The sequence below is a fragment of the Cheilinus undulatus genome, linkage group 7, assembly GCF_018320785.1.
Source record: "Cheilinus undulatus linkage group 7, ASM1832078v1, whole genome shotgun sequence".
NCBI classification, from domain to species: Eukaryota; Metazoa; Chordata; class Actinopteri; order Labriformes; family Labridae; genus Cheilinus; species Cheilinus undulatus.
Genome location: NC_054871.1, coordinates 30,054,545 through 30,190,238, shown reverse-complemented (window position 1 = coordinate 30,190,238; position 135,694 = coordinate 30,054,545). Strand labels below are relative to the sequence as shown.

At 39.6% G+C, this 135,694-nt stretch overlaps 1 protein-coding gene across 1 annotated transcript; it reads left to right on the top strand.

The window, feature by feature from the left end:
* The first annotated feature begins 30,493 nt into the window (after positions 1-30,493).
* Positions 30,494-127,495, top strand: trabd2b (TraB domain containing 2B). Its single transcript, XM_041790673.1, has 7 exons — positions 30,494-30,910; positions 33,223-33,792; positions 87,525-87,671; positions 97,232-97,406; positions 120,503-120,599; positions 123,217-123,504; positions 126,692-127,495. Exons 1-7 carry the CDS (start codon positions 30,797-30,799, stop codon positions 126,924-126,926), a joined length of 1,626 nt encoding a protein of 541 aa, XP_041646607.1. The 5' UTR covers positions 30,494-30,796; the 3' UTR covers positions 126,927-127,495.
* The last annotated feature ends 8,199 nt before the right edge of the window (positions 127,496-135,694 follow it).

Sequence of the window (135,694 nt, the reverse complement as noted above, 5' to 3'; positions counted from 1 at the left end):
AACATAGCTAAGGTGAGCCACCATAAACCACCATTAATGCAACTATTTCTAATACAGATCTATACATAATTTAATCCCGGATTAGACCCCTGCCCCTTTTCTATTTGATTTATGAAATGTTGCTTGATCTGTAATGTTTACAACTTGGTTCTTTCATGAATGTAACCCCCAGATTTTGTTTATAAATAAGTTTGATTAAAAAGATTCAAACTGGATATATGTTGTACTGACAAATTATGAGATATATGGTGTCTCAAATGAACGGTCTGTGAGAGTGGCCGTCAGAGACGTACAGCCTGCAGACAGACTGTCTTGTAATTTTCAGGCAGTAACATTAAGATCAGACCCTACTGCAGATACTGCAGCCAACCACAGGGGGCGACTGAGATATTTTAGCTACACTCCTCTGGGGGTGTCATGCCCTTCACTGGGTTTGACTAAAATATGGTTTGCCTGGATTGGTATATAAAAAATAAATAAATAAATAAAATAAAAAAACATGCAGGAAACAGATGATTTATTTTGATTCTCAGGAAGAAAAACTGCTCTCTTAAAGAGCCTGAAGTTGAAAGTTCACACACAAACTGCAGATTTAATCTGGACCGGACTGACAAGAATGTGTTTATTATGCATCATATTCACTAATAATGACTGACAGGGGGTTTTCTTTAAAAATATTGTCATTCTTGATAAAACTGTTTGAATATTAATTGTCCAGGGGTTGATTAGAAAAATAAAAGATACCCTAAAAGCCCTGACATTCTTCTCACATTTTCTGAATTTGATAGTCTTTTGGGGGCTGGGTGGAAAGTTTTGGGGGGGCTGATATGGTTCTTGGGCTTCCACTTGATGATCACTGTTGTTATCACTGTTGTGCATTTTTCTAACCATTCTATACAGCAGATATAACTGTATCAACAGTATAAATGATCGCGCTGAACCTGCATGAAGTAACGCTCTCAGCATTGACCTTTGCAGAGTTCAGACTTCTTCAGACTTCTTGCCAAAGTCAAACTGTAAGCGTGTCTTATCTTCACTTGAACACTGGCCTCTTCTTGTTGGCCCTGTAGGCAGCTTTCTTCAGCTTTTCCCCTGACCACTTAGACGTGCTGTGAGAAGTTAGTGTGTGAGTGGGAACGGAGGTGGGCATTAATCATGCTGTCATCACTGTCAGAGCAGGCCTCTCACAACCTCTGCTGAATATGGACCTCGCATCATGGAACAAGTGTGAATGTATCGTGTTCGATCCAAAACCAAGATTGTAAGTGTTTAATGGTCTGACGGCATTAGGCCGAGATTCCTAGTGAACACAAAAAAGTTCAGTGTTTGATGCGGTTAAACACCTGATTGGACTTTCTTTAAGACAGAAGAGAAAGGGCATTTTTTTAGGACAAGTCACACACAGAATTTGTGACATTGGCCTTTTCCTGTCACACAAAAATATAACTTCTTACGATCATACATTGATTGAGTAAGGATTTCAAGTTAAAAATTCTATTGATTAACTTTTAAAACTTCAGTCAATTGCCCATTAGAGGCAATATGTGTTTCTCTCTTGTTCCTCTGCATTATGAGCTGAAAATGGCTTGATTACATTTTGGTTTTGAACATTCCCCATCACTGTTGAGGGGTAATTTTTCAGTATTGACTACACCAGACACTTTAAAGTCCAAATTTTAAGACAAAAATATGATGAGAACTAGAAAATCTGGTGCACTCAGAAGAAATATGAGTGTTATTGTTTGACTGAGTGAGTGATGGAGGAAAAGGGATCTCTGGCACATAGTAAAAACAAGAAAACATGAAATGTGAGCGGGGGTCTTTTTAAAAGGCTGGTGAATAAAGGGCCGTCTGTGGAGAGCATAGAGAGTGTAACTCAGGTGACATTTACTGCAGTGAAACAGAGTACGATGGTCTGAGAGTGCAGTGGGCCATGATGGCAGCTCCAGCTCACTGGCGGAGGGAAAAGGGGAGTGAGGTATATATTGGGACATAACGGATACTGGGGATGTGGGAGGCACGGTGAGGAGGGCAGAGGGTGACTCTGAAACCTAACACTCACCTCCTCTCCTGTAAAATTTCCGTGTCCGCTCAGCCACCCCTGATTGGGACTGTAGATCTGTCTGTCCGGGACTGTTCACCTCACGGTGGGTAACGCCTGGCTGGTGCTGCCTGGCCCTGTAAACCCAGCAGCTCACCTCAGCTCTGAACCAATAACTGTCAGATAGGACTCGAGTAAAGCCTCGCTCATTAGTCAGAACATTTGCTTGAGGACATAAGTGCATGAACACACCATCTGGAGACAACTCAAATAAGCCTGACTGTTTTAAATCACAGCTCCTGCTGTGAAACACTGAGCAGTCAGATTAATGTCATTTCAGAGCCAGAACAGTATTTTACTAATGAACTTAACAGCTTACTGCAGTCAGTATTACAAATCAGTGTTTGCACATTATTATGAAATGAATAGCCTTATGACACACAAAAACTATATTCATCTATAGCATGAATTTATAACAAATTAAAACATAAAGATTTTCACTAGTTTAACCTCCTGAGACTTAAGCTTTTGTTGTGAATGCATTTTTAGTTTCTCCCACTAGTTTGACCAGAAAAAACATCTGACATATCTTAGGATAGGAATTTATTGGAAATTTTCCTTTCCAAATCCTCACAAATTCTCAAAAAATTTATAGAAACTAGCAACAAATACTTTAAAAGTTTTTAAACATACGAAGTAGCTCACAAAAAATAATTATTTTTTTTTATAATAATCCCCAAATGTTTCTGTAAAAATTAATCATAAACATTCCTTTACAAATGTCCTCCATTTAAATTCCTGAAAATGATCAAGAATATTTCCCAATAATTTCCAGACAAATTTGCCCAACATTTCTTTTTCAAATTCCTCAAAATTTCCAAATACATTCCCCAAAATTCTATGAAAATGATGGAAACATCTAAAATTCTTGAATTTTCCATGAAAAATTTATCATATTCCATGAAAATGACAAAAAAAAAAGATATTTTTTGCTGAAACTCTCTGAAACATACAAACATAACTTCTTAATTTCTATAAAATATTTAAATATTCCAAATCAAATCCCCACTGAAAAATTACAAATAAATGTTACTTATTTCCATGAAAATACCTGAAAATTTCCCAAACAATATTTCCCCAATATTAACAAATTTCCCAAGTTCCCATGAAAATGACAAAAAAAAAAAAAAAAAAAAAAAATCAAAGCTAAAACTTCCCTGATCTTTCAATCAAACTCTCCAAAATATACAAATATAGCCACTAAATTTCCTTGAAACTATCAAATTCCCTGAAAAATCCAAACAGCAATTCCCCCAATGCTTCAAGCAGAAAATTTTTCTTTGCTGTAGGAAATCGAAAATGTAATTTTGACATATGTACATGCAGGGTGTTGGGAGGTGAAGCACTTATGAGGTAATGATTATAGTAGTGATGTGAAAATAAGCCACTTTTTTTGCCTAACATAAAGGTTAAGACTCCTGTTTGCTGATGTCTGGTGTCTGTCTCTAGCAGAAGAAAAATGAAAGCCTTGACCAAAACAAAAATGGCACCAGAACAGAAATAAATTCATGAATCATCAGCAAAACACAGAAACCTCCTGTTGTGTTATACTGTATTCATGCAGTTTTCTTCAATGGCTTGTTGAATGCCAGGGATGTAACACAAAAGTGTGATCCTTGTACATCTCTGTAGGTGTCCCCCACATTCATGTGTACTTATTCTGGTACCACTGTGGACCTTAGCCAAAGGCTGCCACCATGACAACCACTATTCTTGCATAGTTGAGGAAGCCTAGATTTTCTATCTGAGGATAATGTGTTAGTTTGTTACTAGGTAAAAATAACGTCCAACAAATATTTCAAAATCCTTTTACAATAGATTCAACTTTCTACGTTATTTATTTTTTAGAATTGAGAGTCAGCAATGAGGGTCCTAAGACCTTTGCAGTGTTCCTCAAAGTCAAAATTATTATGGCTGCCAGTGATGTACAACATGGCCAAGTTAGTGTTACAGCTGAGAGGCTGGTGTGAGTAGTTTTTCAAAGCGTGATTCTTCTAATCCTGATCTTATAATCTAACATCGGCCTACACACGCAGTTTCTGTTACCCATGTTTGTAGTGTGATTTTAGGGAGATAATGTATTCACAAATCCTTTGAGTTCCCTGTTTTAGCCTAGTTTAGCCAAATCCACTGTAATTACTCCAATATAGATTCAGAAAATATGTTTGTTTTTTAATTCAACCATGTAAACCTTAACCTTGCAAGGCAGATGGATATGCACAATTCTGTGATTTTCACTGGCGAATCCAGCGTGGATGTTGGTAAAGCACCAGTTTTATCAGAACTTCAGATTCAGATTCAGATTCAGATGACTTTATTAATCCCCGAAGGGCAATTCAGTTTACAGTTTACCCTGCCTTATTGAAACGATCTAAACAATCAGGGAACAAAAACAGGCAAATCAAAAACATTCACTGCAGCAAATAAGCAACCACATTCACATGTCAGTGCCAACAGATCCACAGGATCAGCAATAAATACAATAAGTACAATTAATACAATGTCAAGGATGCATTAACGAGCAAAACACACCAATCAGATTCTGTTCACCTCTCAGCATTTAGCAGCCTGATAGCTGAAGGGATAAATGAGTTTGAGTATCTGTTGGTTTTCCTTGGGGGTGCATGATAGCGCCGCCCAGAGGGCATAAGAGAAAAGTCAGAGGAGAGAATGTGGTCAGGATGATTTATTATCAGCTTGACGACATTTCTTCGTTAAAAGAAGAACAAAGAACAGCACTGAGTTGTTTTCTTTTTCAAAAGTCATGCACTGACATGTCTATAGTCACCATGGTTGGCGTCATGCACTTCTCTATGGAGTTTACTCCTCAGTAGCTGCACATGAGCACCTCGGTAGCGGTGACGAAGTCACGTGATTTGTTGCTCTGATTGGCCTGTAAATATATGACAGAACATACATCCAATCAGCCACCAGAGTTTTTTTCAAAGGCTCTGCCCTTTCCCAAACGCTGTGTATCGAAGGTTTTCCAGATGAATGTGTGAGACACATCCATCTGGCATGTCAATTTAGAAAAACCTCATTGAGATCAAGAACATCATTTACAAGAGTATCCTTGCTAAGACAGGCAGCAGTTGGTAGAGCAGGCATCCATAAGCTGAGGCTGTGGTCCCCAACGCACTGGTCCTGGGATCAATTCTCAGTCTTGGTGCATGTCTTTCTTCACTCTTTCTCCCCATGATTCTTGTCGCTCTTCAGCTGTCCTATCAATAAAAGGCAAGAAGCTCCCAAAAATGACAATTAAAAAAACAACACTGAGGAAAGGTTACAAAAATCTGAGCATTATTTGAAGAAAGTGTCTGAACTTTAAAGATTTTTGGAGGCATGTTTATGTAATTGCTTAAACAAGCTCATGTAATGTTGAATGCTCCACAGAGGTGAGCTGACAAACCTGTTTGGATCACAAAGTCTTCATTGAAATAAATGTTTCTTTCTATGTGAGAGTTAAAGTCAGTGAATTTTAACAGCAGAGAAACAGTGACAACTTCAACACCTCAGTAATTACTTCCACACTGAGAGAAGTAAATCTGGCGAGCAGCTCCACTTCTCAGTGTGTTTGTTTTGGCGTTGAGATGAAGCTGCTTACAGCAGGTATAACATCTGATTCATGACTGGCTGCTCTGTCCAAAAGGAACCTCTTGTTGTCCTTGGCTGAACACTGAGTGCAGCACGCTATCTCATACACACCAGCAGACACATGAATGAGCACACACATGCACACAAAAAAACCCAAATCTGGTAAAAATGCTTCTTATAAGTCTTTGCAATCCCACAAATAGACATGCACAAATCCAAAAAGGGAGTGATCAAAAACAGTCTTTTTAAAATACACACCTACTGTCTGTCTGTTTTTAATTTATTTACATGATTTTTCTTTTGCAATAGCACTATGTCATTCCATTCATTTAATCATAATTCAAAGTTTTAAGGTTATAAAGTCAGAAACTATGGATAACTTAATTCAGAGTTTCTGGTTGTATGGAGTTGGAATTCAATGAGAACAAAAAACACATTTTTGAGTTATTAAAGTCACACATTTATGAGACAAAAACCCCGCAAAACTTTCAAGTTCAAAAAGTGTACATTTTGACTTCAAGTTAAAAAAATAAATTCATAAATTCATGACAATTAGCATCAACTTGTCCAGTTCAGTATGTTGTGTTTCACTGTATAACCTCAGCTTATGGAAATGTCTCCTCAAAGTTTAGATGGTGATGATAATGTAATGATTTTGTGCTAAATACAACAAAACTGTTGTACTCAAGTAAAAGTAAAGTTAGTATAGTTAAATTTTACTTAAGTAAAGTAGGTACTGGTCTACTCAAGTAAAAGTAAAATGTATTTAACCCAAAGTTTACTGTACTGAGTAGTTAGTAGCTACTGGGAAGTAGTAAAGTAAAATATGATCTTTCCTTATTGGCAAGAACAACCAGAGAATAGATCTCCAATGAGGTTGTTCAGGTAAATCACACCTCTATGACAATGTTACATATACAACAAAACTGACAGTGTTACTTGAACTCACATTAGAGTTCTCTAAAACACTTAAAAAATGTCTGTATTGGTCCACACTACATATAGTTGAACTACACTTTTTAAAGTGTTCAATATTTTATAATATGACAGAGCTGCTGAAACTCAAAAATCTGTGGCAAGGCTGGTATCCTCTGGCAGAATATGCACTACGTGTCCTTTAGGCACAACTGAGTCACAGGCGGAACTCTAACTCTGTGCATAACTTTGCTCATGGTGTAAATGTTTCTCAAATCAAAAGCAACAACAATCAACCAGAAACATGAGCAAAAGAACCCGAGCAGGAATTCACTGTATAACAAACATCCAAACACAGCTAAACACATTTAAAACACATCCAAACACTCTGCCCAAGGGCATGATGGGAAACTCTGTTCACATATACCCCAGATTTGAAATTGCAATGTGGAGAGCTTAGATCAGTTGACTCCTTACTGACTTGAAGTAACACTGGTGGATTTACACTGTCAAAAAAACTCCAAGACTGAAGACCATTTCACTCAGAATGGAGTAAAATTACAATTTGAGTGTAAAAATCACCTCAGTCAGAGGTAGGACAAGTACAAGATTATTGTACTCAGGTAAAAGTACAGTCACTCTGGTTAAAATGTACATGAGTAAATGTAATTAGTTACATTCCACCACTGCCAAAATCCCTTTTTCTTTCTGCTCCTTCCCTGTTAAAAATATAATTTGTTTCAGGTCTGGACTGCTGGACTTGTGCACAGTCTAAGAATTCTTGATTCTCTTAAATTTACGGCTGTTTAAAATGGAACATTTTGAATTTTTTTTACTCATAAAAGTCAGACTTCCGACTTTATTTTACGAGTCTGGGCCTCATAAATTTATGACTTTATAATCCAAAATGTCACGTTTTCTTCTCTGAAATTGACAGATCTTCTTTATTTGTTCGCTTTTTAGACTGGCCCTGATGCGCTGTTTTTTCATGTCAGAATCTGCAACATCTTGTCCTGTTTTGTCTGTAAGACCGGCAACACTACAAGTGTGATCCCCACCAATCAATGTTTGCTGTTGTCTTGACCTTATCTGCTATTTTTGCAACTGTACTTGAGTTCCTAGGTCATCTGGGAGGCAGGTCTTGGAGTGTAAACCATGACTACTACAGAATATTCTACACTACAGGAGCAATTGTGGTTCCTAACATTCATATTCATGTTTGATAATGAGTGGCATGTTTGCGATTGGACCAAATCTGGCTAATTTGCTGTAGTCTGATCCATCCTTAATCACTCACAAAAAATGCATTTACTTACCTAAGCACATGAATACTTTTTACTCATGATTTTTTTTGTGTCTGTCCTTCTTGCTCTTTCTCACACAGAGACACACATCCGTGCAAAGCAAAGAAAACTGTGCTTCTCTTGGGTTTTAGAGACACAAAGCATATCTGTGTGAGCATCACTACCTCCTCTGTGTGCCGGCTGATCCTTAACACAGTGAACTCTAGGTCTCAAGTTTTACGGGTTAAAGGGAGTCAGCTCCCAGGGGGGATACTATGGGAGGTTCTCAAGACAACTTCAAAACTCCAATCCCACTGCTTTCTGTCTTTGTCTCCTCTCTCTTACGTCTCCTTCCAAGTCTCTCAGCTGGACCTCCATGCTCAACACAGAAAAACAAGAAAGAAAAGACGGAGAAAGAGAGCAGGGTGCATTTCATCTGGATCCTACAGTAATAACAGCAAAGACCAAACTGGCTGGGCCTATGAGAAAGATTTATAGGACAGTAAGCTCCTTCTGTACGTGAGCCTTTAGTGTCAAGAAGATAGATGGTTTCATTATGCTGCTTCATTGTGTCCGTGTGTGCGAACTGTTCAGTGTGCCAGAGCAAAATAATGTGTGATCGGTCCAAGGAAACTCTATGTAAGATTGATGGTGCTCTTTGAGTGAGTTAAAGTAATTGTTGGAACATGTTTTGAGTTGTGGGCAACCGAGCAATGATTGGACATATTTAATGAGATCAGAGAAGTCTGTTTTTTTTTTTAAATGCAGAGGTTTTTACAGGGGTTAAAATCAGGCTATACATAGAAACTGGACAATGGACTAGAGTATGCCGTGGCCTAATTTGGAGCCTGAAATCTTCTGGAGACCACCAAAACACTCATAAAACCATAACATGAGACTTAAAGTATTTTTCATTTCAATGTGAACATTCCATCTACTCTTCCACTCTTATCAAAGAAAGAAAATTAATTCATTTGTGTAGTAAGTAGCCCTGGTTAATAATGGCAAGACATGGTGGGAAATGTGTTGAATTGGATTTTGAAAGTAGCAGAAATGGTTAGAAATGCCAAAAATTAGATAAACTGGCAAAATTAAAAAAAAACAGGCAAGAATGGGCTTATTTAGTGGTAAAAGTAGATTCAAAAGCAGCTGAAATTGTGTTAAAAGTGGCAAAAATAGGTGGAAATTTTGTGAAATGGGATGAAAATTGATATAAACTGGCAAACAAAGGGTTAGCTAAGGCTGAAAAAGTCAGAAACTGGTATAAATGGGCATATCAAATTGGGAAATGTGGCTTGAAAAGTGGTAAAAGGGGTTAATAGTGGCAATAATATGTCAACAGAGCCAGCAAAAGGCAGAGAGTTGCAAGATTTGGTTTAGAAGTGGCAAAAACAGGTAGAAATAAGTAGTGGTAAGGGTTTAAAATGGACAAAAAATTGATTCTAAGTTGCAAAAATGTGTTAGAATTGATAAAATTGGTGGGGAAAAAACAGGTAAAAATTTGACAAAATTGATGTAAGTGGCAACAGTGTTATTTAAAAAATGTTCTTAGTTTTTTAAGGCATCTGGAGACCCCCTCTCAGTGTCTTGGGACCCCATCGCTGAGAATCCCTGCTCTATGCTTATAAAAAGTCCAAATTCTTAGATATATTTAAACTAAAAAAAAAGTAACGCAATACTTTCCCTGGTAACTAGTTACTTTTATAGTGGAGTAATTCAGTTACTAACTCCATTACTTTTTGGGAGAAGTAACCAGTAACTGTAACTAATTACTTTTTTAAAGTAACGTGCCCAACACTGTTCGCCAGTGAGAAACACGGAAATGGGTGAATCCATCTGCTTTGCAAGGTCAGTGGCTCGTGGCAACCCTACTTCACGTCCAGACAGTATCCTAGGCCATGCTTACTCTTGACATCATCCTTAACTCAGCCCTTAAAGTGTGGACTTTGTTTTTTTCCAACAGATTATTTTCCCATGCAAAGACATCCAGAGCCCAACAGGGGTTGTGTCAGTCCCCCTACCCATCTGATGGTGCCCTAAGGCAGCTTACTGACCACATATACACTTCCTAAGCCTCAATTTTTTGGCTCAAACATGTCTAACAGTTCTGCACAGTACTGTATTTATGTAAATTAGAACTGTCAGTATTTTTGAAGATTCTTTTGGGGGCTTGTTCCTCTTTAGGATAGCTGAAGAGAGACAGAAAATCTGGGGAGACAGAGAGTGTGGAGGCCACTGACCAAACAGTGCCAGGGTCAATGATCAATGCAAAGAGGACTTTAGCTTCTGTATATGGGTATCTTCTCTAACAAGTGAGCTAAACTACTGTCAGTATTAATGCATTTATGAAATTAAGTTTCATAATTCATGCATTCATCTTTTAAATTCCAGAAATATCATGCTTTATTGTCCCTTTAAGCACACTTTGGATAAGCCACTGCAGCCACAGTGATGTAAAATGAGTCCACTACAGATCCATAATGCCTTATTCAGTTTAAAAAACTCACAGACAGCTCAGTGGACACATCAGAAGTCACCTGCACCTTGTATTATCAAACATTTACCTTTCACTGTTCCTCTAAATTTCCTTTATGTATTGTTACCAACTTCCTTTTTCCATGGTTAGGTCCATGCCATGATTTTTGATCTACCCGGGGTTCCCTAATTTCTTTAGGAATAAAAGCAGGTCTGTATCCATAAATGATAGTGTTAAAATCTAAAATGGAGCAAAGAATATTTTAAATGCACTTAGTGGAATTCCAAAACGAGGCAAAGAAAGGGGAGATTAATTGCAATAGAAAGCAATTGTTCAACCGCCCTGATATTAACACATGATCAAGTGTTTTTTTAGAATCGTTATCATACAGCTAAGGATTCTGCATACAGAAGTGCAATCAAAATGACCACCTTTTGTGCACTTTATGGTGCCAACCGATCAAAGAGGGAAGAACAAAAGCTTCGTTTGAGTCATCAAAAGTAGTGACACATAAAGGCCAAAGGTTTAAAAAGCTCATGGAGAAACAGTCACCAACAAAGATTAAAGGCATCCATCAAAAGTCTGCAGGTGTGAAGTCTGACAACATTTGTGTATGCAGTGATCACTTCATGGAAGGTATACAGGGTATAGGGTTATCAAGCAACTTAATTATTTCTGAATACATTTGAGTCTCTGAGGTTACTGACCCAGCTATGAAACAGTTATTAAGCCTCAAGGCTCTTTACCACTTTACCACTCCTCCTTTTGAATCACGTAAGACTAATATTTTTGAAGAAAAAAGTGTCAATTTAGACCTGAGATGCAGCAAAAGATGTGACAGAACAAAAAGATGCAGACCTATACTTCAAAATAAAAGCATATCATAGACTTTTTGCCACATAATTATTTGCACGTGCACACCCATGACACTGAAAATGGCTTTACATCCCACTTCTGGGTCCCAAACCACCATCTGAGAATGAAGGGTCTAGAGAATGGCCAGCCTACTCAAACCTCCAACAGACCTTGTATTAAAAACTGGGACCCTTTGTTGAACCTGGCATGGTAACAAGCACTTACTGACCTGTATTACAGTTACACATTGAAACACGCTCACATTCACACTCACAATTTCCCCTTAGCAGCTCTGATCTGGTTTTACTGTAGTTCCATGAGCCTGTGCACCTGAGCTGTGCTGTGTCTGACGGAACATTTATGTAAATTGCACTGAGAGGATTCAGATTTTGCACGCTTAAGGACACATTAGCAGCTTGCACAAAACCCTTGAGCTGCTGGAGACATTTTTCTAATCACAAATCCCCAGAACTTTCTGTGACACCCTGTTCCCACCAAAACCATTAAGACGCAATCATAAACCCTTGTCTGAACCCAGTTTGAGCCACATTTCTAAGCTGTGATGGAGCTGGAATTACTTCTTTGCATCGAAATGATTTAGTGTGCAGTAATTCAAAACCACCGCATTGCTTTCATCACAAAGATTACTTCTTCATTTTTAAAATCCTGCAACTTCAGTCATTCCTGCTTCATTCTTCTGTGAAGGCGGCACGGTTCTGAACAGAAGGTTCTCTCTGTGGAAAGACTGCAGTCCAGAAAACATCAGCTTCTTAAAATATGATGTATAATTGTATAAATCCCTCTTTCTTTAACATTTGGTCAGCCGCCAGTAGAGCAGGCTGATTCCATTTGTTCCTAATTTTGCTTCATTTACTCAGCTGAAGTTAAAACATGGGAAAATTCACCCCTTTAATAATAATACTAATGTAGTTCATCTTCTTACAGTCTTTGAACTTTACTATAAAGATTCTTTCCTATATATTAACATTAAAGTGATCTTATTAATCCTCATGGTAACAATACTTTCAAATGTATGTTTTTGAGACCATGAGAATATTTAACACCCATTCTCCCTCTCATTTACTTTCTCTGTTAATGGTTTTGACAACTGTTTCTTTTTGCAGATTTGTAGATACCTTCCATTTTATACCAGTTATAACCCCCCCCCACACACACACACACCCACACACACCCACACACACACACAACATGCACCATTAAGGACAATAGGACTCGCTATCTATATTCTTCTTCAGCTCCCTCCCGCTCTCTTTCCATCTCTCACTCACAGTAGCAAAGGAAGCCAAGAAAAACAGAAGCTTAAGGGTAATTCAGTCATTTTCATCGACTATTTCTTCACTTCCATGAATGATGTCTGGTTTGGAAAATGTTTCCACTAAACGGGTGAGTCTCTGTCCAGACTTAGGGTGGGATTAGAGCTCGAATGCTCGACTCTCTGGCTCATTTACTTTCTGAATTCACGGTCTTCAAAAATCAAAGGTGAATGTGGACAGTGTCCACTGATATGCTTATAGCGTGTAATGAGGAACACGTTTGAAGATGAAGAACTCTTTCCAGCTCTGTGGACCATTTTTAATGTCTTTGTTGATATCTGGTATCGAGGATTTTAAGGAGAAGAGAACGAAGAAGGTAAAAATGCCCCTTTTATTCAACTCAGCAAAAGCAGGACAAAGTTGGAAGAGATTAGAAATTTCTCTGAGAAACAGAGTAAAAATACCATATACCAACAGCTAGTGTAGAAATAACCCATTAGTAACATAAATATATTTTCTCCATTACATCATTAGTGTTATGAGACTGAATTAAATACAGAATAATAAAACAAATATCAAATGAAAGAAATGACTTTAAAGAGATGAATGATACCCATGAGAAATGGTTTGTCCTCATTTTGACCTGCTTAATGTTAATCTAACCCACTTTTCCCTATTAAAAAAAGAGCGACTTAAAAACAAAATAACTCCCTGGAGTCACTTTTTAAAAATTGTTCAGTAAGTATAACAGTAATGTGAACAATCACACAAAGCTTTGGGACTGAATAAAAACTCTGCCATAAAAACTTTAGTGTAATTTATTGAAGTTACAAAGTTGTGTGGTGTTAGAAACAAACTAACCACTTTTTATGTTTCAAAGCCGGCAGTAGCTGAGGCCAGAGGCTTTATGTTTTAACGTTGTCTGTACCTACATATATTAATATGTCTGTTTGGGCCATTCTTGTGAACACAATATCTAAAATGTCCACAGTTACACAAGAATGAACTGATTAGATTTAGGAGATCAAAGGTCAAGATTCAAGGTCATTAGGCCTCATATTTTCCCCTTGCTTGTGAATGCATTTTCTAAAAAAAATTGAGCAATTTTCTTCTTTTGTCACAAATTTCCTAACCTGGCATACAAGATAGATTGTTTCATATATCCATAGCATGGATATATTTCACATTCATCTAGGAAATCTCCTAAAGCGTTTGGGAAGAGCAGGTCTTTCAGGGATTTTCTCCAAACCTTGCACAAATTTCCACATAGATTCAAGTATCAAATAGTTGAATTTAAGAGGTTATAAATAAAAGTTATCTGACCTATATGGGATAACTCAAGAAAATCTTGAGGGATTGTTTTCTATCCTTGTCACTGGGTCAAGGTCACTAGGCCTTGTATTCATCCTTTGCTTGTGAACACAACAACTCAAGAAGAGATTTTTTTATTTCTATTTTGCACAAACATCCACCCAAAGGTGAACTAATAAGATATTGGAGGTCAAAGGTCCAGGTTGTTATGCCCTCTGTTCATCTCTAATCCCTTAATTATAAGATTTCAATTAATCACACAATCACAGAGACAACGGGTGCTTTGCTTTACCCAACACTTTCCTTTCACTGTCCACAATTGTACATCACTGCTTTCCATGTAGGAACCCCCCCTCTCTGGGTACTTTCCTACCAGCTGACGACCTCATGTCTGTGGAAAGCTCAGATCATATTTTATTGTATCGTGAACTCAATATCTTATCGTGACTTTTCCCACAGTTCCTACTCCTTGCACAAAACAACAGTTGAGTCTGTAAGTGTGATATTAGCTGAACATTTATTCCATCATTAACCAAACTACAGGATAGATTAAGAATCTGGCCTGATCATACCTCTAGATTAAAATCTGAGATACAAAGAAAGTGATTAATTGTTCCTGAGGGAGACATTAATGTCTGAATGATATTAAATGATAAATGGCAGTTCATTTAAACAACAACAGATCTGTCAGATCTACATCACCGCTACATGCCTGAAAAATGTCAGAATGTAGGTGAACTGTGTTTATGCCACAAAGCTTGACTTGATTTTTCTTCTAACTTTAGAAAGCCAGATGTAATCAACGTAGGAATGTGAGTAGATAGAATTTCTTACGCCACTTAACTTGAACAGTAAACTCTTTAACCTGCAGGCTCAAATTACTTTGTAAATTTTACTCCGTCAACTTCATTTGAGTCCCCATGATATCAAAACACAGCACAGTTATCTGTGGACGTGTGGACTGTGCTGAGTGAGTGGCCGCTACATTGGCTTAGATGTGACTTTCAATCATAGCGCCGTGCCTCGACCCGGTGAGCTGCACTGGACTCGGCCTTAGCTCATAAATCAACCAACGGTCTCAGTGAGGCAGCTGTAGAGTGTAGAGTGTAATTTGTGTTTTAACTTTGTGCAGTCAAGTCATCAGGTGTTGGTATGGTCACATCGGTCAGCAGGGTCATTGATTTCTTTTGTTTATAAAGTTAAAAAATTGTTTATATAAAAAATCTTTACATACTGTGTCAGCACCTGTACTATAACACACCTGCCCCTGATCATGTGATCCGTCTACACAACTCATATTCTCTGTTCTTTTGTCTCCACATTTGTAAGATGATCTTTGTCCTTCTTTGTAGGTTTGCTGCCTTCAGCTCCACTATTTTTGGGTTTCTGCCTGTTCCCTTTGGCCAGGCAAACACTCTACCATTGGATAAATGCTGAGGTGGAACAAAATCTCACATGGAACAAGTATTTTGTTTACAATGCACAACTAAAGCTCATGACTTGTGTGCTCATACACACTAAGGTTTTGACTGTCAAGCATGACTTTAGTGCTCATACTGTGTATGAAAAGGGACAAAGCACTGATAATTAGAGTAAAGTTTTCTTTAAAAAGTCCCATAGACAAGACTTGAAGTGTATCTACACTTATCTAACTAACTCACATGCAGGCTTCAATAACACTATAAAAATACTCTTATTCTCTCAAATGCACTCACACTCAGCACCACCAACAAGCACAAGCTAACCTGCATGCTAAACTACTGAAAATATTGCCTGGCTTGTTGAGATCTGCATGACCAGCCAACATTCCTACTGTCCATATCTTCCATGATTGGAGGGCAAAGACACATAAAAAAGCATGCTTGTTGTTTCCATTGTGCTTAAAGATGCTTGTTACCATTTTTGGCAGATGCAATCGTGAAAAAAATCTCTGAGCTCTGGGAATTTGCACATTAGTCTGCTATCTCTGTGCAAGGAAATGCAGTCCTTAAATGCACCACCTCACTTGGTGCAATCATCCGCTCACATTGCTTTTCTTATCACTACTATACAGACGATACACAGCTTTTACTGTCCTTTCCACCAGATAACACAACTGTCCATGCTCAGATCTCATCCTGCTTGCTAAATGGATCAACAGCTCAACCTGCCCAAGACTAAGCTAGTTATCATTCCAGTCAGCCCTAACATGCAACCACAGATCAGTATTCAGCTTGGATCAAATAAACTCATGCCCACTAAGTCTGCCTGAAATCTGGGTGTCACGATTGATGACCAGCTAACCTTCAAGGTTCACGTGGCCTTGATTGCTCAACTTTGCAGATTTACCCTCTATTACATTAAGAGGATCAAACCCTACCTGACAGAGCATCAACACAGCTCCAGGCTCTTGTAATATCATGCTCTAACTAATGCAACTTATTACTGGCAGGCCTCCTTGCATGCACAGTTGAACCTCTGCAAATGATCCAGAAAGCAGCATGTCTGTCCCCACCAATCCAAGACAGCTCATGTCACTCCACTATTTATCCCTCTACACTGGCTTCCAGTTGCAGCTTACGTCAAATTCAAAACCCTTCTCATTGCTTACAAAGCAGTAACTTAGACTGCTCCTGTTTACTACCTGGAGTCCCTCATCCAGGTCTACACTCCTTCTCGTCTACTATGCTCAGTTAGTGAAAGGCGCATGGTACTATCATCCCATGAGGCCCCCAAGTCAGTAGCCCGATTCTTCTCTTCTGTTGTCCCTCGATGGTGGAATGAAATACCCAACTCCATTCATTTTGCAGAGTCCCTTCTAAACTTAGCAGGTACTGCCAATCAGGCGCCTGACTGGCAGTACCTGAGGGTACCAGAAGCTTAAAATAAGAGTCAGTAGCAACAGCAAAATAAGCTGTTTGGCATTGGCAGAGAAGATTCGGAAAAATTTTTCATGGGTGCAACCCACATACTCAGCTCTGCTGCTCATCCCACAAATGCATGTTCCTTACAAATGTGGCTCCAATTAAAAGTGGAATAAACAGGCTTTCCAACAGTATAAGATTTATTGCCAAGAAGCGCTGTTACAACAAAGAAATACTCTACCAAACACAAATTTCCTTACTTTTTGTGCTAAGTTTACTTTCAAGAGAAGGCTAAAGACCCAGCTCTTTAGAGAGCACAATGCACTTAGCTAGACTATTCTCTGCTGTCCTCAGTAGTAGAATGAGTCTCCCAACTACTGTTAGCTTGCACTGTCCAGCTTTACTATGGGGTTCTGCGCCCAGCTCTTTGTACTCTGGTCATAACTTGTTGTTAAAGACAATCTAATTGATGGTGATGATAAGGGGTCTCATGTTAGAAACTGGCTGTTTCACTGCTGATGTTTATCATTTTTTAAATTTGAAATTAAAAAAAAAAAAAAAGAACTTGAAGCACTTGACTTGACTTGAAGCACTCTATCGCACTTACTGATGCTGTTTCCTCCCATAACTCTGCTTGCATTGTACTTACTCTCAGATATACATTGCTTTTGACAAAAGCTTCTGCTAGATGACATTGTAACAGTCAAACAATCAATATCAAACATGCCAGAGATTAATCTGACCAGTCAGAAAGAACTGATCTGACTGATCTCCCTCGGCCCATTATTTCATGGCAAATGATGCGCTGTCAAGCTAAAATATGGCCCAACTTATAAATCAGTTGTGTGACCCAAACATCAGTTTAAAAATGGCTTCAATTTGTTCAGTGTCTACCGGGCTTTACTTGATTTGTCTGATCTCATGTGTACACCTGCCTAAACAAGGAACATTGTGAAAGAAAGCTGGAAGCCGCTTACCACTGATCTGAACCCCGTTATGACACAGATACATATTCTACACATGATCATTTTAGAAAACAAGCTTTACTATCCCATGATTAAGAGACAAATAAGAAAAGAGCTTAAGAAAATATCAAAATTTGCATGTTATCACAGAAAATAGAGTGAAAGAAAAACTAATGCGTGTCTGCAAAGATGACAAAAACATAGTTTTTGCAACAGTTACTTTCTTCAGGCAAACATCTGCAACCACTGAAAACAGCATCATTGAAACCTCAGCCAACATGTTAGCTGAAACAATCTTAAAATTTAACCCAGTTGTTCAAAAATCAAAATTAGACCTTTAAAAATGTTTGATTAAACCCACACATAAACTAAAATTTGGCCTGTATATAAATCTAGGTGGAGACTTACTGTATGATATGCAGTATTGTTCTAGCAAGGCACAGCAGCGTCTATATGTAGAGCAAATTCAACACAAGCCAGGATTCAGATCACGCTGCTCACTGTTCTGAAATCACTCTGTTATGTTACTTTTATGTACCTGCCCTGGTGGCTGTTCGGTAGTAAATTCACCATACAGGTCAAAAGTACCTGCATTCAGCTGGCGCCAATTGCCCACCCTGTTGCATATGCCACTCATTGTTCAAAACAGGTCAAAATACTGGAAGGTCTCAGATTTATTTGTCCACTGATACAGCTTGTATCTACATCTGTATAACTCCTGTGGTGTTAGTAGTCTCCCTGGCGAAGCATTAAAGCTCTCTGTGTGCCCTCCACCTCGCCCTGAGCATCAGAGCTCCGTCACATTAGGCTGTAATTCCTCTTCTATGAGGCCAGGTGGAGATTGGAGGCTGTCATCATCACATTATTGATGGGTTGCAGTCACCCCACATACTACTGAACTAAACTCTCTGCTTTGCTAAAAGAAAGCACAATGTGGGATAATGTATTTTTACATGATGCTCCATGATGATCATCCTCATGCAGTGGAGTGGTTAACACCAGTCAAGGCTTCAGGAGAGACCACAAATAAATGTAGGAATGAAAGGAGAGGTGGGGTGTGTATTTTCTCAGTCTCTTACAGTAGATTGCACTTTAAACCTCAACACATGTTCAGGATCAGCTGAAGCAGCAGAAAATTATGTCTCTGGACCTCTCCTGGGCCGACTGTTTGTGTATTTGTGTGAGTGTGTGTTTGTGTATTCGTACTGCTCCTGCTGTTTAAAGTGTTTCAGCTTTTTGTGTTTTATAGTGAAGTCTGTTCTGTCCTAAAAAGCATGCTGTTTAATGTGTTACTCTTGACCTACTATTCATGTGTATATTTTCTCAAAGTAGCCTTGCTGTTTGACGTGTTTCAACTGCGTGTGGATGTATGGGTTTGTGTTTATATCAGTGTGTGTGTAGCAAGGTAGCTCGGCCTGCTTCTTGACAAGCTCCGGGGGCTGATGACAGCTCAACCGCTCCCTGTCAGAGAGAACAACTCCATGTGTGAGTGACAAGTAGCAGCAGGGGAGACTAGAAAAGATCTGGAGTGTGCGTTTGTACCTGTGGTGTTGTCTGTGTGTGTCCTCCACCGCTGGGTTGTTTTTATGGAGACAGGTCTTGAAAGCTCTGACCTCTTCCTCCTCCTTTGACCTGTTTTTACAAACATTAATTCTAGACTCTTGAAAAATGCTCTTCAAAGCAATAAATAAGGTCTGTGTTGTGTCAATACAAAGTCATTAATCACGCCTAATCATCTCCCTGACCTTTTTGCTTTCCTTCACCACATTTTTCCTGTTTTTGTCTCTTTTCTTTTAATTATCCTCCTCTTCCTGCTCCCTGTCCTTCCTATTTTACTCCTTTCATGTCTTTTATTAAGATGAATGTATGTTCATACTATGTACATGTGAACTTAACTTTTGGGGTTAAAGAGAGCAGAACAGCCAAATGTTACAGAACCACGCCTTGATCATGAAAATAAACAGAGCCCTATGACCAAAAAGTAGATGTTAGGAGGGAGAGACAAGACCAGATGATGGAGAAGAAGCATGAAATGTCATATTGTGTTACTAAAACATTACTTAGATATTAAAGGGGGGAAACAGCTTCTACATTATTCATCCCCCTCTCTCCCACGGCCTTACACAGACTGACCTCACTGCTGAAGTCCAGTGTTATCAATCACATTGATCGAAGGGCTTATTTAGGCTTTATAAGATCCTCTTTGACAGAAAATTTAAGACGTTTGCCTTCATGTGCCTATTTCTGCAAGTTTAACCCACAAACCTCCACTGGAGTCTGAAACCAAAAAGGGAATTTGAAGCGCTTTTATTCAAACACACACATGTCCTTCCATAAAAAGCAGCTAAATTCAGGTTTACAGTGTGTGGTAGTTTGGACACCTGGCTTCACAGATGTGGGTAAACAAAGCTCAAGACAGCCCATGACTAAGCCCCCCTCAGAAACAGGCCACATCAGCCTCAGTAAAACACAACCACAGACAGAGATGAGCCAGACGTACACCAAATAAACCTCGGATTAAGGCAGGATAAACAAACTTTGAGCTTCACTCAAAACTCAAACTGAACTATCTACATCCAAGCAGACAGAGACTGCACTGACACACAAACATAGCCCTGCGCTGCTTTTAAACTCACACCAGCAAAAAAGATCGCACGTCTCTGCTGTGGCCAGTTAACCAGCTACCTTCTGGTTGTACAGACCAGTGGTGGTGTGTTCAAGCCAAAGATAAATAAGCAGAAATTTTGCGATTATGAAGTCATATTTACAGGAAACTAAACTAAACATTTTAAGGTTTACAAAGACAAAAATATACAAGAAACAAAATGTTGTTATTCTCTGAGAAACTGTGTTGTTAATTATTTTATAAAACCACAATTAATCTCAGACTTTCTACAGTTAGTAGTCGAGATGCAGCTAGCCAGCTAAACTGTGTAATTTTTATACCAAAAAGCTGGTGCAAGATTTACCAGTTGGTCAAACTAACTACCTATCCTTTATTTTAACCATCCTGAAATCTAGGTCAATGCTCTTAAAACTGTAATGAAGCCTCCAACCACAAGTAGCCACTGAATGTTTTAATGGCCGCTGCTTCCCTGTTAGAGGTTTCCCTGGATGTAAACATGAGAAGCTTAGCGGTTAGCATGCCATAGGAACAGCACGGTATGACAGATTTTTTTAATTAGAAAATAAAATAAAGTTGTATGTTTGCTGTTGAGGGTTATACTCACATTTAACTACTTAAGTGAAGTGATGAGTAGCCACGATAATAATCTGAAAAGAACAGAGGCTGGCAGAGCTAGTTGCTAATGTTAGCCACGCTCTACACAGCATGTTGGGCTCACACCAAACCCATTGGCACAGTGACGCTGGACTGTAGGAATAAACAGATAACGGTTGTTTAAATAAAGTTGTGTTAACTTAAAAATCAAAAATAGCTTTTTCAGCTTAATACTTGATCATTCTAAGTATTTTTGGTATTTTGGTAGAATTAAAGTATGTGATAGGAGTAAAGGAAAATTGCAGTGGATAAAGAAAATATAGCTTCACAAAAAGTACTTGAACATGATGCTTTGAGTTCAATCTAAACAGAATTTGTAAGTGTTGAAAACTTGAGTTGATTTAAATTAAAATGGATGTCTGCTACTACACAACTGCCATTTTTCAGTTACTGACAAACTCGTTGGCGATTACTCAAAAAAAATATTTCCACTACTAAAAAACATTGAATTCATCCTTCATTTCTTGAGTATTTTCAGCTTGTTTTGGTTTTACAGTGTGTAATGATTTGACTGTTTTCTATTTTCTCTACTTCTGAATAGTTGGTTGAAAGCAGTTTAAATGAGATTTAGCCGACAACTGAAACAGACGCCTGAGAACATCCTTAGTTAGAAGCAACTAATCTCTCTTTCAGTTCAATCAAGTCTCTCTCACACTCTTTCATATTATGAAATTCCTCTTTTGCATTTAAACATTTTTTGTTTCATTTTAGATTCTTAAACTAAGGGTACCTGAATTCCAGTTTGGATACAAACCTACTTTAATTTGTTAGATAAAAAAGGAGCTGCAGGTAGATTGAATATTTTGAAATAAGCTTAACTACGGAAAATTAACTTACAAGGGAATGTAAAAAACTCCTTTTTTAAGTGAATTGAGACATTTAACATTAGAGGTGCCCTTATTTCTCATCACTGAGGCTACAAGGAGATGCTACAGCACCTTAATCGAAGTGTGAATGGGAATATCAAGCATGTGATTAATAAGCTTAAAAAATTAATGCAAACGTATTAATTTTGACAGCCCTACTAAGAATACAAAGTCACAAATAGCCTGAAACCTGGCAGATAAGCATACCAAAAGACACCAGTTATCTTGTATCATGCCTGCAGCTGATGGCTGAATCCAATTTTTCTTTTACTCTTTAAAACTTTCATTTTTTTCCCCTCATAAATGTACAAATTTATAATCTAAAAAAAAAAAACAGAATGTGGTCTTAGAAACAGCTTTGTTATCTTGTGGGGTTTTTTTTAGACTGCTTCTAACGCAACGATGTAAAGTGCACACAAAAACCTACACTGACACTTGGTAAGTTGTCGTTTGGTACCATGGGTACATACGTCTCATCTTAAGTAGCAGAGAATGACATCCAGACTAATCAAACTATTGTTACAGGGATGAGAATTTAATTTTGCAATATCAGTCAGTGGAAAGCATCTTTCTTAATGCAGTGTTGTCAAAGTATTGTTCCTTATTGTCTCTGAACAGACGAATGTCTAAAATTGACTTTAGTTAATTGATCCTCAAACAGTGAGGATAAGGTATTTAAATATATCAAAATATTATGATTTCATAATTACATAACCTACAACCTTAATCTAAAGCCAGTGTAAAAATGACTTAAGTGGTATCAAGTGGTGCAATAATGACCTAAAACACAAGTTAATTTAATAATTTTTATTTTTTGCTGGTTGGCTTGAATAATCTCTGGTGATGAAAAAGGACAATGGGAGTAAAAAACAAATTTATCAAACATTTCTAACAGATTTTATCTGTGTACATAGGAGAATACGCCACTGACAAAAACAGCAGATAAAAACCCTTTGCTCCTCCTCATCCCCCCAAGTTGACACACCATCACAACCATCATAACCATCACAACCATGTTATATGGAGGACTCTGCTGAGATCTCATGAAAGATTTGAGCTCTAACCTATGCCTACATCAGAACTATCTCAGCTTAAGCAACATCCTTAATGTTTGTAGTACATAAACTCAATCCTAAATAAAAAGCGTGCACAAACTAGGCTACTTATCAACTTATGCATAGCTAATGCAACCCAGCGCTGATCTTTGAGAATGCTTGCTGCTTTGATGCCATGAATAGACTATACATGCCACATTAAAGCACCTAGGACAATAAGATAATCTTCAAAGAACCTCATTAGAGCAGAAGACCATCTTCAAAAGAAGGTCAAGTCCAAATCCAGGTTTTTTGAAGGGCTCATCTGATCCTTCAGGCAGGAATTCATGTAGGGTTCCTGCACACCAGAGCAGAGCAGAGGCTTTGATTTAATGGTATCATAACACATGCTGTTTTTACTGTCAATGCTGAGGCCTTATTTGGCTCTTGCAGCCTCTGTTGAACCCCTGCATGGATAAACCACAAACAGGACGCTGACAATGAACACCATGGGCATTATACAGACTAACATTAGGTATCTATATCGTATTTCCATAATATTATGTTATGAATACACCTATTGTCCAGTGCTGGGATTTGTAGTCACCGTGGTTGTCGAAATGACAAGAGAGGAGGCGTCATTATTCCTCCACATCTTATTCGAATACCCCAAGGTAGATCTGCCTAACAGCAGTAAGGGTCTTTTCACTCCTGTAACCCCCCTGCTTTGGCTCTCAGGGGGAGAAATGGGGCAGAATGAGAGGGAAGATAGCAGGGGGTTCCCGATATGGATAATACAATTACTCACAATGCCAATGATCAGTGGGAGAGAACACAATGCATCATGGGGGAGACTTTGCCAGCCGAGCCTTTGATGTGAGTGCATTATGAGTCTTAGAAAGCAAATAAAGATGAGGCTCTCTGTGAAGAGAGGCGGTAAGTATGTGTGTGTTTTTGCAAAAAGAGCCAAAATAAACATTATGGTCAAAACTGATGCTTGGTTAAAATCTCAGGAAAGGAGCCATCAGCGACAGTGGTCATATGTTTGAATATAAATTATCTACAAGGTGGAATCTGTATCAAAGGAAAAGCAGAGTTTTTGTTCAAATGAGTGCGCAAAGTAAACAAGCTTTGGACATGATCATTACAAGAGATGATTTAAAACATTTTCAGATTCCTAATCATCCGAATACTCCTAACTCAAGCATTTCATTTGCTATATTTCTCCACTTTCGATCAACTTTTCCTTCAAAGCTACATTTGGGAACAGCTCCTTTCTGTTTTGCAAAGTTTTAAGAGAGGAGAGATACCTCTCTTATTTCTGTCTATTTTAAACAAGAGAACGGCCTTCAGCCAGGTAGCTTAACCTGACATTTTAAGACAATGTACAATTGGTACAGTTAATAACGGAACTAGTTCTGTTAAAAGAAAAAAAAACACCATACAACATCTTGTAAAGCTCACCGTGAGTTTATTGAAGTACTAATATCTGCTAATGCTACCATTTCCAGTCTAATCTTAGCAAGCTTAGCTACAAACAGCTGCAGATGGCATCATCTAACCCTGAATGTCCCTTTTTTTCTTGTGAAATTGTGGTTGATGTCTCTGATCTCCATAGCTTAGGATAGCAATTCTATTTTTCTAGTGATAACACGGTAGTTTCATTTGTTTTCTTTGTGGATTTTAGATATACATTTGTTATTGAACGAAAGAAGTCACTGTAGTCAAGATCATCTCAGAATCAGGATCTAAAGAAAAAAAAACTGAAATGTCTTTATTATCACAGGAGAACAAGTAAAATCCAATGTATAGATACAGGCTGTCAAGCAAGTACATTTTTTATCCAAATTAATCTCTGAATGTCAACAGTTAATTGAAATTCCAATATTTTACATTTCTGTAGAATTACTGTTGTTTTTGACGCTTAATACTTCTGCACCATGGGTGTAGTTATCCACCAAGTTGGCCATTTCCTGGCTCTCGTAGGGGATGTCAGCAGTAAAGGGGGAGTGCAAACTTCAACTCAGGCTGTATTCTAGCTCTGCATCATTCTCTTTGCTCCGTTGTTGCTTTAAGACACCTTACTTTGCCACAGTTGTTCAATGCAGAGTGACTCTTTCTTAAGTATGAGAAGTGCTTTACAGTGACTAAATAATTAAAATGATTAAAACCTCAAATGTATTTATTTAGAAATATAAAAACTTTTAAAAAGTGTTAAATCTAATACTAGGGGAGTTAAATTAACACTGATGATTTTGCTGTGTAGAGTGTAAGAATAAGTGGTTCTGTGTTAAAAAAAATCACATTGAAAAGTGTTAAATTAACACTAACAAACTTGACATATATATGCACAGATATTTCTAATGTTGGATGTAATACTCTGATTGTTAATTCAACATTGTTGTGAAATGCAAACTTAGGGCTCTCAACTTTGGCGGTAAGCAGTCAAGCATTTTTTTTCTAATGCTGTGAGCTTTTCTTTCACTTGTGTCTCTAACAGTCTTTTAATTAAAATTGTAAGATATGTGTTGAAATATTTGTTCTATTGTCACATGACAGGATAACATTGCACACTAGCAGGGCCATGTGTAATGCTTATGCACATGCTCTTGTTTTCTGTTTCAATTCTTTGAATATAAAAACGTACCCTTATGAAATAATGAATTGCCTTATCACCCTTTTATACATACAGTATGAATGAACTAGAACACTGCCTTGTGGTTCTATACTTTTGAGAGGTAAACAATTACCAAACAGTGAAAGTACTATGGTGGGAGAAAAAGAAAAGCTGGGTTGTTTTTGATTTTGTATCTTGACCTTGTACCTCTAAAATGTATTCAGTTGACCCTTATGTCAGAGTGGATATTTGTGTAAAGTTTAGAGAAGATTCCTCAAAGCATTCTTGCCATGTAAGGGATGAACATGAGGGCCAGTGAATGTGACCTACAAAATAAAAAAATCTAATCAGCTGATCCATATGTCAGAGTGGACATTTGTGCAAAGTTTGAAGCAAGTAACTCAAAAGGACCTTGAGATATTGCATTCAAAAGAATTGCCTATGTAGGCATATGTATGTAGTATAGACAGGTTTATGGATAGATGTCAACCCAGCAACATTCTGTCCCAAGCCCCTGGCTCTCCCTGGTGCAATGGTACAGTATCAATCACAGTTTGTAATCTAATGAAACTGGATTAAATATAATAATTACTTTTTTAAATACCAGTTAATGTAACATGAACATTTGCGTCCTTACACCCAAAACAATGAATAATTCTTTTTGAAGAAGCAATAGGAGACAGTGTTTTCAGCATAACAGCCTTGACCATGACCCCCATTTCTTTATCTCTTCCTGCCATCTTTTCCCTCCTGCTTTTTCTCTCTCTGGATGATGAAAATACACAGATTGCCTTGAACATGTGTTGACGCGCTGCAGATACTGTGAAGGAAAGAACCCAATACAGACCTGTCTTCATCTGTGTTCTTCTTCTGTGTGTACTGAAGAGATTCATATGGTTGATCTGATTTACTCCATGTACCTCTATAGTTCATGTGACTGAGCTTACAGAGATTTATTTTAGACCTCCTTCTGACATTTTTTGACCTATTCCTCCTCCTTGATCACCTTCTTTCCTGTCCTTTTCCCCAGGACGTCCGGAAAGAGACACCGAAATAACATTTCACCAGAGACTCAGTCAATATTTTTCCTTCACATCTTCAAAGCCGGATGGAGGATATTGGAACCCGAGTAAGAGACGGTGGAGACAGTGAGTGTGTTAGTGAGCAAAGACAAGAGACAGGAGAGTGTTTAGTGAGGTGCTGCCTGAAGCTAGCAGCCACCCCTTCAAATCCATCATACCCACATTTTCTTTGAAGAACCATCTTTCTGCCTTCAGGTCAGCTATCCTCATCTTTAGCCACACTGCAGGAGCTTGATTCTTCCTCCCACCACTAGGGGGCCCTGTGTGCATAACAAACAAACACATTTAAAGCCTCGGTGCTTAGTAGCAGTTCATCTTATCTTTTCATGTGGTGTAGCAGCAGTAGTAGCAGTCGTGCCTCTATCATTAAATAAGTAATGATGCCGAGGCAGAGACAGACAGTTGGGGGGGGGGGTTGTAGAACTTCTGCACAATATCAAACAGTTATGCAGCCACTGAGCTCCAAGGCAAGTAGACACAGGATTCTTGCAACTTCAGGGCCGCAAACACCTACGAGATGTCTTCATTTTCCTCCTAAAGAAACATTTTCAAGATTAAATGCATTATTTGGTCCAGTTGTAACTGCAGAGATACTTTGGCTTTGAAAAAAATACCTTTATATCTGAATAATCTCTTTTTCTCAACCACCTTTTTCTCTGTCTGTAACGCCTCTCCAGATGTGCGCTCTGCAAGTGAACGTTTCTGTGGTCTGCTAACAGAACATTAACTTTAAAGTCTTCTTTCGTCCCCAGCTATATGTGCACTATGCTGTAAGCATTGGCCCTCATCCAGGAATCTCCTGCAGCCAGCCGCTCATAAGCTGTCTCCTAACCGGCCAAGAATGTTGGAAAAGCACCTTCAAAGAGAAAACTCCTCTGCAAGGTGTGGTTAGAGCAAGTACCTGAATCCACAGGTGAATGTATTAGAGCAGATGAAACCGCTAACTGAAATCCCACACCTGTCTTATAAAGACAGACATAAAAGAGAGGAACAGAGAGGCACGGATGAAAAGATTAAATTAGATTAAAGTGCTTCTTTTCTGTTTTTCCTTTAAGCATCTAGAATCATCTGAGGTGTGTTCACAGAATTTTAAAACTAAACACTTTGACTTTCTAGGCTTTCATATTTTAGAAGTGCAATGAATGGTGTGTAATAAAAGAAGTCAAAATGTCAAAGGGCAGAAGTGTCACTGTTTTACAACGTGAAACTTTGTTAAAAGACAACCTGATCAAAGAGACTCCACAGAAACGGCCCAATCTGCCTCATCTGAACAGAAAACACAATGAGCGCTGTGGGACTGCGGCTCTCTAACAAAGCTGCCCCGTTCAAAAAAGTGAGCCCGGAGTGGTGAGAAGAGGAGTGGAGAGGAGGGGAGAACATGTTTCCAGGACAAAGAGCCGCTTGTCCGAGGTCTGTCTGCCGCTGGCCTGTAGAGAGGGGGGGCCTGCTGCCACTTGTTTGAGGGGTCTCTATGATAAATTTCCCACTACTTGACTCTGTCACACTGACTGCCACTTGGACAATAACTGAGGTCACAGAGGAGTAGTGGAGCGTTGACATTGTGGCCCATGCAGAGAGAGGCCACATCATCGCTGTTCCACGTCATGGCAAACAAATCTAAAGAAATAAATAAAACATGCCTCACACTTTTCTTTACTTCACCTGTTTACTTGCCACCATTAATCATACATACCAGGTCTGAGGGTTCTCCACCGCAACATGAGCCTCACTCTAATGTTTCACTGCATGGTTGTCAAACAGAGAGGGCCAGAGATAAATGTAATCCTCCTGAAGGGGAAACACATGACAGCATATGAAATATAGTTCTTATACATCTTGTAAATGACTCTGTTGAAACCTGAAGAAAACAGAACTCTAAATTCCCTCCACCTTCCACCTGAGTGGATGACTCCGCACTTTTAGCAGATTTTTATTAAACACATGATGTGAATTCCACCACCAGGGGGCTCTCAATCAAAACAATAACTAAAGATTACAGGGAGAGACATGCTGCTCGGTACCAGCCATCCACACATTTTCCTCAATAGATTAAATTCACATAATAAGGGAGAAAAACAGTGAAAATGGAGCTTCCTTGTTTGAAAGCTACTGGCAAAGCATTCTGAGATTGCTCATGAAGCAAACCAGGAAGGCCATTTTAACAGCTTTTTGCCTGCTAATGAGAAATTCACCCTTAAAACAAAAATAATGGTTTACTGTGTAGTATATACACTGTATGGAGTTCAGTTTTGTTGAAAAAAACGTGTATGTCCTGGATCCCACCGACTATACATACAACATTGGAGTAGTCATTTTAAAATCAACATACAATCCAACAACAAAAATGTTAGGGTGCTGTGTAAAATGTAAATAAAAACAATGCAATGATTTTCAAATCTCATAAACACGCATTTTATTCACAATGAAACATAAACAACATACCAGATGTTGAAACTCAGACATTTTACCATTTCATTAAAAATATTTGAATTTGATGGCAGCAACACATTTCAAACAAGTATGTATGGTGCACAAAAAGGCTGGGAAAGTAAGTGGTACTAATGAAAAAAGCTGGAGGAGCATTTTTGCAGCAAATTAGGATCAATGGCAACAGGTTGGTAACATGACTGGCTATTATAGGAGCATATAGGAAATACACAGTCTCTCAGCAATAAAGGTGTGCAGAGGTTCACCAATCTGCATCTAAAACTGTGGAATAATTGAAGAAAAACGTTGCTCAAAATAAAATGGCAAAGACTTTAAAAATACCAAGATCTACAGTATATAGTATCGTCAAAAAGATTCGGAGAATCTGGAGAAAACCCTGTGTAATGGACAGGGCCAAAAGTCAGTATTGGATGTTTGTGATCTTTGGGCCCTCAGGCAGTTCTGCATTAAAAACAGACCTGATTCTGCACTGAAAATCACTGCATGGGCTCAGAAACACTTTCAGCAATCATTCTCTGTCAACACAGTTCCCTGTACCATCCACAATTGCAAGTTAAAGCTGTCTTCTCTGGGCCAAAGCTTATTTGAATGGACTGGGGTGAAATGGAAAACTGCTCTGCAATCAGATAAATCAAAATTTCAAAATTTTTTGAAACAATCAACGCCCACATCTCTGATGTATGGGGTTGCAGTTGTGCCATGGCAGCTTACATGTGGGAAGGCACTATCAATGCTGAAAATATAGAGTTTTAAGAGTAACATATGCTCCTATCCAGACAATGTGTCTTTCAGGAAAGGCTTTGCATACTTCAGTAAGGCAATGTTAAACCACATTTCAGTTTACAGTGCCGATTTCCAAGTGCCAATTCATTAATTTCAGTAGTTTTCTCAAGCTCTTAAAAAATTAACTCTTTAATGGGAACCCCAGACTGATGATCTAATAATGACATAGCTTAGATCTTGAAAAAAAATTCTAAGTTTACCAATCACAGAATAAAATAACATTTTTTGATGCTAGTCCCATTAGGATTCTGAGATCATTTTTAACATATTGATGTGATGTGACACAAACAAGATTAAGATTTCAAAAGTTATATCACAAAAACAAGTGACCATAAGAGGACATGTCCATACATCCATACCTGGATGTATGTCCTCTTAGGGCATCCATAAAAACAGCTTACCCGTCTTTTTGTACGATAATATACCAGCTAAGAAAGTACCCAGCAGCAAGCAATATTACCCTTAAGCAACATTTCTTACATTCAATATAAATTTCTGCTTTAAACACATAGGAAAACGACCGCACTGACAGGGGTAACGTCAAAATTTTCACTCCAGGACTTTATTGGAACATTTTAGGACCTTTCATTCCCTCTTCTCTCTCTTTGGCCCTGTCGGTGCAGCTTTACTCACGCAAACCTGTCATCCCTCTTTGAACCTGCGCTCCCTCCCTCCTCCTAAAAGAAGCTGGATGTGTGCGTTGAATGTGTTCGGGTTGGGTAAGGGGGGTTACTCCAATCGTCCCACCTCCCTCTCTCTCCCAGTAAGACGCTCCAAAGTTTGGGAGCGCGGCGCGGAAACTCTCCAAAGAGTTTTCAGCTCGTGCTTCAGGACTGTGTTCAAGTAAAAGCAGACAGGAGGAAAGTTTCAGAGAAAAAAGAAGGAAACTGAGCCGCGGGGAGAGTCGGGAAAAGGCACAAGGGCGGAATGGTCCTCCAGCCGAGCGGCACATGTGAGCCAAGAGGCCACCGGTAAAACATTTTTATACTTCAAAGAAACAAGGGCAGAAAGACAAGAGGAGAGACTCTCTTAGAGCTGACTGTCAGGAGTGTCCTGTCACCTCGACACGATGGTCTGCCTGCCCGGGTTCAGCTGGGTCTTCATCAGCGCTCTCCTGCATATAGCGGCACCCCGGGGCGCAGCGCGGCCGGACAGACCGAGGCAGTGCGACACACCGAAGTCGGTGAGTGGAGTTTTGGCACCTTATGAGTTCAGGACAAAAAAGTTATGACCATATCTTCCCTTTTATACCGTTATGATTTGACTCTTTCTGACAAGTTTGTCAGCTTGTAGAGCGCGTGACACTTGTTGTCTGTATGACCCTGAACTAATTTGCTGATTAACAATGATTTGATTATGTCACAGTTTTCTGAGCTTATGTGTTGTTTTAATGGCAGGTGGTTCAAATCATATTATTCATTATCGTGCTCTTAAGGCCCATTGTGGTCAAATGTTTGACCTTTTCAACGCTTTTCCTTGCGCTGTAATTTTCAACCAATTAACAGAAGCTGAGTCCTAAGCTGGGCTGAAATGGCAAATAAGCAAACCTTAACTACTTAGTTAATGTGGACTGCCTCTAATAATAATTATGATAACAAAAAATAGGCCTATATTATATTTATTTTCCAGAACTATGATAATTTTAATTGTATTTTATCTTCAGACGTCAAGTTCAGGTATAGGCTACTTTTATTTCACCGGCCAACAAATTAATAACAGCTCCTAGCTGTAACTTCAAAGAAGTTGCTAAAGGTTAGCACGCGCCAACTTTATGGCTGTTTATGTGACAAAGTGTGGAACACCTACTAGTCTTCATTTGTGAGTTTCACGGACAAATGCGGCGTGAAATAGACGGCCTATTAAAATATTTCTCCGTAAAAATATGGGTGTGGTTTGAATTGTTAATGTGAGGACGTTAAACAGCACAGCAGCGAATTTAATTCCTGTCTCTCTGTGACTGTGACCCGCCATCCACATAAAGAGCATCATAACCGCAGACGTCACAGCTAGCTTATCCAGCACCAGGCACGTTTTTCAGTGTGACACCCACCTTTAGGGAGACTCTAGGAGATCACAGCCTTTTGTTTCTTTGTGGATAATGGATGTGTACCCAGACATCACCGAAGACCCTGAGCTCCCTCGCTTCATGTGATTTGTAATGCGCCAGTGCAGTGGTCCCTGTTTTCTGTTAGGAGTAATTACCTCCATAAAAACGCGTCAGGGCTCTCCAGAGAAAGTCACTGAGCTTCTAGCAGAGAGGATCTTAACTCTCTGCAGGACACGACCACACTTTCCACGTCGAAAAAAGTCTTCATTTATGGTTAGGCGCACGGACGCTAGTTAAAGCAAGTTAAAGATTACTTGTGTCAGAAATAAAAGGCAGGATGCCCTCAAAAAACCTCCCATTAGATTGAAATCCAGTTTAACACGAAGAAACAGCTGTTTAACAGTTTCCTTTTATCTGAAAAGGAAAAAAAGCCCTCAAATTAAATCCAGCATATTTGTTTTACTTTGTGCAGATTATGCCAGAAATGACTACACATTCATTGTTAATTGTGATGTTAAGTGAACATCCCACAAGACGAGTTTACTCACTTTTGGCAGCAAATTCAGCAAGTTTAAAATGCAGCTTTGGCAGTGCAACATAATTGGAACCCAGCTGAAGGAAACCTTGATTAAATTTTAGAAGTAAACATTTTCTAAGAATAACTTTATTTTACAGTAATGGGTTTCATCCTTCAGATGCCTGATTACAGTGTGTCTTAGAAGCCAGAAGTCTGATATTGTTTATAGAAGTTAATCCTTTTTCATATTTGAATAATACCGACATCAAAGTCTTTGCACATGCACAACACATTTGCAAAGCACTTAACTAGAAACATATTTTTAATGTAAAATGGCTTTATGCTTGTTTAAGTTGATTTCCACTGGGGTGTTTTGTATAAGGATATCCGCACTAGACAAACACTTTCTGTATGATAAAGGACAAAAACTGTGCAGCACTTATGCTGTTGGCAACCATCTCCCTGCTCTGGTGTAAAAAAAATCACAAACAAAAGAATCACAGTGGGGTCAGGAGCGAGAGCAGGTTTCTTTCAGCTTTCGCCTTTTATGAGCTCCACTGTAGTATATTTGCTCTGCAGCCTTGAAAATACTTCCCATGCTGAAAGAGACTTTGGCAACCAAGGTATGCACCTCAACAATACACAGGGGTCTGTTTACAGCCCAGAAGGCCCCTCTATAAACCCTCCGCCTGCGCCACAGCAGCCCTCGCAGCACTGCCCCGAGCTCACTAGATTTTGTATTTCCCCTGCCGTCATCTCAAAATGGTATTTCAATCTTTAACTTGTCGACCCCAGAATATGAGCCGGTTAACCACAACAGAGGGTAAAAGTGTCAGCTGTCGTTTTGAGACAAGCTGAATTGCTCTGACATGATGGTTTGGGTTCTTTCTTTTGTTATTTCTTTTGCTCCCTCCCTCTTCTTCTTCTGCAGCAAAGTGACATGAACTCTTTCCTGTGGAAGATCAAGCGAGCGCCTCCTCACCCTCCATCTTATTTATTCGGTACCATCCACGTACCCTACACCCGGGTCTGGGATTTCATCCCCGACCAGTCCAAGCAGGCTTTCCACAACAGCCGCAACGTTTTCTTCGAGCTGGATTTAACCGATCCTCTGACCATCTCCAAGCTGACTAGCTGCCAGCTGCTCCCGCATGGTGAGAACCTGCAGACTCTGCTACCTCGAGACCTGTACCGTCGTCTCAAGCGCCACCTGGACTACGTCAAACACATGATGCCGTACTGGATGACCCCGGACCAGCGTGGCCGAGGTTTGTACGCAGACTATTTGTTCAACGCTATTGCAGGAAACTGGGAGAGGAAAAGGCCTGTGTGGGTGATGCTGATGGTGAACTCGTTGACGGAGTGGGACGTTCGTTCCAGGGGGACACCTGTGCTGGATCTGTTTTTGGCTCAAGAGGCAGAAAGAATGGGAAAGGCGACTGGGGCAGTGGAGCGGGTGGAGGAGCAGTGTCACCCCCTGAATGGGCTGAACTTCTCTCAGGTAAGACGATGCCTGAACACTTGTTGAGTTTGTTCTTTTTGCATTGATTCCTCTTGTGTACACAGCTAGATGCACTGCAAAAAATGCGCCAAGCACAGAGGGAGTTTGAGTTCATGTAAGATTGTGTGCCCTTTATCTTTCAGCTTGTAGTAAAGCGCCTCTAAAGACCAGCAGGTCGAGCTCTAAAACTCTTGGAAAGGTTTAATGTGTGCACAGCTTTTGGTGCTGTACTCACTCTGAGAAAAACAGTCAGAGAATGTGGAAGAAGACAATATGAGGAAGAAAAAAAGCGATTAAAACCTTTCTTTTGGAGACAGCTTTACGGTTATGGATGTCCATCCACCTCACTAAACAAACATGCTCAACAGCTGAATCTGCACAGAGGGTGTCAGGCTGAGCACGGCACATGCAGAACAGATTAGAGAAGGTGAGAAGAGCGGAGAGGTCTCTCTTTTATTAATGCAGACTGTCTGGCGGTATTTCAAGCCTGGACTGACTGGATGAAGAAGAAAATAACCTAATTACCTTATGAGCAAAACATGGGCAAAATATCCATCTTAAGTTTATCACTTGATGGAAAAAGGGAACACTTTTCTATTTTATTAAGCTCTAGAACATTTTCTGCACAGTGTGAGGTCCTTCAAATATCTATGATCAGCTCTGACAGCATGATGAGGATGCTCTCTTCTAATTTATGCTCTTATGAAACCTTTGATCTGCATTAAGAAAGAAAAAACATCTAAGTATGTGTACTCATGCACAACTTAACACATGTGCTCTGCATACACGAAACGCCACACACAGAGGCGCACTGTACAAACGTAAAGCTCCATCCATACATGCGCATTGGCGGCAAATGCAACAGAATCTTTCGAGGGCCAAAGCCTCCATGTGACAGGTTGGAGGAGCTAATTTGAGAGGCAGTGGGCTCCCAGCCTCTCTTCTTTCATCAGCACTTCCTAACTACGCTGTCAAAGTCACAGTGCATGCCCTGCACATGCCTGAGGGCTTTACTGCCCCTAGAAATAAGCCCAGCGAGGAGTACTGTGTAGCAGTAATGAAGAAACGAATACCATGAGGAGGGTTTTGCATTTATGTGGTGTGTCATGTCCTGTAGGCTTGTTGCTTTCTTGTAAGCTTTTTCAAACCTCCTGTCGTCTTTATCTGTAAAGTAGTCTTACTGTAACTGGCTCGAATGCTGATCTGTATTTAGTGTGGCAGCCTTGGCTGTTGCCCCTAAAAGCAACACTGTTTTAAGTTACATCCTAAAAAGGTTGAGTAGCAGAGTGGTGTCCAACTTTAGACAGAAGTGTTTATATCTCTTTAGAACTTCTATTCAAGTTATAAAGTATGAAGCTATTGTCCTTAAGAGAAAAGAACAGGCAGGATGCACTGAATTTACAAGCTGTTGTAACAGTTTTATGAGACAGGTGTTCAAATTCAGATAACAGTTTTACTGTGGTGAAAAAAATCAGTCCAAACTTAACCATGGATAACTTGAATCTCACTCCGCTGGAGCACAGGAACCTTTGGACTTTTGATCTTCCAGCCCCCTTGTTCATCTGTTTGAGAACGGTTCAGAGCCAAACTGAGACTGACATGGAAACCATTATTCTCAATTATAATAATTTGTGATTTAATCTGAACACAATGGTTGATTGATTCCCTCTACGCTCGGCTGTAAACGTGATGAGGTCAGAGGGATGGAAAGAGAAAACTCAAAGAGAAAACGTGTGGGTGGGAGTCAGAAGAAAGACACTCAAAGCGTACATCAGAGATAGAGCCTGATTTGGTGGGGGAGGGGGAATAAAAGTGTACAAGCAGCGTTGGGGTTGAAAATGCTGGGAGAATGATGTGAGTCGTCTCCCTGCTAACGCTAATCTGAAACATGAGCAATGCTTAGAGCTGGATCTGAGTTGGGAAAGGTTCCAAACCCTGACGGCCAACATATTATTTGTTCCCAATAAAATGCTTACAATATCCTGTAGCTTTGACCTCACCATGAGGCTCAGGAACACAGGCCATTTATCAAGTGTCACACTGGAGGTTTTTCAAAGCCACCTAGTCCCAGTGGTGCCTGTTGAGAGGGTACACATCCTGTCTTCAAGCACTGGTCAAGGTTTTGGAAAGAAAAAGGTACAGCTGATCACGCTCTTTGAGACTTGAGGAGGAAGAGTGGGCGTTTTAATTCAGCTTGATTTTGGTGGAGGGAAGTAGAGCAATCTTTGGACCATTGTGGTGTAAAAGAAATCTGTCCATGTGAGATCTCTGTGGTATTTTAAGACCACAGCGAGGTGTGGATGTCTCTGTGAGAAGCAGTTTAGACGTTGCGGAAACAAAGGCAGCTCATGGTGTATGGTTCTTCTCTAGTCATTTGGAGGCCTATGTAGGTTGACAGCTTGGGGGGGGAGGGGGGGGGGGGGGGGGGGGTACAAAAAACGTTGTCAGGAATGGCTGAAGAAAGGAAAGTCTGTTAATATCAGGCATGCTGCGGCAACAGCTCCAGGAGAGGAGCTGCTGTTGCAGAGTTTCTTGCAATGTTTCGATACTAAAGTGTGTTGTTTTTAATCGTATTACGGAAGTCTTCATTCTTAATGACACTACATGGCGCAGGTCCTTACACATAAAACAAAGTACTGACAGTGATTATCGTTGCATGAGTAGAGACCAGCGGTAGCTTCAACAGGCTTGTTTGTTAACGTTAGCAGTTAGCTGTAATGCTATCGCTATTGATGCCTAACTCGCAGATTCGTCGTGTTGTCTGAGTATTTCACTCTGGCGTGGTTTATCTTGCTAACGACTTGACTCCTGTCTAAGTTTGTACTGTCTTTAATGTTTTGGAAGCCAAAATAAGACAACATATTTGCTATGAGTGCAGCAGAAGTCGCTCTGCGGGGTAGGTATGAGTGCCCGGCTTACTCAGACTGGAAGGCTAACATGATCTCATTGTCTAAAGAGAGGAGACGAGGTGCGCGCCATGTGTGAGGGCGACCCGGGTTCGAGTCCGGCCCGGGGCACTATTTCCTGCATGGGTCTCCCTGCTCTCTTTCCTGTTTCCGACTCTATCCACTGTGCTATCAAATAAAGGCAAAAAGGCCAAAAATAAATCTTTAAAAAAAAAAAAAAAAAAAAGAAAGAAAGAAAGAGAGGAGACGAAGGTAGAGTCAACTACTTGCTGCCAGCTGGTGTTGCCTGCCGCCAACTAGCGGCCAGGGAGTGAAATTAAACCACAAACTACCGCACCGACAAAGTGAATTATTAATTAATAAAATATCCATAATGCATTTTAAAATATCGATGCAGTATCACGCCAGGAAATATCGCAATATTTAAGCAGATCGATTTTTTTGCCCACCCCTAGTTTATATATTACTGCAGTGCCAGCCTGTAGAGCTCAAGTTTCAACTGCAGCTGTGCATGCACAACTACCTAATTTTGTCTTGTCACTCTTATTTGCCTGTATTGAATGTGACAGACAGAACGTTCATCCAATCACCTTCTGAGAATTTTTTGGAAAAATCCTACCCTTCCCAAAGGGGTTAGAGGTTTCCCAGATTAATGTGAAATATTTCCATGCAATGGATATGAAATGTTCTGTCTGGCGTGTCAGGTAACTACAGAAGCACCTCAAGTTGGTCTAGCAGCTTTTCAAAATAAAATCACCCAGGGCTGAGACACATTTTTTTGCTCATTATTCAACAAGATGTCTAAACTACAGGAAGCAGTATGCTCCTCACTTTCTTGGATGAATAAAAAGATTTTAGGTAAACTCAGTACATTCTTGTACCCACTCCTGCAATGCAAATCAGTGGTGCACTGGCACCATTTACTGGTGAATAGTTTGACCTCTTTCACTGACTTTCTTTCTCGCTCTTCCTTTCTTAGTAAATTTAAGTAGTATGTATTTTGAAAAAAAAGAAATAACAAGAGAGACAGGAATAGAGACAGGTTAGGGGTCCAGAGTTTGCAGAAGCAAATTCAAGTAACCAAAATGACATGAAGGAACCAGAACTAACAAGAGTTTGAGGGGTCATTGGTCATTAGTCAATTTTAGATATGAAATTTAAAAAATGTATGCCAATAATATATCCTAAACAAATCAATGGATAAAAGCCTCTGGGAAACTGAACTGTATCATAGAGGGATCCAGTAGTACTTTATTTTGGTGGCCCCTAATTACCTTGTAATTTTATTGTAATAAATGAAATTATCTAGCTATTTCTCAAGAATAAGGTGGTAATTACCTAGTTATAAGTTGGTATTTTACCCTAATTCTCTAACCCTAACCCTTGTAATATTTGGCAATGCTCTGGTTATTAGTTGGTTTTTAATTCCCTTGCGTTCTTTATTTTGGCCCACTTAATTAAAGTGAGTCCTTCCTGAAAAACAAGTTATTTTTATGGTTAGGGTTAGTGTAGGGGAAGGGGTAGGTGTATGGTTAGGTTTAGGGCTTAGGGTAAGGGTTAGGGGGTTTGAGTAAAATACCTCCTATTTACCAGGGATTTGCCGCAACATTACAAGGAATTACTCGATAAATAATACATTATCACTAGGTAAATACTTCCTTAATAACCCTATTTCTGAGTTGTGACTTGTAAAGAGCCAGCCTATTACTAGGTATTTTCCACCTTATTCTTGAGAGATGACAAGATAATAACAGTTATTACTGTAAGATTAGCAGGTAATTTGGGCCAACTAAAATAAAGTGTTACCAAGAATTCAAATGTAATTTTAAGACGTATTAATCATTATGCATCCACAAAAATCGGTGTTTGGATTAACAGAGGTGTGCCCATCTCTAAATATGACCCAGTATTGAGTGCCCATGATTTCTACTTTTGTTGTCATACAGTCATAAAACATTTCAACATCCTGACTCATACCTACAATTAAAGTTTTAGTATTGTGCATTTATGTTGACATGTTAAGTCATTGAAGATTGGGACAAGAGTTGCTTAGTGCAGTGCTGCCTGTGAGAGTGTTTGGGGTGACTCCAGCCTGTGGGCCTCTCTCTCTCTCTCTCCCACCAAATAAACACCCATATTTATTTTCCCTGGGTCGCATTGCAGCCGAGGCCACTGGCCCGTGTCGGAGAGAAATTGCATCATATCGGTGGCGCCTGTCTCCTGGGCAAGGGTCGGGGGTCACGGCAGGAGGTGGCGGTGGAGTCGCAGAGCAGCAGAGCGGTGAGGAGACTGGCAGTCTGCCGGGGTCAGTCCGGGCACTGCTGAGCAGGCGAGCAGTGCCCAATCTGATAAAGGAATAGGTCCAAACTCCGACCGGGCTGAGTTTCCATCAGCTGGGGCTATTTGTGCTGTGACTTGTTTTAAACTGATGCATGTGTTAAAGAGAGAGAGTGTTGGTGCACTCCTGTGTTTTTATATCAGGTCTGGGAAGAGTGGCTGGTTACTGTTTTAAGGGATGAGACAGTGGGAGGTGACAGAATCTGGTTTCCTCTCAGCAGGAGGGAGCTCTGTTTACTGCCTCAGTGACAACCTGACGTGTCTATTTCAATCAGCACCTCCCCTTCCAACCATAACCTTCATGCCATCCCTCTGCCTGAGGAGACATCAGGTGGATGCTCTCTGTTGTGCTGACTCTGCAGCTTCACTTGGTGTGGTCACAGCAGGGAACTTTCAGTCCTGGAGATGTGGCTGAAATATCACAATAGTGCGATTATTCAAAGTAAAACAGTATGAACCATTTGATTTAGATTTTGGTAAATGCTGTTTGTATGAAAATCTATACCAAAAGTGCCTGGAAAACAACTGCAGAATTTACACACACTGGTTGTGACTGGCTGAGCCAGAAATATTAATTTTAACCATGTTAAGGCCCACGCAGTTCAGTGCTTCCAATCGGTTTAAGCTATTCAATTTGATTTGTAAATTCAGGTTGGATCTCATAAAGTATACAGCCTCAGGACACACATCAGTGATCTAAAAATGAGTTAAAAACAGCAAAACAGTAAGTTATGAAGGAGTAATATTTCCCTTGCATAGGCCGAAAGGTTTTTGGCTGTGCACGTCACTGATCTGAGGAGCATTTATGGTAAGCAGTGAATCAAATATCTCGAGCCCAGGGTTGTGAATGTCTCCTGAAGGCTGGGCGAGGGTTGCTAAGAGTAACAGCAGTCCTGAAATAAAAATAAGATTCTCATGCGTCCTATCAAATCATGCCGAATACTTTGCTCTGTGTTCTTTGGACCGTGTTCACCTAAACAGGACATCTTTAAAGCGAGGAATTAAGTAACATCCAACCTTGCCTGTATCCAAATATTTACATTCCCTGTCGGGTGTGTAAGTTTGGGTTTGAAGCGATATGTTGGCAGCAGATCGGCTGTTGGAAAAAACAACTCTTTGTCTGCTCTTCTTTTCTCCAACCTCCTCACTCTTTTTGGATCTCCGCTGCCTCCTTCCCGCTCTCTATCTTTCTCTCTGACATGTCCCGAGGCTCTGACTGTCCCACTGCTAACCCATTGCTCATCTGCACACACAAACATTTGCTCCAACACACACACACCGAGTGGAAAAAGAGGAGGGGAAGGGGAGGAGTAGATCACCTTTAAAGTGTGCTGGCGACGTGTATCCCCTCTTTAAGCATGACATTTGAGGGTGTTTCACATCTAAGCTATAATTACCTGTGCAAATATGTGGAAAACTGCGAGGCTACACGTATCAGGGCCGATCATCTGGTGCTGTCGGCAGGCAGACGGCTGTCCCACTGTTGCACTAATGACTTAATAGGCCCCCTTAATGACCAAATAGCCTGCTGCCATCCAGAAGCACTTATACAATTATGTGCTGGCCAGAAAACTGCAGGCTGACGGAGATGTGGAGGGAGGCAGAGAGGCTGGATACTGAGAAAACAGGGGCACCATGCACTTGACAGCTGAACAAATCACAATTTCATCATTCCTTTAACTGATCCCATTTTTAGGAAAAAATGAAAGGTATCAGGAAAACAAATTATGGTTGAGTTTGGAGCAGCAAACAAACAAGAGCTGACAGGAACTGGTGCAGTGTTGTTACAAGAAATGTTCCACTTGAACTAAGTGCAACAATTTAGAAATGTTTTAACTGGAAACCTTCAGCCAACACTGCTCAGGGGAACTCCTCATTCAGTGGAGCTCTGTTAAACCAAGTTCAAGTTAAATCAGTCATTCAGTTATTTCTTTATTCATGTAGCACGATTATCTCATGCAACTTAATATAAAAGAGCAAGTCTAGTGCATATTATAGTTACATCATGTTGGGATACCCTGAGGGGACATGCATCCAAACATTTAAGAGGTAGAGGGGGTCTGTGATTTAACATGGTCATCTGCTTAGTGGCTGAGTTGCTGTTGTTTCTAAATGCTTCCACTTTCTAATAATAAAACTAAAAGTTGGAATATCCAGCAGGGATGAAATTTCACAAACTGTTATCGCAAAGGTGGCATCCAAACTCACTGAGCTCTTCAGAACGACTCATTTTGTATCAAAAATATTTTCAAATGGAGACCTCATTGCTAGGTGCTGGACCTGTGGCAACAGGTCTGATAGAAACACCTGACTCCAGTCATTTACAGGTGTGGCCAAATATTTTTGTCCATGTAGTGTGTGACCTCCAAAATCTGATCAGTTCATCTTAAAGTCAGGATTAATATTTTTTTCAAAGAGTAACAAAAATTCCTCCAAACATTCTTGAGATATTGCATTTACAAGTAAGGTATGAACATGAAGCACAGTGACCTTGACCTTTGACCTTTGACCTCAAAAATGCAATTGGATCTTCCTAGAGTAAGGATGGATATTGGTACAAAAATTCCTCTAATTTCTTGAGATATGTTTACAAGAAGGGGCAGATGGACAATACAAAAGCTGAAAGCCTCTGATCTTGACTGTTGTTTATGGAGGCAGAATTTTTGCATCTCATTATTGCATGAAAACAAACTTGTTTTTGAGATAAAGAGCTAAATTAATCATTTTAATAAGAAACTAGCATTTTTTAACTTGGGATAATGATAACATAAGTCCTGATCACCAGAAAACGAACTGAATTACTTATTATCATACAGGGCTAAAGGCTTGATTAGAAATATACAAGTCAGGAAAAACTTGCAACAGCTAGATATGAGGAGCAGTGCCAGACTTTGTGTACAGACCTCTGCTCTGACTAGATGGGCAGATGGCAGCTTCACACACAAAGAAGTCGTCCAGGTTATTTTTTATTCACCCTGTGGACTGAGATCTCTCTGCTACTCTGTAAACCAGCTGTTTTATGTCCAGGTCACAACCCACCTTGCTCCAAGTTCTATACCTAAGAGGCCTGAGCTAATGACTCCACCACATTGTCACTGACCTGAGTGTGACTGAGGCACAGGGTTAAGTGTGTCAGGTTGGAGTGCTCTTCCATACATCGGTGAACAATGTGCCAAAACCTTTTCTGCTTCCCTTCGCCCACGTTCTCCCCATGGAAGAGAAAATGAATGTTCCTTTCTGCCTCAATTGTTACGGCCTCAAATCACACCACAGATCCATCGTCACTCTGCAGTCATCTTCCCTTCAAATGAGGACCAAAGCTGCTCTGCACACGCCTACACTAGCACATACACAGGCACACAAGCCTAAACTGAGCTCTGTTTCTGTATAATTATTTTGTCATCCCAACAGTGGAAATTGCAGTAAAGTGAACAGTGTTTTCCTGCAGGCAGATAGTTTCAAAGACACATGCACATTATATTTCAATATTTGCTCATCACAAGAAAGGGAAAAAGCTGTAAATTGTGAGCTGGATGTTGTTGTTCTATGAAAGAAGGGCAGGTAGTTTCCAGGCAGGCTGAGGTTAATCTCAGGTTGTCTGGGCCAGAGGCTGATTGATCACAGACAGGAATGTGACTGACTGATTTCCTCAGAGACCCTCTTGGCCCCTCTGGAATGTTGTTGTCTTTTGGGACATCGTTGTTTTATAACCTTTGTTTAACCAAGTTAGCCCTGTTATAACGGAGGATCATTGTAAAGATCTGGATGTGTGTGCCGCCAAAGGTCAAGCTCTTCTCCTGATGCTATCACCTTTATCACATTCTTCCAAGGTATCTACTTTTAACTCTGGAAAAGGGTTTCAATTTGGCACAGCAGCTTTTTTGTGCAAATTTTAAAAGGATTTATTCCAAAAATATTGTGGTAATTGTGTCATATATTTAGCTTGTGTTCATGTTGCCTTATAGTTGCCTACCTACTGATTCCAGCAAAGTATGTTAAAATTGACTCTCTATTTGAAAGGCACATACTACATATATTAGACAAAACCATTTATTAACTCCATCCCAATTCTACCTGGGTCGGTAGGGAATCCCCCCTCCCCCTCCTTCTCTGGTTCTCCTCTACTGGACCCTGTTACCTGCATGGGCGGAGCTCCAGAGCCAATAAAGCTGGCTAACCTGCTGCAAACTATCTGAGAAAAGAAGTATGCTATAGGCCTTTAAATCATTCGTGCTTTATCATTAGTATTACTGTAGTAGTAATTGTGGTAAAGTTATGTAAGGGTTAATGCTCAACAAGGTGTGCAATTATCAGGGATTAATGGATGACCTGGCAAAGCATGAGGCTTGACTAATAACTGGAATAGTCATTACAATCTCATAACATTATTGGGGAATGTAAACATAGCTCAGTACTTCAGGAAATAGGACAACCATATATATGATAGACTAGTCGGCTCAACTGACTGAACAGCACACTTGTTAACAGATTTATCAAAGAAAAGGCATGCTAACGAGGGAGAGTCATCGGTGATTGGACCATAAACCTGTAAGCTAGCATTGGCAGTTAGCTGATAGAAAGCTTCGTTTTAGCAGACAAGCTCTGCTTGAATAAACCAAATAATATCCCTTTATGCACTACGAGGTGACACATCCCTCCCAGTCATCAAAGTTGTTGTATTCACCAAATAGACTGAATGAAATTATGCAATTACTCATTGTTGTATTTAATTTGCTATTTTTGTCCTTAGAGAATGTGACTGCTTCATGTTACCATGGTTACTCCTCTCATCTAGCGGTGGCTTTAGAACAGTGAAAAATATTTTTTGAGGGTAATACTTGTTCCATGGGTGTCCAAATATCAAAAGTTAATTGACACCTATGGAACTTCTAGTGCCTATCAGAATAAAGTATTCATGGTGTAAGTAAGGGTTAATGCCCAACAAGGTGTCCAGTTGTCAGGGATTTATGGACAAGAAAAAGGCTTAAACCGTCTTCTACTTGCCTCAGCAAAGTCTCTTTATGCTCTATGAGGTGATGTTAAATGGAGCTATAATTACTGACAATAGTTTGACGTTAGAACAGGAGGGAAGTGTATTAAAGTATGTTTAAAATAACTTACCTTTGTTAGATTTAAATTAGGTTTTATGCCCAAACAACTAGTTTAACTAAGGAAGCATTTATTACCTCCGCCAAGGAGGTTATGTGATCGGCAGGGTTTGTTTGTTAGTTTGTTATTTTGTTTGTTAGCAACATAACTCAAAAAGATGTGGACAGATTTTGATGCAGTCTTCAGGAAATGTCAGAAATGGTATAAGGAAGAACTGATTAGATTTTGGGAGTGATCTGCATCACCTTCTGGATCCAGGAATTTTTTAAAGGATTCTTTAGGAGGTCTGCGCTCTTCGAGTGCTTTTCTAGTTTCTTACAATGGAATAATATTTTGCACCCAACACCTTTTTCCCAGCCGTTTTCACACACAGACTCCTGAAGTACTGTATCAAAAAATTTCCAGGATAGACAACCCCTAAACTTTTGTCCACTTATTCAAAAAGTTTGAATGAAGCCTCCACTGCCCGTGCCCGGGTCTATGTTGTTAGATTCACCAAATTGTCATCCCTAGCCATGCCCCTTATTTTGCGTAATTATGTGGAAGTTTAAGCTTAGTGGCTTAATTTTCAAACAGTGGAAGTTAATAGTTAAAGCAATGAGACTCTGAAAGTAAAAGAGCAGCCCCCGACGAGCAGCCAGGTGATGAGGTATGTCAATATTGCCCAGTATGAGAGAACATGGAAAAAGGATTGTCAGTACACCATGGCATGTGATTTTCCATGTCTGTGGTCTGAGATGAACTCAGCGTCCCAGCCTGCCTGTGACATCAACCACACATACAACCACACCTTTCACAGACCAACAGCCAGCAGTCATAAATAGGTGCCAGTGAAGAACAACTGCACATATGTATGTATGTGTGTGCTGTGTGAGCCGGGCTTGTCGAGGATTAGGTAGCATTAACAGAGCACTCTCACTGAACCCACTTTTAATGCGACCCATGAGTCCTGTGTGCCACCTCTGCCCCATCCCTGTTATACACAACCCAGAGGAGCAGTTCGGCTGTACTTACACCCTGCCTCTGCACCTCTCACCTTCCTGTACCCCTCCTCTCTGACCTAGGTGTTCATGTTCAGTCTTACAGCTTTTACCTGCAAGTCAAATCGTAGTAATGTCTCAGTGTTGCTTTCTGTGTTTATCCAGTTAGACTTGTGGTGACATGTTGATATTTCCTTAAAATCTGACCTATATTAAAACTTATAAACATGTTAATTCTGGTTCAAATTTTTTTATGATTAAGCAACTAGCCACCGAATAGTGGCATAAGTCAAGATTTCTCAAATTAGAGGCCTGAGAATGACAAATATATGCAATGACCGTCACTTAAGTTCTCTTTACTCCCATTCCCAGCATCATAAAGGCTTCAAGCACTGACATAATTAAATGTCAGTAAAATATAAGCCTCAAGACTCAAGTCTGGAGCAGGTGAGCCAGTGTTAAATTACTCTTAGTCATGAAAGGAAACAGTGAAATTCATACTTGGCCTTATAAACTAATGATTTCATGCCTGTTCAAACATAAAGCCAGCCTAACTCAGAAACTGCGTTTTTGGTGTCACTAGCTGTAAGAGTGTGACTGGCCTCTGAAACTAGCCCCAAACCCCCTAAGCGATGTGAAAACTGCAGGTTGGAGCTCTTGAAACAAGGCGCCACTCGTAAACTTTATTAGGGAGCACATAAATCCTGTCAGTTGTTCTATCTCGTGATTGGAAGAAGTGATGTTCGTTGCACACCCCTTTCCTATGACTACCTCTCAGTCTCAAAAATAAAGACACATTCAGACAAGAAGATAGAGACGCACATACAGCAGCACTATGGGTCATGGGAAACAATGAGGCAGAAAATTAAAAATATCAGAGACAGCCATGAAAGTAAGAGACAGGGAGGCAAAAGACTGGCTCCAGTGTCTTTAACTAGGGGTCTGACATAGATGCTCTGGTTGCAGCACAAATAGTTTTGTAGGGATGGATCACTTCACAGGTCAAAGTGTACTGATCCAGCAACGCTAGCAATGCTTCAATCCATCCATGCTTTTATCCTCCCCTTGCAGGCCTGGTCACTTGTTCCAGTGTACACTATTGTCTGTATTTGTTCCATGTGTTTTTCTTTGTCAGTCTATGACAATAATGTACAGATACACATTTAAGTCCTTCTAAGTGGTAATATGCCATTCTCATCAGTTTCAAAGTAGAACAACCCTAGTACAGCTTTTAGACTGAAACCTCAAATTTCCATGCAGCGGCTACACTGCAGGGTCCCAGCGAATTGTAATGAGGAGCATATCGCTCCTTCGATAGTCACTTGGAGCAGCTCTACTGCTCTGGTTCGGCTCCGGCACTTCTCTGAAGTCCCGGCTCTGCTTTGTTGGAAATTCGCAGCAGGTCTATTTTTGGCAGTGGCTGCTGCCAAACTGCATCAATCCATATAGAGCAGGTTGACCCAAACAGCCAGAAATACGTGCAAAGTATCTGGTCAACATTAAAATACAACACAAAGCATAGACTCACAATCATAAATTATCATTATATCAACATTGCATCTCATTCTGCGACACGAGCAAAAGTTCATCGGGAGGTTAGTGCACTCTAAACCCGAATTAATTGACATTACTAAGAAGCACAAGTAAACCAATTGCCTTAGCTACCACTTTAGTTTTTACGCAAGCTGATGCTAAAGAGGTTAAGTTGTATTAACATAGAATCTTAATTTTATGCAGTAGGCATATTAAGTGTTTATTAGTAGTCTTTACTAAAAATCATTAGTTCACATAAATGAAGTCTAAGTTGTATGAAATAATGCCAAGTTTAACTTCCATAAAAATATATTGTGGCGGTCCAGGAAGCAGTCACCTGGAGCAGGGGCTTCTGGGACTGCTTGTTCTTCTACTGTTTTTATAATGTTCAGGTTCATTGCAAAGTTGTAATTATGCATATTTAGTTTATTAGTTCATGTTTTTAGTGAGAAGTGTTTTTTAAAGTATGACACCATGAGTGAGGGGGTCAATGTTGCAGACCTCCCTGTCTGTATGTGACTGTATCTGTGGTTCAGAACTAATAGTAGCAGCTCATGCTTCTTCTGTGAGAGCTTGGCAACCTCATTCAACTTGTCTTGGAGCCATTCCTTATTACTGCTTGCCACAATATTAAACTAGAAAAACACTCAGAAAACGCAGACTTCCGCCATTAGCTCTATCCTATTTCCCAATAGTGAAGAGTCCTTTAAAACATTCCTGGATCCAGATGGTGCTCCAGATCAGCTGATTACTCCCTCCCTGGTTGGGTGGAGACAAGGTGAGGCAAAGCACTGGCTTTGCCACGTGTGGAAGTCATGATGGAAGCGTTGCCTGCCGGTGCTAACAGATGCACTGACAGTCTCACCCATGTTTTTTTGAAAATTTTGAAATAGCCCCTCCCCTTAAAGAACTAAACATATTAAGTTATCTCAGCTTAACATGATAATTGCATTGCATCTTTCAGCTGAATAGTACAAACGACTGATTTGATTTAGTAATGTCAACGTTTTTTGACAAAACATAAAAGAATAAGTAATGATTGCTAAAAAGTTTAAGTAGAAATAAAATCTGGGTTTACAGTGTTGGTCACAGAGCTACTATGGCACCACTGACGAGCGTTTTATTTGGCTTCTTAAGACCAAAACTGATCAAGACTTCTATTAAAAGACCAAACCGATGTCTCATGCTGTACACACCCTCGTGTTTGTCTTGGCTGCTAACAAAATGTGTAATGTGTTACAAAAATGTGCAACTTTTTAAACAAAGCTGCCACCAAATCAAACTGTCATTATTGCAAGAATTATAGAAACAGTCGGTGATGTATGAAATTTAAGAAGTGCCACTATGTGGCTCTGTTTAGTACTGGGAGAATTATAGGGGCTATGTGCTTATTTAGATATGCATCCTCTAAAATCTTAAACAGGGGTTTTATTACAGAGTATCAAAACATACTTTCTATTCCCTAACAGAGCAAATGCAGTGAAAATTTTAAAGTGATCCTGTACTTGAAGCACAATTTGACTGTGGAAAGTTGTCCATCAAGATATGCTTCCCCTAAAATCTTAAAGAGTAAGTAAATCCCAGATCACTTTTCCCTTTTTATATTTTGGGGGATTTTATGTTTGTATGTCTGTCTATAGAACAGTGGACAGAATTGGAAACTAGGGCGAGAGTGAGAAGAGTGGAGAACGACATGTGGGAAAAGACCCAAACCTAGGCCGTCTGCCTCAAGGACAAAAGCTCCTGCACATCAGGCATGCAGACACAGCCACTGGGCTCCTGGACTTCTTTTGCTTTATCTGAACACTTATTTAGTATTTAGTCGTATTGTTGATAAATTTAGGTCTAGATCTCTCTGTTTGAGTACAGTGTATTTAAATTCTACATTTTACATTAGACATATGCATAGTGCTTGCCCTCTACAGGTTGAAAAATCAATGGCAATTTAATTTTTCTGCTGGCTGATCTGGAGGCAACTGCGTTTCCAGCAGGTGGTCCAGTTTGCTTGACTGTTTGGTATGGTTCAGTATGGTAAAACCCAGAATAGGTTGCATTTCCACACACACCCATACTCTCACTTGATGGGCAGACTGTAGAGGGTAACATCACAGTTTATATGGTGTGTATGTGTTTGTATATCTTCCACTTCTCTCCTCCCAGATCCGTCTATGATTAATGTTCTAAATGTAAAGGTGTGCTTCAGTTTTAACTCTGTGGTTTAGTTTTCTTTTAAATAATTATTTCACTTTGGCAATGCGCATGGAGTTATTTTGTTCTGATAGCATTATTTGATGGGTGTATGGTCAGCCTCTGCTATCATTTTGCTCTGTTTTTATCATTTTTCAACATGATTGCAAACCACAATCAACACAAGAAATATTGTTATGTTTGTACTAATAATTGTCATGCCTTTCTCTGCATTTGGCTGCTCTAAAGACCAAACAATCACGTTACTTAGGCAGCTGCTTAATGTGACTGCAGCCCTCACGCTCTCTAAATGTCTTTTACCTCAGTGTGTCCACAGTAGCTCAGGGGATTTCAAACATTTTTGCATTCAGGCCTGTGTTTCACCTTTAAGATTAAGAGTTCCCAGAGCTTTCTCTGAGCCGGACCAACTGAGGGAGCCGGTTGTCCTCGACCTCGCCCTCTGAATGACCCCATCCCCTTGGCTGAAGCCCCTGCAACCCCCCTCTTTAACCCCTGTCTGAACTGCCGTTGAACATGACTTTCTCGGTTCCTTGGCCTGATTCAATTAGTCCCTGCAAATTTGGTTTAACCAGATAAGAGGTTTAGTGGATACCTTGATGGACAGAGAATAGTGTTGGGCTTTTTACAATACAGAAGACAAGTTCAGTATCAAGACAGTGATGGAAAGTGCACTGATGTGATGTCACAATAATTTACTGAACTATTTGGCAAACTTTCCAGAGCCCTATGTGGAAACTTCTTTCCATCTGGCACATAAAATGGATGAAAAAAAAAAACATGATAAAGTTGGCTGCCCTTGAGTTGACGTGTGACCTGGTCAATCCTTTCCACGGGAGTAAGGACAAAAAGAAAAAAAAAACATATAAAGGGATTATGAGAAAGAGAACTGGATGAACAAGGGCAAGGAGGGATTGGGGAGAAGCAGAACAAACCCCATGCTGTATAGGCGAGATGAGAAAGAGAGGAGAGGAAAATAAAACGATTCATTTTGGTGGTATTGGAAAGGAGAAATGTAACAATAACAGAGGAAACCTCTTACTTTCTACACTCAACAGTTCCCACTGTGCCAAACTAAAAAAGACAACAATAACAAAAAGTCAAGGATGCTGCTGTGAAGTTCCTCTCTCTCCTGTTCTTTCCCCCTCCTGCTTGCTCTCATCATGGCCAATTTCACCTGTCACTCAGCAGTGTAGTTTTTCCAACACAGCCCTTCTACCTTTCCCAAGGCATACACTCTGCTGGCGTCCACTGGAACAGTTTAAATGTAATATCAAACATATGGCAGAGTTTATGGAATGTAAATGAGATGAGAAATCAAATTTACTCAGAGAGTCGGAGCGGGACTGTGGTCTCTGAGGGGTGCCGTTGTTTAGGGAGAGTCTAAATGATGGGCAGCTATAATTACGGCCACAAACTGAGCGTGGGGGAGGCAGAGAGCGAGGGGGAAAGAGAAGTGATGGAGCCAGGAGGAGGAAAAAGAATGGGGTAGAGGGTCCAGAGGGGATGGAAATAAAGGGGTGATACGGGGAGAAGTTAAGAAAGAGGGTCTCTCAGTGGGTGGCTCCTCGCTCATTTTTCTTTGCCGTTCTCTCTTGCTCCGGTGTGCATCATGTGAGGACGTGTAATTGGCCTGTGGTCACACTGGAGTTGTGCAAACAGATTAGCGGGGAAACATGTCAGCCTGAGGGACTGCCGAGGTTGAATGTGTGTGTTGTGTGAATCACAGATGTGGGATTGTGTGGGAAAGGGTTTGAAGGAGTTAAACCTGGATTAATCATGAACAGGTGTGGAGGGTGACTTTGTCGCAGACAAATTTGTTGTCATGGGCACGAGGGGATCGTTTGGAGCTAAATTCTTTACATGTAAACATAAGCAGATTTTCAATGCTTCATTTGAATTCCCTTAATTCAATTATGGTCTCTAAACTCATGTATTACTGAGGCGCAGTTGTTTGAGGATACTTGAGAAGAAAAATCCTGGTTTCTACCATTAAGTCCCACTATACTGTATCAAATGTTATAATGGTGCATGAACTCTGCTTGTCACTTCATAACGTTGACAACTCACAATGCTTTTTCTGTACATGCCGAAATTCACCCATTCACATTAAGGCTGCCAAAATGTGCGACACTGACTTTTCAGTACCACATTTTAAAATGATACAATCTCTGCTATTTTAATGATCAATAGTGAAAGTACCAACATTTTGAAGACTGTATCTGATTCAAAAAGACAAGTGCTTAGGAGAGGAACAAGTTCATCAAAGTTGTAAGCAAACCCGCGCACCCTGTCTAAATTCTACATGAACTTTTCAGTACCCAAATATTACCTTTTTTTTTTTTTTATTTAGAGAGGGCTCAGGAGCCTGCAACTATAGGACATGTTCATTTTTTTTTGTATATTATCATAGCAAGGTCTAAAATTATGGTTATCTTTGCAGTCATAATTCACCACACCTCTATGCACTCATGGCAGAGGCTGCTATAAAAGTGCCCATTAGTTGTAACTGATCTCATTCATGAATATTCATACACTGCCAACTTAGGCGGAAATTTGGGATTCAATGTCTTGTGATCTTGCAGAGTCAGCACAGTGGAGATATAAACAGACAACATGACCAGGATTTTTCTTCACTCACAATGGAGCAGAGGTGGTATCATTCTGATCACTCACACTCTGAACTTTTTAGGGGGGGTCTGGGGGCATGCTCCCCCCAAAATTTGAAAAATGTGTACAATTTAAAGTCAGTGACATCAATCTAGTACACTTTGACAGCAAAATTAAGATGCTAAATCTATGAAAAATGCTTTTCTCTTTGAACAATTTTACTCTCCTGTAGTACTCAAACCACTGATACATCAAATCAAATTCAATTGGCTATTTTTAATAGGGATGCACAATATTATAATATATAATACAATATATTATATAATTCTATGATTATAGAATATATAATTCTACCATAAACAGATGAGACTGCAGACAAATGAATATCCCTTCGGGGATAAATAAAGTTATTGTATTGTATTGGATTATTATTGGTCTGGTATTGGTTTCAGCAGATATTAGCTTAAAAAGGCAAATATTGGCAGATAAAAACATTTCTGTTGATGTTTACATCTGATATTTTGCCTTGACTTCATCGACTATAAATTTTGTCTATAGCCTACATACTAATGAATTTGTTGAGTTTTAGGCCGAACCAACAGACCTATGGCAGGTCTTTTTTTTCTTTATTTATCCTCATACTTTAAACTTAAAAAAAATTTTAAGGACTAAAGTTTGTTTCCTTGGTCATCCTCAAACCTTAAAGTGTGCCCAAAAGGACTGACATTTCTTGTCCGAAAAGCATATTTAAATATTGGTATCAGTATCTGCTAAAATGAATCTGTAAATATCGGATATTAGCAAAAACCCAATACTGTGCATCCCTAATTTTTAATTTCGAGCTGTTTTCTGGTCTAACCTCCTGATAAAGATTTTGAATGATAGCAGTTTTTCTCCTTGAAAACTGTTGACAACAAATACCTTATTTTTTTACTCTTTCTTTAATAGATGTTCAATTTTATGTCCATAATAAAACTGTCAACACTGTCAACTTTTCATTAAAAACACTCTTAAAAAACTGGTAACTGAGATCAAATGATCTTCATGTCTCTGATTTCAACTAAAAGTTATTTCCACCAGAAAACCGTGTGTCACATCCTTTATTTCCTTTTACCTTTATTCCCTACCAGAGGTGGGAGAAAGTCACTGTTTTGCAAGTCTCAAGTAAGTCTCAAGTCTTTAATCCCAAGTCTCGAGTCAAGTCTCAAGTAAAGATGTGCAAGTCCAAGTCAAGTCTCAAGTAAAGACAAGTCGAGTCAAGTCCGAAGTCAAAGGCTTGAAATTTTGGAGTCCTTACAAGTCATTAGCACTGTTTACCAAATAAAATACCATTTTAATAATGTAACAATCTATTAGATTTGGCAAATACAATAAATGAATTTTGAATTTTTTTATTTTTTAAAATAAAATAACAGTGACAGGACTTAATCACACCGAAAAAGAGTGCTGACATAGCATTCAGGATATAATCAGTGCTAAGCGGTGCAACAACAAATGAACTTCTGAAGACGTACAGTCATCTAATATGACTCATCTAATATGAGTGTGTGTGTGTCTGTGTGGTGAGTGTTTGTATATGTATAGGTGTGTGAGTGGATATATAGGGTTTGTGTGTGTTTGTAAGTGAACATGTTTCACTGGTCAACATTAGGTTTAAGGTGTTATAACCAGTTCTTAACCTCAAGTTATGTGTTATGTGTTAAGTTATAAGACCTTAAATTATGTGAACACAATGACTGCCTCCTAGTGAATAAACAAAAAAAAAAAGAGCTGTTGTATTATGGGTGTCTGTTTGGGTATTTATATATAATATTTGGAAATTCACTGTACTTCTGTGACTCTGTTAACTTGAAGATATGCTTTCTCTTTTTTTGCCTCTCATTATTATTGCTTTTAGCTAAAGGGGGAGGGTCCTCATATTGGTCTTTGCCCTGGGCCTCCAAATGGCTTAAACTGGCCCTGCCTCACACCTGCAGCTCCCCCTCACAGATTGTTCTGTCCTGCCAGATTGTTGCTTTTATTTTTCAGTTTCTGCCCTTTTGACAGTATTTATCATTAGTACGTTTAAGATCAAATAAAAACACCCACGTTTGGACAAGTTTTACTCAATTTTACATTATTTCAAAATGTGATCTGTGTGTGTTTGGCTCGTCGATGATGATGCGCATCGTAAAAGTCATCATCAAAAACGAGTATGGGAGAGCATCGGCAGGGAGTGACTGAAGAAATGTGTTAAAACGAGGTCATTAGAAGCTTCAATTTGAACACAAGACAGCATACCTCTATGAATTAACTGAATGAAGAGATGCACCACCAGCGGACTTCCTCTGCACTCTTTTACGCACGTTCCTCCATCCAGCGTGCATCCAACGGTAATAACATACAAGTTTTCATTTGAATTTGGAAGTTAAAGTCTGTCTTCTTTGTGTGGACTTAGATTTATAGAGGATTTCGGGAGGATTTTTAAAAGTAAGCCTTAAAAGAGCAACTGGTCACTAGTTAGTCGAATACTTTGAATGGGGGCACATTTTACTCAACACACTGAAAATCTCAAGTATTTTCAAGTCATCGGACTAAAGTCCGAGTCAAGTCCTGAGTCATTGATGTCAAAGTCCAAGTCGAGTTGCAAGTCTTTGATGATATTGTCAAGTCGAGTCCAAAGTCATCAAATTTGTGACTCGAGTCCAAGTCACAAGACTCGAGTCCACACCTCTGTTTCCTACTATTCTGGAATTGTTTTTATATTTTTAATTAATTAATGTATGAATTATCTATCCTATTAAATTATCTATTTGAATAATATGTGATTTAATGGATTTGCCTGAGTCTGGCAACTCCTTCTGCTTTGCAAGGTTATGACAATTATTCATATACTTTATTTGAGACACTTCATATAGACTATTTACGACCATGGCAAAACGGTGCACAAAAAAAGTTTTAGACTGCTTCTTCAAACATAAAATATAAAAGAAGACATAATAAAAATCTTATTTTTCAGAATTTTTGCTCATTTTTTGTACATGTGGAGTATCTACCAACCCACAAAATGTGAAATAAGCCATCCAAGTTTTTGCTGAAGGTCTGCTGATGTCTGAGAACATGAATTCCAACTGTCCACAGAATCCGTGCTTATTGTGACATCACACTGAGTCATTATAATACCTGCCCCTCACCTGGTATAGATAGATTTCCTCCCACAGCCATGGAAGCCTCTAGCTGTGCTGTGTTGGCACATTCCAAAGAAGAGAGGGGCGAAGTGAGAAGGCCCTCACTTTCACTTGAAGAGACACACTAAAATTAACTGTTCTGAGAAAGGCAATTTAAAGCTGTTTTACAGAGGATCAAAGCTTCCGCTGATACTTCTGGGTCAGTGGTGTGTAGAATGAGATTATTTAGTATGTTCACTCTACGTTGCAGCCTTGGCCATCAGTGTGTGAATGGGCAAGTGTGACCTATGGTTTGAGAAGCTCTTTGAGTTGTAAGATGACTAGAAAAGTGCTTATATGCTTTAAAAGTCCATTTACCATTTACTAAAGGTGGAAAAAGGGGACAATGTGTTACCCTTAATAATGAAACCTTGGTTGTTTCACTATTTCTCGAGGCCCTCTTCTTTATTGTAAGCTGACGGGCATGGGAATGACAAAGAAACAATCCACCTACAGTAATAAAGAAGTCATTTTACTCTCCAAAATGTCACTGTTTTCACAGGGCTCTGTGAATCCTCTGAGAAATTTTCAGGGTATTCAGGGAAAGTTAATTGTGAAAATGTAATTGCCTTTAAATATACAGAAAAGAAAGAAACTGTCCCATTTAGCTGAAGCACATTAGTCTTTCTAGCTACTGTTGGCCCTGGGAACAGACAGATACGTGAGTTTAACTTGGCTGGAGGAAGTCGGTCTGTAAGCAGACAAAGTTATTGCTTTCTGATGCCTGTGTCAGCTCTGTGCCAGACCACCTGCCAATGGGAAGTAACACCATTCCATAATATGTCATGCCACCCAGTATAGATCAACAATATTATGCCCTACTTTGTTCCTTTGAGTGTGTTTCCTATTTTTCATTGTCAGTTTCAATTTAGTTCAATTCAAAAAACTTTATTAATCCCCCCAGGAGTAACTGGTTTGGAGCAGCTTGTATTTAAAAAACATACAAAACACATTTTGTTATATGGGTACCTCTATAAATGATTAGAAGGTTGCTTAAGAGATTAGTATTAAATCATTGAGTCTCAATCAATGGATTACCAGGGTTAGAAAATGTTCCAAGCCGGTTTTTAACAATTCCGTGGAATAATGTCTATGTACTGTATCTATGTCTGTATCCAGCCAATTAGAATTTTTTCCCCAATGAATCTTTAGCTAATTAGCAATTATTTCAGGCTTTACATTAAAGATTTAGTTGGTTTAAATATAATATTGGATCTGGCTATATTTGGAACCTAAACTGCATTAACACTCAGTGTAGGATCATGGGGAAAAATCTCAGTAAGGACATAATTAGGGGGCTGTGCCAGTAACATTTTTTGTGCTGGCAGGGCCTGGAAACTCAATTTCATAGTGCTTCTCAACGATGCTGACAATGGCAAGGTCACAAATGTTGCTCTTGCCCTCTCCTTGGTAGTGGCCTCAAAGTCTGTTTAAGTTGCTCTTATTTGTTTGAATTAAACACTATTTGACTTATAAAACATAAAATCTGACCTGAAAATTATATCTCAGTAAAGTTGACAGGAAGTCTTGTGTCTTCTTAATTTTGAGCATGTCTTCAACAAAATACTGTGCAATCAGTCTGTTCAGTCCTGGCCTAAAGATCATGGAGCTAGCACTGATTTCAAACCAATCCTTGTCTCCTTGGTCTGTAGAGCTAACATGAGCTACCTTTGGGTTTCTGATGGTTGCAGTGCTGGGTTCTCTGGCAATAAAATTGCTTCATGCTACATGCTTTCTGAGATCAGAATTACTATAGACCCGCACAGGCTCTTTTCTTAATCCTGCTCTCCTGCCTGCTCCAGCTGGATTTCTGATCATCACCATCTACTCCCTCCACACCCATAACAGGTGTATTAAACCTGCCCGCATCCAAAACAGATTCTGACAAACCATGTTAAGTATTCAGAGTAACAGTGTGTTAATTAAAGGCACTATTTATATGTTCACCTAAACATCACCCTGATTAAGTTTCCTATCTGAATGAAGGTAACCCTAAGAAAACAACCACATCCTTGTCATGTGTAACAATGCCACACATGGGTCAAACAAGCGGCTGGGAGTCTCATACTGATCATGAAAACTGCAGCGCACTTCCATCCCTCACACAGACAGTAGGCTAATTTTACTCTGTCTATTACCATCTTCACCATTAGATGCCTAATGAAATAAGGCCAATTTATGTGGAAAGGACCCCCCCCCAAAAAATAACTGCATAATGGCACAGCGTCTCTGTGCGCTTTTTCGTATGTGCAGTGAAAGGCCGACAACACAAAAAGAGGACCATTACAGTTTTTTCATGCACTTTTTTGATGAGCTTCAACAGAGAATCACACGGCCCACCTGGGGTCTAATGCTGGCAACACAGGGACAGCACCGGCGACTACAGCTGACAAAACAGCAATTAAATGTTGATTTCTCAGTGAAAGATTCTAACAGCAATGTGTGACACATTTCCTGTTTTATCTTGTTTAATTTAAGCACTAAGAAGTGCTTTGAAGAGAGTTGACTTTGATTGGGGATCATGGAGCAGTTGTATCATCTCATCCAAATATGTTTCCCTGTGAATGTGCTTTAACAAAGTCAAGTTGTTTTCTGGCTCTGTCACTTACTCCCCTAGTGTGAAAGCCACCCAAGTGACTCTATAGTAAAATTTTACAGTAGATTTAGGCTGTTTCCATAATTTTAAGAAAAACGGCTCTCAGAATCATACATTTAAAATCTCTCATCTTTGATATCTCTATTGATAACATACCCGCTGTTTTCAATCTAAACCAATCAAGTATGGTCATACTCCAAAATATAGAGGCTATTTTTCCATGCATGCCATCAGTCCCTCATTTTCCAGACTCCATTGTGTCCACCGGAATTGAAGAACAATACTGAAATGTTCCCTCACCACTGGTCTACAACGGATGTGGCCTTCGGTGTCTTAATTCAGGCTAAAACTTCACAGGATCTGATAATATGAAAAATATGGACTTACTGCTCCTTGAGCCAAGCCATGGTCTGGATCGACATGAACAAATCCCATGTTTTTGATGGACTTCTCTGCCGTTGATTCTCTCAGGTAGTAGTGTCAGCGCCTGAGGGGCCGACAGAAGCCTGACAGACAGACGGTGCAGGCATGCGTGCCATTGTTGACAGCCAAAAAGCTTGATCTTTGTGAAAAGCTCACCGACAGTGAGCGAGTACTGGAATGGAAACACAAGTTTATTTTATCAGCTTGCCAAAATGCAAAGGGGAGAGTGCATGAGAGACACAGAGAGAGGGAGAGATGGAGACAGAGGCCAGGCCACCTCAAAGCCCCTGTGGTGACGGCCAACCCAAGCACTCGAGAGCGGTGTGAATGACTTTTTAATGCCTGTTAACAGCTGGGGTATTTAGCAGGATGGGCGGATGGATGACAGGTCATGCTGATGGATGGAATAGATGGAGAAATGATAAGAATGACAATGTTTGGAGGTCCCAGATGACCACTACTGCCACATTGTTAGTCTAAAACACTGCTGGACAATGACTATTCTGTTACTGATCAGAGTGTGTTAAGCTGTGGTCTTCTCTCTGTCTCCAAACTCATTTTTCTTGGTTGTGTCTCAGTATTTTTATTGAGGTCTTGTTATTTTTGCCGGAGACCAACACAAATGAAGTCTGAATTATGTGGAAATCGCTGGAGTAATTGCTTTTATTGCTTTGCTATCTATAGATGAATGGCCAGCTGGCTACTGAGAACACTCTGACCCAAATTTGATTTATATAGTGTAGAGAAAATCCATCCAATACAAGAAGAGTAAAGGCCCAATGTACTATCAATAACAATTCAGACAAATTTGCACCCTGTTGTGCAGTGGTCAAAGAAAGGAATCGGTTTGGACTTGGTCTTGAAATCAAAAAGCTAATACTACAGTATTGATGATTTACATTTTCCTACAGCTAGCTTCAAACAAACGCTGGCCTGGACAGTAGTTGTGCCTGAAACCCAGTAGGTCTGTAAATGTGTCTGTAAGGAAGGTGTAGGAGTGAAATGATTACCAAATTACATTCATTATTTTGTCCTTTGACCAGTTTCTGTGGAAATCATTACATGTGATATGACCAGTTATGTTGTGAACTGAGTGGAAAAACAAATGGCAAAAACTGTATATCCAATATGTGCATGCTGAGCCTCCCTGCAAAACACTTTGCTTGTATATAAAAAAGTCATGACCTTTTTGTGAAAGGGTTCTATAATTAATAAATGGTGTGCTTGCTCTGCAAATAGTACAGAATGTAATTTATGGGTTCTTTCTCTCTCAGCATGTAGTGGATTAGTTTTGTGCTGCATTGCCAAGGAGGCCAGTTAAGCTAAATGCAAGCTGTTATTAATATTAAAGAGAGAGCAAAGTCTGGTTACTAAAGGGTTTAAATGACTGCTCATATTGTAATTTAACAACAAAGGAAGCAAAAGAAAGCAAATTTAATGGGTGAAGTATCAGTCCAAATGTAAGAAAAGCTTACCACAGAGACGTAGAACCCATTTTTATCATGTTTGTCAGAGGAGGTATCCGATGTAAGAAACGGGTCTGCTCGTATAAACCACATAAACGTCGCTATCTTACCTCCACCGGGCTGCTGTTTACACAAGTTGGCCCCCGACTCAAACAAAAGCTGGACGGCTCTGTGGAAACCCTGGGAAGCAAAGATGAGAGCGATGAGGAGGGGAGAGAGAAAGAAAGGAAGAAAGAGAGAAGTTATAGGAGGTGGTGAAAGAGGAGAAAGAAAACAAACAGAGGAATTAAAAAGAAGTCTTTCAACAAGGACAATTTCTACAAAGACAACTCTTTTTATGACTGTTAAGCTGTGGAGATGGACAGCTGAGATGTAAAGGAAATGTATTCACTTTATTCAGAGTTATTCAATGTGTAAGATCAGGTTGTCAAACATTTTTCAATACCTAAATGCTTTTTTGACACCACGTTTTAAAACTATAAAATCTCTGGTATTTTAATAGTCAACAGTGTCAGAGGAACCTATATGTTAGAAAAAAATCCCCCAAGGTTTTAAGTCATTTTTAAGTCATATCTTGATTACATACTGATTTAACTGAGGTTTTACAGAGATGGGGTATTTTACTATACCCTGTTTTGAGGACAACTGAATACATTGTCAAAATTTGCTCCAAATATAGGCAGTATTTTGCATCAGAAAGTTGTATTTTAAGTGTCGTTTAACCCTTTGTAATACGCCCAGAGACCACCGGCAGTTTCAGGCCCTTGGGACATCCACAGCACAACTAGGGGTTGGCAATATGCAGGGACATCCAGAGCCCGACCTCGATTGTATCAGTCCTCCTTCACGCTCAATGGTGCACTCAGGTGGGCCCACTCATCACTACACGTCTTACATCAGCCTTGATTTTTTTTTTTGCCAAAACATGACTAAAAGTTCTCCACAGTACTGTATGTCGTGATACTTTTTGAAGAAACAACCAAAAAGTGGATTCTAAATGTCTTTCACACTAGGCATGAGTTTGCTGTGAGATGGCTGTGTCTCCCTACTGTCAAAGCGTCCTCATTCTTCATAAATTTTACCTCAGTGAACCTCCAACAAGTGACTTGATTCAGTGGAAAGTGGAACCATACCGAGAACTATGCAAAATAAAAGCATTCCAAAGAAAGGGAGTTTCTCCAAAGAAATGCTAAAACCGGACTTTTACTTTAACTAGCACAAACTAGAAGTGTACTTACACTATATTTATCTTTCCTGTGACATATTAAACTGGTGAACCAAAAGCTTCAAAAATAGTGGGACAACTATATTTGACACATTTCATCTTGTGGCCTTCATCAGGGTCATTAAAATAACATACTGCAAACATAATGTGGACGTAAATGTTTGCTACAACAAGATAAATATGGCTCTCCATTTATCATTATCCTGTCTATTTTTTGTCGAGAACCGCAAGCAGAAAAAAGGCGAGACATCAGTTCCCTGGATTCTCTGATTAGCCTTGTGTATCAGGTGAGTGATGTACGGCTCTCGCACAGGCAGTCTGAAAGCTCTGACTTGTTAACATACAAACTGAAAATCAAGCCGTGTTGTGACCAAGATGCATGTTTCATGCGGCCAGTCTGAAACAGCTGCTACACTCAATGGCCAGATAGTCAGAAGCAACATGTGACGTTTAAATCCTTAGCTGGTGGGTCAGAACCGAGAAGTGGGCCACAAATTTATTTTCAGTTGGTTGAGGAGGTGTTTATGGAAAAAAAATGTGGCAAAAACTTATTTATTCCATCACATCTTTTGCTCCATCCAAAGTCCAAACTGCCCAGTTTTTCATTAAAAACACTGGATTTTGACTGAAAAATGTAAGACATTGACAAAATTTTTTATTTAGAACCACTTACAAGAACCAGTACTGGCCTACTAAATCTTAGAGAAATAAAAGTGTGTGTATTGCCCAGCCCTTAACAGTATTCATTTTGCACACTGATATGAGGCATCCTCAGAACTGGAAACGAAAAGATGACTTAATGTATCATGAAATGTTTGCTTAGATTACACAGTATCAGCTCATTAATTTTGCACAGACAGTTGGCTTAACTCAAAATGAACTGAAATAGTTTAATCTACACTCAAGGAAAACATATTGAGTGTTAATTCCTTTCAAACTAATGTGGTCTGCCTTAAAGAAAAGACCAAACCCTAAATCTATCAACCCTTCAAACCCCTGACCCTTAAACTCATGCCACCACATTTGGCATTTCAGATGAATTTCTTAGCACTATACCTACACCCACATCCTGGGATAGATGGATTTTTTGTCGAATCCATCAGCAGGTTCCATGACAGAAATGGATTTGGAAAGTGTAAAGTCTGGTTTAAATCTTCACAACTTTCCAGGAATTTCATCCATCTTCACTCTGGCTAAACTTGGACGTCACGGACAGTGGAAAAGGGAGGTTTTTGGCCTGGTTTGGAGCCAAGTTTTGGACAAATTTTCGGGAATTTCTGTTGAAATAGTGGACGTTCTCTCCCTGCTTTGAGCAATTTTCTCTTTTCTTGAACAAAAGCTGCTTATCTTGGATTGGTTGCAGTTGTCATTGCAGCGGTGATTGTGGATAGAATCATTTGAAAGGATGTCTGGTTTTGGGCTCAACTTTTTTCTTGAAGCAGCGCTGCCCACCCAGGAGGACCTGCTGATCTGGCTCTTGTAAAAAGGCAACTCTATTCCACATTCTCTCCCAGAGAAACACAAATAAATGTCTTCTAATCAGCAGTGGGTTTTCAGGGAGCTCATTTGGAAGGAATGTAATTGAAACTCAAAATGAAAGTTATTCATAAGGTAAATCTGCTTTGGTAAGCTTGATTTCTCTCCCCCACAGATGGTCTTTGATTTACTTGAGAAGTTTAGATGAAGACAATCATTTAAGGTGGCGTTAGAGTGGGCTTCAGAACCATTTATGAAAACTGTGTGAACTGTAAAAATCACACAATACCAGAGATGTTTCACCAAATGATTTAATACAAACTCTCTGATATAATGAGAGGTGGTTGGCTGTGGAATGCCGAGGGGAAAAGGTCCTGAGTTCAGCTCCTCTGAAAGGGGATCCAAACCGCGTGCTAACGAGAATGCCAAGCCTAACAGGGACTGACAGCTCGTCCAATGAGAGCTGCTATGTGTGTATGTGAGAGTGAGGTTTGGGGGGGAGAGGGGGCTTGGTGTTGGAGCGTGCCAAATATCTGTGTGCATTTATTATGAGAAGGCAAAACATCCCCGGTGAGGTTTAATAACTCATTTATTTTTTTCACATGCATGCAGGAATGCAGATGCGTAAACACACATGTAGATGAGACACAGACATACTTTTTAAATGCCTCAATCAGTCAACAGTAATAATCTAAAAGTTGTTTCTCCTCCGTCTCCACCTTGCTCCATCATGGCTGCAGCAACTGACTTTGGATGGAAAGCAGATGGGTCAGAGGGTGGTGAAAGAGAGACAGAGAGAACGAGGACTAAAAAAAAGGGTTAAAAGATGAGACGGGAAAGAGAAGGAGAGGTAAAGAGGTCATACTAAAGAGAAAGTAGGAGAGACGGAGGGAGATAAAGGCAGCCGAGGGGTCATGGAGGGAGCAAGGGAACCGTCAGCCATTTTCACATGAAAGGAATCCAACCAATCCCCTCAATGATAAACATGTGTCTGTGTCTGCTCTATTTATGTGTGTGCGACTTAGCGTGTCTGTGTTGTTCACTGTTACAGACACTCTGACTCCTGACACTGACAGTGCCAATGATGATATTCGCTCACTCACACCCACGTATGCTGACACCTTGTCTGCCGTTGTGGTAGAAACACCGCACAAGTGTTAACTGACACAAGCCATCACACATCAGACACAACGGCAGAGCCAGATCCAAACATTGCATCAGCTCTTCCTCTCTTCAGTCTTGTCCTCACCTGCCTCCCAACCTGCTGCTCACTTACACCTTCAGGGAGCGGACTAAATAAATATCCAAGACGGCAGACAGAGCCAATGACGTTCTTGCTTTTTTAAATTGATATGGGTAATTTGACATGTCTGGTATACGCAAAAGAGTGAAAAGAACATGCTGGCAAACCAATAGAAGCTATACAGCAATTCCTTTATGTGCATTGGTGATGTAGTGGTGCCTGCAGAACCAGGTATATTCTAAGGATGTTCCTAAGCATCTATTTCTGTATTTGGCCAAACACTCATTTAAATTTCGTTTAACTGACAAGTCTAAAGAGGAGAAAATCCTTAGAAAACAGTCAAATTCCTCACAGGGTCATAGTGTCAGCGGGTGTGGTGTTAGCCTGATATACTCTCTACAGCAGGGCTAACATGACAAGCTAGCGCCAAGCTTCGTTCCTCTTTGCAGATTAATATTGTGCTTTCATATGTGGCCTCTTTTTACTTCGGGTGGAAGTCATGTGTGAGTTCAACCCTCGACAGCCTACACACCACTTTATTTCCATTTACTACTTAAAAAAACTGTCATACCATGCTGTTCCTACTACATGCTAACCGCTAAGCCACCGCTGAGCTTCTCATGTTTACATCCGTGAAGTGCCAGACAGGAAGTCAGCTGCCATTAACTGAAGCTACAGCAGCCAATTTAAAAGAGCATTATAAACCAGGATTTCAAGCCTGTGTTTATAAAAATGATGTGTAATTTATTTAACCGACCAAAATGTCATGCCGGCTAATTTGATAAACAAATTTAACCATTGTAGCGATTAATCCATAGTATATTCCTTGCATTTTTTCATCAAGCCAGCCTGTCCAGAAAAGGATAACCACCCTGTGTTTCACAGAAATACATTTAGGAACATTGTGCATATTTAGCTCACCTAAAAATGCCCTTAGCATAAACACATTGCCACTTAAGACTGAGAGGTTTAAAAAAAAAAAAAACAGTAAATTTAATCCCCAACCTCTGTCTCTCTGCTCTGGCACAGAGCCAGGCAGCTGGGGATGGGAGGGGATTATATTTTTTGTGAGTGGGCGTGGCTTCAGCTCATTCAACTGACACGTCCCTAATTTTTCATGAATTGGAAGCTTGATTTTATAAACTTAGAGATGTTTTCATGGCTCTAAACCATAACTAATTTGTCCTGGTGGTTCATATCACAGGGGCCTGTCATACAACAATACTAAAATACAGATTTTTTTTTTATCACTTTACAGGGACTTTAAAATAGCTCTATGTGTTTCATATTTCTGTATTTCAAGGAATTATCACACCAAGACATGCAGACAATGTAAAGGAATTCGGTCCTGACACTGGCAGCAGCTGTAGACCTGAAAACTACCCTTGAAAAAGGCTAAGAAAGATGACCCAGTCTGATCCTTCAAATGTAATAAAAAAACTGCAAAAATTCAATAAAAAAAATAAACTTTCTTTAATGCTGATCAACACTCAATAGCAATTGGCAAATATTATCTTCTCCAGAGACTGGTCCCACGGCTTTTACTTTCTCTGTTGTGCACTTTTTACAATGCTGTTTTATTTGTTTTGTTTTTTTTCTTATAGCTTATAAAACTTCTATTAAACACTTGCACTTTATTGACCTGAGTAACTGTTTTGTTCTTTTTAAACTCCAACATGAGCAGAATGACATTAAAATGAACCTTGAACCACTGCTTGCATCTCTTGATTTTAGCGATACCTTATTTCAGTCCAGATTTTATAACCATGGTTTTAGTGTTTGTTTGCCATATTCTGTCATACTTTTTGAGATTGTTCCTCTTGAATAATTAGATGGATTTTCAGGTGTTTTCTTTGGCAAGTGCATAGATGTGGACTTTTTTTAAAGCTTTCTTAGAAGGATCTCACTACTTAACGAACTAACATGAGCCAACACAACAGCTTAAGAGCTTGGATCCCCGGACTTCTTTTATAGCACAACTGCTACTGGCACTTAACTTAATATGACTCACATTTGTTGGAGTTTTTGTTGTTGAGATCAAGAAACTTCTTGGTGAAACTGTTTATATTTTTTCCCTCACATTTCTTTCTTCTCTTTTTACCAGACCGTCTTCATCACTTTCTCATCTCTATTTCAGTCATTTGAAGACTTTGTCGTTGAGGTGAAATGGTGTCACTGTAAAACACAGACATAGCAGGGTGGGATGGCACTGAATGTGACCTAACACCAATATGAGGCCTCTGTAGGGCCAAATGTAAAATCACAAAGGTGAAGTGAATGCAGTAGAGTTGGTTCAGCCAGGCTTTTGTGTGCTAACCCACCTTCTAGGAGCATTGCCCTGACCGCTGCCTGAAATGACCTAGGTGAGGGTGTTGATGGGTTAGGGTATGTGCACAGAGAAGGAGAGGAAATGAAGTGTAGAGAAAAAGACGATGACCTAGGAACAAGAGGGGACAAATGAGGATTTTGTTTTGGCAGAATAAACGCTCTTAATCTTGTTCCTGTTCTTCAAAAGATTACATCCCTAGACTGCAAACATTTGTTTCTGCTGTCTTTTTAAGAAACTCTCTTTGAATCTGCATGTTTGTATGCTTCTGCATGTTTAAACTATTGTGTTTGATTGTAAGTGACTTCCTTCATGGTATTTTCACAACAATAGCTGTGGTGGCTGGACTATTTATTTGTAGGAGCCACAAAGTACAATCCTTCTTCTCCTCTCTTCTGAATGTGTAAAGGCCTCTGTCAGCATCCCCTCTCTGAGATTGTGTGTATGTGTCAGCCCATTGAAACCACGGCTACTCACCCGTAACCACACACTGATGATCGGGTCACTGGCACACACTCATGCATGCAGGAGAACACATAAACACTCACGGAGAGGCACACATGCAGACTGCGGCCCTGCTTGAAGTGGCTCCATTTCTACTCAGTGGACTCTGACAGACATTGTTTTCAGCAGCCCACGACTCACTAACATCATGTCCCTGTGTGTCTCTAAGGATGTTTTCATGACACTTTCTCATTTCAGTCACACACAAGGGCCCCAGGCTCGACTTCAGCACTTAATTACTGTCAAAGGTGATGTGGAGCTGGTACTAAACCAACAGTGATCTAGTAAAACCCAAGTGTTAATTAAGATAGGCTTTGACCCAGCAGGGAGTGTGGTGAGATGGAAACTGAGAGCTCGGTGTGGAAAATGCTTTGTGTGTTTAGACAACACCATAAGAAATACACATATAAATATACAGGGGCAGGAGCAATTGTGTTCAGGTCTTGTTAAAATACAAAGATTAGGTTTAGAACAAAAGTTTGGTAAAACATGGGTCTACTTTATAGCTCGCAGGGATATCATCATGAACCATAAAAACTAAATAAATGGAAACTAACAGAAGCTTTGATGGGAAATAGTTTCCTCTGTGGTGAGGCACGGGTCATTAAGCAGAGGTGTGTGTTTCATTTGTGTGTTTTTCTGTTTGTCTGTGACCCCGGTCAATTCATACACAGTCTAAAGCGTTGTTCAAAAGATAAATGATATTAAAGAAACATCAGGGTTACAAAGAACTGTGAAGTGTCTGTGTATATGAGGGTTGTCTAATAGAGAATGTGCCCTTCCCCCATGTCCCTGTGTTTTTTAGGGTTTAAGCCAAAATGCCAAAATGTTGGATCACTTTTGCAAAATTTTTAAAATGGTGATTTTCCATTTATTTCTATGCTATTGCTGCCACGATCATGGATCGATTCACTATAGCAATCCTTCTTGACAGACTTGATGTGGGTTTGGAAACTTGAGGCACACTGGAGTACCAAATTCCAGTTTGTTTGACCAGTGTGAGTGCTCTGTATTATGCTCAGGCATGGTACACTACCTTGGCCCTGACACAGATGGAAAAGGTGGGCTATGGCATGGTTCAGTTGGCCACAGTCATTATAATGGGTGTGCAATTACTGAAAATAAGCCACAAGTTAATAAAGTCGTTGTCATGTCCGTCATGTCCAGTCAGAAATTAATCAAGCATAACATTCAACCACTAAAACTAATTTTTCTGTTCAGGAATGCAAGTAAATAACTATAATTTGACATATTAATCAAGAAATAATAATGTGCTTTACTATTTTTTCAGTTTTTTTGAAAATCAGTAAATTTGAAAATTCATGGATAACAATAATAATTATATTTTAGCATTAAAAACATCATTTGGGTTAAAGAGCTTCTACATATTGGTGAATTAACCATTGCAGAAACATAAAACATGATTTTGGTAATTACGAATGCTGTTAATTTAGGGCAGCTGTGGCATAAACCTTACTTTGGTTAGGGTTAGGGTGGTCTCATAAATTTGTTAAGCACTGTATATTGTGTTGGTTATAATATAGACATAAGATGAGGACCTTGAAAAAATTGCATATTAATTTGCAATCGCAATGTTGGGTGATAAAAAGTTGCACATTGTTTATTTTCCCAAATCATTCAGCCATAGTGAGCACCATTATCTGCCCTTCTTTGTAGAAGTATAAAATTTGCTATAGTAGCTAAAATGTTTAAAGGCAGAAAGCAGCAGATGATAGAAAAAAGTTTTCAAAAAAAGAACTGTGAGTTTACGGAGTTCAAATTGTAACTAAACTGTTAAGCTAATTAGCTCTGTAATTAAATGTCTGCTTGTTAGCAAACCTTGAAACTAGTGTGCTTTAATTCTCTGTTTTTAAATAAATATTTCTTGCAACACTAAGCAGGGTCTGGTTGCAAAGGTGCATCTCTGACAGCCATTCTCACAGACAATTCATACACGCTAAAATGTCAGTCTGTCTTGGAAACACTTGGTAAATCAAATCCTCAGATCCCACGGCATCCATGTGCCCTCTGCTGTGTTTTGCTCAATACATGGGCTGAGTATATCTTCAGCAGACCGTAAAGCTAAATAGAGCAGATTGCCCAGGACAGGAAGTCAGACACAGAAATACAAATAGCATCTGGTCAGTTTCAGAGAAAAAAAAACATGGGGCACAAATTAGCCCTGTAATATTAATCTGTTCCTGATCACAATAATGATGTCAGGCTGTGCAACTACATAACTATTTTAAGGATTGCAATTTTTTTGTGGTGAGCAGTACTTGAAAGGTTTACAAAAATGCCTGCAGAGAGGCCTTCAAGTGTACTAAAATGCCACTACTGAACTTCATAGAGGTGCCTTTATTTAAAAAAAAAAAAGGTTCAAAAAATATTTTTGGGAAAAATATTAAGTTATCTTAAAGCAGGAGTGTAAAAACTTTTGTATTTTTGTATGCTACCTAATATTTGTATGCTTTGAGTTGAGAAATAAACAATCGACATTTAGTCTCTGCATTTTCCTTGATAACCAAGCAATTGGGCGAATGATACCACGTATGCATTACTTGTCACTGTAATTGCAAAATGCAATGTTGTCCAGTATAATAGAATGCACATTATTACCAAATCCTGCAGCACTAGTACAGACTGTGGATTGTACATCACATAACTACAACAACATTACACCCTTTTGAAGGTAAAGTGACATACTTTTGGGCGTTGTTCTCTTTATTTCCCCGTGTTTTTGTGAACTCGTGAATCCAGCTGATCTGGGCTGCACTCTGCTCCACTTCAGACTTAGTGGTGTCAGGTTGTCGTATTGGGTGGAGTAAAAGTGGTACAGACAGAAGAATACAGCACACATGGATGCTGTAGGGTTTACAGACTGAGAAAGAGCACAGGGAAGAGGACAGCGAGTGATAACATTGAAAAAATCATGATAAGCCAGACTGTCATGAATCTAGCAAGTTGGATAGGTAGCAGTTAATAGTAGATACATTCACAACTCAACTTTCTGGTGTGGAAGACCTCAAGTTTGAAGTTGAACATTTTTCAACCAATTTAAAAATCAGAATAAACTGTAAAAACATGTTTAAACTTTGATGAATTTGTTTTTTTGCACCCTAAATAGTTGAAAGTACCAAATGACACTTGTGAAAAAAAAGACTGATAAATAAATCTGCAGAATATGACATAAGAGAAGTAAAGAAATCTCAGTCAAGTCCTACGGCCTACAGCCTGCCCAAGCCTACTCTCAGACTTTAACAAAGCACTCTCAACTGTTCGTCCCTAAGCTTCTTTCCTCTCAGTGAAGACAAACTGCAGAAGTTGTAATCAAGTTTATCCAGCACTCCTCCTGTCTGCTGCAGCATTCCTGTCCAACCGTGTGGCCTGCTTGATGATTTGCGGCCCATTAAAAGCCACAATCCTGTGATCTGTTGGTCAGGGTGACCGCAACCCCTCAGCATGGCTGACAATGTCTGGGCCTATAGGCCGCTGTGGGCCGCACAAGCTCACAGACATCCTCACATACATTGAAAAAAATACACTCACATAGACAGATCATGCGCCCACATAAGTAAAGCTTACACCTACTGTTTACACACATACACACAGTCTGAAACATTGAATTATGGGTCTTTCCCACAGGCTGATCCGCTCTGTCAGCTGTGGTCCAAACCCAATGTTTTTCTTAATAGAGGGTATGGGTGCTAAAACTATTAGAGGCAGCAATCATAGTCTTAATCATATTGGATTTCTTCATACCAAGCACTTTCACAGGGAGGATACAAGGCTGAGCCCTGGGTGGTTGGATGAATGTGCAAGTGCATGTCAGCGTCTGCGCCTCGAACAAAAAGAGAGACGGAAAGGTGCTCCAAAGGTATGAAAAGTTGTTTCTACAGTATGTATAGTTGTGTTTCAGTGCTGTGCAGATGGTCATGATAAAAGCACCAGAATTCTGCAAAGACAATAAAGATATAAAAGCGACAGCCAAGAATGTGACAAGACAACATAAAACTGCTATTAGAAAAATGTGCCACTGATTCATGAAGGAATAAATTCATGTGTGCACCAGACGGAGTGAGATTTAAACCATTGATGGTGCTCTGCTGTGCCACGTTAGCTCACATACAGACACGCGTGCAGAAACCAAACCAAGAAGCAAACAAAATTATACCCAGATCTCTCCCTTTAAGCTACAATTCTCTATTTCCCTACCCACCTAGACAAAAAAATGATGAATCAGCTGTAAATAAATTGTAAAAACATTCCCTAAGCTTTGGAGTGTGCTCAAATCAGCAAAAGTGTGCGCCTTAAGTGCACATTTATGAAATAATGAGAGTCTTAAAAGGGCTGTTAAATGCCCTCATCTCTGATGTGACAGCCAGCCTGGCTCCTAGTCAAGGCCATCCAGAGGAAGAGCTACTAATCTACAGCCGGTGTTACTGTAACTCGTCCACCACATGCAGCCAAAACTCAGCCTTCCACCTCAAAACCACCAACATGTAGGAGTTATTTCCCATGTCCCATCACCGAGCTCTCTCCCCTTTTACTGCCTCCCACTCTGAGCTTCTGTGAGTCTTCCTGCCTTTTTGTTTGTCTGTTTTCTCTGTCTCTATGTTGGCGGCACACATGCATGAAGGCATTGTTTTGATTTGTCTCTATTTTCTTTTTTACTCACACACAAACCATTTTATATGCTTTGTCTTCCTCTCCAACATTGATGAGTTGCTCTGATGAAGCAGACAGACTCATTCATGGCTCGCTCGTAAATAAGATTAATTCCTCCGTCAGGTCAGATGTCTGCTGCAGCTGTCAGTACAAACATGCTTTGTTGATTTAGCACAGTGAGAGCCAGGCCAAAACTTCTGAACCACAGTAATTAAGAAATGCAATTGAGAAGCCTCCTGGGAGATATCCAGCAGCAACTAAAAGATTTTTTACCAACAAATCTTAGATGTTTTCAGATCCAGGAAATGAGGTTTATTTTTGCCTATAAAAGCAAAGAAACTGGGCCATTTCTACAAACAACAAGGTCTTACGTCTTCTCATAAATGCATTAAACTTAATTTAAAAGAGAACAGTCTGGTAGCATTTTTCATTTTCGTTTCTTTTTAACTAAAGGAAAGTTTCTTAGATCAAGGATGCCCTTCTCTGCCTTCAGTTACTTTTCTACTTTTCTGATATTTGTTAGCTTCAAAGTGGAACCTATGGGGGCCATACTTTTTGCTTTTACTTAAAGACTGTATAAAACATTGATGTAGACTCCTTGACATCACCCATTGGTTTCTAGAGTGCATTTTTGAAGCTCAGTCATAGTAGTCACCATAGTGAAAATGTTAACTTGTATAAAAGGGTGGAACTGAGGCTTCTAGCAAACTGCTACAATACAATTCCCCATTAGTCAAATTAGCCGTGCCCCTAATCGTGCAAAACTCTCAGTCTTAACATAATTTAAAAAGGATGAGATTGTGAACCAATGACGGCATGAGCTACTTAAATTTAAAAAAAATTTCTTGCAGGTTTTGGGTTGGCTGTCCTTCTGCCAATCAAGTCTAGCTACAGACCGTACATCTCAGATACCCTCTCTGTCAGAATGGAAGAGCCATAATTTGCAATGTATTTTCAGTTTAAATCCTTTTTCTAAGATTAAACTTTATTCATAATCAAGGTCTGACAGTTACATGCATGAAAAAGCCACATTACAAATTGAGCAACATTTCATAAATAAAACAGAGAATACAGTCAAAGGTCTAATCAGGGGGTAAATTATTTATAGACCTGTTTCAGAAGTCGATATGCTAACAGGGGCTTGCTTTAGTTTCTGTAGCTGCTAACATAGCTACACTAGATACATAGTTAACATCACTATGTAAGCCAATGTAGCTAAGTAAGCTTTAGCATCACAAGCTGTAGCAAACATAGCTATAGCTAACGTAGCTTTATAAGCTACAAAGATAACATAGTTACGTGGCTTATGTAGCTTGTATAAGCTTCATTACTTTGATAATACATGCATGATCTTTGTGGGTTTGACCTTTTGCTACATGAACTCTGTTGCTCCATAATCTACATAGCTTACCGGGGCTACAGAGGCTATGTTGCTACATCAGGATGTTTACACAGAGAACAAGCTTCTTATTTTGAACACGTTAGCGTGTAGCTGAAGGTGCTAGATTTAGGGAACATGCAATATGTGAAGTGCACAGGTAGACAGGACGCCAGGCAGACCTGCTAACGGAGTTACTCAGGCCCACAAAATGCTTGTTTGTGCCCTGATGCAGCCACAGACAGCAGATTTTTTTTTTTCACTTTATTGTGAGGACATTATTGATTGATTGATCTTTTTTTTTTTAATTGTGTCATGCATAAACAATATGCCCAGTCCAAATGGGCTTACAAGACACCTTTATCTTTACAGAAAGACCAGAAACCAAAAGTAGATGCTCAATAATATAGTAGACTAGTTAAACAAATCATCCTGATGATTCTTCTGGGCTTTTGCAAAAAACAAAAAGGCCAACTCATAAATATTAAAAGTAAACATCCATTCCATCCTGTCATCATCATTGCTCCAGAATATTTCTGGATTTTTTATTTATTTTTGTTTTTTATATGTATTACCTGTCAGGATGTAAAATTTATTTCAACAACTAAAACAAAATTGTTTCTAGAAAAAAAGCTTTAACCTGTTTTTCCTGTTATGTTTACTCATTTCTACTTCAGACTTAAACATATTTTTTCACTGAGCTCTTATATGTAAATTTAATTTTAAGAAGCTCAATTTCCAGATGTGTTTATAAACTAATACATGTTTTAATCTGATGAGCAGACTTATTCAGACATGCTTCCTTTCAGGCCCCCCATGTTTTTTGAATTCCCAGAAAATGCAGCTTTGGAGGGAAATCATTTCTAAACTTCATTTTACATGCACCTTTGGTGGTATTGGCAAGTCAGTGAAACACTTTAATAATAACTCTCTCAGCTATAATATTTTTGTTCCTCATTTTTCTTCTCTCCATCGTCAGCTGAGCTCTCACTCCTCTGTGAATAGTGCTGGCTGCCATTTCCAAGGCCTCTGTGAGGATCATGGTTGAATTTTTGTGTGTGGGTGTGCGTGTTTATGTCTGCAATGCGCGATATCTCACAGATCATCTCTCAGTATGAACAGATTTAGTGGAAGTGGATTAAGAAGTCTTCAAGTGTACCAAAATTTGCCCGGTCAGTCCAAGAAATTAAAGCAGACAGAACAGACTGTTACTCTGCTCTTCACCTGCTTTTCATTCACACAGCAGAGAGTGAAGAGAGGAAACAACAATAAGAGAAAAAGTTTTGGCTTTAAACACAGGAAAGCAGCAAAAAAGTCCTCAGTTTTTTAATGAAATGGGTTTTAGCAAAAACACATGGTTTCACTGGTAATTAAATCATTATTTTATCAACAAGCAGCATAGGTGAAATTACTGTTTAAAATTCTTGTCTTCTTACACTGTTCACCTCTGAGAAAATGCAATCTAACAGAGGTCATCCAACAATCAGTTTTTTGTAAAATCTCAAATGAATTGCTTAATTTTGATGATTAGTTACCATTAATCACATTTTCAGAAAAATAATCATTCTGAATACTCATTTATTTTGCATTTTGGAACAAACATTTTAAGTCTATATTTACAGTGTTCCCCCCGTTGGGAATTAAGTTAATGCAACCTCAGTGTGGTCTGAAATCATGGCTAAAAGTTACTTCATTTTGGATTTGCTACATTTTTAACAGCTTTAAACATTTTTTGTCCATTTGGCTTTTTTTTTCCTTTTTTAACCCAATTTTGCTGCTTTGAAGTCATTTTAGCCACTCTTTAACCACTTTTCACAACTTGTTTCCTCAATTGTTGTTCTTTTTTAACCCATTTTGCCAATTTAGGCCTTAATTTTGCTTTCAATTAATTATTTTTCTTAAATATGTTTGAATTTCTTTAACTTTATCCTCTGGTATCCTGACCTTTGTGCACTTCATGCCCTAGTGAAGTTTTACTTTTCAAATGGTAGTCAGTTTGCCCATCCACATTTTTAAAAGTACAAATAAAAAGGTAATTGAGTTTTAAGAAAAGGGGTTTATATTTTTAAAAATGCTATATTGTACTACAACATAAACAGATAGATAAATTATTCTTTGTTGCATTGATAAGAGAGGTTATTACTCAGGTTAGATATAAAGTATGGTTTTCACAGGTTATGGCTAACTTTACATCGGACCAGGATTTCCCTGACCTCCATGGACCCCCCCATTTGGCTGGGCCTCAAAAAGCTTTCCCCTTTATCTCCCCTTATGGGCAGCCTTGTGCCTGAGTCATTCATAAGAGTTTTTGAAGTGAAAAAAGACACCCTAAAGACAGTCTTGTTCTTTACATTTCATGCATTTAACACTTGGAAAACTGTAATTAATTAATGTATGGCATTAATTGACTGCAATGTACATTATCTAAGTTTAAATCACTGCTCACAACATTGTGAAGTTCATGCACTCTCCGACCTAAAAAGAAACAGCTGATCTCTACAAAAAACACCAGTAAAAAGTTGGCCATGCATTGAGCCAGCATGTTACAAAGATTTACTTGTGGCGCTTTTACTTGTTTTTTCACACAGGTCAAATAGCATGTTTGGACTGTTCTCTTCTCTGAATGCATGGAAACTAAATAGTCACGCACACAAACTCACACAGGTAAATTGACTATGGATAGACTGCAGCATTATGTTTTTCCAAAGATCTATTTTTTTTTTTTATATATCTGTGAAACCCATCAGAAGTCTCTCTGGTGGTCTCACAGTTGTTAAGAGCTGGCCGACCTTACAGGAAGGTTGTACACATTATTTTCTGTTTTTGCATAGCTAAGGCAGCTTTTTCTCATCTAGGAAAATCTGGACATGCAGTCTTGTGCACAAGTTTTAGGCATGTAGGGTGCCTACAGGGCCTCTGTACGCCTTATCTTCTCAGGCAGGTTGTTCCAAAGTCGAGGGGAACTGATGGAAGAGGCCTTGGCCCCTCTCGACTAACCCTGACCAGAAGGCTACCACCCAAGGATCTCAGGCAGCAGAACAGTTTCCTCTAACTTTTAGTTCAAAAGCATTCTCACGGGGCATGCTGGGAAAGCTCTACTCAAGCAATGAGCAAGTAATAATGCGTGCGCACCTGTCAGTACATACCCAATGATTTTGTGTATAGTTCATTAAATTTATTTGTTTTTTTAAGTTAAATTTCTTACTTGTTTTCTTTTAGTATAATTTACTACCCAAATAAACCATTTTTATAGTGTAAGACAAGAGCATGGACCAGCATGACCAGGGTTGTGTCAGTCCTGCTTCCCACACCACTGGATGGGAAGCAGGACTGATGCAGGCGGACCTTCTCATCACACTGACACCGTACTTCAGCCTCAATTTTGGGTCCAAACATGCCTAAAAGTTCTGCACAGTACTGTACATTTACATTAAAATGACTAAATTTTTTCTTTATAATGATATTCCCTACTGTTGCTTGTTTAGAGTTAGTTTCTGTTTTTGAGTTTATGGTGTATAACATGGAATCAGCAGTCTGTTTTTCTGCAGCCTGAATAAATGTGCATGAAATCGAACATTTCTCCTCCTGATTTGCCGTGAAATGCTGTGCTTGTGAGGGATTACATAGTGTTAGCCACAGCATCAAGTCAAACAGAGCTGTGACTGCAGGGAGGAGAGGAAGTTAGTTCCTCCTCCCTCTGCCGCTCCAGTCTACGAGACAGCCACAGCCCTGTGCAATTTGGACAAACTCTGTGGTGAGGACAGACACATCCAAATGCAAATACACAGTATCCACATCCATGCAAATTCATACAGGCGTTAAGTTACAAGTGCATACTTGTACTGAGAGAGCAAGTGTGTACCGAGTGTGGCGCAGGAAGGAGGAAGGACATGAAAGCTGAACAAACAGGGATCAGTGACAGTTGTGGAAGGAGAGCCGCCATCAAATGAAAGAAAAGAGAGCAGGAGGGATGAAGGGCTGATTCTGAACTGTATGATCTGGAGACTTGTCACTGACCTGGGTGGGGAAAGGGAGAAAAGGTGACGATTGAAGGTTTGAGGACTGACAGAAGATGAAGACTGAGGACTGAGGCTGGCGGGCTTTGGGAGGATGTACAAGAGAGATGGTGGAGGACGAAAGTGGCCAGCTGTTCTCCAGATCTGTTAGACAGAGGAGGAGGAGAAAGATGAAGAGGAGGTGGTGCATGCTCCCTCCTCTTCTCTATACCCCTTCTGCTAACTATAAACATCTGTCCTTTCTGTCTCTTTTTCTGACCCGTTCCTTACATTACACCCCCTGCCATGTCTCTTCCACTTCTCTTTCTTCTTCTATCCCTCCATGCTGTCTTTCATTTTGTCCTACATATTTTCTCTCCCCTCCTCCTCCATTTACCTTCTATCACTGACACACATATGCTCGACATGCAGATGTTAACTCCTACATAAAAACCTCTCAATCATACCCCTTTGATATGAAAGTATGCTGTTTTATAGCTCTGCTCTGCTGCATTACACACTATGCTACTAAAGTGTCCAGTTCTCTGCAGGAGAAATCAATTCCACCTGCCAGATATCGCCAAAAAGAGCAATTCAGACTCAGATGCTCAGGGGTGTAGAAACGTGCAAGTAAAAGTGTGTATATCTTGGCTGGAATAGTGAAGAAAGAATCAGTTTGACTTGGCATTTCATTTTTGAATGATGGGATCTTTTGACTAGCACGTGTATTGTAAAGCCCGTCTATTTAAAAGGGAAAAATTCATCTGGACCAGCTGATTATTTGTGAACTTTTTAAATCTGTATCTGTTTTTCCATAATTAGACTATTTATGCTCATACAGGAGATTACCTCATGCTCTCGTGTTTCTGCCCGATTTCAGATGTGAACGACTTATACAAAGGACAAATCATTCTTTAGGAATTACTCTTTCTGAACCCACTAGTCCAACCAAAGCAGGGTGGGGGAGATAAGAGGAAGCAGTCGGGCCTTAGTTTGGGCAAAGGAGGCCGGTTTTAAAACTGCACATCTGTTTCTGCATGCTCCTATCTCATGCTAGGGAGAAGATCTGGCTCATCTGTCCGGATGGAATCAGAGATTTTCCCTTTTAAAATAAGCAGGCAGGTAACAGCGGTAGGATTAATGGAGGCCATGATGTTAAGGGTTGACTTTAGGTGTCAAGCAAGGGAGAGTGATTAAGTGACTTTATCTTGTGTGTCTTTCTAAGTGCTTTAGGTTTTTTCCCTAGAAACTTATAAAGAAATCTGAACTATGTAGTGGTAAATGGGATCAGTGCGTTGAAACAGAGAAGATCCCACCATCTAAGTTTAAAATGATCTCAGTTAGTTAGTTTGCATTAAAACTTAAGTCAGTGGATTCTGGCCACCAAAGAAAGTTAAAAAGAATTAATGCTGTCAGCAAAAATTCATTATTTGTTCACAATTAAGGAACAAAATTAGATTTTTTAATCATTTAAAAAAACTCCCCTTTGACCCTTTTGCTGCTTTCCTGTTTTAGCCATGTATTTCTCAGGTTTCCATGTTGTCCATCACTGAGGTTGAAGCTAACAAGAGGAATCCTAAATGGTGAAAAACACATGCAGGAAACAGATTTTTTGTTTTGATTCTTGGGCAGGAAAATTGTACTCTACAAGAGCCCGCAGTGGAAAGTTGACAGAAAACTGCAGATTTATCAAGACTGGTCTGATCATTATGTGTTTCTCATGCATCGATATTTACCAGTAATAGCTGACAGTTGGATTTCTGAAAATTTGTTTAAACATGAAGTTATTTATGATAAAGATGATGCAATCTTGATCCTTCTTGAGTTGATTTAATAGCTGTAGACAAAACACACCCCAAAAACCAAAACATCTTTTTTTCTGCACACATTCATCTTCTTTGGGGGGCCTGAAATGGCCCACGTGCCACCAGTTGATTATTACTGTGTCGCACACTCATTCCCAAAGTCTGGGTCGGCACCCACAGTTGTATCACCAAAATTAATTTTCAATGTTTCATTGCTACAGCATTTAAAGTGACATTTATGTCTGCAGTACACAAGAAAGCCTTGGTGGGATCCTCCTTATGACTCTACCCTCTCCACCATAACTAAACATAAACCAAGGCTATACCAGCCGCTGGACTGCAAAAGAGCTAAAATCACAGTTACTGATGACTGGCTAATAAAACAGAAATGCATCGTTCCAGACTAGACAGCTAGTCAAGGTCCATGGGGTCAAGCATGTTAAGAAAGCCTATTGGGGTTTTTCCACTACAATCCAAGCTGTGCTGATTCACTTTTCCATCACCAGTTTGGCCGGGCCAGGCTATGCTGGCCCATGCCCCGAATGGTCATGCTCTGGAGCAAGGCCAAAGTGCACTGGCCCCACCTCTAAGTGCGCCAAGGTGACATCACAGTGGTGACGCCGCACAAAAGTTAAAGTGTTTATGTGGCAACCGCTGCAACAAACTCTAAAATACCTGCCAGATTAACAATAGAAGAAAAATAAACTTTGAAGTAGATACAATGGCCAACCAAACAGTGCCTCTTCTGCTTCTGGCGTAACAAAACAATGATTCCTGAAGCTCATCTATTTAACATCAATGTCATCAGCTCTAGATGCAATCTCAAACAGGAAGTGCAGTTATGGTAGAAAAGCAAATCCCCTGCCACCCTGGGTGGCCGTGCTGAGTCAAAGCAAGTAGAGCCAAGCTGCAAAATGTAATGGAAAAGCCCTGTATGTGACGGAGGCGAGGTGACTTCTTCCAGGCTTGTAAAACAGAAGGATTGGACCATCAGGACCAGATTGAATCTGGAGTTTATGTTATCCGAGCTAGTCCCAGCCATCAGCTCAACCAAGCCAGCTGCGGATGGTCCATAAGCCCAACTTGGTAATCAATAACGTATGAAAAACGAGTTGTTGGGCCATGATGGCTTGTATCTTGTATGACAAGAAAAAAAAAAGTGTTTGGGAGACACTGGTGTTGTTGCTGTTAAAGAAGAGACAACTATTGCAGTCACTTGGGTCAATAATTTTTTTATGTTCCATGCAGACAACAGAGTCCATCCTGCAGGCTACTACGGATGTTTTTATTATCTTTAAAACACAAGCAACAGCCCTCTTCCAACATGCAGAACTACCGCGCAGCTAAGAGGATGAACCGACCAATAAGGTTACAGTGTTTTTTTGGAGAGATGAGAAACCAGTTGGGTCCAGTTTTGTTCACATCTTCAGCCTACTGTGCCCAAGTCCACATGCCTGAGACAGCCTTGGGTATGGTGCACTTACGTAAGTTCACACTGACCACATGGAACCGGACTTTGGGATCAGGGGTACCCAGATCTGGGATCTCAGATCTGTAATGTGAAAAGCTTCGATGTAGCTAAAGGAGGCTCCAGGGCATTGTTCCTGGTTATTTTTGTACAAGTTTTACCAATGCCCTTTCATATTTTCCTCTCCACTTTTCTCTTGTAGTGCTCTTCTGTGTTGTGGGAATACAAATGTACGGACATATTCCTGTTCAATAGCTCTGAGCCCTTGATGTTGACATGAAAACAGAAATTAGCACAATTTCCCCCTATAATTTCCCCCCCAACCTTTCACACTCCACACCCTCTGATTGTGAGTATTCACAGTGAGGGCCCAGCTGTGCGCTTTTTAATTCCGGATCAAGCCATACTTTATTATTTTCCCTGTTTTCTGGGGGGAGGACAGGAAAGCTGGGATGACTGGTGGAGCAGCGGCACTGCCAAGTCAAACAGCGGGGTTTATTTGTGGACAAGTGTAGAGGGGACACCCACCCATCCCCCTTGACTGGAGACACTTATTAAGAGAAGAGGGTGAATACAGTATAAAGACAAGAGAATAATGGCCAGCAGAGGAAATGGACAGCAGCAGAGATGGAGATAATAACCCTAGTCAAAGCAAAGTGTAAGAAAAGGTATTTTTTAGAGACAGGGATGTTTCCCATCATTATGCCCTCACCCCCTGCCTCAGAGAGGAAATAAAACAGGGCAGAAGGAAGCAGGGGGAAGAATAGCGGGCTTTCTGGGATGCTGGAAGCAGCAGGCCTCTGCCACCGGAATTGTCCCTCTGGTAATCCCTGGATTTCCTAAACTGAGACAGGAGGTAGACCAGGCAGGGTGAGACTTATTTGGGCAGAGAAAATGAGAGGAGAGAAAGGAAATGGAAAGAGAAAGAAAGATTGAGAGAAAGGAGAACAATATTTATGAAGCCTGGGCTGTGTTTAGCTGAAAAGAACTGATTTTTTCCCTCTTTTATTCCTGCAATGTGTGGTTTGTTTACATGTTTTACTCAAGGAGGAATGTGGCATTTCTAATTATTAGCATGTTTTTCAGTGTGCATGTATAGTGGGTATTAAGTGGGATAAAGGTTTGGAAGAAAGCAAGGCTCTAGCTGGCTGCAGTCATGCCAAATGGGATGAGTTGAAAGGGTTGCTCACCTTGAAGAAAGAAAATGATACACATGAAGGTGCCAGAGGGTTGTTAAACTAATTTGGCAGTGATCTGGCTTTGTTGGTTGCGTTTGAGGCATTTTTATGCTCCAATGTGCTTCTAAAGCCCTCAACCGGTCTCATGATTTCCTTTGTGGGGAAAAAAGAAAAGTACTTCTTGAAGATCTTGTTGACAGAACTGTAGGAGACAAGAGTAAAGCTATCATGTGAGACTGTTCAGACAACTTTGATGTTGTCTTGTGTGTCACCATCTGTCCACCTTAATGCACTCAAAGTTCTTTTTCAGAGCTAGCATGGACTAAAAGGTCAGATGAGAGCAGGCTTTTAAAATCCCCTGCCACTGCCACATGCATGTTTAAGCATGAAGTCATACTGACATAGAGCAGATTAGGAGGAAATGGAGCTGAGGGTGTTTTTATGATTTTTTTTTACAGCTCTCTCAAGGAAAAAGACAGTATCCACCTGCTTTGAGGGGCTGCTCTTTCTCCAACAGAGACAAACTATCTTGAGTTGCCCTGGTTGTTATTTCGACTCCCTACCTCCTTCCCTTCAGTCACCCCAGGGTGCTTTGAACCCAATCCCCTCTTGCAGTCTATACCTGGAGCCCAGGGGGGAAGTTGGCTCGGTCCAGAGGAACCCAGCAGTGTGTGTCCCAGGTCAGGGGTCCGGCTCTTCTCTTTCCCAGGCGATGAAACACAAGTGGCTCTCAGGGAGACGAGAGCAGTGGAGGGGAAAGCAGCACTCAGAGACTGTTTTGACTGTTTTCTTTGTCAGGGGCTGATTGGATGACAAGAGATAACGGCAAAGAAAGAGCCTCACTCAGGTTTGCATGGTCTGTTTTCAAAGATACAACGTCTTTAAGAATTGACTGGTCACTGGTAACTGGTATGTTTTGCTGAAATTACCAACAACACAGCACCAGTGAGGGTGTGTACTCTTTTCCTCTTGTACTTTTTTCTTCATTTTTTGTGATAGTTTCACAATAGATGGTTTTAAACTTTAAGAAATAACAAAAAAAATATATATATATATATATATATATTTATATATATATATGTAGCTATTTTAAAAGTAGATACATGAACGTTACTATCCAAGCCAATGTTAGTTGGCTTTAGCTAGGTAAGTTAGCTTTAGCATCATGAGTTTAAGCAAACCTTGCTAAAGCCAATGTAGCTATGTAGATAACATAGCTCATGTAGCCAACATTAGCTAACTAGCCAACATAGCCATGAGCTTTAAGAACCTAAGCTTTTGCAACGCCAGCTATGTAGCTTCACTTTCTATGTAGCTTATGCAGCTAACAGAGCTACGTAAACTATGTAAGCTGAATGTTTACCCAGCTTTATTAAAAAATGACATATTTAGGTTTTGCAGGTTAGGTTGTTAAATTTTAACATTTGGTGTCTTAACCCTTACCTTAACCCTTACCCTAATCCAACCAAAAGTTTAATCAGATTTTATTTTCAAAGTTTTGCGTGTATTTCTATTCTGAATGGGGTTGCTGACTGTCTTCTATTAGTCGGGATGTCTTGAACTTTAAGGCAAATCTTTTTGTCCTGAGTGGGACACCCCCTTGTCCTGTATATTGACTTAAATCCTCTGTAATCACAGCAAGTACCCATCATGCACTAATCATGTCAGTAGCCATACCCCTCACATCTTCAGCCTATTAATAAATCTCTAATCTGCTAAATGTCAGCATTAAATGACGGGAACCAACAGATCAGCATCTTCCACTGACATTGGTTTAATTATTTGCCAATTGCTCATGTTTGTCAACAGGATGGTATATCAGCCACCAACCGATGCATCTGTGCACCCCTGGATAGTTAGACAACAGATTATAGATTTCCAAGCTACAGGCCTCTGTTTCCTTGCTTCCATGACTGTTAAAAGTCTGACTGGCAAGCTGACACCCTAGAACTGAGTATGAATTGAGAGACCATATCTTAGATTGGTTTGTCAGATGCAATAATCTGCAGATATCTGTTTATAAAGACACTGTAAAGTTGAATAATCATTGTATGAAAGCATATTGTTACATTATTTCTGTGCATTTTTTCTGTTTTGTTCAAATGAGTTCTTATTTGCAAACAGCTAAAGCCTGCAGAAACACCAAAAGGGAAAAAACTGCTGATGGTTTTGACAGAAAGGGCAACACTAAAAGCATTGTCATCACCTGCACATTGTGTATTCATATCCAGGCTCTGTATTAAGAGATTAACAATGAGAAAAAAAGGAAAGTAGTAAAGCAAATTCTCTGAATGCAGTTGAAGTGCTGTAATTACTGAAGAACTGGTGATGCATCAAAATTAAAAAGTAGAAGGCAAGTTGTAGTAAAGAGATGAATGCAGTTACAAAGAGCAGTAAAGCTGGGACAAAGATGAAGATGTGAAAAGGAACACACTCTCTCTGATCTCCTGCCATACTTTGATGCACCTGACTGCCTGGTTAAACCCACTAGACATGCCAAACCTATGCCAACACACTCTGTGCACACCTAACCGCTAAACTCATGGAGAATCACCTCATCTGTACAACACATGCTCCTCTTCTAAGAACAAGGCTTTGTTCATCTTCATCCATTCCATTACACTTTCAACTCTCTCCTGCTTTTGTTCTCTTGATTCTGTCACTCCTCCTCCTTTTGTTCTTTGTTCCTTCTTTCTTTGTTGGTTTCAAGGAGTCTGGAGAAGCTTCTTATGGTTTTACCACCCTTTCGCGAGAAGAAAAGAGTGATGAATAGAGGAATGAAACAGGTACGCGCAGAAAGCAGATAGAAATTGAAAGAGAAACATTTGATATGTGACAGAAGGTTTGATTCATTTAAGGATTTTGTGGCTTTAACATCTGCTCAACCTGTGTAAATATCAAGAAGGTAAATTTATTTATCTTAACATGCAAAGGGTTCAAAGCCCCTTAAACTGTGCTGGAGAACAAATGATTTCTCTGTGCATTTGTATTGCCACAATACCAAAAATGTAACTTTTTTAGATCCACGTAAAACTTTTTAATTCTCCCAGCCTGCTTAATATTCTACCAGTCACTTACACCAGAGCTATATTTGACTATGAGTGGTACCAAATGCCAGGAAACTCTGCTACCATACCATTTTGATTAAGAAGTACCAAAAAGTACCAAAAAGTACAGTTATTTCAGTGCACTGTACTGTGCAATACTGCTTTGCAGGTGTCTGATGGATTAGGTTTGTAGATTTTACTTTGGTAACCTATTTATGGGGATTCCTTCATAAGTTTGCTTTTCTCACTTTAATGGTTTGTTTTTTGTACAACTAAAAAAGCATACACAGTTTACAGTGCTCCAGCAGCTGTTTGTTCAGTATATTGCTGGTTATAATATTTTCTCCCTGTATTTTTCTTTTTAGCAGAGCTCACTGTTTGGCCTCTACAGTTCAACACTTCCTTCTGTAAAATCACAGCTCAAAGCCCTTTAGCTCGCACCATCAGTCACATTCTCCATTTCGGATTAAAGGAGGTAAAATAAAGGGGTGATGTAGTCGACAGAGTGAGCTCTCTCAGTTCCAGCACCTTGTCATCAGCACCTACTCATGCTCAGACCAGTAAAACCTTCAAACAAGCTAACGCTATTGCTAGCAAAGAGCCAGGATTTAAGCATTTCAAGGTCATTTGCTGAAGTAAGCACAAACGTTGATAAATGACATTATGTGAAACATGAAAGATCACAAAAAACTACTGGTATGTCTGTGAGCATTGCTCCCACTTCTGCCCTAACCCGTTTTTTTGTTTCCCCTCCAAAGCTCACTAATGAATTTTTGGAGTGCTTTGCTCAGATTGCAGGTTCCAAGACAATCTATGAGCTCTGCTCCCTCCAGCTTTGTTCTAATAAACCTTGTCTTTAATTACAATGAGAGCTTTGCACGCATGTACCAGTTAAAGCAAAGAAAAAACAGAAAATTCTTAGAATTGTGGTAAAAAGTGTCAACGGTACTTTAAAACAGCCTGGCTGCAAAAGAGCCAGTCTGTCAGAGTGAGTGGACCACTTCACTATGAGAACACCCACTCTGTCAGTCAACACATGAGTGCACATACACACACATTCGAGTGTATGCAGATGCTTGCAAGTGCACAGACACAGGGAATGTTTGCATTTTTCCTCTGCCTCTCCTGCGGTGATTGACGTGCTCTTTCATTCAGCCCGGCACAAACTCAGGCACCATGGTTACAGCTACAGAGATGTTCTCTTCCCAGGAGACGGACAATATTGAAATAACAACTCCCTTAACAACACATCCAACTGCATACCTCCTCCCTTCTTACCATGCATCGTCTGCTGCACTTGCCCCTCCTGTTTGTCATGTCTGGTGCACTTTGCCATGCAAAGGGAAACCACTGGAGCTGGCAGAGTTGCTAGCTCCGTCCCCTGACTCTGCCCAGGGTCTGCTTTGGTGTTTCTCTTGGAAAAACTTTCGAGACATGGCTGAGTGCCCTGTGGGTCAAGGACTTTGAGAGGCAACTTCCTGGCTCAGAATCAGCACCTGCAAAAGCAGAAGTAGCTACTGTGACTAGCTCACTATTAGGCAGGTTTTAGTGCATCTGTGCCTGAGCTCACAACTCAATCTGACCTTCACTAATTAAAGAATCTCATGTGTGATGGAAATGGAAACTGAAATGAGGTATGGTGTTATTTGTCAAACAGTGGGGGGGATTGTTAGAATCTGAAGCCTGGTGTTTAAATAAGTCCTGAGAAAAAGCATGACAGTCTTATTTATCAGGGCTGAAACAGCCACAGGTTCTGTCTTGACCAATTCCTGGATTACGCACATTTAGAATGGAGACACTGAGGCGCTGAGTATGGCAGAAAATATGTTCAATTAATCACCCTCTTGGATGTTTAACCTTTTATTCATTTTATAAATCAATCATGGTCAAAACAAAAACAAAAAAAATACAAAAAAAACTCTAATGTCAAAGTGAAAACGTATTACTACAAAGTAATGTCAATTAAATAAAACAAGTGGCTGTGTAAATATTCACAGGCTTCAAGTCAGTATTTACTAGATGCACCTTTGGCTGCAATCACAGCACTGGGTCTGTGTGGATAGGCGTCATTCAGGCTTGCACATCTGGAAACTGCAATTTTACTCTAAAGGCTTTTTTGTAACACTTCTCAGGCTCTGTCAGGTTGCACAGGGATCAGATGTGAACAGGTCTTTTCAAGAACAGCCACAAATTCTCTATTAGATTGAGGTCTGGGCTTTGACTCAGCCACTCCAGAACATTCTCCTTGTTGTCTTTAATCATTACTGTGTAGCTTTAGCTGTATACTTCAGGTCATTGTCTTGCTGAAAAATAAATCTTCTCCTAAGCTGTAGTTCTCCTACAGACTGAATAAGATTGTCCTCCAGGAATTTACTATGTTTTGTTATTTGTCATGTCAATCATTTTTCCGCCTATCTTTATGAGCCTTCCAGGGCCAGACACTGAGAAGCATCCCCACAGCATGATGCTGCCACCATTGTCCTTCACAGTGGGAATGGTGTGGTGATTTTCAGTGCTTTTGAAATGTTTTTATTCTCATCCCCTGACTTATAAATTTTTTTAATAACCTTTTGTCTGAGTTGCTTGGATTGTTCTTTTGTCTTCAGGGTGTAACGGTAGCCAAGAATACTGATTAACCAGTGATGGTCCAGACATGCCAATTGGCTGGACCTCTGTTGAATTAGGTCAACCACTTTTAAGGGGTTCAATATATATATGCAGTCACTTATTTTACCTCACATTTTTTTTATATAGTTGACATTACGTTGTAGAAATCTGTTTTCACTTTGATTTTAAAGAGGGTTTTGTATCTTTCTTGTAAAAAAACAAACAAAAAAGCCCCCAAAAAGAACAAAATTTTATTAACCATGATTGATTTATAAAGTGGAAAAAAGAGTAAAACAGCCAAAGGGGTGAATACTTTTAAAGGTACTATAAGCTGTGGGCTCATTGATTGTCTCTTTGGATTATGAACAGAAAAAAATCCAGGTCATTGTGTTAGAAAACACAGTGATGTCAGAGAAAGTGGGGGAGAGGGAGTCACAAGCTTGAGCTTAGAGCTGGGATGTGATTATCCCAGTGGAAAGGTTACCTGGAGTTGAAACATTCAATATGCACGATATGGGCATTTATGATTGCGAAAACATAACTTAATTGCTTGACTTACGACCCAGACTTCTGACATGGGGTTCAATCAGTTGCGCAGCTGTACAGGCCTTAAGCTGCTCTACAAATCACCAGGGCTTGGATCCTGACATTCTCCCTGCAGGATTTTTTCAAAGTTTAGTCAGGTTTCTTGATAATTAGGATCATAGATGTGTAAAAATCGGTTGGGGCTTTCAGATAAGATTACCTGAGTCACTTTTGTTATCACGCCAAATGATAAATTTAGAACTGTGAGGAATATGTGACCAAAACACACTTCTGGTTCCAGTAAAAGAGCTTAGCATTGATTGACAGCTCATTCCCAAGTGCCAGGCCAGTCAGAGGTGTATTGGAATCATGTAGGGTGGGAGCTTGGAGGTTAACCCCTGGTGTCTTGGACAGCTGTGGAGGCCTTGAGCTGGCTGGCGGCTGCACACTATAAATTCTCTCTTAAGAGGGTTTACTTTTGATTTTAATGGGTGCTGTAAATTTACGGCACCCTGGCCTGGTGAAAGAAAAAGAAGGGCTCCTTTAAAATGGTCTCGCTCTCTTTCTCGCTCACTTCAGCTCTCACTTTTCCTCTAATGTTTTTTCATTCCTTCGGTAGAAAGCCTGTGGAGTATTGCCATGTAGTTTGTGGTTTGCTTTTACCTGTAGTCAGCCTATGTGGAAAGAGTATGAAAATATCCGGAAAGAAATGAAACACTGCAAAGGAACTTCACAGAATAACAGATACATTGTATACTCAAGTCACATAATAGGCTGATTTTTAAAGATCGACACTGGCAAAATTGGCACAATTGCTCTCTCTTTGCAGTAAATTCCTCTTGAGCAGAGAAAAACTGAGTTTGCAGATGCAGAATCTAATGGCACCCTTCCTGTCTTTCTGTCTCTCTTCTTGCAGGTGCTGTTTGCTTTGAACCAGACACTGCTGCAGCACGAGGGTGTCCGAGCAGGCAGCCTGCAGGGCTCCTTCACCACCGAGGACCTCATTACCCACTACAACTGTGGGGACCTCAGCTCCATCATCTTCAACCATGACACTTCACAGGTTCGTCTCCTCAGTTAGAATAGAAGAATTGATTCCTATAGGGTGGCTAAAAAGCAAAATGATGCTAAATTTCTGCAAGCTCATGTCAGTTGTCTGCAGAATAAATAGTCTATACAAGCAAGCTGCAGTTCAATGCTTTACCACAGACTTAAGAACAGTTTCAAATTATTTTTCATGTTATAATTTTCTGAAAGCACATGCAAGACAAATCGTCCAGATGGTGAGACCACACGCCTGCTGTCTGTCATGATGAATCTCACAGTGGATTCTCCACACGTGGGCTCTCACAAATCTCGCATCACCAAACAAGAAGAAAAGTAAAACATGGAGCACAATTGAAATCCCAGCTGGCTGTCCTGGCATGTGCTATAGTTGCAGCAAAAAAAGGCAGTGATATGGGTCACATCCTCGCTGGAATGAAGATATAGTTTATATACAGTGCTTAACAAATTTATTAGACCACCACCAAAAGTAAGGTTTATGCCACAGCTGCCCTAAATTAACATCATTGGTAATTACCAAAATTATTTTTTATGTTTCTGCAATGTTAATACACCAATATGTAGAAGCTCTTTAACCCAAATTATATTTTTAATGCTAAAATATTAATAAAATAATGTTATCCATGAATTTTCAAATTTACTGATTTACAACAAAAACTGAAAAAAATAGTAAAGCACATTATTATTTCTTGATTATTGTGTCAAATTATAGTGATTTACTTGAATTCCTGAACAGAAAAGTGAGTTTTAGTGGTTGAATGTTATGGTTGATTAATTTCTGACTTCTCAGAGAAGCCCAGTGAGCCGGCTTAAATTTGGGTTTAAAAAAGTGAATTCACTTTGAAATTCCTCATTCCTGTTCAAAATGGTAAAATGTGGAGAGCTGACTGAAAATGAAAGAGTCCACATTAAAGCAGTTCGTGATGCTGGATGGTCTCTGAGACAAGTATGACAGGTGGTCTAATAAATTTTTTAAGCACTGTATGTGAGCTGAAAAAGTATATATCATCCAGGTAGTGACACTACCCAGTCTGCTCACTCTCATTTGTTGTAGGTATTCTGGCAGGCAGTCCAATCAGACGTCTTTGATATAAGTGACTAAGGAAGGCTCTAACGCAATTGGGAGCAGTAACATAGTCATGTGGACACCACTCACTTGAAGGGTTGTTTGGACAAATAATTGTTTGTGACGAGCCTCATCTCAGGACATGCCTTGTTAACAGCTGTGTGGTTGGGAATCAAAGACAACTTTTCAAAAACATAGTGTATGATTCATACACTATTAGTTTATTTGTCCATGTTGATTTAAACAGTGACTTGATTAAACAGTATGAAAATGTAAAACAAAACAACAGTTGTTTATCAGCCATAAAACTGTGTAGAAGACAAGACATAACTGCAACTAATTTAGAACATTTGTACATTTTTAAAGGATAAAGTCATGGTCACGTTTACAAAGAACAATATTTACAAAAGTAGCAAAAAGTTAGACTAATTCCACCAATATCTAACAGTATTCAAGAACCCAAATCTGTGTTACCCTCTATCTGAGTTGGCAAACCTCTCATACCCACTTCTCAGCCATTACGCCATCGTCACCTCAAACTTTTAGGCCTGCACATTAATTCCACCAAACTGCTCATTGCATCAATCCCTCTCAACTTCAAGTTATCTGATAGTCTGACACTTTAATAGCTCTGGACTCAGCCATAAATACACCATCTGACCTCCTCTAACTCTGTGTTTCCTAACATAGCTTCTGCTCTCTCACCGATGGCCTCCTGATCAGCCATCATGTCTGGCTCAACAGTCAAAAAGCCAATCAGTGTATTTTACAGAAATGCATACACATGGGGTGTAGCAGCTCTTACTTCCTCTCCATCAGATGCAGATTTACTCGAAAGCCCTCCTCATAAGTCAATTATGCTGTGTCAAGCTCCCTCACTGCTCCTCAAGTGTCATTAAATCTAACACACCATGTAACCTCAACTCACCGCTCAACTGCAGAGATTTCACTACATTTACACCAAAGATGGAAAAGTCTGCATAACTTCAGACACTTCCTGCCATGTCTGGGTAGGAATTGGTGACAAAGAATACAAACTGTATGCATGCACTTTTTTCTTTTAGCCTGTCCCTCTCTCTGAAGGCCACAAAGAGCTTATTAGCAACACTTTCACCTTCAGTCTTTGCTACAGTTGTCCCCTGCGTGAGCCCTTTAAATAACACCAGTTCGCCCCTGCTCCAAATGTCATTATAACATGTATTAACATTCCCAAGCACATGCTAGAGCGATCAGATCCCTGACTGCACCGTTTGGATCTGCTGCCAGCTGATCTAAAGCAGCATTGTGTGTTAACCTCCAGGGCTGTAAAAAAGCAGGTGTTTTTTGACTGATAGGTCCTAATCCAGAGTCCTCCTACATCACAGATGCTCTGGAGTTGAACTGCCATCATATTAGAAAAAGTAAATGACAGAAATAATAGAAATGAGAAATTAAGATAGAACAGCAACATTAAAGACAGAGAGGACAGTGAGGGGCATAGATCACAAAAGCTAACAACTGACAGAAACATTAAGGACCCTATTTTGATGGTGTAAAGCAGTTGTAATTAACTAAAATTCAAAGAGGTCTAGTCAGAGAAAATGTATTAAACCAAAGGTCCGGAACATCATAATGGCTAACTTGAGTTAGTGTGATATGTGGATCTGGGTAAGATTTCAGGGACTTGTTGTGCTGATAAAATATGAAAATTTTCTTTGTCTACAGCTCACCAGTTTCTCTGTCTGTGAATCTCTCCTTTAGGGCCCTATAACAGCCGTTTTATTCTTTTCCAAATTCCTTTTTAATTTTTTGGAATTCCATTTTAAACCTTTCCACTAATTTTACCATAAAAAGAGTGTCCTGTTTATGTATATGAATAAAATGTTACCTACATTTTGGATAACCCTGATATAAAATAATTATAATCAGTGTAATGGTCAGAAATTTTCAACATTTTAAGACACATCCACACTGATGTTTATAATGTAAATGAAGAAATCCTTTAAACACAGAGTGATAGTAACTTAATAAGAAAGTAACAAAGTTAAATGGTTAAAAGTAAACCTGCAAATTTCATTTACTCTCTCAATCTGTAATAGTCCATGCAGTTTGATGCTGCATTGTATTTTACTCCTGACTAACAGTCCTCTCCTCATCTTACTACATCCTCGCTGTCTGTCGGTCTGCCTCCTATCAGACCGCTACGTTAATGCAGACACGTATTGGCTTGTTAAGCAACCAAAGAGAACTACAGTATCTACAAGAGGAATTATTAAGCTAACTGTTACTCGAATGTAACATTATTTAGACTACGGGACTTCGAGTCTGTCCGACTCGAGTTTATAGCCTCCGAGGAGTGAGTAGGTCTTCAAGTTGTGACTTCAGCGGTGTGCCTCTCACACAGACACACCTTGCTCCCTCCGTGACTCTCTGGTGTAGTGAGGTAAAGTAACTCGAAGCATGGATGAGTTTTCTTGTAGGTGCAACATTATGTCGCACGGTACTGCCCTGTGTTGAGCTACGTGATGTTTGCCGATGTTTCGTGCGGTGGGTGAGTGTTTGTGAAGTGAGGCACAAGTTGTGCCCCACTTTAGTGCTCCCCCAGAACATATTCCTCAGATATACGTTCCTCTTTCTTAAAAAAACACAGCATTTCAGTCGAATTCATTCAATTTCCGTGATTTCTGCGTAGATTCCATTTTAATTGGCCAATTCCACGATTCCGTCCGTGATTCCGTTAACGCGGAATCATCAGGCCCTAGGTCCCTTATCTCAGCTCACTCGTCTTTTTGTCCACTCTCTTCGTCTTTCTAATGATTGTAGGTCCAAGTCCAGGTCCGTATCGGATGGCGTCTGGGTCTGGACCTGGACCGCGGCCCACCAGTTAGTGACCCCTGGCATAAAGCAAGCTGTGTATAGCATGTGGTGGTGTGCAGGGATTTCAGGCATGTCTGCCTGGATTTTGATTTCCAAAAGGTGCAAAATCCTGGTGTACACTTAGGCAAAGAGCACAAAGAGGATGGATTATATGCTGTGATTATGCATAGGCCTGTTTAAGGTGTAACTTAAATCAAATCAATCTGAGGATCTTTTCTCATTCCCTTAAAGATCTAGGTGCGCTTACCAGTTGGCATATTGGTATTTACACAGCACATTAAGGTCTTTATTCTTAATCAGACTGAACTCCAGCCAGCTTCGTAAAACTTTCTCCTGTCATCCTCTAAGATATGATCATGTGGAAGACACAAGTCTATATGTTATTGACTTAAAAAAAATAAAAGTACTAAGAAAAATGTTTCACAATCTTTGTCAGCAACATTACATTACTCAGAATCCAAAATGCCCTAGCAATGTCTCTAACTGGATGAACCCACTTTTACCAGCAATGCGTTTACATCCTGTCCAGTTCTGTTGGTACGAGTAAATTTTAATGTGGTTTTTCAACAAAAGATGGTTTGAATGGGGTAACAAAAATATTTGGCCATGAAGAAAGCATACAGTACTGTGCAGAACTTAAAGGCATGTTTGGATTAAAAATTGAGGCTGAAGTACGGTGTAGATGTGGCAAGTAAGCCATCTGAGGCACCATTGGGCAGGAAGGAGGACTGACACAACCCCAGCCATGCTATAACCTGACAGATGGATTTGTTTCACACATCATCTGGAAAACCTTCAATGCGAAGCGTTTGGAAAAGGGCATAGGCTTTGAAAAAAAAAACTTGGAGTGTGATTGGATGAACGTTCTGTCTGTCACATCTTTACGGGCCAATCAGAGCAACAAAACACGTGACGTAGCTGCAACCGAGGTGCGCATGCACAGCTACCGAGGAATAACGCAAACCATGGCGACTATAGACATGTCAGTACATGACTTTTGTCGTTTTTGAAAAGAAAACAACTCATTGCTGTTGTTTGTTCTTCTTTTAACAAAGAAATGTCATCAAGTTCTGATAAAACTGGTGCTTTAGCAGCATCTATGCTAAGCTCTTCCGCCATAATTGCTCCGGCCTCTTGTTGCTGCTTGCATACGTCACGACTCTGCTGCGCCTAAAAGTACTGCCCCTTATCGCTGATTGGTCCTGTCACTTTCTAACCAGGCCCAAACAGTTCAGACGGGAGCTTTGAAAAATGGATTCACTAATGCGAAACAAGGAAACGGGCGTATCCATCTGCTTTGCAAGGTTATTCATGCTATGGATGTCCTTGCATGTTACCAGAAGCATGGAGAAATAATCTGTTGGAAAAATAGCCAAGTGCACACCTTTAAAGTGGAGTAAGGGGCAGATGTGGTGAGTATGCACAGCCTAGGGTACCATCAGAGCTGGTAGTAAGGTTGCTAAGAGCCTCTGGTCGTGCTGCGGATGTCCCAAAGGCCTGAAAACTGCCAGCAGTCTCTGTGCATGTTACCAGGGGTTAGAGGCCAAAAGGGATGCTGTTGAGCTTGACCTTGGCTGCCCAGTGACATATGTGTTGACATGTAAATTTTGACTTTGACTCTCACCCAGGGCACACTACATGCCTAAAACTTACGCACAATCTCAGGCAACAGTCAAAGAGTGTCATAACGATCTCTCTGATTGGCTGATCTCACCTTTACATGAGAGACTTTGGCATTTTCTCAATTTTTTTTTCAATAAAAGACAATTCACATGAGATTTATTTGTGATCTCAGGCAACAGCACCACATAAAAAGGTCCTCAGTTACAATGGTTCCTCTGTGTTCCAACATCATTTAACTAACATTGAGTGTTTTGATGGCTTGATGTGGAGGAATAAGAAATAAATATGAAGGAAAATAAATTTAAAAAGGGAAAGACAAACAAAGAATGAGGTAAATGGATTATAAAAAGCCTTATCATAATGAATAAAAGACAGACTGACTGACAGAGAAAGTGAGTGCAGAGCAATACCAGTAGTGAGGAAGGGAGGAACTATCTCACTGTCAATCCACATTTCCTGTGCAGCTCTGGATACAGAGCAGCTAATGGTAGTCTCTGTGATAACTTATCTGTGTTCACCGCTACACTCCCACAGTGACCCCTCTCTGACGGACCTCTTTTTCTCTCATCATAAAACACTCAGCCTGTCCTCACTCATCACAGTGATGATGAAGTACTCCTTATCCTTCCCTTTCTTTTCTTTTATCCATACAACTCTGATTCATTTAACTGCTGAATCATGAACTCCTGTCAGTCCGGACTAAAGTGGGTCACATACCCTCAAAAAACACAGAAAGACCATACAAGAGTTCAGGCTACAGGTAGCTGTAAGTCTTTTGACTCTATAGTAATTGTTAACAGAGATATGGAATACAGAGGACTTATTTGGCTTATTGTAATAATGATGTTTGTATCAAACAAGAAATTGGATTGTATCACTTCAAAAATAATTAACATTGTTTGTGCTTGAAGGAAGAAAAAACTAACAGTGGCACGTGGTACCACCATCTATTACTATCAAAATAGTTTGACTGTATCTTTGGAAATGACAAAAGCCTATACTATGTGTGGAAAAAACTCATTAATTTCAGAGAACCTAATAAATGGTACTGTGTAGTCTGTCTGCCTGTTAACAGCTTTTCCAAACACTCACTAACTTATTTACCACATTCAAGTGTTTAGATCCAACACACACAAGGTATGTGATGTTGGTTTATGACATAAATGTCCTACATTTTATGTTTATCTCACCGGCCATTAAATTTTGGCTTGCAATAACCATCTAACTGTTGAAGCTTTATAATCCTCAATGACCCAATCGTTCACATTTATTGTAGGCCTTTTTTTAACTTTTAGTTTTCAGTTTCAAGTAACATAACTTAAAGCTTTTTATGTTTCACACAAGCTCCAAAATGTAATTCTTAAATCACAGGTCTTGGTGTTGGGATGCTCAGGAAATTTCCCAGCCAAGCCAAAATAAGAAGGTCTGCTGACTCCTTGTAAATATCACCACTTAATAGCTATTTGCTTCAGCTAATACTGTTGTAAGCAAGCAGCAGACCAGGGTTGGCAGAGTAGCTTACGTCTGATTCCATAAAGCTCTAACTTGTAGACAGCAAAGTGGCAACAGAGAAAAGCTGCAGCTATATCCAACACTTTTAATCAGCGTAATATCCAGAATATAAGTCAGCCCCGTATATGCCACAGTCTGGTGTTTTGGTCAGTGGATTGTTTGGATTTATGCCACTTTCTCTCCTGCCCTGAGCCCTACCCTTTGCTCTCTGATGACCTCAGTGAGCCAAAGTTTTTCGAGTGGGCTTAGACACCAGAGGGCAGAGTTTGTCCAGAGAGGAGGCAAGTGAGGAGCAGAATGTTTCTGTAGCCCCGTTGACAGAGAGTGAAGAGAAGTCCTTATATGAAGCCATGGCATGAGGCCTATTCAGACAGCTGTGTTGGATCAAGTTCATAAATGTTCCTGCTATATAAGATTAACAGAGGAGTAGTGTGTTGAAATTCTGGAAGGCAACAGAGAACTGAATAAAACAAATGGCCAGACAGGTGAAGTGGTGTCACACTACATTTTTTTGTGGAGTAATTACAAGTCAGCATCAAGTCCAGTGTATTGCAAGCTTTGTGTGTTGGAGGTGTAGGAATCTGTTTAGGGTCAAAGAAGGAAAAGAGAGCAATTAAATCAGTTGCCTGGGCTCCATCCATGTGGACATTCATGTCTCCCATGAGGTCTGCGTCGTTATGTATTCTAGCACGGTGAAATGGGCACTTGCAATATACACTGATGGGGTGCATTTTCAGTCTCATGTGACAGTAGCAGCTGCATGCACTTGCAGTAATGACATGTCTTAGCACTTTACAATTACATTTAAGTCGTGATGGTATATAGGCATTAGCCAACTTTTGAACTTCTGATGAAAAAATAGGCTTTAAAAGTGCAGTTACGCCAGATTTTATCTTACGTGGCTTTCAGATAGCCCTCTGAGATTTACTCACAAAACAGGAGACCTGCCTGCATTTGGTGCCATGCAGCTGTTGATTTCCTACCCTTCCTTTATACATCATTTGCAACAAAGCTCTACACAGCCTTTTTCATGTAGCCCTATTGGGAGTATAATGTGATGTGTAACATCAGTGGAGCTCCTGTAATGCACATCACAAAAGACACATAAATATCTGCTGTGAGTTATATTGGAGCAGTGAAGAAAGCGAGAGAACATGTATCAAACACATTTTGGATGACGGTTGGAGAGAAGCACCTTGTTCACATAAATCCCCCATGCAGTCACTGTTCAGACACCACACACTGATACACCCACACACAAAAATGGTGCATAAATCAGCCTTCAAACTGATTTATACACCATTTGCAACTGTTTAACTGGAGTGTCAACGTGTAGCTCAGCTATAGACACAGGCTGTTTTTATCCATGTGGGTGGTTCCACCACTCTGAAAGAACACAAAAGAAATCAAGCTCACATATTTCCAATTTATCTTGATACCCCATCTATCTTTTTATTTGTTCTGACTTGGAAAGGTTGGGCAGCTCCTGGTTCCTGCTTGAGAGGGTAGAAGGAAAAAAAACATAAGAAACCCTGTACCCCCTGTACCTGAACCAATTCAATTTGATTAGATGGACTTCCCATTAAAAAAGAAAGTTCAAAACTGGATGAACACCACATGGAAAATAGTTTTGGTATCTGGATAGTACAAACAGTCCAGAGTTAAGAGAAGACATATTTATTACTGGCAGCAAACAGCATGCCAGCAAGAGGAAGCAGACCCTAATCGGTGTACTCTGGTGTAATGGGATTTCGCCTATCTCTAATATTTCATTCTTTCCAACATCTAAATCAGGAGAAAACACCAGAAAAAGTCAAACAGCAGTACCCGGTCAGGAAGTGCAGGCACTAAAGGAACATAAATCGAGACTGTGTGTAAAGATGCGTGTAAGGTGGACAGTTAAGACCTTGATGCCAAACCCACTGCAGACCCTCGCTCATCCTCCCAGATTAACAGCCTGTTGAATGCACTGAAGGAGCCAAGAGTGGAGCGGAGCCAGAGTGGTCTGTCTTCGCCTGTAAAGCTCTTAATAAATCACACAGCAATTAAATATGCGTTCACACGCTCAGACTGTTGGATAAACTGAACTCGCATGTGAACACAAGCACTTGTCTTGCACCTAATTTGGCACATGCAAACACACCAGCATGTCATTCTCCTCCTCTTGCTTCCTTCATTAAAAGATGCAGTCTCATTTTTAAAAACAGGGTTGAGCCAAGCATGACTTTGGTCACTTTATGTGAGGCTGTCATGTCACGAACACTAGGGGTTGCCAGGTCTCACACTCACATGGGCACACACTCTTTTGCCAGTTTGTCATCAACACCCCTGTTAAATCTTCTGTTTTTAACTTGTTTCATCCCCCCCTTTCTTCAACACTAGCTCTTTCTTCTTATATTTGACGTATACTTTAGAAAATCCATCAGTGCTTGATTCTGTGGTTGAATGTCTCTGCAAAATTTTTAAAATCCCTTTAATCGCTCTTTTTCTCTCTCTTTCAGCTGCCTCACTTCATCAATAGCTCTCTGCCAGCTCATGATCGCACAACAGCCCAGCAGATTGACAGCTACTTCCGCCAGGAACTAATCTACAAACGCAACGAGCGTATGGCTCGCCGCGTGTCCGCCTTGCTGCAGAGAAATCCGAACCAGACATACTTTTTCGCTTTTGGTGCAGGTTAGTGGATTTCAAATACTGCACCAGGAGCATTTTGGTTTAGTTTCTTGTCCAGTGGCAAGAGTAGGCAATGTACACTATATTTCCGAAAGTATTTGCTCACCTGCCTTGACTCGCATATGAACTTAAGTGACATCCCATTCTTAATCCATAGGGTGTAATATGACATCGGTCCATGCTTTGCAGCTATAACAGCTTTAACTCTTCTGGGAAGGCTTTCCACAAGGTTTAGGAGTGTGTTTGTGGGAATTTTTGACCAATCTTCCAGAAGCACATTTGTGAGGTCACACACTGATGTTGGATGAGAAGGTCTGGCTCTCAGTCTCCGCTCTAATTCTTCCCAAAGGTGTCCTATCAGGTTGAGGTCAGGACTCTCTGCAGGCCAGTCAAGTTCATCCACACCAAACTCTCTCATCCATGTCTTTATGGACCTTGCTTTGTGCACTGGTGCACAATCATGTTGGAACAGGAAGGAGCCATCCCCAAACTGTTCCCACAAAGTTGGGAGCATAGAATTGTCCAAAATCTCTTGGTATGCTGAAGCATTCAGTGTTCCTTTCACTGGAACTAAGGGGCCAAGCCCAGCTCCTGAAAAACAACCCCACACCATGATCCCCCCTCCACCAAACTTTACACTTGGCACAATGCAGTCAGACAAGTACTGTTCTCCTGGCAACCGCCAAACCCAGACTCGTTGGCATGCTTTACGCCACTGCATCCGACGCTTTGCATTGCACTTGGTGATGTATGGCTTGGATGCAGCTGCTCGGAAACCCATACCATGAAGCTCTCTACGCACTGTTCTTGAGCTAATCTGAAGCCAAATTTGGAGGTCTGTAGTGACTGACTCTACAGAAAGTAGGCGATTCTTTCACAAATGTTTGTAAAAACAGTCTGCATGCCTAGGAGCTTGATTTTATACACCTGTGGCTATGGAAGTGACTGGAACACCTGATTTCAATTATTTAAATGGGTGAGTGAATACTTTTGGCAATATAGTGTGTCTTTTGCTGGATATGGGATGTTCTACTGATGTGCAATACTGGAATTTTACCCATATGCAATATACTGATATTAACCAATTCATTTTGCTGAGACAGTGCCTATAAAAGTATTGATTCCTTGGATGTTTAACCCTTTTATTGATTTAATAAATCAGTTATGTTCAATATAATTTGGCTTTTTGAACAAAGAATAAACTAATCTTTAGAGTCAAAGTAAATTATAAAAATTACATAAAAATACATAATGTAAAAAAGTAAATGCATAAATATTCAGCCCCTTTTAAAGTGACTGACCCAGTTCAACAGAGGTGCACCCATTTGCTGCTAGTAGTCTAACAATTAGTGAAATGGGGATCACCTGAGTGCAGTGAATTTGTCTCAAATGATTGTAGCATACAGACACCTGTGTCTGGAAGGTCCAGTCACTGGTTCATCATTATTCTTGGCAACCATTACACCATGAAGACAAAAGAACACTTCAAGCAACTCAGAGAAAAAAGTTATTGAAAAATATAAGTCAGTGTAAGGATTAAAAAAATTCCTAGGCACTGGCCATCCCTCAGAGCTCTGTTAAATCCATGATCAAGAAATGGAATGAATATATGGCACATGTTTAAATCTGCCTTGATCAGGCCGTCCTCACAAACTAAATGACCGTGCAAGAAGGACATTAGTGAGAGAGGCCAACAGTACACCTATGTGGTTGGATTTGAAAAGAGCTGTTCATGTCTTGAGCAACCTGACAGAGCTTGAGCTGGACTAGAAAAAGGCTGATCCTGTGCTATCTCACAGAAGTTGAGCAGTTTTGCAAAGAAGAAGGGAGTAAAATTGCAGTGTCCAGATATGCAAGACTGATTGAGACCTATCCACACAGACTCAGCGCTGTGATTTCAGTCAAAGGTGCATAAATATTGACATGATATGGGTGTGAATTCATGCAGTCCCTTATTCTACATATTTTTGTGTAATTGATTAACTTTGTTGAAATTTGTTTTTTCACTTTGACATTAAAGACGTTTGTTGTTGTTGATTTATTAAATCAATAAAAGGGTAAAACATCCATTGGGATAAATACTTTTTACAGGGACTGTACTGATAAATATGTAAATGTTGGTTAGACCTCAGACTTCAGTTCTTAAAACACACTTTGAAGATCAATAAAGAACCAAAATAGTCTTTAGAACACCATTTAAAGTTTAAGGCATGAAGATAAACAAATAAAAAGACTTCAGTCAACAAAAATATGTTGGTCCTGCCCAAAACTTTACTGACTTAGGCATCCAAAATACTGATAATTACAGCTGAAACATACCAACATTTGTCTATCTATCAGCTGTGAATATTGGAAGAAACTGTCATATCTGCCAACACAGATAATTACCTTTTTAACCTAAAATCTGCTGATTCTGATATCATAACAATAGTATTGTGCATCCTTGGCATGTTCCTCCAAGCTACATGCCAAAAATGAGAATCCATCATGGCAGTAACCTAAAACTGAATCTATTTAGCTTTCGATGAGTTATTTTAAACACCCAGTGATTGAAGCTGAGTGAGTGTTTACATGCCATTCTGGAGTAAAAGAGATATCAACTTCCCTTTGGTCTAAAACACTGTTTAGTGTCAGAACTAACATGTGTTTGTGGTGCATGATTTGCTCTCTTTCGAAAGAAAACCTCAAGAAAAACCAGGAGAACTACAGCGCGCAATGATTCCCAGATCTCTGGCATGAAGAAGTATGTGTCCATACATGTGAATGCACACAAATACAAACCTAAAACCACATAACACACAGAAGTCTCAATTACAGCCAGCTCCAACCTCAGAAATGAAGAAATGAGCTGTTTGTTTCAATTAGCATTCCTGGCTAATGCTGCTAATGTTTCCTGAATGGTGTAGTGTGTCCTGAGGGAAGCGTGCGAGTGTGGGGATTGTATATCAACAAACCCATGTAAGTGTGTTTGCCCACAAAAATCAGGTGGTGGTTGGGTTGTGTGTGTCTGTTTACTGTGTGACTGTAAAACTGTGTACTTGTGCATCTGAAAGAGGGTGGTACCACCTCTAGGGCATTAGATGTGTGTGTGAGAGAGAAAAAGAGTGCTTACAAGTGTGTGTGTCACAGTGTGTGAATAATGCTGAATGCCCGCTCCTTCCTCTGAGCTCCCTCTGCTCTTTTTTTGCTATTTGAACAAGGCTGGTGTTGCACCACTCATGATATTACATGTGCATCAGTGTACACCCACCAATCATATATGCACAGAGTCAGGATGTGACTTTGTGCAGCAGTACTAAAATAAAAGCTTCTCTGATGTGAACGTAGATTAAGTAAATGCTTATGATACACTTCTTTCCTTTGTCTATAAAACACTGAAAGTCGTACAGCACTCAGACAGCAGCCTTATCTAATGCATGTGTTGTATTAAAAGTTGCTATTGTTATTGATTTAATACAGTAATAATCACTAACAACTGGTTGAAACCTGGATAATTTCTATGCCAGTCAGTCAGAGTTAACATTTCAGTATTGTGAGTGACTTCTAAAGAAAGTAAAACAAAAAACCCAACAAATGTCTTAGTGTAACGACAAGGATGTACAAAAAACCCTTTGCTAGTGAGAAAGTCTGTTTTTTAAAACATGCAGTTGAGCAAATTAACAAAAGTTTTTTGGCTTTATTACGTTAGGAGAGCTGAAGCAAGACAGGAAATATGGTGAGAGTTGAGGAACATGAGCATCAAACTTCACCAAGACCGGGAATCAATCTAGTTACCAGTGTGTCGAGAACTACAGCCTCTATTTATAGGCACCTGCCCTACCAAGTGAGCTAAAATGGCGCCCATCTTGTGAAGTTTTGAGAGTGAAACTAACAGAAACAGAGGTTTTGCCTGTAAGACCTAGTCCATAACCTCTGAAAGCAACCTCATGTTCTCTATGTTTCTCTGTTTAATGTTAGCCCATCAGTGAGGCAGCTAAATGTTATCTTTCCTGTAATGTCAGCCTGGTCTGTGTAGACCAGAGGTGAATGTGTGTCAGATCACCTACAGGCTGCAGCTTTGTGAGTGAGCAAACTGACAGCTAGTGTGAAGTGATAAGAACCGTCACAGTAACAGAGCACACACATGTTTATGCATGGGTTCATACTTAAACATGAATTAAGTGCTTGTGCACATATATGTGCACTCATTACAACATAAACAAACTAACAAGGTCAGTGAGACTCGCACTTACAGTGCCTATAAAAAGCATTTATACTGTATAACATAGGAAATAATAGTATCTTTTTAAGTCAAGGAGCAAACACCAAAACTTAAAAAACTGAATATTTGTATCAGCAGCAAATCATCAAGGCTGAAATTAGTTGTCCAAATAGTTGGAACCAGAAAATTAGGTTGTTAAAACTAAATGCTCTAATTTTCTTTATGTATTTACCAAAAAAGATACAAAATGCTTCCTACATAATCTTTTATTAGGGCTCTCCCATACTTTAATCACAAAGCTCCCTTTCTCTGCTTCTCCATTATTTCTGTCTTTTGAACGCTGACTCATGGTTTTATGGTCCCGTAACTGTCTCTGCCGGTTCTGGTTTCCCTTCGGCCGTAACCAGCCATGAAATTTTATCATCCGATGATGCCAGGATGTATTAAGTGACAGCCTGGACTTAGAAATCTCCTTGTGTTTTCTTCAACGTATTTAAAAAGTGATGGTGGAAGTGGTCAGGCTTGTTTTGGAGAAAATATGTGCTTATAGTTCAATTGCAATCTACCCACAATGAATAGTTGGAGTTGTAAAGAGATATAAGGAGGATCAAAAGTGTGAGGGTTAAGACAATCCAGACATGTTTTAAAATAAATACAGCCAGCAGGAGACGTATAACGGACTTTTCTTAGGCCAAGTGTGGGTGTACAATAATGTGATCTCATAAAATCCAATCTTTATAGTCAAATCTCAAAATTACATTAATATGACGTGTGTAACTGCAGGCATTGGGCTCATTACTCACTGTAATACTCATGGGTTGTAAAACAGAATAACCTGGGACTTGTGATGGTCTTAGCACTGATGGTCTGTTACTATAACCCTCTGTTTGTGTCTATTTATGTCTACGTCAAGTGGCTGGTTTGTGTGTTTATCAGGTATCTTGAGCTAAAGATAATGGTCCCTTTCCTTTGGACCCCTCACATCCAGCCTGAACCATGTCCAGAGCACAGAAGGAAAACAGGACTGTTGGGAAAGAGCCAGGGCAGAGCTCAGGTCAAGGCCCTCTACAGTTACTGATGTTGTTGTCCAGATCCAGGATTTTTTTCTTTTCATAGTAATTAAAGTATATGGTGTGTTTTTAAAGTGGTTCAGGCAGGAAATCCATCTCTGCTCTGCTCAGCACCTCACTTCCTAACCTCCCCCTTTCCTCTTTCTGTACACCTACACCTTCCTGTTGAACAAGCGTTTTAATGTGTGGAATCTATGCTTTAGTACTCGCTCAATTGCTTCCTTATTCTTTTCACTTTCCTACAACCTGTTGTTACAGACATTCTTTATATTTTCTCTTTCCCCAACAGGTTATTAATACAAACTACGGAGGAAAAGGGGCCCCAGCTGGCATAATGGAATTATCCATGGCAGTATAAAAGAAACTGACTGATCAGTATTGCTCTTTAAGTACGCTGCTCAGTCAAGATTTTATGATACCGATGGTCAACAGAAGCAACACAGCCAACATGAATGTTTCTGTATCGGTCAGTATTTCAGGATAAGCTATATTCACAAATAATGGACATGAATTCTACTAAACATGATAAAAACTAAACTATCTGAACTACACAACCAACCAGCACATGACAACCTGAGCTGCGCATGGGGATCTCTGATTAAGACTTTTATGTTCAAGTTTGTTATGCTTATTCTTACTGTTTGTTATCTACTTTGCTGTGCAGGGCCCAGCAGGGTGCACATATGTCAACACAGCTAAAGACAACAAATCTATCCTGGCATTTTTGTTTTTGGTTTTGGTTTTTTTATCATATGGTAAGAGTGTCCTAACTATGGTCCTGGGGGCAAATTTGGTCTGTGGTCCGTTTTTGAAAACAAATTCTTTAAATTAAATTAAATATGGCCGACATTAGAGAATGGAGCTTGTGCGGACTGTATTATTCTTCTTACTTTCAGCACAAAGCAGTGCTACCATGCTAATTCTGTACACACATTTTGAGAAGAAGAATTAATTGCTGTTTTTTCATGACTAAATTGACACAGCTCTGTAAATGGTAAACATATTGGCAACCAAAATAATAATATATTTTTTGTGTTTTCTTGTTGACAGTGGAGTATGGTTTTGTTACTTTGACATGTTTCAACTGCTAGGTTCTTGCAGTCTTCCTCAGAAGAGTCACATGATGTTGCTGTGACACGACTTATCAGCTGGTCTTATACAGGTTTGGTCGTCCTGTCTTGTTTGACAGGACAACCACGCCCCCTGCTGTCTGGCAGCTTTTTCAGGATAGCATCCTAGGTGTGGGGTAACATATAAGCCCCCTCATCCCTGTTCATAGTCCTACAGGCTTGTATCTGAATCTTCCTTGATCCATCGATGGTACTTGTTGCTCTCTGGAAATCCCACTCCATGCTGTGATTTTCCCTTTTGCAAAGGTCTGATATAGCTTAATAATGGTATCTTGATTTACGGCACCCTAAGGGTTTAAGGCAGCAAATAGCAGCATTAATGGCATTGAAGGGGCAGAGCTAGTGGCAGCCAGTGGTAGCCAAGGCCCGCTGAAAACTGATTGGCCACCCCAAAAGCCTTAAAATGATTGGCTATTTACCTTGTCAGCCATTAACTAACCATTTTAGCATACCTAATCTCTAACCATATCTCAACCTACATTAGATGGATTTACCAACTTAAATATCCTCCAGGAGGTAAGTGGCCCCTCCATCTTTATATATTTCTGTATGTGGCCCCCAATGAAAACAGTTTGGATGGAAATAGTTTGGAAACCCTTGTCATATGGCAGATGAAAACTAAACTTTTAGGACTAGTTTACTGTGTTTGAAAAGAACTAACTTTGATGGCAGAAACCGTGTTTTAGAAACATTTATTTGATAGTATTTGGCATCATATGTTGACACATGTCCCACCTGTTAACATGGAGGAGCCAGGACTTATGATTACTGCAGCTAGTCAGCAGGAGGGGCTAAATGTTTTGGCTTTAATTCTGGGTGAGCTGTCAAGATTTTTGTCGTTTTTAAAGCATAAACCCAACCATGAACATTTCACTTGACTCTGCAGCTAACCCTCAATTTTAAAAGGTTGTAGGCTTGGTTTATAATTTCCAGCCCCAGAATTTTAGTTTTGTTTCAGGTACTGCTCTCATTCCTTTATTGTGTGACAACATCAGTTAAAAAAGAAAACAACTCCATTAACACTAGGATACACCATGCTAACAGCCTTGTCACAAACATTAGGGGGCTGAATCAGTGATTAGTTTGAAAGCTAGTAGCTAAAGGCAGCAACTTTTAGTGAGCTAGTTAGTTAGCTATAGGAAGCTAAACCAAGGGAAACTTGAAACTCATATTTGAAAGTGTTGTTGATGGATGAGAACAAAAAATGGAGCTAATATTGGTATCTCTGTAACTGCTGCAACTTAAGGTCCACAGCTTGCTAGCATATTAGTCATAACAGTTAACAGCTTATGTCAGAGATATAGTGTATTAAGGCTGTGTCTCTGTCTAATGTGTCATTTGACAACACAAGCTGCTGAGTTTTCTTAGTAAGAGGAAGATTATATTGATACAGCTGTCATATTAATATGTCAGAAATCTACAGTACAGTCAGCAGCTGGTAAGCTAGCTTAGTGTTAAGACAGGAAATGACTAAAAATGTCATAGAAAGTCTTTCTGGTTTTAGTGAAGTTACTGAATGAATATCTTTCTAAAAAGTATTCTAATCCCATTAGATTTTCCATCTTCATTCCCCCAGTCTCCCCACTGTCGCTCATCCTATTCTGTGGTCACTGCTGTTTACTATTACTATCAGTATTATGTAACGGGGGATCGTGGGCACCCACTGTAGCATGACGTTAGCTTTGGTTGCGAGGCCAAGTGAGCGCATCACTGTTTCCCCCTGGACTCAGTGACACAGCAGCGCCAGATGATAGCAGCACGCTTGCACACACGTTCTACACACATTGGACACTTGTTCTGTTGCTATTGTAAACAGATACAAGCCTGGATGCACTTTTTCCATCACTCACAGGGCAAAATATGCTTTCTTAGTCACCCTCTCTCTAGATCACATGCAGAAAGTAAACATACACTGTCATTTTTGTACACACGGTGGAGGGATGAGAAGAGTGCTGCGAGGGTAGGCAGTGTTTTGTTGGAGCGCCATGGTGTGCTTCAGCAGGTTTTCATTTGTCAGTTTTCTGGCTGCTCCTGCCCGGCTTTATTGAAAACATCCCATGGAATTTCCTGACGCTGCCACGGCCTAGACACCGCTTTTGCAGACGTACACACTCACATGTGTCTCTGTGTATGTTTGGGACATAAAGTCATATGATCTGCAGAGATATTCATCACTAAAAGGAGTAGTTACTGTCAAAAATACACATGTAGGATTGTTTGTTTTGAAGTCTGAGCCACTTTGGATCCGTTTTCAGAGAGATGAATTTTGCGCGTATGTTCAGCTTATAATAGGCCATTGTGCAGGCAGAGTAGGCCCATATGTTTTGCAGTCCCTTGCGGTGCTGTGGTGTTGAAGTGATGACTGAGGGAGAGAGCCGGCTTGGCGTGCTTGTGACTTTGTCTCTGTTGCTCTTCCTTTCTTGGTGCATATCTGCTTCGCTCAGCTCTTCTGTCTGTCCTCCAATCACTGCCTGTGCTACAGTTTTTCTTCAGCTCTTATCCCATCTTGATACCTGTCTCCCTCTGTCTTGTCTGCCACTTTATCCATCCTAAGCTGCTATCTTTCTGGTACATCCTATCTGTTCTTTCCATCAGATGCTGTCTCCACTTTATTAAACTGACGCCAGCCCTGACTAACTCTGCCTCTTCTTCCTCATGGTATCTTCCCCCATGCACAGTGCAGGCGCATGTTATGATGAGACAGAGATACTAAATATGTAGTGTATGTGTGTCAAGCATTATCTTTCGCTCAGCACATAAAGGCATGGAGGAAAGGAGATAAATGGAAGTGATGTTTTCCTTCCGACAGTTTGACCTTAATTGAGCACTATCACGACATGACAGTGGTGCTGTACTGAATATCAGCACTGCTTTGATTCCACTGTAGACATGAGGCAGCAGGCCTGTAGTGCCAAAGATAATCATATCCAGCTTTTTAGATGTTTCAATTGATCATGCAGCAGGCTTCATTTATCAGGACAAACTTTGTTGTCATTTACATGTAATGGATCGTTTATTATCAAAGACAATTGATAAAAAATTGTCATGGTTGCAGAAATGAAAAACTGATGTCTGAAACATCAGACATCAGAGGTTAATTAAACCTCAACTTGTGCCCTAGCAGCACTTGCTCACAGATCAAGTTTTTGGATCCACAGCCACCTGGAGACTTTTTCACCAGCCTCTATGCTGTTAAAAGTGGCCCTCCTCCTTTCACTAGTGACACCTGACTTGCAAAGTCTCAGCACCCTTCTTCCACAGCCAGACCAGAATAAATAAAGCCGACAATGTATCATATTTACATATATGTTTATGTATAACCAATTACAAACAGGATTACAGTAAATATACCTGTAATGCTGTCCTACTCATTTTATCCATATGTGATTAATCAGAATTAATTAATTACAATCCTGTAATCGATTAGATGTTTTTTCTATTGCTTGACAGCGGTAGGCTATTTGTTCATTAAAAGGAATGACTATGAAGGTTTCTTGCTCTTAGCTACAGTGGTTAGATTCCTTGCTCTAATTAAATCAGCACAGCTTATTTAATGATTACACACTTCATTTACAGCTAAGAGAATATCAAATGGCCCTTTAGAGCCAATAACCTTAATGATACATTTCATAAACACATGGATACCTCCAGTCCTGCTGGCTTTGATCTCCTGAACATTAACATTGCCTTATGTGCACACAGTGAAGACTGAAGAATCCAAAGGTTTCCTTCTTGGAACCCATAGCCATGCTGGTTTCTTCCTTGGTAGTTAATCACCTTCACCTGGTGTCCCAGGTGTAAATCAGATCCTGATTAGATGGTGAGAATGAAAACCAGCTGGCCTCTAGGCCTGAGAAACAACTGATGTGAAACATACTTACATTGTACATAGATACTGTCTGCTGCACACTATTGCATACCTACACACTTACTTTTATCTCTGAGCTTAAGCCTGCTGGGCAGCATGTCTGTGTAATGTATACCAGCAACACACCTCTCTGACACATGCACACAAATATGCGTGCCTTTAAAAGACATAAACAAGATGACATACACAAAGGCATTTGTATTTTTTTACTGAAAGGAAATCTGTGATTAAACCCTCACATGAAAACTCAATGTGCTTCCTTCTTAACTGCAACTTTATCTGAAGGGTGGAGGGGCGGAAATGAATTGACGGTTCAAGAATGAGATGAGAGAGATAAAGGCCGCCATGAGACAGAGCTCCAAGAGGATGCCAAGGCTTCCTCTATCATAGTGTCTGTGGGTGTGTGTTCATAGGAAAGGACTCCTTCTCCACCTTGTTCCTAGAGAGAGATAACAACCACAGCTGACAGGGACAATAGTGAACACTGAGGGTCATTTTGCTCTCCATTTTTATTTGTTTGTGCCTTTGTATTTTTACTCTGCCTTCCTGCATCTGTCTTTTCTCCCTCATCTCTCCACTTTCCCCACTTTCTCTTTGCACACCATCAGAGCTCTTTATACTGCAGCAGTGAGCTCATATAGTCTAAATATTTAAACTTGGTAAATCACTTTAAAGCTCCTAACACTGAACCACTGAGCCCGCCCTGCAGCCTTTCTGCTATGGACCGGCGTCAGGCCCGCTACATGCAGCCATCAGCCTCTGGATCTGATCCTGTCTCTGACTCCATTGATCTTAGAACATCAACCAGAACTTGAACATCAACAGCCCAATCAGCAGCTGTCAGTCATAACACCTTAGTACGGGGGATAAAGACAGACAGATGTTGTAATGCGTGCGTAGGAAGTGAAGTCATTATGGAGATGAGGACTGAGTTAGAGATGTGGGAGTTTGAGGAGAAAAAAAATCTATATTATTCCCTTTCTACAAACTCAAAGTCACCATGTCTGTTTAGATTTAAACATCAAGTGACGGCTTTGCTCTGTTTTCAAGGCAGCAGTTCAACTATTTTTAAAGAGCCATGGGTAGCTGTTTCTTTGGCTGCACTGTGGTAATCCAAATGCTGCTATGTTATTTATAGAGGGATCCCAGTGCTGTTAAACTCTAAATGGAATTGCCAAGCATGGTGTGGAGATGCTGAGGTTATTAGTGTGAGAGCTGGCAACAGCAGCTCTATCGTTTTTTAGCTTGTACCTAGTCTGGCACGGTTTGTGCTAGAAACTTGAAACTTACAACAGTGATGCATCTCATTGTGGAGAGAACTTTTCTTGATGCTAGTATATGTATCTGTGATTTTAAAATATCTCTGTGGAGCAGAATTTGAATCATGATATATTAAAAACAAAGTGCTAAAGTCCTGAAATTTGAAGATATGATTCATGATAGTAGCATGCTTAACATACTGCTTGATATTGTGCCAACAGGTGGTCAGTGTTTCTCATGAAGTGCTAATAACCAGATAGCAGCAGGTGAAAAATAATTCCCTTTTAGCATGTGCCTATGGTAAACATTTTTACTGTATGCACTTTTTTTTACTTCACTGACTATTTGATCAAACTTTTCCAGAGTTTTCAACAGTATATCTGAAGGTTTCAGGATATTTTGCCCCCCCAGAATTTTATGATCAGTATTAAAATTTCATGGCAAAAGTTTCAGCTATATTTATGCAGTCACTTATTTAACATTACTGATTTTTTTAGATGTCATTTTTTTTACATTAGAGGTTTTTTTGTTGTGAAAAAGCATGATTATATTGACCATGATTTTTTTTTGAAATCAGTAAAATGGTAAAACATCCAAAAGAAATGAATACTTTTTATAGTAGTAAGCACATATCATATTTAACCTTTTTCACTGTTGCTCCTGTGTTCAAGTTTTGGAAAGGTGATAAAAAAAAAACAGCACCACCCGCAAAACTCTTCATTAAACAAGTATGACTCTTATTGAAGCCCATTGTATATTGTTACAGCATGTTGAGAATTCCAGTGCAGGCCTACATAGATACTGTTGTTAAGCAATGATGAGACAAATGCCGACTAAGGAGATTACAGACTGAGGTGTTCAGCAGGTTTTCCATTTGCACCAATAAAGTTGTTTGAATAAAGGATTTCTGTTGATTTTTCTAGTTGAGATCAGAGACTTGTAGGGTCATGCAAAGAAGTTGCACTCATTACTCATGGTGGTCCAACACCTTAAATGTTAGTTTCTCCTTCAATCTGTCACCCACTTGACACCTACGTACACATTAACAAACACACAGAGATGAGAGGAATTTTCCCCATCATCTCAGCCTGCTTATACACACTGGCACACATTTCTAAACACTCGAGAGGTACACACCCTCGTCAGCTCTAAAGTGAGTTTAGTTTTCCTTCTGCTTCGCCGGGGTTTTTTTTTCTTCTCTGTCTTTCTCTTGGTTTCCCTTCTCATCTTCTAATCTCTCTTTCATCTTCTGGTCCAATGACTGGGGGCAACAGCTTGTGTTTGTTTGGAGCATGATGTAGCAACAGCACCCAGCATGCAGTGTGGTTGTTTGGAGGATGCACGTCAGTGCAACTTTTCTCTACCTCTGCTCAGGCACTTCTGTCTGTCCTCTTTCACCTCCATTCACTCCCACAGTGCATCGTCCCCTTCCTTCTGTTCTTTCTGGGTAATTTCCTCTTGTCATTCATTAAATCCACCACTAAATTGTAGATTTTCATCTTGTTGTCTCATATAATTTCCTTACTGTTTTTGCTTCGATTGCAGCTTTTAGATGAGGTGGTCTGATTTTAAACTGTGTGGGATCTTGCTAAACCACAAGTGTGCATCCCTTGATTCACTGTGTGTATAGTTTAATGGCAAACACCTTTGTTTGTCCAAAACTGCAAAATAGCATAATTTGCTTCCTGTTTTGCCCTTTTTTAAACAGTCTTCACAGCTGGGATGGATGGATAGATGGTAGGCATAAACAGATGAATAGTAAATAGAGTCTGTGATGGAGAGAGGTGAATGGGCGAGGGAGATAGTAGGAAGAAAATGCAGTCCAAGGATGGGATGGGTGGGAATAAAGTGGTGCTGTCACGGCTGGAGTCGAGCTTGGGTGGCGGCCGGACAGACATGACACAACTCCTCCTTTTACAACACAAACTAATGCCTTCATTCACAATCGTGTATGGAGAGAGAAGACAGAGCCCCAACCAAAAGAAGCTCTGATGCTTTAAAATGTCATGATTAAGTCTGGAAAGCCAGACAGATAAAGAGATAGGCCTGAGACAAGAGGTGGCTACAGTAAACACAGACAGACTGAGGGAGACACAGGAGTGCATTAAGTTGCTACTGCAAGTGGAAATGAGGATGAAGAGGTTATTAAACAGAGGAGTAACTGGGTCATTAAGTGTGCTCTGAGTCAAAGGAAAGGATACACCCAGGTAGAGTATACACTGCAAAAAAGCATGATTGCTCTGCTTAAAGGGTTTATTAAGACAATACTAAAGGAAAACCCGTTTTATTGGAGTGATGACAGCAGAGTGGTAAGAGGCCAGAGGGCTGGGTGATGTGTGAATGTGGTTGTTAATGGGTTGAAGCCACATTACCACAAGTTATGTTGCTGCTTTCTTAGCTGTGGCCACAGATCACTTTGAGGATAAAACACAGTGATAAATGATGATATTCGAAGGCTGATTTGTAATTGTAAACATGTTTCGAGTACATTGGAGTTCACATAGGATTAAAATAGAAGCAGACTTTTCAATGACTCAGTCCACTGCTATTTGAAGTTATACACTGTAGTTTCTTCAGAGGAAATAATAATCACCTGCCTTGTTTTTCAGGAAATGATGAAGATATAAAGAGGTTGTTTGGGGTAAGTGGTGGGCAAACACAGTACAGCCCAGCATATGGTTGGATTTAGGCAATACGCTTACTTTGATTAGAGGAAGATTGTGGTTCCAATTAAAAGTAAGTAAGTAAATAAACACACCCATTGTCATGGTTGAAATCACTTTGGACTTATTTGATATGTAACCAGGGGCTCATTCTTTCCCTTAGCTTAACCAAGTGAGTGAGTTGGGGCCTAAACAGAACCATAAAAACACATTAATTATGGAGAAAGAAGAGCTACACACAGCTGCAAAACATCAAATCAATGTGCGAATGGTGTATTAAATCTTTGGAATAACATTTTTCTCTGTTGTTGTTAGGTCTAATTGACTGTGGTCTTCTAAACTCACATCGTTTACTTCTGTTAAAACCTGTAATTATAAGTAACAGCAAATGACTAAATATATTAAAAGTCCTTATCACTTCCTGTGTTAAATAGATTTAAACATCTGATATTAACACAAATGTAAAAACTAAGGAGAGATAATGATTTGTAAATGGAATATAATAAAGAAGTGGTCATAGTACATTTCTCCCAGGAGCAGCAGTGTACTATCAGTGCCGTCAAGCTACACACACACATGATGATGTTAAGTAGTGTGTTGTAGTGTGTTGTATCATCAGTTAATGGAACATCACTGTTCTTGGTGATATGGTATGAAATTTATTTTGTGTGTTGTTTATCCCTTTGCTGTTATGGCATTATATTTCCATATTACAAAATTAAAAGACATACTATAGCACAATTAAATGTATATTCAGCTGTTGCAGCCCCTTTTCTCTCACTAAAACAAGCTTGTGACAGTGTACTTTACTCATGTCCGAGCATAAGTTTACAAAAAAATGTTTGTAAGAGTCTCTCTGTGTTCGCTTCTTTGTGACTACAGCTGTAGATTTAAGTTTCATTTCTCTCCTGCTGAGGACTGTTGAACTGCGCCTACCACGCCACATTTTCTGATGTGGGTGTTCACCATAAAAGCACTCAGCAAAATAACAATTATAAACTTAAACTGTGAAGCATTTGTTTGAAATGGTGCATTCATTAATATAAAGAGGGGGTATTATACTTTTCCTGTTTTTAAAACATGAATATAAAGTCACAATGTTGGGTGTCCATACTCCTTGTATGCAAATTTTCTAACCGCAAGATAAACGTATGCGGCGTAATCTTGGAATTAGCGTGTAAATTGATGAAAATGGTTCATTGAAAATCTCTCCAAGATTCTTCCGAGACGAGATTTCAATGGAGCAAACTGATGAGGTCATCGCAATAGGCTCTCCTGACTGGTTCGTAGTTCATCTGTGCTGCCGATAAAGCGGAACAGACCGCCCCCACAAGGCCTTTTAGCCATAGCAACACAGTAATCAAACACCAAACAGATACGTCCTACTCTATCCTTCGCTGCTGCTGGTTTTCTTCCCGCTCCTTCCAAACTATCAGGATCAGACTCCGGGTCTAACACGTACGGACGTATATCAAAATTCACCATATTTTACTCAGTCGGACTGGTTCATTCAAAGTTTTCAACTACTAGCATAGCAACATTAGCCACATTGAAGGTGGCGGGCACAAAACATTGAGTCCACTACGTGGGTATCAGAGAGATGGTGTAAAGCCTTGAAAAAGGCATAATACCCCCAGTTTAACTTAGCTCTAGTAGAGGTGTTGGTGATGGTTTAGAGCAACTGTGTTTACAGCTGCCACATTTTTTAATCTGACTGACGTCAAATACCACAAGAACAGAAAGGTTATTCAAAGTTAAATAATTTTTGTACCATAAATTGTTGCAGCCTGCCATTGTGCCATTCTAATGGCACTATCCATGCCTTCATAGCCCTTGGAGGCCGTTTTAATGAGCCTGGAACTTGGGTGACTCTTCAGTGCATATAAAAATTAAATCCACACCAGTAACTCCAATATTAAATGTCCTTTTATCAATTTTTTAATCAATATTTTAATAGTTTTTGTTGCTAGCAAAGCATTTACCATAATATCGTTTTCCCACAATGTTTCGTGATGGGCTGTACAACCAATGGCAGGCTCTTCCGTCATCAAATCATGTTGTGCCAAACTGCACATTAGTGTTAATTTCGTTAACAAAAACTATGACAAAAAATGTTCATTAATGACCTTTTTCAACAAGGAAGACGGGACGAGGACGGGCTAAAAATAGATTACTGATGACAAAAACTCTGATGAAAAGTACATTACTTTTTGTTACACAGATGAGACAAGACTGAAATGTCCGTGTCGGACTGATGGACATTCAGATTCTCTGATATTTCTCCACTGTGTGTCTTACCTGCTGTCTTTTAAAACAACCAGAGGAGAGAGAGCAGGGGGAGTGGCGTGCCTGGATGTGTGACGCAGCGTGACAGAGAGAGGAGCTGATAGGTTAATTAAACCTGTAGCTCTTCTCTATATTCTGGTGGTAGTCTTTAAGAGACACTAAACTAAAATGCAGCCAGTCTACCTTTAAATCATTGAAAAACTTCATCAGCTGTTTAGTAGCATAGACTCCTAATATTAGCTTCTGTTGCTGCTGTACAGAAATCCTCCTCAGTTTTGGTCAGAGTAGTAGTGATTAAAAAAAAAACCCTCCATAATAGCTCATAATAGCTGTGATGTGTCCCTCTGTGTCACTGCAGACAGGAACTGCTTTGAATTATGGTTTACAAACAGCCCTTACAAAAAAGTGCAAGGACTTTTGAAGACACTTTGTCACAGAATTTTTTTAATTTTTTTATTTATTTATTTAATTTTTTTTTACCTTTTAGGTCCCAAAGAGATGGGAGAACAAGTTTATGCAAACAAAAAGTCCCTGTCATTAGTGTTTACTATGTGCAACACATTCAAATCTTTGAGTTTTGATTTGAGTGTTTATTTTTGTCTTTATAGTCCATATTTTTTTTAAGATTGTCCTGATCAGGTTGTCCTGAAAAGATTTCAGATCTTGACTGTGCAGTGTTGATGTTTTACAAGTGTTTTAAGATGATACGTCTAGGTGAGAAAAAATGGATAAAATAGCTTAGGGCTCATAACCACGATGTTACTAAAAAAATGAACCAGCACACATTCCCCAGCCCAATCAGCTGTTTTAAAATGAGTTTCTTGGTGCCTTTGTCCACCCATGCCCGGTACCAAACAATGTAAATACAGAAATCATCAGATGAAAAAGAGTTCAAGAAACTTTTCTGTCAGTTTGATAAATTATGCCAACTAATGGGGAACTGTGAAATCCCTCAATCCAAGTTCAAACATGGAAGTTACCAAATCTTGACAAATTGTGGTCTTTACTCCATGATGGACATCTTATTTGTGTGCGTTTGAGGCAGCACATGTGTGTACATGTGTTTGTAGCTTTTTGCAGTTTATCCATGTCTTCTTTTAGCAGCACACTGCAGACATAAGTGTTTGCATTGTGGGTCTGTTTGTTTGTGTAAACAGTAGGTTGTTTAAGAAGTGGGTGCATGTTTACAGCATCCTACAAACAAAAGAATGGGTACACTGAAAGGAATACTCAGCAGATTGGATGTTTACAGAACTTCAGATTTACGGCCTGTCCAACATGTGGTTGTCTGCTGCTTGTAAAGAAACTACAATTTCATGGATCAAACAAACATGTATATACACACTATTGTGTGTGCGCGTGTGTGTGTGTGAAGCATGACAGCAATGAGAGGAAATCAAGTCAGCACATTAAACAGTCAGCTTGACCTCACACCCTGCAGAACACTGGAGGTGTTCTTCTCTGCACCCCAGCCTGCAGAAATAAATGAAATAGTTGCTTGACATAGACATGAGGGTGCTTGAATCTGTCAGCATGCAGTCAGTGAATGAGCTGACTTTGGCCCCTGTGTCTTGTTAGAAAGGGACGAAAGAAAAGAGAAGGATGTAGGAGAGGGGAGGAATTTCTTTTTGGTAATTCAGCAGGTTCTGGTTTAGTGGGACTTTTTAAATGTGAGCATTTTGTAATTCATCAAAGATAAGTGTATTTTTTACTTGGTTTCTCGCCAGTTGTTGTGTAAGAACAAAAACAAACCAAACACTGCAGGGTTTTTACATGGGTATCCTTTTTCAACACTGTCTACTAATTCCTTGACAGATATCACAAATATAAGTCAACGCTAGAGTCAGTATGCTAATGATGATGAAGCTAAAATGCTAACAATTTAACCATTATGCATTTACAATGTTAGGGTCTCATTTAGCAGACACTTTTATCCAAAGCAACGTACATTCGAGAGCAAGAACAACAAAAGCAATGTTAGCTAGCATGATCATCATGACTTTTTCCGCTTATTATTTTAAAAACTGTCAATAAAAGTAACAAAAACGGAGGCAGAAATCCTGGCTGACTGTGAAAACCACCCTAAACAACAACACCACACAGGAAGACAGGGGAAGCATGTGTATGTTGGTTGGTGCAATAGTTGTCTGGAGGTTTTGTGCCAAAAACACAGCCTGTCAGTGGCTTCTGGCTTGAGTGATGCCTGGTGACATGCGACCACATTCCCTCTGGTTCTGAGCTGTCTTTCTGATGGGGAACTAGTGGCAAGCACACACAGATACTGTTTTCTTTCTTGCCAAATTCTTCAGGTTTGGGAACATTTCCTCATGATCTTTCCACCACTGCAGGGGATGGGATTCACTGTCAGCACTGTCTCTCAATACTGCACACTTGTATCTGTTGTGCGTTTACTTTTTTCTGTTCTCTTATGCGTTCCCTCCTCCGCTTCTGATACAAAAACATGCATGCACAGAGGAGTGGTTGGTGTGTGCTAGAAGCACCACTGTGCTCCACTCAAGATGCGCTAACTTGCTGATACCATGACCCAACCTTGAAAAGCAGAGGATGGATGAATGGATGCATAGGTGAGAGAGGGATGGATTGATGGATCACCAAAAGATGCACTGTCTTTGAACCCTTAGTCTTTTAAATGAGAAACCCTCAATCTTTTGAACATGTTCAGATCAAACCAGTTATTGTTGGATTATCTAAAATGCCTTGCAACTCCCCATACTTTAATTTGCTCTTATCCTGAGAAAGTTATCAAAGAAATGATGACATTTTTATGCCCTCACTTCTGCTTTCAAGAGAATATGTAGAAGAACCCACACATGTATACAAATCCATACACACTCCCTCACACAGACAAAAACTCACGCTCTCCTCTCTGTGTAATCCCATCTGATCTTGCCCGACAACACTTTGTTGTTAGAAGCCTCCTCTCACCCTGTAGCCTATCCCAGCGCTGCCTTTGAACTCAGCTGCCAAGAAAGTATAAAACGGCATGCCTCTTTTTTTGACTTTCAGGAATGATCAGGAACATTATAATGATAAAATTGGCAGGGGGGTGAGAAGCTGAGTGGGTGCAGAGGGCCCTGACAAAAAGCAAGCAGGAGTGAATATTGTCAACGTGTTGTTAATAAGCTTCAGAGGAGAAGTGAGTGTGTGAATTCCTGCGTGTCTCTAAATGTTGTCATGTGTAGGTTTGTGAAGATGTGTGAGCTCTTCTGTTAGGGTCTTGTGTGTGTAGCAGGGGTGATGTCAGGCTACATTACAGCTTATTGCTGGGCTGAGTGACACGCAGGATTATCGGCTGATGGCAGAAATAAAGAAAAGCTTTTATCAGTGTGGGGCTGAGGCCCACATGTTTGATGTTAGTCTGAAGGAATTGTACACATGGTGAAGGATAGTGGGAGAGGGGTGGAGTGGAGGCAGAAGGTTGAGTGCCAGCAATATGGGGTCATTACAGAGCAACAAGAGGGCCTCAGAGATGAAGAGCGAATGTACTTCTGAGAAACCCGTTATCTTACAGATCCTCTACAATCCTGTTTTCACCTAGGACTGTAATTCACACAATGTATAGTATCCCAACACCTCCGGCAGAAAGATATCATCTCTGCTGAAGGAGGAGGTCTGTTTATTTAAAGAATATCCAGGGTGGGTTTGGAGCCCCGGTTCTTTTTTTCTTCTTTTTTTTTGTAAAGGATTTCTCAAACAGAAGAGTTAATAGTGTTAAGCCACAAATTATTGCAGTTCATCATGTTGGGGTACAAATTCATTGGAAGTCCGTTCAAATTTTAGCAAGATTTTGCCTGAAGGATAACAGAAAGGCCATAGTTCTAACCATCCTACAATGTTACTTAAATTTAGGCAACCAAAGAGCCTGTAAGTAAATGAAATATTATGTTTTAATACCTGAGCTATTTATAAATGCAAACATATGCATATATGTTCCATCACATTCATACCTCAAGTTCTATTTGAATGAGAGCTGGTCCATATTGTCCTGCTGTCAATTCAATTCTGGAAAAGTCCATAATTGTTTCTTATTTATTCTTTCCCCTTATCAGAGCAAAGACTGGCTGTGTCTCATATAGTTGTAGCTATAACTCCCTCTCTGTGACCTGCCCCCCTGACAACCTTTGAACTCTCACACAGTTGAGGAGACAGTGGTGATGCCAGAATATGATGAGCGGCCAGGATCACACTTGTGTGGTCAGGCTGTTGGCCAAGATGGGACAAATGTCTTGTTGTGAAGTCTGACATAGTGCTGTTGTGAAAGACCAAAAAAACTGTGTAGTGTGAGCTGGCCTTTAGTTTCTCACTACTTTGTGGCTGCAGTTTTAAGTTTCACTCCTCTTTTGCTGAGGTGTGTAAAGCTTCTACTGAACACACCACATTTCCTGATGCGGCTGTTCACAATAAAGCGCTCGAGGGAAACAACAACTTCAGACTATTATTCTGAAGGATTTGTTGGAAGAATCGAATTTTTCATTGATTTAACGTTCAGCATGCCTATTTGAATGATCGTAGACTTAAAACAAGGGAGCAATCAGCTAAGCAACACCTTTAAACAGTTGTTTAGGCCATTGTAATAGGAGTCGCTGCAGCTCATATTAAAGCCACAGACAGGCCGACGGAGATGCTCTCCAATGTCAGAACACTTGTTCATTTTACTGTTATAACATAGATCAAACTTGGAGAGGAAAGACACCTTTTACCGTGCTTCACATTAATCACACGGATACAAACATGTGATAATTTGGTTGTTATCTGACGGCTCTTTAGTGTCGGAGCAAACATGCTGATGCTTGGACTCAGACTGTGCTGTCATATGAAATCTATTCCATGACAGAAATTTTACAAATGCCTGCATTGATACCGGTTGACCACCCACCAATGGTTGAGATTAAAATACCTCCACACAAGGGACATGTTGAGTTAGCCAACTGCTAAAACTTCAAGCTAACAACTAATCAGCTGTGCTCCCGGCTCACTCGTGCATCCTACTGTGAAGTGCATTCACAGCCCAGTAAAAACGTCATACTACTAATGGGTGACATGGATTTGCGCTGTCACACTGATGTCCAATAAAATATTAAAGAAATATGGGACCCCATACCCATATTGGATCGGATCTGTCCCATCTGTAGTTGAATGAAAGACAATGGCAGTTATTAAATGTGGCTGTATTTGCATACATTTTCAAAAATTGTTGTCAAAATTAACCTAAGATTGATAAAATCGCTAAAAATTAAATTACTCCATTTTTTAATCAAGTGCATTTTACCACTTTAAAAGTACAACATCCTCTAAGCATTAGTAAGTACTGTACAATTCATCATAAAACATTATTAGATGGTATTAAATCTTTATAATGTTAGCTATAAATGCTTTATTAATGCTTTAATAATGCATGGTCAAAGCATTAGTAAAGCATTAGTAACCCCAACCCTATCCTATCACTGATGCTTTACTAATGCATCACTAAAGGCTTTATGTTTCTGTTTATATAAATGATGTATCAATTAATAAACAATGCTTTATAGATGAGCAGTTAAATATTTTGTACTACCTTTTCAATGCTTAATATTGTGTAGTTGTTTTCAAGTGTTTAACTTTTATTTATTCACATGAACTGTCATCACCTCCACTTCTGTTACTTTCACCCTTCATAGCACAATACCTAAAACTCAGTCTTTAACGACTAAACTGCCCCTCCCTCCAGAAAAGGAATTTCCCCTCAGCACTCCTTGCATTACCATTGGGAACCCTGTGGTGTCCTCAGCTCAGGTTACAGTAAACTTGGGTGGAAAAATGGATGACCAGCTGTCCTTGGCAGTGAACTCGCTCTGCCAATTCTTCTCTACAGCATCACAGTACCGGTCTATTATTGACACAGACAGTAGGACATGTTCCACTCTGGCTCACTCCGAGTTTAACTCTGGCTGGTCATCAACTTTTCTCAAACTACACCCCATCTCCACCCAGGCCAATTGTACAGTTGGCAAGGTCATAAATGGCAAATTAAGATTTTGGCTTGATCGTGGTGTCACATTAAAAGTCAGAGGACAGGAAAAATCATCAGGATGTGCTGGTGGGAAACTATGCATAATTTACTAAATCAACTCCCATCCAGCCATAAGATGTTAAAATAATGCTCTTTCTTCTGGTTTGAACTAGGGATGCAATATCTTGAATTTTTGCTGATATCCAATATACTGATGTTTACAAATTAATTTTAGCAGATGCTGATATTGATACAAAGCCCATAAAACACACAATTAAAAGTTTGAAGATGAAAAAATTCACAAATTTCATTCCTTTAAACACAATTTAAAGTGTAAGGAATGATGATGAATACATCAGGTGATGTAGGTCTGTTTGTTCAGCCTAAAACTTCACTGACAAATTTGTTTCATATCACTAATATTTACTGCTGATTTTTATAGCCAAAATGTTGGATGTAAATATCAGTAGAAATGTCCATCTGTTGAAACAATAATTTACTTTATAAGCTAATATCTGCCTACACTGATATCATCCCGATAACATCGTGCCTGCCTAGTTTGAACTGTTTTGCTTTGCATCTGTCATGACTTCTAATGTTTTGTCTTTTAGGCCATTTCCTTGGGAACCACAGTGTGTTGGACATCCTTAGGCAGGAGGGCTATGAGATCGTCCACATGCCCTCTGATTACCAGGAGCCAATCACAGAGTGAGTATGTAGTACAGACAACCAGCAGAAATTTGGATGTAGACATGGTCCACAGGTGATTTATAAAATGCACCGATCTGGCCATTATCAGTGTACGACTAAGTGGGTATTTATAAATGTGGCAGCTGAAAACAATCGTAACCCTCAGAGTTTATGATATGGATATACATAACACAGCAATGTCACCATGGTCCCTTAATCATGGTTTTAGTCTGCAGGTCAGAGAAGTGACAGAAAATTAAATATGTGTTTATTTTTTAGCCTGAAATGTGGCATTGAAGGGAATCAGAAACACCATGTGTTGAAAGACATCACTGCTGTGGTTAAAAGTAGCAGCACATTCAAAGGAGGAGGCAAGCCTAAAATGTCCTAGACTGAGAAAATAGTGGTTGTGAAACCTCAGGTATTATTATTATAAATACAGGCTATTTATAAGTGGATATACCTGTTCCCTGCAGGGATAAACCATGTTTTTTTCTGCTTAAATCTCCTACAATATTGTGATAATTCTGTGTACAGCAAAACTTAAATAATTCCTGAATTATCTCTGGTGGACACCTGTTTGATAAATGAGGGCCACTGTGATTTAAGTCCCTTGGTAAAAAAAGTAACAGATCATTTCTATGCAACTAAATTGGGAATTCTTAAGGATTCTAGTTTTGTGCAGGTTATCAGTCAGTGGTTAAACTTGAAAACATGAAATCCTGTTAGCCTGACAGGATGAGGAAAAGAGGGTCAATGTACTAAATGTGTGATTTGCATTAGAGGTTGAAACATAATGTAAAGGATTTGTCTTTGAAATAGAGCATTTGTGAAATATTATACTGTATATTGGCAAATGTGAGGATACATGCTAGCATAATACATCAACAGAGACAGAGAAAGAAGAAAAGAAAGAAACAACCTAGCCAGTTAAAATCAATCTTGTTTTCTCTATAGTCAAGCTAACCTCATTAGATTTATTGAAGTGCAGTGGAGATTCAGTCCAGATTGTGTTCTGCAACAAATAAAGCTTAGCAGGAATCCTTTGATACTTCATCAACTCCCTCACCTTCCTCCCACTCTCTCCTATTAGCCAAAGGCGATCAGCCAGCGTTGGTTCTGTCTCTTCTCAGCCGCCATCCGTACCACAGTCAACACAAACACAAGGTGTACACAGGGTTAGTAAAGTCAGAGCAAAGAGAAGGATTCACATACACTTTAAATCATGCATAGACTTGGCATTCTCATGATTTTTTTTTTCACTAAATCTTCCTACAATCCCTCTGAATTCCTCAGTGTGTCTACACCCTGGCAGAGAGAAGCTCCCCTATCACCTGGGGGGTTGATCCATCAGCCTATAAAACGATAACTAAAGCCACCTGAATCCAAGTTGAAATGGAAAAAAGGAGGCAAAACAAGGGGCATTTCTATAAACTAAAAAAAATTCCATCCATCAATTCAGTTGAGGTTTTTACAAGCCTTATATAAAGCTGTAAACACAGCTACACCCATCTATTTGCACTCTGTTTGCAGAGCTTAGAGTTTCATCAAATGGTTCTGGTTTAAAAGCTGACAAATAGACTGACTTCCTGTGGTCACATGCACCCACACACAACACTGACATGTGTACATGCATGTGGACACGTTTAGCTCCCTGGCACGAGGTGATGCCAAGAGATGGCCAAATGAGAGGTGTTTCTGAGAGCTGTTTGCCTCAGAGCACGGCTGATTGGCCAGAGGTCTTTGTGAGTGATTAAATGACTGACAGACAGAGCAGACTGAAGTGGGGTTTGGCTCCACAGTAGCTGGACCACAGACCCCGCAGCTATCAGCACCCTGACCAGGATGGTTTTCAGGGCTGTTAAAGTAGAAGTGCAGACCATTGAATTTATAATGGCCAAGGAAAAAGAAGAAATCATGTGTTAGCAGTGGAAATCATTAAGATCCACACTACTATTTTTCCTTTCGTGTGTATTAAATTATCTCAAAGATAGACACAAACATAGAAAATTCTGTTTTATTGCCTTAATGCTATTTTTGTGGAACAGACCATAGTAGGTTTGGATGTTCCACCTTAAAACAAATGTCACATGTGAACCATACTGACAAGAAAGAACAAGAGAGGAGAAAGTATGAGTAATGGGTGGAAGAAAAAGGAGCTCAGCAAATGCTTTCTAAGAGAGGCCGGTGATTCTGGGTGGTCTGCTTTGGGCAGATGTCAGAAAAGTTGACAAAAAAGTATAGCCACAAGAGGTACAACTTCCTCTAGTGTTGCCTGCTGGGTATTCCTGCTGCTCATATAGTGTTTACAGGCTGAGGCGTCCTATGTGGTGTTCATGGCCTTGATTAAAGTTGAAAGATTTAAGTGGAAAGCAATAGAGTGGTCAAAACCACAGACAATAGCATTTACTGGCAGCCAGTTTGATATCTTAGCAAAAGTGAAATGGCTTCATAGTTTCACATGTGATCAGCTCAGAGACACAAGAAATGTTTGTTTTCCATTCAAAAGTCAAAAGTTTAAGTAAATACATCCAAATACATTTGAGACTTTTTATGGAAAAAGGAACAAAGGTGGCATTTATGGGAGTGAATAATGAACTGACTGGACTCCACTCTTTTATCTTTTCTGTCCCAGGACCAAACCAACTGAAGAACCTAGAGGGGAGTCAAATGAGGGGACCACAGACACAATTTCAACATCTACCACCAGCTGGCTGACCACTCCACCAGAGACAGAGATTGAGCTGGAGGAACCAGATGACATGCCCGGCCTCGGCGATGAGGAGTTGCCTCACATGCTGCGCCCTGACAGCCTGAGCCAGCTGGAGGAATTTGGCCGACACAAACGTCCCCGTAAAGCCCATCGGGGCGGCCATGGCAGACCCCGCCTCTTCAGTGACCTGTGGGTTCGGATTGGGGACAGGTGAGATATGCAAGAAGACTGTTTTACTTCTGCTCTTTGAAGCAGGGGTGTCAAACTCAATCACAGCAGGGGCCGGATTCTAGATTTAGGACTAACCTGAGGGCCTGACAAGGTCACCTCTTTAACCCTAAACTGTCAACCTTGTTTCACCAGTAAGATATATATATATATAAACATAGCACTGATGATAAACAATTTTGACATTTAAAAAGTTAAAAAGATAAGTATAATGGCTCAGAATCTGAGAAAAGTAAATTATTAGTTCATAAAGGTCAAAACATGAAATTCAAATTGAAAAAAAAAGTTTTTTAATTGCAAATATGTTAGAAAGAAGTCAAAATTATGAGTTAAAAAAGGTCAAAATATAAAATAAAATGTGTAATCATGAAATTAAAAATCAAAATATGATTAAAAATTTTAAATTGTGAGTGTAAAAGGTCAAACTATGGGATTATGAAGACAAAGTTTGGAGTTGAAAATAAGAGGTAAAATACAAGATAATTGGTTATAAAAAGGTCAAAATATCACTTGAAAATTAGAATTATGAATCTTAAAGCTCAAAATAATAGAAGAGAAATCAAAATTATGAGTTTAAATGCTCAAAGTATGAAAATAAAAGTCAAAATCCTAAGTTTGGGTCCTAATTGTATGATGCTAAATTGAAAATGTGAAATTAAAACACAAATTAATTTCTTTTCCCATATTCCTGACTTCTTATCTAAATATTTTTACTCCTTATTTTTTCCGATTTTATGACTTATTAAGGATATCTTAACTCATCAAGGATAAGTTCACATTTTTATACTTGATGAAATCCACAGACCTCATACTGATGTGCCTTCACACCTGGATTGTTTGGAGAAGTTGTGCCAAAACAATGGGGCTTTTCCTCTTTGGCCTGGTTCGTCGGGATAAATGTGCTGAAATCACTCGGGAGATGTGATATCGGCTTGCTTTCAGATGAACCCTGGACCGAAACTCAGCAACTGGTAGTCTTTAGACTCCGGTAACTAGTACTGTAAGCAGCAGACGTACAGCTATCAACAATTCTGTCCGATGATAAAACAATAGAAGTAATCATAATCATTTCCAGTCTAATGGGATCTTGTGGGAGGTTGGAAAATAAATCTTCTCCCAAGCCGTAGTTCTCTTGCAAATATAAGATTGTCCTCCAGGTTTTTCCTATATTTTCCTGTATTAAATTTGCCCTCTACCTTTACAATCCTTCCAGGGCCAGCTGCTGAGAAGCATCCCAACAGCATGATGCTGCCACCACCAGTTTCACACTGGGGATGGTGTGTTTGTGGTGATGTGCAGTATTTGGTGTCAGCCAAACATTCTTTTAACTAAAGTGCCTGTAGTTACAAGAATCTGGGTTACTGTGACATCACAGGAAATCATATATGATGCCATGAGGTGGTGTATTCCTCAAGGTAATTGTGCTCTATTATTTTCAAATCTTGTCATGTATTCTTGCAAAGGTAAAAAAAGATCAGCATTTGGTTGCAGGGTGAGCTCAGTTGCTAGAACAGGCGCCCTGTGTGCAGAGGTCACAGTTCCTGGTTCACTGGTTGCTAGTTTGACTCCAAAACATGGTCATTCATATGATTAAGCAGGCCACAGGTTTCAAGCAAGCAGGGGAAAAAAAGGATCTCTCTGCTGCTGAAAAGTGTCAAGTAGTGCAATAACTTGGTCAAGGCATAGAAAACATTATATATTTCACAAAAACTTAAGTGTGATCATCGTACTGTGAAGAAATTTGTGGCTGATTCAGAGCACAGATAGGTTTGTGTGGATAAAGGTGTATTTAAGCTTCTGGTGCCTCTGGAGTCCCATGAACCCCAAGGTGTAGGATCTTTCAGAGGCTTGCGGTCGTGTATAAACCTACTATTCAGCCACCCCTAACCAATTCCCACAGGCAGAAATGGTTGCATTGGGCCCAGAAATAAATGAAGACTAATTTTCAAACAGTTTTGTTTACTGATGAGTGCCATGCGACCCTGGATGGTCCAGATGGAGGAGTAGTGGATGGTTGGTGGATGGCCACCATGTCCCAACAAGGCTGCAACATCAGCAATGAGGTGGCAGAGCCATGTTTTGGGCGAGGAGAGAGCTGGTAGACTCCTTTAGCGTTCCTGAAGGTGTGAAAATGATCTCAGCAAAGTATATAGAGTTTCTGATTTTCTTACTTTCTTCAATGGTACAAAAAGAAGAATCAGCCTTCTGTAACAAAATTATCTTCATGGGTGACAATGCACCATCTGACTGACTGAAAAATTCCTTTATCCCGACAGCCATTAGCCTTTAAATAGTTTGTGGTAAAAGTAGTCTATTACTTATTTATTTGAATTCCATTACTATAGTTTCCTATGTGTCTGAATGTTTCTTATGTGTCCGAACTTTTATTTTATTCCTATGGTGTGAGGAATGGTTTGTATGGTAATGTTAGCTGTGAAGCAAATTGCCCCTTGAGGATAATAAAGATATCCTTGATCCTTGACCATCTCATGCCACACAGAACACCTCTGTGTCATTGGCTGCTATGAGCATTAAAGGAGAGAAACTGATGGTGAGGCCCCCATCCTCCCCTGACCTCAACGCTATTGAGAACCTTTGCAGCATCCTCAAGCTAAAGATCTATGAGGGTAAGAGGCAGTTCACATCAAAATAGCAACTCTGGGAGGATATTCTGACATCTTGAAAGAAATTTAAGCAAAAACTCTCCAAAAAATAACAGGTTCAATGGATGCAAGTGATTTGGAACAGGGTATTTTGAGTGGGTTTTGTTTGTTTGTTTGTTTGTTTGTTTGTTTATTTTTTGAAAAAAAAAAAAAAAAAAAAAAAGTTATCTTTGGGAGGTCTGTTCAAGATAATTTGAATTATTTTCTAACAGTTGATGACTTGAAAATTATACTGACTGTCTTTTGCATCGAGTATTCAGGGAAATCTGAGAAAAATATCATTTGCATCATAATTTGGACTAGGGTATAAAGTTACAAAAAATATCTAGTACAATTCTCAATCACAACACTCCATCATGCATCATTATAGAATGATATAAAGACCTGACTAAAATATTACTGGGGGATTTCAATACAAGATAAGATTTAAGACCACAAAATCAAATATTCTCATTTGGTAAGCTGTTGTAAGCTAAACCCTGCTCTCTTGTGTCTGTTTTCTCCAGCACTACTCCACCACCTAATGTGAGGATAATCAACGGCTATGTGACAGTGGAGCCTCCACTCACACATTGGGAGCAGCGTAGACAGATGGAGATCTTTGCTGCTGAGCGTCATCTCAGTCCAGCATCCTCCACTGCTCCATACCCCAGCTCTGCCCAGCCAGTGTCAGTCCACAGCACACTCACACTGTCCTGTATTTTAGCCTGGCTTCTGTCACACATGCTGTTCACCTCCTGACCAGAAGACAGCATTTTCTAATGGACAAAAACTCAAGACACTTCTGCCTCAGAGCAGTGGAATGTACCTGATAAACAACGAATGACCATCAGCACATGCAGAAATAAGACGGAGGAATGTTGTAGTCTGGAAATCACGTCCTCGAGTAGGACGGCCCTGGTGTTGGCCGTCCCCTACAAGAGGTGATGAGCTCTAGTCCATCAAAGTCTTTATGAACTTCTGAAAATGTGTGGAATAAGCTCACAGCCAGGAAACAAGCAACAAGTAGACTTTGACTGATGGCTTTGAAAGAGAGTCATCAAACCTCATGAAAGTATTATGGTTGAATAACAAACACAATGAAGACCTTTAACGCTGAAGAGTTTGTGTGGTGGAATTATCTACCAACTAAAATCTGAAATACAGTAGTGAAATTAAGATCAACATTAATGATGAGAATAGAAGATACTAATAATGACTGATGAATGAGCTGAATTCACAGTCAGCAGTACTGTGTAGGAGGTGGAGCTCTATGTTGCCACTATTGTAAATTGTGCATTTTGTTCATAAAGAAATATTGTATATTTATTATTGCTGGAAGAAAAGAGTATATTTTCTTGCTTTTTGAAGATAAATGAAATAATAAACATGAAAAAATGTTAAGGATGTGTGTATTCTTTTAATGTGTACTCAAGATATTGAGAGAAATTATGATACAGAAAAGTTGTCCTGGATGGAGTAAGTGGTATCAGTTAATATGTTATTAACCTTTGTTTAAATTTGTAATTTAGTTAAAAATGGTCCAAAGTCCACAAAAAACACATGATATCTTTACATTCATCATGAGCTGGAAGATGGTGTTGACACATCATGACTGTGACACAAGAAATATCAACATTTAGATTTAAAATACTCACATGTCATTAAAGCCTGCCTGCTACTTTTGCATTCTGCAAAGACGACATGTATAAAAGGCTCCGTCAGAGTGACAGCAGCCTCTAATAATACATCATTTTATAACACTTAAATTAGGAGTGCACAGTATTGGACTTTAGTTGATATCAGAGTTGTCCATATTTCCAAATTAATTTCAGCCAATACAGATACAGATATACACACACACTTTTTTTAAGTATAAAAAACATCAAGGGCAAATCCACTAAGATTTTTTTACTGATGCAGACTTTAAGATTTGCACCAACTAACAGCTCCTCTTTTACAACAAATCCACTCAACTATTTGTGCTGCTGAGATGCAGGCGCTAAACTGCCCTCAAATTGTGTTACACTTAGCAGGTGTTTTGCTGCAGGTCAGGTGCACATCAGTAGCTGTGCATTAAGATCACACACACCGCAATGATAGCGTGAGACAGGAAATTAAAAGCTTCAGAGTGAGAACTCCTTTCTGCAGAAACACGTAGCAAAACTAGCACCTGTTGGCATATTACATGATTAATAGATGATTATGTGAGATTTAGAGACTGGAAAAAAGAAAAAAAAAAAAAAGCAAACACATGTGTACTATGTTGTTACTATTTCACATGAAACACATTATCCTTCAAACTAGAAGGTTTGGAAATCAGTTATTGCTAAGTTATAGCTGAGAAGTCATTTCTTATGGTGTTAAACATTCTGCTGTGTAAATCAATATATATTGAGTGAGTTCATTTGAACGTTCAGGATTTTTTTAACCACTAGAATTAAAAGCAGCTCAAACCAAAACCAACGGCTAATTTTACACCACATATTACTGACCACTGAAAACAGCACAGCTGATTTATTTAAACAAAGCTCAATAATGATGTGTGCTGCTCCCATGTTTGACCTCATACTCTAAATTATAAAACACTGCTCCTCAAATACTTCAGCTCACTTTCTGTTGGAGAATTATCTAAAAAAAAATTCTTTCTTTCTTATAGGAGATGAGAGTGACACATGGCAGTAGAGTGAAATTTTTGGCTAATGATATATTTCATTTCTAAACATGTTTTGCTCTAAAGCAGCTCATGCCAAAGTCCTACTGGTCCCACAGTTTATCAGCAATATTGCACTGAATTTTGAATATTCCTCCTCTTACTCCTTACAAACATGTGAATGGGACAGGGCCCTGTTTGCTCGGCTGAGCATGCATTCAGTGGGCAGTAGCGTGGATTTCCCTTTAGGGTGTGCTCTGTGGAGCTGAGAGACAAGCGGGAAAGTAGTCAGTCTGGCAGGTGTTTTATTCTTGGGGCTTCATTCAAAGTATTTCGGCCACACGGTAAGCCTACTTGAGAGTGTGGCACCCTATACCTTATGGTAGTTAAAGGCTGATATGCATGGTCAATCCAATGGCTGTAAATACTGGCCAATTTTTGTATATGCTGACACTGATATTTAACTTTTGTCAGCTTTTTTCTGCTGATGCCAAAATCATGTTGATAATATTGTACATTCCTAATCCTGAAAATTTGAAACCTTTAAATCATGCATTGTCATTGCTTGTGTCATTGAAAAACAACTTTGCCATGACATGAGATAGTATAAGTGTAGAGATCTACAGAATACGTTCCTTTAATCAAGAAAAATAGCAACAAAAAATAAATAAATAAATACATTTTATTATATATAGCTGATTGACCCCTTTTCTGAGGATACACTGTTTTAAATGTACTTGAAAAGACAGCAAGCTTTATGTATCTGATAAAATAATTATCAAATTAAATTTAATGGAAAATTGCATTGAATACTTTCTATCATTAATCCATCATAACATCTAAAGCTTGCAGTATTTTCATTTTTATAATTCATAGCAGTTACAACTGCTGGGAATGTTTTGTCCCTTGTTTCAGAGTCGGTGAAAACTATAATGAAATCAGAAAACTAGAGGCTGATTGAATTGGGATTATTTTAGTGACATGTTTGATTTACAACTTGTAAAGCATGAATGTTTTGATGAGTCTTGCTCTTTCCATTTAACTAATGCTTTAATAAAACAGATAACAGAAAATGTAAACTATGTGAGTTTAATATACACTCTTGAATATGTTAAATACCAATAAACGATAGAATGGACATTATTTTATTAGAAATGTCTCTAAAATCCCAAATAAATGCTGAAGGGGAAATGGCAACAGGTAGTCTCCAATGCCACCTGCTGGATAAAACTGATAAAACATTGCATTTTCATGCCACATGTTCTACCTAAAGACAAGTGTTGCCTCTAGCAACTCAAATAAGAGACTGACAAAGAGTTACCTGTCAGAGACATGTGGCAATCTAAATCACCGAGCAAGGATGTAAAGTTTGAAGACAACAGTGGAAAGAGTTGGATAGAGCACATGTCAAGACAGACGTCGGCAACTTTTCTATAAGACAAGTGCACACTGAGTTGAGAAAACAAGAGAGACAAAGAACATGTCAATAAAAATGTGGGTTATTGTCTCTGCGTTTTCAGTGTGTGATGTCAATCATCTCTTTTGTTTACATGTACACCTATTCTTAAGAGTAAAGTCAGGGTAATCTTTTTGTGTCCAGAGAAACAATTTATTGCAAAACCAGCTGTGATACAATCATCTTAACAATGAGCACACAAAGAATGACTCATACAAAGACTGGGGAAATAAAGAAAAGGTGTTATTGATTTATCATTATAAACACACTGGCTAACTACAGTCTACCTTAGCTAAACAGCTTCATGGAATCAAGGACATTTCTGATAACTTGGTATCAAGTCTGCATTATTCTGTCATGCTACATTTTAATTATCAAGACAAGTGATAATGTTGGCTTAAAGTTTATACACTCAAAAGGTTTATTTATGCATTAACCGACCACTTTATTAGGTATACTTGTTTAACTGCTCAGTAATGCAAATATCAAATCGACCAATCACAATCTACCTTAAAGCAGAACCAGGTACCGCTTCTGTCAAGCTGAAAACAAGAAACTGAGGCTACACAACACAGGCTCACCAGCATTGCACAACTAAAGATTAGAAAAGTGTGACCTGGTTTGATGAGATTTCTGCGGCAACGTACAAGTGGTGAGGTCAGAATTTGGAATATAAAAACACAACAAATCTGTCAGATTGCCAAACAACTGTGGTACATTTCTACCTTTCTTCTCTTGGTTTGAGCTTCGGCAGATTATCTTGACTACACGAGTAAATTCACTGGCTGCTGCCATGTGATTGGCCTTAAAGATATTTGTTTTCATGAGCAGCTGAACCGGTTTAATTTAAGCATTAATTTACCACTACGGTTTCAGATTTTACTTTCTTTTATATTTATAAAGTTTATTTAATAGGGGCAATGCAAATCACATAACTCTGGCCTGTTATAAACAAGCTGTAAGAAACTGATGTTTCACATATAGAAATTACAGCTTTTGCCATCTCCTGTCACTAGTTAGGGTTTTAGCCAAAGAAAGAAAAGGGGAACATTTCTAGTCTACATACAATACAGACGATAATAGTTTGGTCTTTTTTAATTAAAAGATTATAGGGTCAAATTTTTCATCATAATTTCATCATGTTGAATTAATTTCAGTTGGTAGTGTGTCCACATTCAACAGCCTTTCTGGAAAGATCTGACTGCTTGGTCTCACAAAGTGCAATTTTGCAGTTACCTTTGCCTGTTCCCCTTGTGTTTCTACCCCTAGTTTGTCTCATGTAAAGATTGCATAAAATATCTGCTGCTAAGTTTTGTAAGCATTTAATACCAGTTTCAAACATGACAAAAAAATTATAAAATTATCAAAACATAGCAAATTATACTGCTTCAGTATGTGACAGTGGTGTCACCTCCTCTTTTTTTTATCCATTATTCTTAATGCTCGGTTATACAGACTCAACAGACTTAGTCATAGTCAAGGAGGCTTGGCAGCACACTGTGACACAATAACACAGATGTGGAAAAAAATCACTGCTTGCATATACAGCTGTGCTGCTTTGATTGGTGTATGGTGCCTTATTAATTTGAATCAGATTAATTAAAAGGTGAAGTAGCCAATCCTTATTGTGCCTATAAAAGAGCAACATAAAAAAACAACATTTTTATCAATCATAGCTAGTATTATTGCTTGTTACAGTACCTTAATTGCATATGAGATTTTATTTTTATTGTAAAAGTGGTTGATAAATATATGGTGAAAAAGTTTACTGCCAGCAGGCTGGAAAAGCAATTTAGCAGTAACAGCTCAAGAGTCTGCTGTAAACAACAGCAGGAATACTCAATGCTCCCCTGTAATAAGGATCATTTTTCTCCCTTGTGAAGCCACAGAGACCAAAGTTGAATCGTAAAGGGGCATAGAGAACAAACTAGCCATCTGAAATGGATCCATGTGTTGAACATAAATTTTATTGTGTCCCTCAGCGTTAAACATACAACTGAAGTGACTTTCTCAAAAATTAAGTTGATATTGTGTAGTTCATGTTTTGCCACCAGGTGGCGGTAGAGCCCTTTAAACCTTCAGCAAACGATCGAAAGGCACAAACCTGAAGTCTGTGAGGTTTTGAGGCCTTAGAGGCAGAGCCTGAAATGGGACACATGGAGACACAGAGGTTAGCTTTGCTTTTATGTTTGTATGAATTATTTTAATAACAAATTATTTAATAAATGAAAAATGTTAACTTTAATCAACACATTTGATATTTCATATCAGAAATGTTTGTGTATAATTATACACTAGTATGTTCATTGTATTCTTTGCCATTTTTCCATTATCCTGACACAAAAAGCTCTTCGTTCATTGTGTTTCTGCTTTTATTTATAATGACAACATATTTATGATCTCAATTACTATGCATTTTATTCAGCTCAAATCAATGAGCATTTTCAGTATATAATACACATTATTTTGCATGTATGACCTCACAATATGAGCTAATAACTAGCATAGGTCAGGAAACAGGACATTTCTGTCCTTTTACATTGTTATTAATAAAGTTTCAATAATTTAGCTTGTGATTTAACTGTAAAATTCTATAAGAAAAAAATTACATTAAATAATACTGACCCCACTGTTCTGCTGTAGTTTCTTTTTGTTAATATCCCTTTGGGGGAAAAATGTAAAAGAAAGTAACTTGTAATGTTGAAATAAAGTTGGTTAAATTCAGAGATTTCAAAATGGTATGAACAAGATTTTAACATCATAATTTAGCTGGCTTTGATTAATCTAATTGAACAGTAAAAAATATTCAAATGGTGATGTTTTAGGAAAGCTGTCTCCTCTTAAATGCTGACAAAAAGGGAGAAAAGCCTGAGTTTTTTAGAACAAACAGCTTTTTCGCCCCTTAAGCCAAGACAGGACAATATTTGCCTTTGCTAGAATACCATTTTCCCTGGACTTTGGGGTGTTGTTTGAAGGAGCGGGGGCCTTGACAGGGCGCTCTGAGAGCTGACCCTCACTCTGCCAGGGACACGCCGTCTGCCGCATATAAATAAAAGATTACAGTGGAAAATCAATTTCTGAGCAAACTCATTAAAAATGCCCCTCACCTTAAATGATTCCCATTTCCTTCCATTCAACCTGTTAACGCCTTGCTGTCCCTGAGAACGACCCCCCCACCCCCTTCACATGCACACACACCCTCCATCCTTCCTTTGCCCTGTTGCTCTCCCCCTCTGTGGTAATTACTTGCACAAGTCGTTTTTTGCCCTTTGATTTGCACCGTTTCACAAATGAAGGTTAAGTTTGTTTAACCGTGCTGGATTTGCCAGTCATGTTAAAGCATATAATGTGGCAGGCCCTTGGTTTCTCCATACACCTCTAACACCTCCTGTCTCTTTCCCTGTTGGCCTGAACTCTTTAGGGGGGTGTTAAGGCTCCAAGGTTAAGGCTTACTGGGTCTGATGAAGCCTGGATCAGAAATCAGAGCCATTGATTTGGCTAAAGGGGGGACCAGAGAGAAGTTAAAAATCACCTCTGGTAAAAGGATTAAGAATCAAGCTGCTGTGTTTGCTCTGAGAGGATGTTATGGTGCTCTTAGAAAGTCACCCAAACAAAATAGGGCCAAGATAAGAGATCATTTGTTAACTTTTTCCAAGGTCTTTGGCCTCAAGCCCCCATCTATTGACACAGGCTGTATATTTTCTCCTTTACAATGTATAGAAAAGGTGTATTAGAGTGCGCAGTAGTGAAAGAAACACAAGAGCTGTAGTGTTTTTACATTTCGGCACCGTAGCCTCATTCTTGATCGATAGAGTCACAGCAGCCAAGGTGAACATCGATCTGAGGCAGCTGGGGCCCTTAAGAGCATCTCAAGTGTGTGTCGCTTTGATTGTTGAGCTACAGCTTGCACACCGATAGCAGCAACTACACACCCGAGGAGATTGTTCTCAAACAACCGCAACACAACAGGCAACTTTCACATTTGTTTCTCTGCAGCTTATCTGATCTATTGTAGAAACATGTGAATACACTGAAAGCCACACAACAGCTTTGTGTGGTTTCTGCTGAAGGATGTTTACAATATGACATTTTTGAACGCTAGATGTGTAATTATGAGCTGCCAGGAACGTCTGTCTAACCCTAATCATGTCCTAAATGTTACCACACGTTTTACTGAAAGCTTTGATTCTGCCTCTAGTCGAGGGAAGCTGTAAAGCTTTGGGAAAACAAAAGCGTGTTTAGCTTAGGGCAGATAGCTCTTCTTTGGGTAGATAATCCATCTGATAGTGAGAAGCAGAGCAGTGCTGTTTGGTAAGCTCTGCTAACTTAAAGCTCCTCTGTTTGTGCTGGTTGAGACATTATTGTCTCCTATTGTCCCAGTCCCCTTGAAGATGTGCGGCTGTGAGCCACAAGATTGAGCCGTGTGGCCTTGTAGGGCTTTAACACAGGTCAGGTGCAAGTCTCCCAGGCATGTCAGCGTCTGGTGCCTTACCTCACCTTAGATACATGCATGTTGCACTGGTGTATCAAAGCTCTGGTCATTATAAGGGGTCAGTTTACAGTGGATAGATTTGATTTGCATCTGCAGAACTGTTAACATTAGCCAGTCCCTGCTTTTCAAATGCATGGATTTCAGTCTTGTCATTTATTGAAGTAAAAAGCGTAGGTTTTAAAAGGTTTGACTGGGCAAATATGCAGCATTAAGATATCTCTCTGGGTTTTTAAAGTGCTCTACGCTTTTTTTTAAACAACTTTCTGATATTTTCAGGACTAAACAATGGGAATGCACTATATTGTCAGCATAACAATGGAAATGGCAGACAATAGCTTGAAAAGTTGATTATCAGAATCGGCAGATATTGCATTTTCAGCTGCTATCTAAAGCCAATAAATCAGCCATGCATATAGGGAAAGTTAGAAGAATTCATTTTAATTGTGAAGTATAATTGCATTAAAAAAGTCACAGTTTTAATCTGTGCTCAGCAAAGATCACTGTCTGTCAGCACATTGTTGAAGTGCTGTTTGAAGCTCTCAAAAAGGCAAATAAAGTGTCACCATACATACATAAGGTCCATAATTAGTGCATTGATATAGCATCATGCTGGGTTTTGGTTCCTTTCAGCACACTTTGGTTAAGCCACTGATACATCTCTCTGAAGCCACAGTGATGTGAAATAAGAACACAGCTGCACCTTTAGGTCTAATTAGCAAGTCACAAGTCATCTGCAACTTGTATTATCGAACATTTACCTTTTCACTGTCCCTTATTTTTTCTTTTCAATCCATAACAAATCCATTTTTCTGTAGTTAAGTTCATATCATTTTACTCACTCTACCCAAAGTTCCCATTATGGAAATCAGTAAGTCTTAGTTTTAGACAGTTAAAGAAATCCCAAGTTGATATAGTTGATATAAACATTT

What these genes read in the sequence shown, in the direction of transcription:
- trabd2b (XM_041790673.1), top strand. Translation starts at nt 30,797, where the DNA reads ATGGTCTGCCTGCCCGGGTTCAGCTGGGTCTTCATCAGCGCTCTCCTG. An exon ending in TACCAGGAGCCAATCACAGA is followed by an intron (nt 120,600 to 123,216) that starts GTGAGTATGTAG and finishes TTTCTGTCCCAG; the next exon opens with GACCAAACCAACTGAAGAAC. An exon ending in TGGGTTCGGATTGGGGACAG is followed by an intron (nt 123,505 to 126,691) that starts GTGAGATATGCA and finishes TGTTTTCTCCAG; the next exon opens with CACTACTCCACCACCTAATG.